The sequence below is a fragment of the Xenopus laevis genome, chromosome 7S (genome assembly GCF_017654675.1).
Source record: "Xenopus laevis strain J_2021 chromosome 7S, Xenopus_laevis_v10.1, whole genome shotgun sequence".
Lineage (NCBI taxonomy): Eukaryota > Metazoa > Chordata > Amphibia > Anura > Pipidae > Xenopus > Xenopus laevis.
In genome coordinates, this window is record NC_054384.1 from 10,998,830 (window position 1) to 11,143,008 (window position 144,179).

At 41.3% G+C, this 144,179-nt stretch overlaps 2 protein-coding genes across 2 annotated transcripts; one reads left to right on the forward strand and one right to left on the reverse strand.

Moving 5' to 3' along the window:
* Window positions 1–10,563: 10,563 nt before the first annotated feature.
* cpxm2.S (carboxypeptidase X (M14 family), member 2 S homeolog) lies at window positions 10,564–73,281 on the forward strand. Its single transcript, XM_018227347.2, has 15 exons — window positions 10,564–10,822; window positions 11,079–11,457; window positions 16,192–16,293; window positions 18,109–18,218; window positions 24,619–24,758; window positions 32,240–32,324; window positions 35,222–35,372; window positions 36,241–36,329; window positions 37,330–37,453; window positions 39,558–39,754; window positions 41,164–41,343; window positions 42,959–43,256; window positions 43,535–43,674; window positions 56,425–56,524; window positions 71,842–73,281. The coding sequence occupies exons 2-15, from the start codon at window positions 11,145–11,147 to the stop codon at window positions 72,090–72,092; spliced, it is 2,280 nt and encodes a 759-aa protein (XP_018082836.1). The 5' UTR covers window positions 10,564–10,822; window positions 11,079–11,144; the 3' UTR covers window positions 72,093–73,281.
* Window positions 73,282–80,205: 6,924 nt separating this feature from the next.
* Window positions 80,206–89,109, reverse strand: gpr26.S (G protein-coupled receptor 26 S homeolog). The gene is made up of 3 exons (XM_018228395.2): window positions 87,947–89,109; window positions 82,763–82,876; window positions 80,206–80,528 (listed from the first exon to the last, which is right to left on the reverse strand). The coding sequence occupies exons 1-3, from the start codon at window positions 88,612–88,614 to the stop codon at window positions 80,294–80,296; spliced, it is 1,017 nt and encodes a 338-aa protein (XP_018083884.1). The 5' UTR covers window positions 88,615–89,109; the 3' UTR covers window positions 80,206–80,293.
* Window positions 89,110–144,179: the final 55,070 nt, after the last annotated feature.

Sequence of the window (144,179 nt, forward strand, 5' to 3'; positions counted from 1 at the left end):
GGAGCTGTTATCTGGTTACCTTCCCATAGTTCTGCTGTTAGGCTGCTGGGGGGGAATGGAGGGGTGATATCACTCCAACTTGCAGTACAGCAGTAAAGAGTGACTGAAATTTATCAGAGCACAAATCACATAACTGGGGGCAGCTGGGAAACTGACAATATATCCAGCCCCATGTCAGATTTCAAAATTAAATATAAAAAAAATCTGTTTGCTCTATTGAGAAATGGGTTTCAGTGCCGAATTCTGCTGGAGCAGCACTATTAACTGATGTGTTTTGCCATGACAGTATCCCTTTAAAGGTCCAGTAATGTCAATTTAAAAAAAAAAAAAAAAATTTCGTTTGTATAGAACGAAAAAAAACCCACCAAGACATATGTAACTTTAAAATCGCAAAGTCTTTTTTTAAAAAAAGAACTTACTGAAACTCCTCTTCAGAAAAGGCGACAGGGCGTCCATCGTGCGGCTCTCGATTTCTCTTGCCTGCCTTCTTTAGTATGATAATAAAGACTTTGCGGCTTTGCGATTTTAATGTTACATATGTCTTGGTTTTTTTTTTCATTCTATACAAACAAATTTTTTTTTTAAAACGTTTTTGACGTCACTGGTCCTTTAAAGAATCAGATGAAAGTGAGTGTAGGATTGGCCAGGCCAGGGTTGAATTTGATGTAGTTGTCCGGCTGGAATATATTGCAATATATTTACAAACAATCCCTGCCTGTTTCTTTAGAGGGGCGGACTTAATACACAGTACAGCTTCATGTCCTGTATATATATTCATAGTGGATGGTTGCAGAGGACCTCTTGTTTTGGTCCATACTGTGAGTAATGAGGTCCAGTTTCCTGCTGCTCTCCTACCTTTGCTCAGTGCTTACAAACAGATCCCCTTGCGAGGCTGTAGCTCAGATACTATGCACCACACACAGCTCAGTGTTGCTCTAACTACTATTTATCAACAAGTCAGTAATGTTTTTGTGGCTCAGGTCAGATCATTTACTCTCACTTGTTTGCTAGATATAAGGTTTTGGCAGGTCTTTAAAAAGATATTTTCCATCTGCACTTCATTAAGAAATGGATGTCCCTCCTGGCACTGCGGCTAATTCACTGAAAGCATCAGATGCTCTGGGAGAGATGAAAGGACCCGGAGATGCCAGATGAGATTGAGGTGGCCCTTTCTCTTTCTCTCTCTGCAACCTTGATGTTTCTTCTTTCAATGAGAAGATGCTGTGAGCTCCATCTGCTCCGTCAGCCCCAGCAGTTTGTAGCTTTTGCCAATGTAGCTTGAAAGCAGCCCATTAAAATGTCAACTCTCCCAATGGACGAGGGAGTGGGTGGCATGGATTCCTATGAATGGTCACCGGAGGCCATGGTAGAGCTTGACACAAGAATGTTTGGCATGGATTACAGTAGATATAATCATTGACTCCAATGCCCTATTGGTGATTAGTTCTGTAGGTTCTAGAATGTTTTCCTATCTAGTACCGTTAGTCCCAAGAGATCATGCTACTAGATGGTCCAGGTTTCCATGTTCTGCACCGGATACTATCAGTAAAGATGGCGGACAGAAGCTGCTGACTTGTCAGTACTCTACCACACTCTACCAGACACCTTTGGGGCATGTTGTCATACTTTGGGCCAGCCGAGCACTGTCAGACCTTTCCATTCAACTAGCAGATCCTTCAAAGAAAATCAGTGGAGACGTCCCCTGCAGTTGGTCATGCTGGGCTCTTTCACAGGATCACAAGCATTCCTCTGCTTAGGCCTCCCTGGAACCACTCTGCAATGGGCATCTTTAGCAGTCTGCCCACTGTCTGGGCTCCTCCAGACAAACTCCAGTCTGAAGCTTGTATAGTTAATAGACAACTAAGACAAGTGCCAAAAATCAACATGGTGCATGGGAATAGCAGGCTGGGTCCTACCACCATATGCTAGAGAACTGCCATGGGGGCAGTGGGGGTTCCATAGTATCAGTGCTAATGTTTTGTATGAATTATTTTTTAAAAATTTCAGAAATCTAATTAAATCTAATTGGTCTGTTCTTCTATATATTAAAAGAAAACTAAACCCCTCCCAATAAGAAAAGCCCCATCTACTACCCTAGTAGTGTATTATTCCAGAAAGGGTCTCTGGACTGCACGCTCGCTTATTTAGGCAGAGTAGCGTAACTCATGGGCGCCATCTTTAGGGTCTTTGGTCTTCCTTCCCTTTGGCAATTAACGGAACTATTCGGCACATGCGCAGTCAGTACAAATAACAGACTGCTCCAACTGCGCATGCAGAAGAAGACTGAAGACCTGGAAGATGGCTCCCATGAGCTCTGTTTCGCTACTCTGCATAAATAAGTGAACATGCTGTCCAGGGACCCTTTCTGGAATAATAATATGCAGGTAGGAAGCCAGGTAGTAGATGGGCTTTTCTTATTGGGGGGGTTAGTTCTCCTTTAAATCATTTAATCAGTGTATTTACTCCATCCGAACAAAAAAAGGAAAGTGCAAGAAATAAAGAGTAAGATCCAGTGTTCCCATAAGGATGTGGTTTATGGCAAACACTCCCTGCTCCCTGTGTCTTCTGGCTTGGAACCCAGACTTCCAGCTGATAAGCACTGCTGGACACAAAGACCAGTCCTGATCAGGCACAAATCAGCTATAAATCCTTCAACAGCCGCTGATTCTCCCCATCCAAATCAGAAGCAAGTAGCGCATGCGGAAGGAACCTCTAGAGCCGCTGGCAAGCAGAACTGCCAATGAAATCCTCTTTTACTTTTAACAGAAAAGGATGAAGTCTGCGCTGTTATATATGAAGTTTCTACGGGGAAAGCAGCACCAGAGGTAGTGGATCCACACTTCCACTGTAGATACTAGTATTAAGCAGAGAGGTGCGCTAATATTCCTTTTTCAATATATGCACAAACACCTAAAAAGAAAGAACTGTATATAGAGTAGTACGTTCAGCACTTCTTGAATATTTTACGATGTTAGAACTACTCACAATGCAGATCATCAAACAAAGGCGCGTAGATTGGTTCCCTGTAGCAGAATGTATGCACACGATGTAAGGCTATGCGGTAGTTCTGGAAAGGCAAATGCTACAGATAGTGAAGAATCGTCGGGAATCAAGTGTAGGCCCTGCGGGTCCTATAAACTTTACTTTTGTGGTTATTCCCTGATTCCCTGTTATTAAACTGATGATGTTTTTGTGAATCAGTTTTAAAAGCTGATTAAGACTCATCAATACGGAGTAATTAAAGGGAAAAATATACCTTTAATATAATGCAGACCAGATATGGCCACATTTACCAGCTTTTTGGAAATTGCTGTACTACTACATCCAGCCTTTTGCCATCAGCAGGTTAATTGGTGACAGAATTTTTTTTTTAAAATTTTAAAAGGAGTAAAATATAGACAATATAACATAAGATAAGAAATATAGATGTCCCAGTGCTGCCCTGGGCTGTGCACATGCTCAGTAGAGAACAACCTAATCTGTTATATCTACATTTGGAATTTAGTCTTCTGCACATGTGCACAGCCCGGAGCATCACTGGGACAAAAGACAAGATGGCAGAGCTGCGCTTGCTGAAATACTACCCCAGGCTGGTGTGTTTTTCAGCAGCAAGAGTTCCAGCCTGGGGTTTGAAATAGTGACATTATAATCCTTGAGTGCCGCTTAAAAAAGATTGGCCCCCTCAGTTATTAAATCTTTTCTTCTTCTTTACTGTAAAATTGCAGTCCTCTTCTGAGCACTTTTGTTTTACATACATGTGTAAATATTTTTTTTTTTTTGATGTTATTAGGCAATTTTTATAGTGCTAATTTGAAAATGTAACCTGGACACTCCCTGCTGTTGGGCCTGGGCAAGGGCTGAGAAAAAATCGCCAAAGCTTGTCTTACTAAAGCAGGAAGCCTCTTCAGATGTTTTGCTGCTCAGTTCTGTGTGACATGACAGGAGCACCACAACTGAGCAGGGAAGTGTCAGTGCTCCAATAAATTAGATTGTTGCTGCTGTGCCTGGTCCTTGTCTAAACTGAACAACAGGGGACATCCAGGTTATGTGCTCATTATATTACAAGTGTAAAAACTGCTAGTATCATGAAATCTAACAATCACCCTGATGCTTCCATTAAAGGCAGACACACATGCTCAGATTCAGGGAGATTAGTCGCCCCGAAGAAGAGGAGATTCATCGCCTGGCAACTAATCTCCCTGAACTGCCTCCCGCTGGCTAGAATGTAAATCGCCAGCGGTTTGACAATCAGTGCACTTCGTTTCCTGAAGTCGCCTCACGAGGAAAAAAATCGCTCCGAGTGCCATCCCGTCAGTGATTGACATTCTAGCTGGTGGGAGGCAGTTCGGGAGATTAGTCACCCTGAAGAAGAGGAGATTTGTCGCCGGGGCGAATAATCTCCCCGAATCTGAGCGTGTGTCTCTGCCCTTAAAGTCCCCTGGTCTCCTTTTCAGTCTCATTGGCAGTTTGGGTGCACACAAGCAATGTGAGGAGTGCAGAATATGTATCAGGAGCTGTGGAGGCTTTGGTAGTTTATCTCTGTGCACCCAGGAATGAGCCCCAGGTTTACAGCAGGTGACTGGTGCAGGGACGGGGCAGTACAATATGTTCTCTATCTCTGGAGAGAGCGATGGGGCAACAAAGAAAATCGAAACTGAGCTCTGAATCATTTCCAAAAGGGGCTTAATCCTGGCTAAACCTGTTATTAAAACAACATGTGCGGCTCCAGCCTTTTTCCATTATAAAGAGCAATGCACATCCGTCGTGCCGGATTCCTATAGAAGAAATATCACTACTGTTCCCAAATAATGCAAGCAGCTCTAATTTACTTGTGATAATTGGACATTTGGCACCTAAGGACAAGTTTCCTATGTTGCTTGTCAGCTTTTTTATTCTGGAAGTGTGAAACTAATTAACAGTATCCTACTCTATATATATATGGGGGGCAGGGTACTCGGCCCATTGGCATTCCCTGTGCTTAATGACTGGAGAAACCAGTAACTCCATCATGGCTCCCAGCAGCCCCACTGCTAGTCTGCAAATGAGGGAAGTATTTAGAGATCCTTATGTACAGTGAATAGAGGTGACTAGCACAGCTCCCCAATTATAAGGGGGTGGAGTATGAGCAGAACAATCATTAACAAACCACTGAGAATCCTGACACAGGACATTGTGCAGAAACACTTCCCATATGGCTGCCAGGAGCTGAATTCAACTTCACAGCACAATATAATAAATGATGATGATGATGGTGATGATGAAATATGCTAAACATGGGGCTTTACAGAATTTAGCAATATCTTGCAGTTGCAAAATGCATTTCTCTTCAGAGCCAGGCCAGGCCGGCCAGGCACCCTAGGCAACCTGGCCGGTCATGGCACCGGCTGAGCGGTTTTCGAGAACATGCGCCAATTGGCATTCTCGCGTGAATGCATGAAACGCTGCATGCATAGAAGTGCATTTACATGATGGAATAGCAGCGGCGGCCTGGGAGAGAGGGGACCGAACATGGGATAGGCAACAGAGAAGATAGGTGCCTGGCACTCCCCCATATTTGCGCCCTAGACACGTGCCTACTCTGCCTAACCCTAGTTCCGGCCCTGTTTCTCTTAAAAGGGTGGGTGGGTTCTCCTTTAAGTTAACTTTTAGTATGTTATAGAATGGCTAATTCTAAGCAATGTTTTTTGAATGGTTTGCCTTCTTCTTCTTCTGACTCTGCCCAGCTTTCAAATGGGGGTCACTGACTCCATCTAAAACACAAATGCTCTCTAAGGCTACACATGTATTGTTATTGCTAATTTGTATTACTTGTCTTTCTTTTCAGGCTTCTCCTATTCATAGTGCAGTCTCTTATTCAAATCAATGCATGGTTGCTAAGGGAATTTGGACTCTAACAACCAGACTGTGGAAATTGCAAACTGCAGAACTGCTGAATAAAAAGCTACATAACTCAGAACACACACAGAAAAAAAATGAAAACCAATTGCAAATTGCCTCACAGTAGTACTCTGTACTTCAGACTAAAAGTTAATTTAAAGGAGAACTAAAGTTTAACTGAAGAAGTAGCTAAAAATGTTGAACATGATGTTTTGTGCTTCTGTACCAGCCCAAGGCAACCACAGCCCTTTAGCAGTAAAGATCTGTGTCTCCAAAGATGCCCCAGTAGCTCCCCATCTTCTTTTCTGCTGATTCACTGCACATGCTCTGTGCTGCTGTCACTTACTGAGCTTAGGGACCCACTCACAATATACAGTACACATAGAATAGAAATGTCACAATATAAGGCTGATTAGTTATTAGTAAAGATAATTACTACATGGCAGCACAGAAACCAGTGCAATTAGCATCAGAATTTAATAATCAGCAAACCTGTAGCATCAGCTTATATTACAGGGAAGCTCATTTTCTGCTGGATAATTAGTGACGAGCCCTAAGCTTAGCTTCTCAACAGCCAATCAGAGCCCACTGAGCATGTGAGTGTCACAGACACTTTCCAAGATGGTGACCCCCTGTGACAAGTTTGAAGTCCTGGATCATTGCTGCTATTGACAAGCTCAAACTTTAGGCTGCTGCAATAAGTTCAGTATATAAAATATGGCATTTTTGGCCATATTTGTTTTTAGGGTTTAGTTCTCCTTTAAGTAAGAAGACACACCTGCTAACATAAGTACCTTGGGTGTAACTAGGCACAGCAATGTGCATCCGGCACAGGGTTATGTGAATGTAGAGAGATATGTGATGTTCCCATCATCAGTGGAAATAACATCAACATGCTTTGCTGCTAAACGGACTCATATTTGGCTTCATGGACAGCAGGTAGGGTTGCCACCTGGCTGATATTTTACAAAAAAAAATAAAAAAAAATAAATATATATATATATACATATATATATATATATATATATATATATACATATATATATATATATATATATATATATATATATATATATATATATATATATATATATATATAAACAACGATACCCAACGTGTTTTCAACTATAGGTCGAAACTGGTTGGGATACTGTTTTATGTTATTTTTCAATAAAAAGGGTTATTTTTGGAACTTTGTGGTTCCCTTTGTCTATTTTTATGCTGTGCTATAGGTGCTGCCAGGAAGCGTCTCCCCACACAGTGAGCACCCACTTTGGAAGTATATTTTATATTCCTATAAGACACAGTGTACTGCGGATCTCTTTCATTTGGTCAATTGAGGATTTGGAAACCACTGAAGAACATCCAGAAAATCCATCTGGCAACATCACTGGCGCATTCATTTACTGCTGCCGCTGCCTTGTTACTCCTCTCCGATCTCCAGCAGGAAACTTGTCTGGAAAATCAGTTTTTTTTCTTTTTGTTGTTATTGGGGGAATCTAGGGAATTTTGTTGTGACTGTGTTTATAATGCCATCTAAAGCAGATTCCTTATCAGAGCCGGAGTCTTCAGGGCCATAATAAGTTTATTTTGGCTGGAGTTCCATTATGAGTGTTGGAGCAACTCCCAGCAGCCTGATACACAGCTGGAATGAATGGCCGTGCAAAGCTTCTCAGCATGCGATGACTCCCCTGTATCAGTTCTTTGTGTCTGCACTGCTGGTTCTGACTAGTGATGAGCAAATTTATTTTCAGTCAAACTTCTGTATTTTACCATCTACACTGCAAAAAATTTGCCACAGCAAAAAAGTCGCTAAGACTTGTTTCAATAAGAAAAAAACGCCCATTGACTTTAAGAGCACAGACACGGGGTCAGATTCGGGGAGATTAGTCGCCCCGCGACAAATTTCCTCTTATTTTGTGCGACTTATCTCCCGAACTGCCCTCCCCTGCCTTCCCGCTGGCTAGAATGAAAATCACAGACAGAATGGCAATCGGAGCGCTTTGTTTTCCGAAGTTGACTCACAAGGAAACTTCAGGCGAATTTGGAAAACGAAGAGCTCCGATTGCCATCCCGCTGGTGATTTCTCGCCGCGGGAAGGAAGTTTGTGGAGATTAGTCGCCCCGAAGAAGAGGAAATTTACCTGACCATGTGTCTCTGCTCTAATGCAGTTGGACAAAAAAAGTCGCAGAGACAAAAAAATTGGCATAAGAAAAACACTCATTAACTTTAATGCAATTGGAGTGAGAAAAAATTGTCATGCAAGTAAAAATATGTCATGGGCGAAAAAATTTTTGCTGCTTTTTGCGTATTTTTCGTAGTTTAAAAACTTTTTCGAGATCGATTCGCTCATCACTAGTTCTGACTCAACAATGTAGCAAAACCCAGCTCTCCTTCAACCGATTGCCATCCCGCTGGTGATTTTCATTCTCACTGCGGGAAGGCAGTACGCGGAGATTTGTCGCCGCGAAGAAGAGGAAATTTACTGAATTTTTGAGGTACTGAATAGAAAGATAAAGAATAAAAAGTAACAATGATAATAAAATTGTAAGCTCACAGGGCAATAGTTTGACTGCTGGAGTCAGTGACCCCCATATGAAAACTGCAAAGACTTAGAAGAAAAAGGCAAATAATTCATAAACTATAAAAAATAAAGACCAATTGAAAAGTTGCTAGGAATAGGACATTCTATAACATACTAAGTTATTTTAAAGCTGAACCACTCCTTTAATAGAATCTGTCATCACAACATGAAGCTGCAGGGCATTCATCAACCTCACTGCCCTCACCCTGAAGAACCCCCTACGCTGCTTCAAATGAAACTTCAGTTCCTCCGGCCTAAAGAAGAGGCCTCTAGTTCTTTGATCTTTTTCTCTGTTGAAAAAAAAGCAACCTCCAAGCTGCTAAGAATTAAGCAACATTTTATGTATGTGTCTGCATCCCCTTTAAAGTATAATAAGTGCCGCTGCATTTGCAGCGAGGGAAGTATTTTTACCTTGCACGCCTCACTTCCGAAAGTCGGGCAGATGTCGATCGGACGGGACTAAAAATCCCGTCGGATCGCGGCTGCGTCTGTTCGTTGATCCGACCGCCCGTTACCCATCGTTAGGATCTGATCGTTGGGCCCTAGGGCCCACGATCGGATCAGCCCGATATTGCTCACCTCAAGGTGGGCATATCGGGGAAAGATCCGCTTGTTTGGCGACATTGCAAAATGAGCGGATCTCTCCATATATGGCCACCTTAAGTTTTCCCAAGGGACTTGTTATCTTATATCGTTACAATTACTTATTTGCTTATCTCGAAATTTTACAAATGTATCTTATCTGCTACTGTGGCTGATCTGGACTCTCTGGCAAAAGCCAATTAAGGTAGAAACTTTGTTTCTTTTTCTGGCTGTTCAGTGCAGAGAAAAAACTTTCCAGTACAAACGAGGGAATGCAGGTTGAGCTGTCAAAATAGGGACTGGCCCTCTAAAAACAGGACAGTTGGGAGGTATACCTGCAACCCGTCCCCCACGATCCTCCAGCCCCAGATGCAACCTCCTTCCTATTATACAGCCACAGTTGGGGCGGGGGGAGGTCAGGGAGCAGGCCTGGTCTGGAGGGAACCACAAGGGTGCTGGGGCCCAATGGGTTTTCCCAGCTTCCCGCTGGTGGCACTTGTGCTGGAGTGGCAAAGAGGTGCCAAAGGTATCTTTAACATACCTCCCAACATTTTCAAAATAAAAAGAATGACAAAAAAGAGTTGACCACGCCCATTTGTGGTCACACCCCCTAATTACCATGTTCATCTTCCCAAATTTGGCAGGTTATGAAAGTTTCAGGAGTATTGATTGACTGCTCAACATCAGGATCAGTAAGGGCTAGCAGGTTAATGGAGCCGGTGTATGACTAATGGATAAGCATATAGAATGGGAAAACGGCAATAATTGTCCCCCTAAAACAAGATAATAAGGGCACACTCCATAAACAATTTATTAATTGTAGATTACCTGTCTACCTGGGACACTTAGTCATAGGCTCATAGGCCTATGGTAGACACGAAACGCAACAGGCCTTGGTTCTTAATTATGGAGAATAAAATGTTAGCATTTTAATCTTTTACAACCTGACTCCGGCTTTACTACTGTTGTGGGTCCAGGCCTGTGCCAGCCTCCTTTGATGTTTTCTGGTGTTAGCCCTCCAGGCCAATGAAATACTAAATTTGGCCACTAAGTTGATGGCCAATTAGGACAGAGATGCACTAGTTTTGCATGTGACTAGTATTTCAGTATTTATGGGCAGTAGTGGGATAGTTGGAGACAGCAGGAAAAGTAGCACAAGATAGAGACAGTAGGACTAGAAGGTAACAGAAGGTCCTTGTACTATACCTCTCAACACCAACAGCCTGGACAAATTAGAACAGACCCCTGATCTGTCTGTGGCCCCATAAATCAGGTTCTGATTAGCCCTGTCCCCTTTGGGTACCAGACCTGCACTTTGGGAATATTCTTTCTAAAGTAGGACCATTGGGAAGCAGGTTGATGGGGTACAAATAATTATATACCATTATCACCAAGTAAAAAGAAAGAAAAAGTTCACAAACTCTCTGGGCAGAGACAGAGAACCCAGTTGAGAACTCCTCTCTCACCCACAGGTGGAGCTTTATCTCTGTTCAACTTACAGCCCCTCCATCCACTTCTACCTCCCAGCACTTTCCCATAGACAGCAGAGTAAACAGCAGCCCAAGAGCCCCGATCCTATCCGGACAGCAGAACCTCCCCAACTGGATTTCGTTGGATTTACCGGCTAGTGAGGAGCCCTAAGGGGTGGGAGTCCCTCCAGCAGTGACAACAGGAGAAGATGCGCAAACTGTGTTCCTAGGGGGAGTCTCGGGAAGGCGTAGAACTCTCTGCTGCCCCATGAAGTGGATACAAAGAGTTAGAAAGCCCCGCGCTGAATGAGTAAGTAGGTACCGCGGGTAACGCTCCGCTGGGCGCACAACTTGCAGATCCTGCAGCTCCGCGCAGCGCGCAGTTCTAGTTTTATTATTAAGGCATTTCTGGGAGTCCATGGGCCACTTGTAGCTTGTCTTGTCGTGATATCTGTAATGAGAATGGAACTTCCAAAGTACTGGAAACGTCCTCCTTCCTTTTTACATATATTGTTTAACTACAACTCCCAGCATGCCCAATCACTTTGCAATATTATTTGTTGTAGGTGTTTTCTCCTCTTGCAATCAATAACCTTCTATTTTGACACTTGGGGTGATCCAAGGAATGAAAGATGACTGGCAATGGACTGATTTTGCTCATGGGGACAATTCTTCTCCATGGCTGTCTAGCAAGGCCACCTGATGACCATGATTACTATCACCAAGAAATCCTGACAAGGGACCATTACTATGCCTACCCAGACCCTGAGGAGTCACAGACACCCCCGGAGCCAGCTCCAGAGCCTGAAGAACCCCAGAAACCAGGGATGGAAGTCATATATGAGACCCAGGACACCAGAGATGAAGTTTACCAAGTGTCCAAAAAGGATTTCCAACCCAAGAAAATGAATAAGAAAGAGGATAAGACTCATGTACAGATACCAGGTAATTCTATGGAGTGTAACGTGTGGCTATGGTGGAGCTAAGGGTAATTCAAATTCATGCTGGGCATATTTTAAAGCTGAATTCACATTATAATATAGAAAGAAAAGGAATTGGGGCTTTTTAAGAAATGCAGGACCCTAATGACATGGGTTAGGTGGCAGCTCTATATGTAACATTTATTGAATATATATTGCCTCTTACCCGACTACTGAGCCGCTTCATCAGTTTTCCTCTAATGGGTTAACTATTACCAACCAAAATATCTCAGGCTGATCTGTTCATTTCAACTTAATTGACTCCAAGCAGGCTGCTTAACTGCACGGATTAAACTCCAAGCATCTGGAAGCTGTATTGGGTGTAATTGTAGATTTGTTGTTGCCAGTAAACAGCTTTACAGGAGCTACAGGAGTCCTCTAATGTGCTGGAGTCTTACTTTTCATTTTCATTGGGTCGACAGACTGACAAGGGGACTGTGAGCCACGGAGATCAGAGCACCTATTTAGATGGGCATTAATGTGAGCTAAGAGGGTTCTAAGCTTTCTGATAATGGATAATGTATTAACAGCTGTATATATATATATATATATATATATATATATATATATATATATATATATATATATATATATATATATATATATATATATATGAAGTGGTAGGTATTAAAAGAAGGACAAACCTCAAGAAAGAATTTTGGTAAATGTGGCTGTTTAAAGGAGAACTAAAGCTTAACTAAAGAAGCAGCTAGAAATGTTGTACATTTTGTTTTGTGCTTCTGTACCAGCCCAAGGCAACCACAGCCCTTTAGCAGTAAAGATCAGTGTCTCCAAAGATGCCCCAGTAGCTCCCCATATTCTTTTCTGCTGATTCACTGCACATGCTCTGTGCTGCTGTCACTTACTGAGCTTAGGGACCCACTCACAATATACAGTACACATAGAATAGAAATGTCACAATATAAGGCTGATTAGTAATTAATACACATAATTACTACATGGCAGCACAGAAACCAGTGCAATTAGCATCAGAATTTAATAATCAGCAAACCTGTAGCATCAGCTTATATTACAGGGGAAGCTCATTTTCTGCTGGATAATTAGTGACGAGCCCTAAGCTTAGCTTCTCAACAGCCAATCAGAGCCCACTGAGCATGTGAGTGTCACAGACACTTTCCAAGATGGTGACCCCCTGTGACAAGTTTGAAGTCCTGGATCATTGCTGCTATTGACAAGCTGAAACTTAAGGTGGTGCAATAAGTTCAACTGCCTTTTGCACAAATTCTGCATGTAGAGAGATGATATCTGGTGATTTTAATAGAGTGAGCTATAATGACTTTCTATTTTCTATGTGTCACAGTTTTTCTAATATTAAAGTGTAAAGTGTCATTTTTCACCATCTAAAGCAGCTCTGGGAAGGGGGTCGCCGACCCTGTAAACTGTTCTGAATGAATACATTTAGTTGATACATTTCTTATCTTTGTCCCTGCTGAGCAGAATATTTGGTTTTAATTACAGACAGCTGTTAGAATTGATACAACAGTTGCTAATACTCCGGAGATGCTGCTGAGAAATGGATCAAGTACATAAATGTTGCAAATTTGTACCTGAATTACTGAGCTGCCAGAGACAGGAACATTCAACTTTAAACTTAGATTTTGGAAAAACAGTAAAAAATGAATAATGGAAAGTAATTGAAAAAAGTCTTTATTTCTGGGGAACAATCTGAAAACAACTGAACTGAAAAAAGTGTTTGGAAGGTGAACAACCCCTTCAAGAGCCAAATTTCCGTTATTTTTAAAAACTTGAATTTGTCTCTTCTATTGCAGAGAATGCAATAGCCTTTCATGCCCACTCCAGCACTAAAGTTGTAAATGTAGAACAAGTGAGGGGGTGAGTGCAACCACAAAAACAGCCTTGGACACATCACAACCTTTTAGTCGTGTGCTTTTAGTTGTTGCAGTGGATTTATACACCTGGTAAGTTGTCCCGTTGTGTCAGAGAAGTTAGGTTTGCTTATCATTTATCATTATCAATAAAGCTGGATTTAATTATTATATAGTGAGTAATGTAAAATATAAGGATATTATAATTTGTTGATGAGTTCTAAGCGGGTGGTACATTACTTGTATATTATATAATGCACAGGTTTCAGTTAGCTATGTCATAGGCAGTGATGGGCGAATTTATTCAGCAGGCGCGAATTCACGGCAAATTTGCGCGTTTCACGCCGGCGAATAAATTCGCAAAATTGCAGGGAAATTTCACCGGTGAGTTTTCGTCGGCGTCAAAATATTCTAGGTGCCTATTGAGTTTAATGTCAGAATTGTTGCCAGTGTCTGAATTGTCACCGGCGTCAGAATAATTTGATGCCGGCATCAAAATTCGCGTTTCGCGAACTTTTCTGCCGTTTTGCGAATCTCGCAGGAAATTCACGAATTTTTCGGAGGAGAGAAGCGGGAGAAATTCGCCCATCACTAGTCACATGAATTGCATCACTAAGGACTGATTATAACTGATGACATCACTGAGCACCATTTATAAGGATAACATTTATTCATGGCTTTTGTGTATTATATAGTGAATAAAGTACCCCCTCTTGTAAAATATAAGGATATTATAAGTTACCGAGGAGTTTCATGACCATATAAAAGTACGAGGCCGAAGGAACTCCGAGGTAACTTATAATATCCTTATATTTTACAACTGGGGGTACTTTATTAATTATAATACACAAATTTCAATGAGTCATGTGACAGAAATGACATCAGAACTCACCGTTTATAACTGATGACATCAGAACTCACCGTTTATAAGGATATAATTTACAGGATATTCATGGCTTTTGTGTATTATAAAAGTATACTGCCCCATATGCAGTGACTAGAAACAGATCACAGATTGCTATAAAAAGGATCACCTGGAGAGCTACAGGTTTAAGATCCCTGATTTGCTTTGTAGGCAAAAAGACATGGTACAAAGTCTTCATACTGTGCGAGAGGCCAGACTTCAGCTAATGCAGCTTTGTGATGTCTGGAACTCAGCCCCATTACTTTCCGTCAGATATCTTGTTGAGTATGTTTTGCTGTGTTGTAAGTTTTCCTATTACTTTTGGAGACAATATTCTCCATCCTTTTCACATGCTTTAGGCTGAATCCAAAGCCAATGAATCGGTTGTAGCCAAATCACAAGGACCTTTTGCTTCACTCCCTCTCTGCACATCCACCTGACATTTTTATTAGTGTGAGCACGAGCAAATTCCATAAGCTTACCCAACTCCAGATGCAGGAATAGTATGGGGAAATATTGCAATATCATGGTAAAAAGTAAGCAGAGACTAGAAGTCGGTCTGGAGTCTTCTTACCCAGACCTCAGTGGAAGTTCTTCAATGGTCTTCTCGTTTTACTGGGGATTCTACTGGTGGTTCTCCAAGACTTTTGACCAGGTTGACCTAGACTTTTGGGCACAGAAGGGTGAAAAAGGGAGGTTGTTTAGGGCTGGTGAGAGTAGGTTTTTACTAAGGTAAAGCTAGCCACACCACGTCTGAGTTTGGTTTATTTGACCCTTTCCATTTACAGCACTATCTTAGGGCAGAGACAACCGGTCAGATAAGGGTGAGATTAGTCGCTCGGTGTAATATCTCCTCTTCTTCTGGGTGACTTATCTCCCCGAACTGCCTTTCCCTGCCTTCCCAGCGGCTAGAATGAATATCACCGGCGGAATGGCACTTGGAGCCCTTCATTTTCCAAAGTTGCCCAAAGTTGACGAGGAAACTACGGGCGACTTCGGAAAATGAAGCGCTCTTTCCGAAGCCGGCGGGAAGGCAGGTCAGGGAGATTAGTCGCTCCAAAAAAGAGGAGATTTGTCGAGGTGTGACTAATCTTCCCGAATCTGACTGGGTATCTCTGCCCTTAAGCATTCTAAATTGTAGCTTTCAGAAGATAATCATTTTGCAGTCTCTTTGGGGAGGCGATCTTGGGTTCAATTGCATGGGTTTCTCTTGGGGATGCAGTTCCCACCAGAGTCCAAAAACAAAGTGAAAAGTTAATTGTCTCATGATGAAAGCAAACCCTGTGTGACTAGTTAAATATTTGAAGGAAGATTAAATTGCAAGCTCCACATCTGGGATTGGTGTGAATGATTGTGCATTCTCTGTAAAGAACTGTTTAAAATCAAATAATATCATAATAAAAATGACTTACCCATTCTCTTTCCATTACTCATATGCAAAGTAGTAACGTTTAAATATATTGTTTGTACATACTTGCTAGTGAGTTTCTACCCTTTAAATCTTCTTTAAATGATTGTGGGGCCTGATGCACTGAGGATATAACTAACTCAAGTCCACAAGGATTTGGCATGGTAAAACCATTGTAACATATTCTATATTTTTCTGCATCAATTGTATTCAAATGTTTTGATTTAAGCCCCTCTGTGCGGTCCAGAATTTGGTCAGAGTTCCCCCCTTTGATTATAAAAAGGTTAAAACAGAATCAAAATATTGTAGAGTCGGTCATTCAACTGTAATTCCAAGAATATGTAGAAAACATGTGCTCACTCCTAAATGATCTCTACGCCCCCGGCTTTTGTTCTAGAAGGTTTTCTTGATTTCATTTGATGCTGGATTTGGGGCCATTTCTCTGTGACTCTCATCATCATTGTCAGTCACTTATATTCCACCAACCACAAGTGTAACAACACAGCTCTTTCCCCTCCCTCTTTTTTTCTTTATTCTCAGCCAAAACCGGTAGCAAGAAGTCCGAGAAGAACAAGAAGAGCCCTGAGAAGCTTGTCTTTGGAGGAGCTACGGAAGAAAAGGCTTTCCATGTAGTTAGAGAAAGTGAGTGAAAATAATAACTGCTGTGTGAAAGGGAAGGGGGGAGGCATCAAAGTTACTTTTCTTTCTTTCATTGGATTCTTTCATTGTAACGGTTATCAAGGTATAATTATTGTTGATTGAACTCTAGCTTCTTGATCATAGTGAGCTGTCAACTATGGCTGTCAACTATGGCACCTGTATTAGTGCTCTGGACCTTTTTTTTTTTTTTTTAAATTTTACTTTTATTTATTTTTTTAAAAACAAAAAGAGGATTAACAGCTTGATATATCATATCCAGAATATACATGCCTATTTCCAGACAATGCTTAGTACTAAAATTATTCTTGAGCTTAACCTTTTGGTTCTTTTAATACAAACAAAAACAGACATCAGAGAAAAAAAACAAAAAAAAAAAAACCCAAAACATTTATTCCCCCTAGTTGGCAGCTGGGCTTCCCTCTTCCCTTCTCGATCTCAAACCCTCTCCTTTATCTCCTTTTACCTCCTTTCCCTTTAAACATGTAATGCTAATGTCAATAGGGCTCTGGACCTTTTTAGCTGCAGTTAAATCTTTCACTGAAAGAAGATATAAAGTAGACATACATGGTCCAATAAAAGCCAAAGACTTTGTGGCTTTCAGGTTCAGTAGCTCAAGGCTTGTCTGGCGACCCCACCGAACCAACAGATCTGCCTATGTCTGCCTAACTTATTTCTTCATGCAGTTCTAATGCACAATCCTGATGCACCAGGGCCCACAAGACTGATTGATGCTCTACTGATCATACTAAACTTTATCTAAACTTTATTTTAACTCACCACTACAAGTATGGGACCTATTAACCCGAATGCTCAAGACTGGGCGTTCCTGGATTCTGTAATTTGGATCTCCATGCTTTAAGTCTACTAAAAAATTATTTAAACATTAAATAAACCCAACAGGTTGAGACGCCACATCTTCCACATGTTCCTTACAAATAGTAACTCTTTGAGGCCCATTTACTAAGGGTCGAATATCGAGGGTTAATTAACCCTCGATATTCGACCATCGAAGTAAAATCCTTTGACTTCGAATATCGAACTCGAAGGATTTACCACAAATACTTTGATCGAACGATCGTAGGAAAAATTGTTCGATCAAACGATTAAATCCGATTCGAAGGATTTTAATCCATCAATCGAACGATTTTCCTTCGATCAGAAATTGCTTAGAAAGCTTATGGGGAAGGTCCCCATAGGCTAACATTGGTGCTCGGTAGGTTTTAAGTGGCGAAGTAGGTAGTCAAAGTTTTTTTTAAAGAGACGGTACTTCAACTATCGAATGGTCGAATAGTCAAACGATTTTTAGTTTGAAACGTTCGATTCGAAGTCGAAGTCGTAGTCGAAGGACCAAGTAACCTATTCGATGGTCGAAGTACCCAAAAAAAAACTTTGAAATTCTAAGTTTTTTTACTTCGAATCCTTCACTCGAGCTTCGTAAATGTGCCCCTTTGTGTTTGAGCTACTCTTCAGATCTGCTAATACTAAGTGATGTAATCTGATCTTTTCTAAATCTTACTCTGGCAGAAGAATAGTTGATGCCTTGAGGCTCACAGGCCCCAAAAGGCTGTCAGTAATCATCATGGTTTTGTTGAATTTATATGAAATGAAAATATATTGTTTCTCTAGGCTGGATTAAATAAAGATTTTCATCAGGTTCCTGACAACAGAACCCAATCATCCCCAGCCATTTGCTTAGGTCTAAAATAAATATTGTGCTTATTTTGTGCTGTATTATTGGGATCCTCCAGGAATGTATTGTAAGAGTAATGGCAAGATGATTTTATCTCTGTTTTCCAGACTGTCCACCTCTTGGACTAGAAACATTAAAGGTGACCGACTTTCAGCTTCACGCATCTACTGTTAAACGCTACGGACTAGGAGCCCACAGAGGCCGCCTCAACATTCAGGTGAACTCTATTACGTTGTTAATAAATCTTATTCATTTTATTTTTTCATATATATATATATATATTTGCTGCTATAACAGCTGTTACTCTTTCCCCTAGATATTAGAACATTATTGGTGGGATTTTGCATTCGCGCATCGGAAGTTGGGACTTTACATTGTGTATGGGGGTCTCGCTATGGGGCAAAATTCTTTCCCAAACCATTGGTGCAAAAAAAAAAAGCTCAAAATTATCAAGAATTCCATTATATGTAGTCTTAAGGTTTGCTTTCAACAGAACCAGAGCCTAGCCCAAAAACAGAAAAACATCCCCTGACAATAATTCTTTCTTCCTCAAACCTTACCATAAATATTACCTAGCAGCATAATGATGCTATGCTGTGCCCCCCGAGCCAATAAATATTTAGAGGGGCTCAGCGCACTCTGTAGTGATGGGCGAATTTGCGTCATTTCTAGCGAAACTGTGAAAAATTTGCGAACCAGCAGCTGTTTTTTCTACGCCGGCGTCCATTTTCGATGCCAGCGTCCATTTTTTCCGAAAAATGTTTTGACGCCGTGCAATTCGTGCGAATTCGCACCGGCCGAATAAATTCGTCCATCACTATTCTGCATAATACCTGTATGCAGTAAATGGCCACATTTTCCTACATCAAGGTGGCTATAGAGGGAGCTGACTTCACGGCCTGGGGGAGTTACACCACTGAGAGCTCCCATTGTTTTACCTAACACAGGTATGGGACCTGTTATCCAGAATGCTCGGGACCTGGGGCTTTCCGGGTAATGGATCTTTTTGTAATTTGGATCTTTATACCTTAAGTCTACTAGAAAATCATGTAAACATTAAATAACCCCAATAGGCTGGTTTTGCTTCCAATAAGGATTAATTATATCTTAGTTTGTATCAAGTACAATGTACTGTTTTATTATTACAGAGAAAAAGGAAATAATGTTTAAACATTTGTATTATAATGGAGTCTATGGGAGACGGCCTTTCCCTAATTTGGCGCTTTCTGGATAATGGGTTTACGGTTAACGGATCCCATTCCCATACTGGCAATAACAGCTATGGCTTAATATACTAATTCCAATCATTAGAAGGGGTGGATTTGGATTGGTTTGGATACTTTTGGCCATATAGTGTATACATTGCTTTGATTTTAGTGTTTGTCCCTGTTACTGCAGAGCTACCCGTGTCCAACCATGAAGGGGGCATGTGCCATTTGTAAATTCCACAGCTTATTGTACTCTTTCCTCTCTATCATTTTCTATCATTTTTATGCTGGTGGGATAAAAACATTCCTTTACCCTCAAATACACCTTTTGTCTCCTACCGTTTTTCCCAATTACATGATCAAATATTTTCTTCTATTCTAACCTTCTTTCCTACTCTCTTCTTTCATCACGATGTCCTCTCTTTCCTTTTCCGTTCTTCTTTTCCATTTATATTCTTTATCTCCCTTTTGACCTTTTCCAAGTCTCTCTGTGAGTTTGGTATTCTCTAGCGACCACGTGTTTTTGTTTATTACATCATGGTGCCAATGCAAAGGGTCAGTGTTGTCTCTGTGATAAATCATTTGTGACATTGCAGGTGGTGGAAGTTATATTCTGGGGCATAACCCACATACTGTAAGGTCTTATGTCTTGTCTGGTTGCCGCTTTTGGGGTTCTTCTACATGTGGCACTTTTGACAAGTGACACTTTTTTGATGGTGGTGTTTAAGTGATTAGCACATAACACGTCATTACATTTGGCAGATACATTATTCAAGAGGATAACTGAACCTAAGAAACTGAGGGGCAAATTTACTAAAGGGCGAAGTGGCTAACGCTAGCGAAAATTCGCCAGGATGACGTCATTTTGACACTTTGCCGATTTACTAACGGTCCCTGGCGTAAATTCACTAACGAAGTAGACAGACTCTAGCGGTACTTCACACCCTTGCACCAGGCGAAGTTGTGCTCTGGCGAAGGGACGTAACTACGCTAATTCACAAAGATGCGGATTATACTAAACGTTACCTCTTGCGCCAGAATTTACTTCGCCAGTTCAGACCAGGCGAAGTGCAATAGAGTAGATAGAAGTTTGTAAAAAAAAAGTTGGCGTTTACTGGGTGATAGGCTGAAAAAGATTGAAATTTTTTTTTGGGGTACCCTCCTTCCCCCTTAGAGTTGGCACCTAAACTATACAGTGGACACATTTGTAGGGCAATATAAGACCTCTATTTAATTTTATATTTATTTAAGACCTCTATTTAATTTTATATATTATATTTATTTAATTTTCCCTGGCCTTGTGTAGTGTAATGTAGTTGCTGCAGCATATATGTCCATTGTGCTTTAACTGCACGCCATATGCAAATTAGGCATTGCCAGCGTAATTTCAGACTGCTTATCGTATTATCACTAGCGCAACTTCACAACCATTTGGTAAACTGTGTGCAACTTCGGAACTTTGTGAATTTGCGCAGCCCTGGCGAAGTGTAGCGAAGTTCGAGTGTAGTGAAGTGAATTTGCCCCTAAGAGTGTTATTTTTTCATTCCCTCTCCATCTATTAAACTTTCTCTCTCTCTAAAGTTTGTATTTTCAGGCAAAGTTACTCCATTACAAAAGAGCTTGCAATCTAAATTATGGTGGTTGGCAAAAGACTATCAAGGAGCTAATAGCAATGAAACAAGGATTTCCTGTTCCTTTAAAACAAAGTCGCTTTTATTCCATTATATCCTGTCCTGCTGATTTACTAAATGCAATTTCCTGATTGATGTATTGCCCTGATATATCACATTTATTTCAAGAATGTGTCAATTTCTTTACCTCTCTTTAAAAATAATCCTTTTTGACAGTCTTTTTTGAGAAACTGTTACATCAGACTGACAGTCGGGCGACTGTGAATTGTATAAATAGTACTTAAGTCGTCTCTCTCGGGAGGCATTATAAAGACTTAAGGGGTATAAATGTTCTTAATTATGTGCTGATTATCAGCTTCTGTAATAAAATATCTGTAGCACTCCAGTCTGAAAGGAAGAACTGTGTTATACACACCTCTGTATAAGGAGACATTGTGTGGGGTTTCTCTTAGATGGAATCTTTTCCCTATATATATATATTTATATATATATATATATATATATATGTGTGTAAGAAGGTGATTGGATTGTGTGCATGAGAAAATGTATTGCATGAGTTAAGTGAAATGTGAGTGCTGTAAAAATGTTAAAGTAATGTTTAAGTGATTGAAAGTGTTAAATGTGTTGGAAGACTGTAATGTGTAAAATGTACCACAAGATGGCAGTGTTGTCATGTAAATGGATGATAAAGGTTCCATGCTGGGTAACAGAGGGAAAGCACATGTACAGTAGTGAGAATAGCACATGCACAGTAAGTGTTAGGGTAGTGTTTAATTGAAGAAGGTATTTAAAGGGGAGACACACCCAAAGGTTTGTTCACATGCATTTGGATTTAGATAGAGAGAGGGCACAAGTGTGAAATACTAGGTATTTCAGATAGTCAGGACTATTTAGCATGGGTAGTTAAGACCCCAACGAGGAGGTAGTGGCATATGTGCCAAGGCTAAGCCAGTGAGGGTGCAAGTGGAAGTTATAGGAAAAAAAGGACATCTTGAAGGAGGGGGAAAAGAAAAGTCCTATCCGGAGTAGGCCAGAGGGGCATAGGTCGTATGCCGGACTGGTAGGACCGGAAGGTGTCACAAGGAAATTCCTACCCTGAAAGGTCAGTGGTGCACTGGCGTGGTGTCAGCCCGGCTGAAGCAGGGAGGTGGTGAGTAACCCTGGAAAGGGATGTCCTTCGGAAGGTTTCGGGGAAAAACCTTTGTGTGTTTGGAGTGTCGGCTTAGCCAGAAAAGGAGAAGTGTATCATTGCCGTGGATTGTATATCTGTATGCCCTGATGTGTGGAAGAGTCATCTGAAAGAAAGTGTGTCCAAATAAACAGTTCAAGTTTGTTTTATCATCAAGAGTGTGGACTTTAATCTTTGGATCAAGTTGGGTTTCCATGGTGACAGTGTTAACCCCGTCCTACCCTTGCATAATTCGGTGTTAACCCTTAACTCCCCTTACATATATATATATATATTAATTTTTTCAGTCCGTCTTTGTAAGATTATCACATCCAAACAGTGGTTGTTTGGGTAGGTTACCCTAGCAACCAGAAAGCTGTTTAAAATGCAAACTTGAGCAATGCAAAAAAAAGTAAAACAATTAAAAAAATGTCTTTTTCATAATGCATCATTTTTATATTTAATTTGGAAATCTGACATGGGGCTAGACATTGAGATGAATAGAAATTCATTAGTGATGGGCAGTTTTTTAAGGCACAGTCTCTTCTCAGAATATTTTCACCATTGTTACAGGTTCTGCTGAGCCACTGGTTCAGTCTAGATGTCAATTTTGCTTTCCAAAAGTCTTCCTATTTACTGGTGCTTCTTGGATACTCCCTCTTCCGTCCTAAATATATATATATATATATATATATATATATATGTATATATATGTATATATATATATATATATATATATATATATATATATACATACACATATATAGACATAGGCGGATTTTCAATAAGGCTTGGGGAGGCTAAGCCTCCCCAAACCTGTCTGGCACCCTAATAAAATTTTAAAAAAAACTTGCTCCCTTACTGACCTGCGCTGCGCTGCTATTTTAAAAGGAGTGGAAAGCTTACTGCAGTCCTTCCCGGTTCTGCTGCAACCAGCTGTGCTCTGATTGGATCATTCTCCTCATGACTCCTCCAATCAGAGCACAGCTCTCTTGACAGACAGTAAAATGTACCAATTAAGGCTACAGATGTAGGTGGGGCTGGAGAGATCTTATCTTATTGATGGGACTGTAGAAACGATGTGTATGCTGTAACCTTTGCCAAAGCACCCCACTAGCTCATGTGCTGCAGATTTCATCCCACTCTCACAGTTCTAAGGTACTATACTGTTTACCTTCTGAAAGCTGCCTCACTTGCTGGATTTAACATTTTGTCACCTAGCATCAGTAATATTCCTATCACCCTTGCAGTAGTCCTAAATGAACTCTTTTCCCCTGAAAAATTTTTTTTTGCGTTTTTTTTGTCATTGTTTTGTTAATTTTTGGTTAGTTAAGGCAGAGTTCTCATGAAACTGCATGGATGGGCTATAACCCTATGTTTCAGTGTAGCGTGACAATGTGTGTGCGTGTGTGTGGGGGGATCTGAATGTCGGGCATCAGTACCCACTGTATATAATATGTCTGGGTGCCTACCTACTGCTTTTCACTGTATGCATCTCACTGCATATATATGTATGGGGTGTCACTGTCCATTGCATCTCACTGCATATAATGTTCCTGGGGTATCTTCCTGTCAGTAAAAAAAAAATTCATTTAAGCTAACTTACCTAGGACACAATGCTAGGTGGTTCGCATTTCAATTAACTTTTAGTATGTTATAGAATGGCTCATTCTAAGCAACTTTTCAACTGGACTTCAAAATTTATTTTAAATAATTTTTTAATTATTTGCGTTCTTCTTCTGACTCTTTCCAGCTTTCCAACAGGGGTCACTGACCCCATCTAACAACAAATGCTCTAAGGCTACAAATGTACCGTTATTGCTACTTTTTATACCTCATCTTTCTATTCAGGCCTCTCCTATTCATATTCCAGTCTCTTATTCAAATCAATGCATGGTTGCTAGGGGAATTTGGACACTAGCAACCAGATGGCTGAAATAGCAAACTGGAGAGCTGCTGAATAAAAAGCTAAATAACTCAAAAAAAATGAAAACCATTGCAAATTATCTCAGAATATCCCTCTTTACATCATGTTAACAGTTAACTCAAAGGTGAACAACCCCTTTAATTTGCCAACAGTTTATACTTTTTTTTAGCCCTTAGGGTTAAAAAATATAGTAATTGTTGCAGTGTTTGATTTAGGCTGAGAACCCATACAAACAAACCAGATTTCAGTCTACAGCACATTTTCAATTTAAAAACGATTTAAATTTAATACTCCACAAAACGATGTCCCCTTTATTAGAATTAAGGGGACTAACTGTGAACAAAGACAGATGGATAACCCCTTTTATGTAACCTCAGTTGGAATCTCATGGAAGTGCACGTGTTAGTACTTTTACATCCTGAGCATTTTAGAAAAGCACTACCACTACCAAAAGCACTATCACCTGCACTTCTGCACAGTTTTCCTGAAAGTTAGTAGACACTGCTTGAAGTGATTTGGGGAGGAACAATAATTTTTACGCCAACAGATCAATGTCTGAGATTAGCTTTAGGTCCCTCTTTAGCCTCCCCAAACAAAAAATTCACCCTCCGCCTATGTATATAGATATAGAAACAGTTCAGGTGTTGCTCCATTTGACCTGAGATGTGACTGTTTCCCTGCAGGCCGGGGTGAATGAAAATGACCTGTATGATGGAGCGTGGTGCGCGGGGAGGAATGATTTGTACCAGTGGATAGAGATCGACGCTCGCAGGCTCACCAAATTCACAGGAGTCATCACACAAGGCAGAAACTCGCTCTGGCTGTGAGTACAGACGACTTATACTTCCTATGTCTTGTATTATATCTAACAATACTTCTATACAATGTATTATTATATGTACCAGTAATATTTGCTGAAAATTCAACTGAATCCATTGCAATGTAGAGGCTACGTTATGTGACTTCAGTCAGTTTTTTTAATTGTGCACTTAGCAGCTATTTTGCTCCATCCGTTACTAAGAGATAAAGAGCTTTTGCTCTTTAATGTGTTCTGAATATTATATCTAGCTATGGTAAAATGTACCATTGAAATAAATATGCTCAGGGCCGCCATCAGAAATCACGGGGCCCCGTACAATAACATTTTCTTGGTCCTTCTCCAGTGGCTCCGTCGTTCTTCTCCCATAGCTTCTTTGTCCTTCTTCTGCAGTTTTTTGTCCATATCTGTCAGCAGCGGATTATTTTTCAACCAAATAGAATAGGTACTGGCCACAAATAAATTGCATGAATGAAAGTGCAGCACAGCCAGGCCCCCTTGTAAGTAGAAAGTAGAAGCCCAGGATAACTGTCCCCCCTGTTTGTGCCCGAGTGTGCTAGTATGTTCAGGGTTCTTCCATCTGTCCAGTAAGCAGTTTACACATACATAAGGAAGGTATAGTGATGATGAACAACATTTTTCGGCAGACATGGGTTGGCTTTTAAATTCTGTTTTTCCAGGGTGTAGAATTTGTTCAATAACTTTGCCACATGGTGAAAAATGGTCATTGACTCCAATGCATTTGCACACAAAAAAAGCCAATTGCCTTTGATGTATTTTCACAACAGATTTGCTCATCACTAGTTATAAATATTCTTTGAAAGGGATCAGACCTGCACTTGAAGGTTCCAACAAGAAAAGGTTGTAGAGGCTCATTTTAACTGTGCCGCATTCAGTGCAGGGCCAAGTCGGCCTGGCGCCCTAGGCAACCCGGCCAACTATGTCACCCTTACCGGTCGCGTATGCGATGAAGTGCACAAGCGGCAAGAGCGGGAGTGTGTATGCGTGGAAGAGCGGTGAGGCCGCGCCAGTGTGCATGCGTGAAACAGCGCAAGTGATGAGTAAGTTAGAGTGCGTGTGTGCCGAATAGGCACTCGCATGAACTGCTGCTACCACTTCTGGACAAAACAGTGTAAACTAGGGGAAGGTGTCAGAAGAGGTACGTGCCTGGCGCCCCTCTGCCTTTGCGCCCTAGGCATGTGCCTTTTCTGCCTACCCTTAGTTCTGGCCCTGGGTGGTAAGGACACAAAACTGGGCCTACAGTGGCAGAATTTCAGGGGTGGCTTGTTTTTCAGCCACAAACAAATGATTTGAAGTGCTGGAGGCATGAGGGTGATTTGCAAATCTCTAGTACACCAGTCTCCAGTGCTGTGCCGGAGCCGATGGTTAAGATGTGTGCATGCATGCTCAGGAAGGGGATGGGGACAGGGAGGGGGAAGAGGACGGGGAGGGCAATGAGTAGAGCCAGCCTTTGGGTGCCTAGTAGTGATGAGTGAATTTGTTCCCAGGCATGGATTCACTGCCAATTTTTGCATTTCGCCAACTGCAAATGTTTTCAAGAAACTGCTGCAACAATCTGCACATAAAAATTAGTTGCATGTAAAAAATTTAAGCAAAATTGACATCAATGTGATTCGCAAATTTTTCGCAGTTTTGCAAATTTTTCAACGAAGCAAAACGGGACAGATTCGCTCATCACTAGCACCTAGTCTGTAAATCCGGGCCTGTCTGTTGACATGTCTGCCTTTATCCCATGCTGTCCAGGAAAGCAGTTGTTTTGTGTTTACCCTTTATTTATTATATGTTATATATTTTTCCCAATATGGCACTGAAATGAGCAGTAAGGAAACATGATCTTGCTAGCTAATAGCTTAGAAGCCTGTAGTTTAAATGAGGTACAGTTTCTGCTTTATCCATCACATTATAACATCTCAGAGAGTTCTCTGCACTGGCGCCAAAGGAGTTTAATGCACTACAGCAAAAGAATGTCGGAGAAAATAATGTGGGGGTGGTGACCAGGCCCGGACTGGCAATCTGTGGGTTCTGGCAAATGCCAGAGGGGCTGCTATAAAGTTCCATAGAAAGTCAGTATTTAGTGGGCTGGTGGGGGCTGTTTGGGCCTCTGTGAGGGCTGATTGGGCCTCTTTGTACCTGAAATGCCAGGGCCTATTTTGACTCTCAGTCCAGCCCTGGTGGTGACATTCTTAGACCTCCCTGATCTAAATTCCAGAATATTAAAGCCTTCATGAGCCTGACCTGTCCAAAAATCACATGCGTCTCTAGACATAAAGAACTGTTATGACACAGGCTATGGACGAGTGTTTTAGTTACAATGGCTCCTTCATGGAATCATTGTTATTAAACAGCCAACCAGATAAAAGTGATTTGAATCTGTCAAAGCTATTTCTCATCCATTTTTTACTGTGATCTTTTTTAAAATCAATTTTAATATTCTAATGCAACGAGCTCCCCAAAAATATTGAAGCTATGGCTCATTGGTTCCAGTTCCTCCAATTAGCCGAGGGCTCCTCCCGATGTGACAAGGCAGAAGCAAGAGCCGAGACCAGGGAGCCTAGCATTGGTTCTGGATTTAGGGTGCGGAACGTGACAGCCTTAATGAGATGCTGTTATCACATTATTAGACCCTTTTATTATGATACCATTTATTATTTCACACAAGCTTCCATCCCCATTTTAAGCCACTTATACAGTGTTTTTCTGTTTGGCCCAGTTGGATACAGTTAGAGTAAATGCACTTTCAGGCGATATAAGGGCTATGTTATTGTGCCATTTTCTCCTTAAAGGCAAACTGTTGTCACGTAATTACATTTTTCTGTAATAATGTGTTTTCACACAGGTTTTAAAAATTTTGTTATTTTTTGTTTAGTTAGGCTGGCCATGATTGTGGCCATTTTGCCAATTTCAGCCATACTTCCCAACTGCCTGGGAATGTATTGCAAGCCGGGGTGGCTTCTTACAGACCATCCTGGGATATTGTTAGATGGCAGATGCTGGTATGTGTTGTGTGATGCACCATTTTAGCAGAAGTGTTTACAGATAAGAAAGTGAAGTGGAGCCAATAAAAGATGTTTTTTATGGCCACGTATATGGTTTCTGTTGCATGCCAGATACCATGGAGATCAGCCAGGTATGACCACCTTATAAACACAGATATTATGTTTTATTTATATATTTTATAAGTACAATGCATCTGTTTACATTGGCCAACTGGCCGATAAAGATAGATCCACACTTTTGGCAAAGTTAACAGATTTTTGTCTAATTTGCCAACATAGGGTTGGTTTGATATTTTGGCCCCAGGCCAATGAGTGAATAAAGTACCTCCTCTTGTAAAATATAAGGATATTATAAGTTACCGAGGAGTTTCATGACCATATAAAATTACGAGGCCGAAGGCCGAGTGTTTTTATACAGGTCATGGAAGTCCGAGGTAACTTCTAATATCCTTATATTTTACAACTGGGGGTAGGTACTTTTTTTATTATAATACACAAGTTTCAGTGAGTCATGTGACAGAAATGACATCAGAACTCACCGTTTATAACTGATGACATCAGAACTCACCGTTTATAACTGATGACATCAGAACTCACCGTTTATAAGGATATAATTTACAGGATATTCATGGCTTTTGTGTATTATAAGATAATACTGCAATCTCTGCTGTAGACCTGTTCTACAACATATCTGTCGGGGAAGCTCCATACATAGGCCAGTACGCTGCTTCCTCACGAGTACTCTTCGGCGACTTTGAAAAACTGAAGCGATCCGAGTGCCATACTGCCGGCGATTCGCATTCTAGCCATCAAATAAGGCATTGCGGGGTGATTTGATGCCCGAAGAAGAGGCGATTTGTTGCTGGGCGACTAATCTCCCCCAGTAGCCACTTCTGCCACCACCCTTATAGATGGGACCCAGTAGGCAGATAATATCGACATGTTATTACCTTATCTCTTTCATTCTCATTGTGAGTGAGTTACAGTTATTTCAAGCGATTCAGATAAAGCGTATTTGATCCTTCTTTGTCTTGTGAACCCTGGTTCTGATCTTACGTTTATATGTAGGACCATATTGGGAAGCGATGGGGAAATTTGTCCCGTTTCACCGAAAAATTTACGAAACACGAATTTTGTCGTTCTCGTCAATTTTGATGCTCGCGTCAATTTTGTCAATGGGGTTCCGTTAATGTTAACCCACGACAGTTTTGAAGCAAGCAACTATTCCAACGTGCGTCCAAATTTTTTTGACGCTGGGGAAATTTGGTGGCGAAACACGGAGATTCACTGCGAATTTGCGCCTGCGAATTTATTCGCTCATCACTAATATTGGGTTAAAGTATGCCTATTATGTATGGGAATTAAACATGCTCATTTGAAACCCACCGTTGCAATCACCTAACATCTTGTTGTACAGTGTGTGGCTGGTACTAGTGTTCCGGCAGTTAAAAATAAAATATACAAAAATAACTGGTTAATAAAGGACCAGCGGTGTGAAAAGAGAAACCTTTACTCTTCCAAAAACATTTTTATAATGAGGCTAACGCAGCCTGCAGTATGTATGCGGAACGCACTGCGTGGGCTGTAGCAGGTGTCCTGGGGGATTTATCTGTCTCTCGTTCTATTTACAAGGCACCGGCTGTTTCTGTACAACAGACTGGAGATGTGACACACAAATGGGAAAACAGACGCCTGCCGCTGGTGCTGTTCCTGGGACTCTTGCAGCAGATTGTTGCTAAAGACTGGAGGGCAGATGCTCTGGTGCAGTCACAGGGGGTTCACACCCTGCTGTTCCAGCTTACACAGTTTATGTTGGTTATGAATTTAAAGAGCAGATAAAGCTTCAGAACCCTTTAGGTTTACCGTGAAGATCTGCTCTTACACTATATGGCCAAACGTATGTGAACACCCTGTCACGACCGGCACCCAATACCAGAACAAGTGCCAAGTACCCTGGTCTCGGCTCGGCTTCACCAGTAGTGTGACCACCGTTGGGCTTCGGGAAGAGCCCTCAGCTTACTTGGGTTCCACCTGGACTTAACGAGGGGTGCAAGGCGAGATGTTCTGGCTGGCAAAGGGGCACGGCTGTTTAGCAAAATCTTTTTGGCCGAAGGTCACGGTACAAAGGATTAGGTAGAAGGATGGTCAGACAGGCTGGGTCGAGGCAGGCGGATATCAGAATTGTCAAACAGGCAAAGGTCAAAACCGGGTAGTCAATCAAGGGGTTAAGCAGGAGAGTTGTCGTAGGCAGGCAAGGGTCAGGATACAGAATGCAGAATAGTCAGGAACAGGCAGGGTCAAACACGGATAATCAGATCAGAATTTCAAAGACAGACGCACAAGGCTCAGGAAAACCACTAGAACAAGTTCTATCACGGGCAAGGGGCTGTACACTGACTGGCCCTTAAATAGCTTTCAAAATTCGTGCCAAACCGTGCGCAAAAACGTGCTGGCACAAACACGCCAGTGTGCCTGCGCCTTTAAGAGGCGTGCTGCGCGCGCCCCTGAATCAACATGGCGCCAGCGCCGGAGCTAAGACCATGCAGCGGGAATCCCGCCGATGGCGCAGCAGGCGACCCCACCGCACAGGTAATTTTCTTACACACCCCTTATGATTTTTGGAATTGGCTAATTAAATGACCCCCATCATTGTCTATGACTACAACTGTTGAAAATTCCCTGCTTCTTATTTTGTTGAAAACTGTTTTGGAAAGGCCCTTTCCTGTTTCAGCACAATAATGTCCAACGCACAAAAAAAGAGGTCTGTCCAGTTGTAGCAATGGGAGCAGAAGAGCACGGAACCCTGATCTCAACCCAGGCCTGAACACCCAATATTAGTGCTCATCCTCTTACGTATGATTGGAAGCAAATTCCACCAATAATGTTCTAGTGCAAAGCCTTCCTAGAAGTGTAAAGTGTTCTTAGGAGATGAGCAACTTCTCTTTAATACCCTTAATTTTGGAATGAGATGTTGAACAGGCATGTGACCTGATACTTGTGGCCATATATAGTGTTCTTCTTCCCTGGTTATGCAGCTGTGAGTTATTTAAGTTATATTTCCCATATGTTTCACTTGTGATATGCTAATCTAAGTCATCTCACCAAGATAAGATAGGCGGTTTGTTGATGTAAGACTCCATAACTTCATATAGCCACTTCATTCCTTTGGTGGTTCAGGTTAGAAAAAAGCCAACGCTGGCAAGATATCAAACAAACCTCTTATTAGGGTGCAGGCATTTCTGAGACTGTATTTCATGCTACAGTTGAGGGTAAAGAGGAATATAGTTTTCATTAACCTAGGGCTGCATTATTATCACCCTAATGACATAAGGATGATAATGATCATAAGCGACTTCTAATGCACATACCGTTAGGGGGGTATATTCTCCCATATATTTGTATATTCATGCAGAGCCACCTGTGAATATTTTTAAAGTGATGTAGAAGATATAACTAGGACTGATGAGATCAGACAAATGAAAACAGATGTGGACGAGAACCTGCAAACCTAGAGCAGATTTTCTTTATGAAATGTGTATTATTCTATTTTATATGCTGTATAATATCATTTATATAGTTCTTGAGAACTTTTTATTAAATATTGTTTTAAATCTTTAGGGTTCAGTCTGCCCCAAAAAGTGGCAAGTTACCTGCTCTGCCTGTGGTTGTTCTTCTCCTGAGTTCTGTTATAGTAAAGGATTGCTACAAATGTCTTGTTATATATATATTATATATATATTGATTTTGTATGAGACAGATCTGGGGTGGACCATGAACACACTGTTAGTTATGGATTTGTTAAAGCAGTGTTGTTTTTCAGTGCTGGACTGTAGTGATGGGCGAATAAATTCGCCAGGCATGAAAAATCCGCAGTCAAAAAAATTTGGACGCGCATCTGAATAATCGCTCGCGTCAAAACCGTCATGCGTCAACATAATTTGGACGCCCCTTGACTTTAACGCCGGCGTCAAAATTGATGCAGGCATCAAAATTTATGTGAATTGACGCAGGCATCAAAATTTGCATTTCGTGAATTTTGCGGTAAATTCGCTAATTTTCCCGTGAAGCCAAATGAGACAAATTCGCCCATCACTGCTGGATTGACTCATCATGGCGAAATTTTCGGAATTCGTGAAAAATCTTGAAATTGGAGCGTTGACGAAAAAATCTTGAAATTCTAATATTTTCACGAAAAAATTCTGAAAAGCTGACATTTTCACAAAAAATCTTGAAAATCGGAAACTGACGCCGAATTTATTCACTGGCGGCGAAAGGTGGAAATTCGCCTCAAATTCGTGCCATGCAAATTCATTTGCCCATCACTAATCATAGGGCACTGCCACCTTATGACAATATATTCAGCACAGAGCAGGTCACAAGCTTATTATTGGTAGTGAACTGGGGCAGTAAGGCTATTGACCCTAAATTAACTGTTTCAGTTCTGATGTATGTATGTTTGTTTTTTTATAGGAGTGACTGGGTGACATCCTACCGAGTAATGGTCAGCAACGACAGCCACAGTTGGGTTGTTTCTAGAAATGAATCAGGAGAAACGGTGAGTACAAATACTTACTGTAATAACAGGGGTGTCTTGCCAGCGCTTCCAGAAATGCCCCTGCCTAATGCACTGATGTTAGACAAAGCCATCACTGGTGCCTAAAGGGTGTCTCTATAGAGCATGGCTCATTGTTCTGATTTTTATCATCATTTCTCCATTTAGGAGAAAAATTATATGCGGTCCTAATTTGATCTAATTTGTGCAAAAGCTCATTAAAATAAGCCGACTAGCTTTTCATTTTTTCCCAAATGTTCTTAAACGGGGTTCACCCTCGAATTTTCCAAGACATCCTGGCTTTTAGTTTTACCCGTGGAAGGTAAGTGCTTAAAGGGATACTGTCATGGGAAAAAAATTTTTTCACTGAAATCCATTTCTCAAAATAGCAAACAGATTTTTTTATATTCAATTTTGAAATCTGACATGGGGCTAGACATATTGTCAATTTCCCAGCTGCCCCAAGTCATGTGACTTGTGCTCTGATAAACTTCAATCACTCTTTACTGCTGTACTGCAAGTTGGAGTGACATCACCCCCTCCCTTTTTCCCCCCAGCAGCCAAACAAAAGAACAATGGGAAGGTAACCAGATAACAGCTCCCTAACACAAGATAACAGCTGCCTGGTAGATCTAAGAACAGCACTCAATAGTAAAAACCCATGTCCCACTGAGACACATTCAGAGAAGGAAAAACAGCAGCCTGCCAGAAAGCATTTCTCTCCTAAAGTTCAGGCACAAGTCACATGACTGGGGGCAGCTGGGAAATTGACAAAATGTCTAGCCCCATGGCTGCTGGGGGGGGGAAGGGAGGGGGTGATATCACTCCAACTTGCAGTACAGCAGTAAAGAGTGATTGAAGTTTATCAGAGCACAAGTCACATGACTTGGGGCAGCTGGGAAACTGATAATATGTCTAGCCCCATGTCAGATTTCAAAATTGAATATAAAAAAATCTGTTTGCTCTTTTGAGAATTGGATTTCAGTGCAGAATTCTGCTGGAGCAGCACTATTAACTGATTCATTTTGAAAAAAAAAATGTTTTTCCCATGACAGGATCCCTTTAACCCTTTCTGCCCTTTTCTCAGATGTGCCATCATTCTGAATACTATGAGCCTGTCTTTGCAAATTGCCACACAAAAGTTGAAGCCGAGCAAGGGGAAGATCTCCAGGAGTAATCCGTTCATGTTCTTTTATCTCTACATGTATATTTTATTACAGACAACCTATTTCTCCCTACTGCAGTATCATAATGTCTGTCTAAATTAAGGATACGTGTTGATCTTTACTTTGCACATCGATTCATTCCTGGAATTCCTGGATTAATTTATCTTAGGCAGCAGAACTAATGGAAAGAGAGACCAACAATGAAAAATGTTTCATACATCAGCTCCCAGCAGCCTGCATACGTTTTCATTTCTATTCATAAATTCATCAGTGGAGTGGAGTCAATTTGCCTTTTCTCCATTGGTGCAACATAAGCCTACAGGGGAAATAGATAAGGGAACTGCTGGTATTAAACAATTGTTCTGCACAAGGGAGATTGCTACCAGTGCTGACTTATGGTGACACAAAGCACAGGCATTTTGTAGCTCCTTCGGCAGGTGCAATAAAGCTTGAACCCAAGTCCCATTTACTTTGAACAGTTGAGTTGAACATCACTCAAAAACAGACCAGTAAGCTTTTCAGCTTGATAGTCTTCATTCAAGGTCAATGATTACAAAGCACCAAAATAGCCTGTGTGTGCCATTGCCCTTTTACCATTGGTTGTCACACATTTTTCCAGTTCCCCCTGGAGACTCAAGTTTTGGTCAGATCCCCCTTAGCCCATAACAAGAATACAGATACTCTAGGAAGATATCATTGTATCAGCCATCCAGCCATACTTCCAAGAATATCACAGCAAATATGTTTTTACTCAAACTCATTGACAAGTTGGGCTTTCAGGTGCTTCTAGAAGAGCAAATACTGCTCACATAATGGGCCATCCCCGTAGTTTGGGAACCACTGCCTTATACTCACTGCCTAGATTTGGAAATGTTCAGGCTACTTGAGGTGTCATGCACTAAAATAATTTAATTTACCTGCAGATCAACTGCATATAGGGTTGCCACCCGGTCTGTATTTTACTGGCCTAGCTGGTAAAACACCTGCCAAGGCCGGGGACGGTATAACAAATTTACTGGTAATGTAGCTGCCGGTAGATCTGTAATCCTCTTAAAGGAGAAGAAAAATCATCCTGCACTTGGGGGTGCCAAATGTTAGGCACCCCAAGTGATTGTATTGACATGAAATCCCGACTCTCCTTCTTTAAGATTAGCCCTTGGCCTGCCCCCGATCTGCCTGCATTTTACCTTATTTGAATGTGGACCCGCTCCTAAATCCTGCCTCCTGCCATCGCAGCATCATAGCCCCACCCATTTGCATAATAATCCCACCACTTTTGTGTCAGCGCCCATCCCCTTTTGTACCTCCCCTCGCTTGACGGTAAAACATTTTCATAGGTGACACCTCTAGCTGCGGATGAAGCCCTTCCATGGCCTTTACTTTGTATGCCTTAAAATAAGCAAGGATCATTTGCAGGACTGTGAGTAATTGTTGGGTGGCACCTTTCTAAGCAGCCAGATATGTAAGTCCCTTGTGCAGTCAACATCTTGAAGGCCACATGAGAGACTTAACTAAAGCCAACATGAAGGACGGGCAAAGGGAGGTTTATCCCTCCAAAATATTGAGCATCATCACAAGCCAGTCTGTGGCTTAATAAAACTGGATAAATGTCTTTGATGAATGTGAGTGCCATTCCTGTTGTTATTCAAGATAATGCCCAGGGTGGCCCTAGTTGTGACTTTAGAACAAATACAGTCTATAACAGTAACTTCATTACGGGCTGTACCTTAACAGATTTTTCAGGCAAACAGTGAGAAAGAGATTCCGGTTCTGAACGAGCTTCCAGAGCCCTTGATAGGACGTTATATTAGAATCAACCCTCGTTCCTGGTATGAAGATGGCAACATCTGTATGAGGATTGAAATCCATGCTTGTCCTTTACCAGGTTAGTAGATGTTTTGTTGAAGATGCCCTTTGATAATTTAATGGGATAATATGAGAAATGTTTAAAAGTTTAAACCTGGTCGTGTAACCCATAACAACCAGTGTGCACATGCTGGCCTCTTGTCTGAAAGGAATTATTTGATTGCTTGGTACGGGCTACCAGACCTGTTTTAAAGTAGGTCCTGGGTCTCTTGCATTACAGGGACCTCTTGGGGGGCAATAATGAAAAATTTACAAAATGATAGTTCAACAACATCTAGAGCAGGGATCCCCAACCTTTTTTACTCGTGAACCACATTCAAAAATAAAAAGAGTTGGGGAGCAACACAGGCAATAACTTCCTGGGGTGCCAAATAAGGGCTTTGGCTATTTGGTAGACCCGATGTGGACTGTCAACCTACAGGAGACTCTGTTTGGCAGTACACTTGGTTTTATGGAACCAAAACTTGCCTCCAAGTCTGGAATTAAAAAAAAACAACACCTGCTTTGAGGCCACTGAGAGCAACATCCAAGGGTTTGGTGAGCAACATGTTGCCCTTGAGCTACTGGTTGGGGGATCACTGATCTAGAGTATCTCAGGATATTGTTCCCTTTCAGATAACCTTTATCAGATAACCTTTAAATCCTGACAGTACCCTAAGTGGTACAATTTGTCTATTACAAAGTAATGTGCCACAAGGCGAAAATGTTTCAGTCTTGCTTTACTGCACTGTAAAGTATCATATATCTCCAACCTTGAGTAGAAAGTTAAATTTAACAAAAGCTACTTTTCCCCATCCTCTCATTAGAATGCATTTTGAATGAATATAATGTTTTCTGTGTATAATGGCTCACTAAGGACACAAGCATTTACCTTGTCCTGCACACAGACCCAAATAATTACTATCACAGACGCAATGAGATGACGACTTCAGACAACCTGGATTTTCGACATCACAATTATAAGGAGATGAGGCAGGTATGTGCTCCTCCCCATTGTACTGCGCTATCCTATGAATTTCTGTAGCAGTAAACAAAACGGGGGGAATTTACTAAAGGGCAAATTTTCGTCTCTGAAGTCTCCGCCACACTTTGCACAACTTCTAATTTCACCCGTGGAAATTCGTCAGCGTGGACATTTCTAAGCGACCCTTTGCTAGCGTTACTTTCTGCCCAGCGAAACCCTGAAACAAATGGGACATGTGACATGGCTAAAAAAAAATTAAAAAAATATTATATATTTAACAGTTACAATTTTTTAACATAATCCCACTTTAAATTATGAAAAAACGCCAGCGTTTTGTCTTTTTTTTTATGACTTTTTCGGCATACAGGATATGATGTCACTGACATAAGATGTAGCTTCATCTTATCAATTCAGCAGATTCTGGCAAAAAGGGTAACGCAGTGGAAAATTCGCACTTTGATGAATTTGCAGAATAACGGATCAGTCGTCTGGCGAAAGGGTGCAAAACTTTGTTAGCACTGAGCTCTTTCGCTAGCGAATTGTCCTCTACGCCTTTTAGTAAATTGGCAATGTCCCTGCGAAGCATCGTTTTGGCGTTTTTCCCTTTAGTAAATTTGCCCCAATGTATTTTTCTTTCTCATTGTTATTAATGATGGGCGAATCTGACCTGTTACGTTTTGCCCAAAATTTACGAAACTGTGAAAAATCGGCAAAAAGTCTATGGGCTACAAATTTCTTTTTTTGAAAGGTGACAAATTCTTTTTGCAAAAAAAAAAAAATGGCCCCGACAATTTTTTTCATCCATTGGAGTTTACTCTGTGAAAAATCTCACTCATCCCTAATTCTTAGCTAATTAATATATTGTATTGTAAATTTCTCTCTCCCGCTGTTCTGTTGTCTATACACACTCAGCTGCCTTTTACACTGTTCTGTACTGCAGGGTACCTCTTTCTCACTGTTAAGTGTTTTTACCTCCCTGATTGTCTCTTGCAATTTGTCTCCTTTGCATCAGCTGATGAAGGTGGTGAACGAGATGTGCCCTGACATCACACGCGTCTATAACATTGGGCGAAGCCACCAAGGCCTGAAGTTATACGCAATGGAAATTTCTGATAACCCCGGGGAGCACGAAGTTGGTTAGGAGAATAAACCCGCTCTGTGTATGTCCTGCCTGTCTCTTCTATGTCTTTTCTACCCTCTGTGTATTGCCCTGAACATCTCCCGTATGTCGGTTTCCCATCTTATCTGCCCCTTTTACCACACTTTGCATTTGCCCTGTCTGTGTGATGCAATGCTTGTACATGGTATGCGCTGAAACCCCCTTGCTATTTAAATTGCATATACAGGTATGGGATCCATTATCCGGAAACCCATTATCCAGAAAGCTCTGAATCAGCCAGAAGCCGACACAGTAAGACTGATTAATAATCAGAATATACAGACTGCACTGGGTCCTGTGTTGTCATGTAATCTAATGTGGATTTTATAGTTTTTGTTTTGTTTTGTTTAATACAAACTTTCTCCAACTCTGCAGAACCAGTGGCTGCAGCAAAATAATCCTCCAAATAGAATCCCAGTTTATCTGTTTAAATCTGGCTCCATGATCTTTGTCCCTGCAGCTGGAGTTGGAAACAGTAAAGGGGATGTAAAGGTAAAAATAAAATCCAATACAAATCTCTATACAGTCTCCAACTGCTCTACAGGGAAACAAACAAAGCTGCTTGAGTTCTGCATGGCTGGGAAGTAAGGCGGGGGCTCCCCCTGCTGTTCATAAGTATGATTGTTTCCCTGCAGAGCAGTTAGGGACCGTCTGACAATTCCTATCCACAGCAGTAAATGAAGGGAGAATTTCACTGCATACAGTCAGGTTTCTTATAAAAACAGTACACATTTTTTAATTAAAGTATATTGGATATAGGTTTCTTTGTCATTGAAGAAAGTAAAAATGGGATTTTATTTTTTTGCCTTAACATGCCCTTTTAAAATGATTTCCTTTTTCTCTGTAATAATAAAACAGTACCTTGTACTTGATCCCAACTAAGATATAATTAAGCAAACCAGCTATGAAGATCCAAATTACAGAAAGATCCATTATCTGGAAAGCCTCAGGCCCCGAGCATTCTGGATAACAGGTCCCACACCTGTACTACTTTCTGACACCCTCCTTGACGTCTTGTGCTCGTGAGCAAATGTTGCTTTTGCAGTTTCAAAAGCTGAAGCATGCAATATGTCATTTCTAGTGTAGAGAAGGAACAGCGATGGATAACCTGAGTTACTACATGTTACTGTGTGTCCCAGCATTCTCCTAAATATAATCTATATTAAAAGCATGCTGGGAGTTATAGCCAAACAACATCTGGTGACCATAGTCAGTGGTATAACTAGATGTTACTGGGCTCCACAGCAAATTCAATATGGTTGGTATTAATATTGGTACGTTGACCTATTCTACCAAGATATATTGATTATTAATTACTATATAACCATTTTCCCCCCCTCTGCTTCCTCTGTATTTATGCCACTGCCATTTTTGAACACTTTATAATAAGCTGCAAATGCCTAGCATCTTTCCTTTTTTGCCACATATAGCTGTGCTCTATCACAGGGGTCCCCAACCGCAGGGCCCAGTTCGCGGCCTGGTTCTGGGCTGCGAACAATTAACACGGCACCTCGAATTGGACATTGACCCCTCCCCGACTAGGGTTGCCACCTTTTCTGGAAAAAAATACCGGCCTTCCTATATTTATCTTTTTTTCCCTATTAATAACATTGCCAGACTGATAAAATACTGGCCAGGTGGCAACCCCAGGGGCGGAACTACAAGGGGAGCAGGGGGTGCGAGCGGGCCGGGGCTCCCACCCCCCAGGGCCCCCCGGCAGTCCTTGCGCCGCATATTCCCGGCCAGTTCCGGGTGTACGGAGGGGGGCAGGGGGCCCGGCTGCGCGTCCTGCGCCAGGGCCCGCCCCCTCTAGTTCTGTTTCTGGGCAACCCTATCCCCGACCCCTCACCGATCCTCGGACCCCCTACCGACCCCCCTTCCCGACCCCTCCGCCCCCCCCTTCTCTTTTTTGGTCCCGGCCCACAAAAGGTTGGGGACCCCTGCTCTATCACATACAGTACATGCCAGTTTTTAACCAGTGGGTAAATACAATATGCCTTTATTTGGGAAGGCTGCTGATTGGCTTTGAGTGTCTCAGAATGGAAGACTTCTCCTCAGGTGTTGCTGTTCTACCTCTGCAGGGGAGCCAGAGTTCCGTTACATGGCTGGAGCTCACGGCAATGAGGTTTTAGGTCGAGAGCTTCTTCTGCTCTTGATTCAGTTCCTGTGCCAGGAATACCAAGCTGGCAACAAGCGTATTCGCCATCTAATCACCAATACGCGCTTACACTTCTTACCAGCGGTCAACCCCGATGGCTTTGAGAAGGCGGCCGACCTGGTGAGGAACCTTTCGGTTTTGTTAACATTTTCCAGAACAAAACTGTTTATTTAAAAAACTTCCCCCCCACACTTGATGTTCCCTGCAAGGCAATACTGGCTGCTCGGGTAGAAAAGGAATGTCTGTCCAACGCAAACATTTTTGTGCTTCATTAGAATGTGAGGGAAACTGTAGATTCCAAGTGTGACATCTTCCATTTATTTAAAATGAACTAGACATAATAGTCTATGGCATACAGAACATTCTTTCTCTGAATTAAGGTATTTTGATAAACATATATGAGACTGACTCCCTCCATGAATTCCATCAGAACAGTGCCATATACTTTTGACTGCCTTTTTGTATAATTCTAGGGAAAGTTCCTTTGCTAAAGTGGCTCCCACTTGCTGGGTAGCAGGCTGAGAATACTACAGGATGGGGCAGATTTATTAGGGGTCGAATTGAAAAATCGAATTTTCGAATTCGAATTTTCCAGGTTTTTTTTGTGAAATTCAACTAGGGAATAGTTAAAATTCGAATTGTGGTTTTTTTTAAAAAAAAAAATCGAAATCGATTTTCGAAATTTATCATGTACTGGCCCTTTAAGAATTCAAATTCGACTATTCGCCACCTTAAACCTGCCCAATTGTTGTTTTAGCCTATGGGGGACATCCTGGGATCAATTTGAAGTTGTTTGCAGCCTTCCTGAAAATCCAGTTTTTTTTTGGTGAAAAAACTCGAATCAAATTAGATTTGAATCGAATTCGATTCGAGTTTGTCAGTTGATCTCATTCACCCAAATTTGTAAATTCTTAATTTTTTTAAAAATTTCAAATTTTGTTTTTTATTCTAATTTTTACGTTTTTTATTTGAATTTTGAGTTTATGGTAGCTTGCATCTTAGAGCAAATCGGATGCATTTGGACTGGGGTGATGAAGAATGTCTGCAGGTCAACTGCATTGCCACCAGTTTCAAGGTGATGATAGCTTCAGAGTTCCCCTGCATCAATATATACGATTTGAAAAGGAGGCAACTTATAAGGGAGGATGAAGAGTGTTTTTGGGCAAACATGTTTGGAGTCAGCCCTTATGTTGTTTAGATATCAATGATATTATTGGCTAGGAACTGGTAATACTACATTTGGACTCAAGAACCCTTTAAGTTTCAGCACTCACTTACCAACCCACTTAAGTTTATCAAAATATACAGTATTAAAATCAGTTTTATCAAAAATGCAGCCATGATCCCTATGTGGCCTTCAGACAAGCCCCCACCCCAGATATAATCTGGGTCCCTCTAGAATTTGATCTTCACAGTTTGGTAACAGCTACTCTACATGGAACCGGTGGTTTAGTCAAGCTGTTACTGCAGATATAACAAGTCCTAAATAAAACTCCTTCACATACATTGCTTTGCTCTTGTATTCACAGGGCTCAGAGTTAGGTGGGTGGTCACTTGGCCGTTGGACTTCTGATGGCATTGACATAAATAACAATTTTCCAGACTTAAACTCACTGCTGTGGGAGGCTGAGGACCGACCAAGGAATATCCGCAGAGTCCCCAACCATTACATCCCCATTCCGGAATGGTACCAGCATGAGAATGCCACGGTGAGACTTTATATCCATTCTTTTAAGCACATGTTCCACTTAAGCCGTGCAAGTAGAAATTCTGCATCTAAAGAGCTCAGGGTGAAATGTTATTAAAGCTTGAGTTCCTAATACTTTATCCTTTTCTTTTCTGTTAAGTGTGTTAGAAGCATTTAAAGGATTGTATGGAACTGTTGCAGGTGTTTTGGCCCAGTTCCCGTAGAAGTGAATTTTAAGTGGGTGGATGAGAACAGGGGGTTTAGGATTTCAGTAAATTGTATTATTTTGCATTCGGAGAAAGACGTGTTACTCTGAACTTTTGTTCCCTGACCCCCTGTCTATCTAAAATCTCTAAGGCCCATGGTACATGTGATGTATTCTCCACCAGCAATAGAAACATTCAAATGTCTGTTTTATGGATAAAATCTGCCTGTCATTGCTAGTGTGGATCCAAGTAAATGACAGGCTGCACAGTCACGTAGACATCTCCCCTAGTATCATGGGCTTAAAGGAGAAGGAAAGGTTAAAACTAAGTAAGCTTTATCAGAAAGGTCTATATAAATACACAGGTAAACATGTAATGCTGCTCTGAATCCTCTATCAAAAGAAACACCACATTTATTTCCTTCTATTGTGTACTCATGGGCTTCTGTATCAGACTTCCTGTTTCCAGCTTAAACCTCCTGGGCTTGGGCTTGAGCATGCTCAGTTTGCTCCTCTCCCCCTTCCTCCTTACCTCTGCTTCCTCCCTCCTCCCCTCCCTGTTGTAATCTGAGCCTAGAGCAGGGGTCCCCAACCTTTTTCCACCTGTGAGCAACATTTAGATGTAAAATGAGTTGGGGAGCAACACAAGCATGAAAAATGTTCCTGGGTGGTGCTAAATAAGGGTTGTGATTGACTATTATTAACCCCTACATGGACTGGCAGCCTACAGGAGCCTCTGTTTGGTAGAACACCTGGTTTTTATACAACTAAAACTTGCCTCCAAGCCTGGAATTCAAAAATAAGCACCTGCTTTGAGGCCACTGAGAGCAACATCCAAGGGGTTGGGGAGCAACATGTTCCTCACGAGCTACTGGTTGGGGACCACTGGCCTAGAGCTATGAGAGACTCAAGGAGGAAGTGATGTCACAACAAGCTAATATGGCAGCTGCTATCCTAAACTAACAGAGAGGGCTTCTATAGCTGTTTATAAGCATTCTACAGAATAAATAAAGCATTCTTGCTTGCACTATTATGGTTAATCTAGTGGCAATAAACTGCCTTGGTAGCTTTCCTTCTCCTTTAAAGAATTATTGTATTCTTCCAGCTGATGTAATGCTCATTATATTTTAATAATATGTAGAAAAATAAAGTCATTTTTCTAAACTACATATTTTACCTGCCCTATACCATAGCATTTAAGCAATGGCATTACTTTCTCAGAACTCAGGGTAGGAGCATTATTGTTCATTCTTTTTTATTAAAGGAGAATATAGTACAAGTGAATGTATTGAGGCATGTAATTCAACAGTCTAACCATGGTGGGATCTACGGACCTTCACAGGTTTGAGTGATGTTAAAGAACACGGAGACAGGGAATAAAAAGAGTCTGGTGTGTTTCTAAGATCATTCTGTAAATTGTTGTGTTTCCCAGGTTGCCATCGAGACACGTGCTCTTATCACTTGGATGGAGAAGATCCCCTTTGTGTTGGGGGGAAATCTTCAGGGTGGGGAGCTGGTTGTGTCATACCCTTATGACATGGTACGTTCTCCATGGAAGACCCAGGAATATACTGAAACCCCAGATGACCACGTCTTTCGATGGCTGGCCTATTCCTATGCGTCTACCCATTGGCATATGACGGACTCCAGCCGCAGACCTTGCCACTCCGAGGACTTCAACAAAGAAGAAGGCACGGTCAATGGGGCATCCTGGCACACAGTGGCTGGAAGTAGGTGAAAGTACAGTAGAACTTGATTTAAATCTATAATTAAAATTCAATTTCTTGACAGCATTCACTCCCTCTTGTATTGCCCTGTGACAAACCGCAGTGCCTCTAATTCTGGCCATTAGCCGTACATTAACTTCCATGATTCCATCTGAATGATGAGCCCTCAGATCAAACGAATACATATAATTCCAGAATTGTTTTCTGAATGTATAATTAATTAGAATCATTGTCTGTTGTAACATCTAAAGTCAGGCCCACCCTCTCATCGTTATTAACAGGCATTAATGACTTCAGCTACCTGCACACCAATTGCTTCGAGATTTCAATATATCTGGACTGCGATAAATTCCCTCATGAGAGTGAGTTACCTGAGCAATGGGAAAACAACAGGGAATCCCTCATTGTTTTTATGGAGCAGGTAAGCACTTGGACTTGCTTATTACACAGTGTAGTATGATAACTCCAACCCCACTGCCAAAGTTTGGTAAGTGGGGTCCAAGCAGGGGTGTAGGTTCTGTGCCCCTACTGTAGCAGCAGATGTGGAAGAGTCAGAAATATAGAAACTTCATTCCTGTCTGTATATTCTGTCATTTGTGCAGCACTATAAATATACTTGGAACGTTATAAATAACTCATAATAACAGTAATTATCCTTCACTGATCTGAAGGCGTCTTTGATAGGAGCAAAATCGTTTGCGTTTTATTTTAGCTTCATTCGGCAACACTGCACAAAGTATATTTTCCCATGGAATTTATGAACAATGTGGATTAGTAATGAGCAATAGGGATGTAGCGAACGTCGGAAAAAAAGTTCGCGAACATATTCGCGAACTTGCGCAAAAACGCGAGCGGTTCGCGAACGGTTCGCGAACCCCATAGACTTCAATGGGAAGGCGAACTTTAACATCTAGAAAAGACATTTCTGGCCAGAAAAATGATTTTAAAGTTGTTTAAAGGGTGCAACGACCTGGACAGTGGCATGCCAGAGGGGGATCAAGGGCAAAAATGTATCTGAAAAATCTGCCTGTGTGTGCTTGGAAGAGATAGTGTAGGGGAGAGCTGTTAGTGATTTCAGGGACAGATGATAGTAAGTTTGCTGGCTAGTAATCTACTTGATACTGCTCTGTATTGGAGGGACAGAAGTCTGCAGGGATTTGAGGGACATTTTAGCTTAGGTAGCTTTGCTGGCTAGTAATCTGCTGTTCTCTTTAAACAACTGCCATACGTTGACCTTGTAGGCATTGTTTGCCCAGTTTTTTTGGACGCAGCCACTGAAGCACAGTTGCCAGAAAAAATATGCCATATAAATGCTGAAAATAGTCATTTTTCGCCATACGTTGACCTTGTAGACATTGTTTGCCCAGTTTTTTTGGACGCAGCCACTGAAGCACAGTTGCCAGAAAAATTATGCCATATAAATGCTGAAAATATAAATTTTTTGGTTGCAGCCACTGAAGCACAGAGGCCAGAAAAATTATGCCATATAAATGCAGAAAATATGCATTTTTTTGGTCGCAGCCACTGAAGCACAGTTGACAGAAAAATTATGCCATATAAATGCTGAAAATATAAACTTTTTTGGTTGCAGCCACTGAAGCACAGAGGCCAGAAAAATTATGCCATATAAATGCAGAAAACATGCATTTTTTTGGTCGCAGCCACTGAAGCACAGTTGACAGAAAAATTATGCCATATAAATGCTGAAAATATAAATTTTTTTGGTTGCAGCCACTGAAGCACAGAGGCCAGAAAAATTATGCCATATAAATGCAGAAAATATGCATTTTTTTGGTCGCAGCCACTGAAGCACAGTTGCCAGAAAAAATATGCCATATAAATGCTGAAAATAGTCATTTTTTGCCATATACGTTGAGTCAACGTATGGCAAAAAATGACTATTTTCAGCATTTATATGGCATATTTTTTCTGGCCTCTGTGCTTCAGTGGCTGCGGCCAAAAAAACTGGGCAAACAATGCCTACAAGGTCAACGTCGTTGACCTTGTAGGCATTGTTTGCCCAGTTTTTTTTGGCCGCAGCCACTGAAGCACAGAGGCCAGAAAAAATATGCCATATAAATGCTGAAAATAGTCATTTTTTTGGTCGCAGCCACTGAAGCACAGTTGCCAGAAAAATTATGCCATATAAATGCTGAAAATATAAATTTTTTTGGTTGCAGCCACTGAAGCACAGAGGCCAGAAAAATTATGCCATATAAATGCAGAAAATATGCATTTTTTTGGTTGCAGCCACTGAAGCACAGAGGCCAGAAAAATTATGCCATATAAATGCAGAAAATATGCATTTTTTTGGATGCAGCCACTGAAGCACAGTTGCCAGAAAAAATATGCCATATAAATGCTGAAAATAGTCATTTTTTGCCATACGTTGACCTTGTAGACATTGTTTGCCCAGTTTTTTTGGTTGCAGCCACTGAAGCACAGAGGCCAGAAAAAATTAAACCAGTAGGGTTTGCACCCTAGTTTGTAACGGTGGCGGAGGGAGGAGGAGGACGCTAAAGGACAGCTGTGTGTGGAGTCATGAGGCTTGAAGAGAAGGACAGCTGCATAGAAGTCAGAACAAGTCTTCCGGCGTGCAGTAACCCTCCGAGATCCACCTCTCATTCATTTTAATAAAGGTCAGGTAATCGACACTTTTGTGACCTAGGCGAGTTCTCTTCTCAGTTACAATCCCTCCTGCTGCACTGAAGGTCCTTTCTGAGAGCACACTTGAGGCTGGGCAAGACAAGAGGTTCATGGCAAATTGTGACAGCTCTGGCCACAGATCAAGCCTGCGCACCCAGTAGTCCAGGGGTTCATCGCTCCTCAGAGTGTCGATATCTGCAGTTAATGCCAGGTAGTCCGCTACCTGCCGGTCGAGGCGTTCTTTGAGGGTAGATCCAGAAGGGTTGTGGCGCTGCCTTGGACAGAAAAACATTTGCATGTCTGACGTTACAGACTGGCCAAAGGGCTTTGTCCTTGCAGGTGTGCTCGTGGCAGGATTACTGGCACCTCTGCCCCTGGAATGTTGATGAGTTCCTGAAGTGACATCACCCTTAAAAGCATTGTACAACATGTTTTGCAGGCTGGTTTGTAAATGCCGCATCTTTTCGGACTTGTGGTATGTTGGTAACATTTCTGACACTTTATGCTTGTACCGAGGGTCTAGTAGCGTTGCGACCCAGTACAGGTCCTTCTCCTTAAGCCTCTTGATACGGGGGTCCTTCAACAGGCATGACAGCATGAAAGACCCCATTCTCACAAGGTTGGATGCAGAGCTATCCATCTCCGCTTCCTCATTATCAAGGACTGCATCATCCACGGTCTCCTCCCCCAGCCACGTACAAGACCAGGGGTCCCCAAAAGGTCACCACTAGCCCCCTGGGAAGCCTGCTCCTGTTGGTCCTCCTCCTCCTCCTCCACAAAGCCACCTTCCTCCTCTGACTCCACTTCTGGCACCTCTCCCTGCGTTGCAGCAGGTGCCTGGGTTCGTTCTGGTGATTCCGACCAGAAATCGTGCGCTTCCAGCTCCTCGTCACGCTGGTCTACAGCCTCATCTGTCACTCGTCGCACGGCACGCTCCAGGAAGAAAGCAAAGGGTATTAGGTCGCTGATGGTGCCTTCGGTGCGACTGACCATATTTGTCACCTCTTCAAAAGGTCGCATGAGCCTGCAGGCATCGCGCATAAGCACCCAGTAACGGGGGAAAAAAATCCCCAGCTGTGCAGATCCAGTCCTACCACCCAGTTCAAAAAGGTACTCGTTGACGGCCCTTTGTTGTTGCAGCAGACGTTCCAACATAAGGAGCGTTGAATTCCAGCGAGTCTGGCTGTCAGAAATCAAACGCCTGACTGGCATGTTGTAGCGCTGCTGAATGTCAGCAAGGCGTGCCATGGCTGTGTAGGAACGTCTGAAATGGGCCGACACCTTTCTGGACTGGGTGAGAACGTCCTGGAATCCTGGGTACTTGGAGACAAAACGTTGGACTATTAAATTTAACACATGTGCCATGCAGGGCACATGTGTTAAATTGCCTAGTCTCAACGCTGCCAACAGATTGCTTCCATTGTCACACACCACTTTTCCGATCTGCAGTTGGTGTGGGGTCAGCCACCGATCGGCCTGTGACTGCAGAGATGACAGGAGTACAGATCCGGTATGGTTTTTGCTTTCCAGGCACGTCATCCCCAAGACAGCGTGACAACGGCGTACCTGGCACGTCGAATAGCCTAGGGGAGCTGGGGTGCACAGGTGTGGAGGAGGAGAAGGAGGACCCAGCAGCAGAGTAAGAAGAAGAAGAAGACGAGGTAGAGAGCGATGGAGGAGTAGAGGTGGTGGCAGAACCGCGTGCAATCCGTGGCGGTGACACCAACTCCACTGTTGTTGTTGAGCTACCCATTCCCTGCTTCCCAGCCATTACCAAGTTCACCCAGTGGGCAGTGTAGGTGACATACCTGCCCTGACCATGCTTGGAGGACCATGCGTCAGTAGTCATATGGACCTTTGGCCCAACACTAAGTGACAGAGATGCGGTAACTTGGCTCTGCACATGTTGGTACAGGTGTGGTATTCCCTTTTAGAAAAAAAATTGCGGCTGGGTACCTTCCACTGCGGTGTCCCAATTGCTACAAATTTGCGGAAGGCCTCAGAGTCCACCAGCTGGTATGGTAAAAGCTGGCGGGCTAAGAGTGCAGACAAGCCAGCTGTCAGACGCCGGGCAAGGGGGTGACAGTCAGACATTGGCTTCTTACGCTCAAACATGGCCTTCACAGAAACTTGGCTGGTGGCAGATGACTGGGAATGGGAACAGGTGGTCAAGGTGGAAGGCGGAGTGGAGGGTGGTTCAGACGGGTCAAGGAGAGCAGAGGTAGAGCAGTAAGATGCTGGACCAGAAGGAGTGTGGCTTTTAGTTTGCCTGTTGCCTTTGAGGTGTTGCTCCCAAAGTGCTTTGTGCTTGCCGCTCATGTGCCTTCGCATAGAAGTTGTACCTATGTGGCTGTTGGGCTTACCAAGGCTCAGTTTCTGACTGCACTCATTGCAAATTACAATGCTTTTGTCAGAGGCACACACATTAAAAAAATCCCACACTGCTGACTTTTTGGAAGTGTGCGATCTGGCGGTAACAGTAGAAGTTGGCGGAGTTGGCGGTATTGGCGGCAATGGCGGGTGCGTTGGCCGGCTGAACACAGGTGCCGATACATGTTGTTGCCCTGCTGATCCCTGCGGGCTGTCCTCCCTGCTTCTTCTAAGTCTTATTCTCCTACTGCCTCTCTGACTCTCCGTCTCTCCATCTGAACTACCCTCCTCTTGCTCTCTTCTACTAGGCACCCACAAAACATCAATCTCCTCATCATCATTCTCCTCAGATGCATCAATTTCTTCTGACACATCACAGAAGGAAGCAGCAGCGGGGACCTCCTCCTCATCACTCATTATGTCCATCTCTATCGTGTTCTCTGCCAGAATTAAATCTGGTGTAAGGTCCTCATCTCCTTCATCTTCTTCTGGCAATAATGGTTGCGCATTACTCAGTTCAAGAAACTCATTGGAAAATAACTCCTCTGACCCCAGTGAAGAAGGGGCACCGGTGGTGGAGGAAGTGTTACGTGGGGTGGCCATAGCAGTGGAGGATGAGGAGGATGTTGTGGTAAAGTTAGAAACGGTAGAGGATGGGGTGTGCTGTGTAAGCCAGTCAACTACCTCTTCAGCATTTTGGGAGTTCAGGGTCATTGGCTTTTTAAAACTGGGCAATTTGCTAGGGCCACAGGATTGCATAGCAGCACGGCCCCTAGCACGGCCTCTGCGTGGCGGCCTGCCTTTGCCTGGCATTATTTTTAAAAAAACAACAACAACAACAAAAACTCAGTTGGTTTTTCTGGAAACGATAATACACACAGCTAGATGGCGGGTTGAAGAAAACACTGTGCAAATAATGCCTACAAAGTCAACGTATACACTACTACAGCGGTGGATACGGATTACGTAAAATATATGAATGCTGCTTGAAAAAAAGTAACTCAAGTGGTTTTTCTAGAGACGATAATATTATCAATATTTAGACAAAATGTGAACAAGGTCACACAGCTCGATGGCGGGTTGAAGAAAACAGTGTGCAAATAATGCCTACAAGGTCAACGTATACACTACTACAGCGGTGGATACGGATTACGTAAAATATATGAATGCTGCTTGAAAAAAAGTAACTCAAGTGGTTTTTCTAGAGACGATAATATTATCAATATTTAGACAAAATGTGAACAAGGTCACACAGCTCGATGGCGGGTTGAAGAAAACAGTGTGCAAATAATGCCTACAAGGTCAACGTATACACTACTACAGCGGTGGATACGGATTACGTAAAATATATGAATGCTGCTTGAAAAAAGTGACTCCGGTGTTTTTTCTGGAGACGGTAATATTATGGATATTTAGACAGAATGGGAACAAGGTCACACAGCTCGATGGCGGGTTGAAGAAAACAGTGTGCAAATAATGCCTACAAGGCCAACGTATACACTACTACAGCGGTGGATACGGATTACGTAAAATATATGAATGCTGCTTGAAAAAAGTGACTCCGGTGTTTTTTCTGGAGACGGTAATATTATGGATATTTAGACAGAATGGGAACAAGGTCACACAGCTCGATGGCGGGTTGAAGAAAACAGTGTGCAAATAATGCCTACAAGGCCAACGTATACACTACTACAGCGGTGGATACGGATTACGTAAAATATATGAATGCTGCTTGAAAAAAAGTGACTCCGGTGTTTTTTCTGGAGACGTAATATTATGAATATTTAGACAAATGGAACAAGGTCACACAGCTCGATGCGGTTGAAGAAAACAGTGTGCAAATAATGCCTACAAGGTCAACGTATACACTACTACAGCGGTGGATACGGATTACGTAAAATATATGAATGCTGCTTGAAAAAAGTAACTCAAGTGGTTTTTCTAGAGACGATAATATTATCAATATTTAGACAAAATGTGAACAAGGTCACACAGCTCGATGGCGGGTTGAAGAAAACAGTGTGCAAATAATGCCTACAAGGTCAACGTATACACTACTACAGCGGTGGATACGGATTACGTAAAATATATGAATGCTGCTTGAAAAAAGTGACTCCGGTGTTTTTTCTGGAGACGGTAATATTATGGATATTTAGACAGAATGGGAACAAGGTCACACAGCTCGATGGCGGGTTGAAGAAAACAGTGTGCAAATAATGCCTACAAGGTCAACGTATACACTACTACAGCGGTGGATACGGATTACGTAAAATATATGAATGCTGCTTGAAAAAAAGTGACTCCAGGTGTTTTTCTGAGACTAATATTATCAGATATTTAGACAGAATGGAACAAGTCACACAGCTCGATGGCGGGTTGAAGAAAACAGTGTGCAAATAATGCCTACAAGGCCAACGTATACACTACTACAGCGGTGGATACGGATTACGTAAAATATATGAATGCTGCTTGAAAAAAGTGACTCCGGTGTTTTTTCTGGAGACGGTAATATTATGGATATTTAGACAGAATGGGAACAAGGTCACACAGCTCGATGGCGGGTTGAAGAAAACAGTGTGCAAATAATGCCTACAAGGTCAACGTATACACTACTACAGCGGTGGATACGGATTACGTAAAATATATGAATGCTGCTTGAAAAAAAGTAACTCAAGTGGTTTTTCTAGAGACGATAATATTATCAATATTTAGACAAAATGTGAACAAGCTCACACAGCTCGATGGCGGGTTGAAGAAAACAGTGTGCAAATAATGCCTACAAGGCCAACGTATACACTACTACAGCGGTGGATACGGATTACGTAAAATATATGAATGCTGCTTGAAAAAAGTGACTCCGGTGTTTTTTCTGGAGACGGTAATATTATGGATATTTAGACAGAATGGGAACAAGGTCACACAGCTCGATGGCGGGTTGAAGAAAACAGTGTGCAAATAATGCCTACAAGGTCAACGTATACACTACTACAGCGGTGGATACGGATTACGTAAAATATATGAATGCTGCTTGAAAAAAAGTAACTCAAGTGGTTTTTCTAGAGACGATAATATTATCAATATTTAGACAAAATGTGAACAAGCTCACACAGCTCGATGGCGGGTTGAAGAAAACACTGTGCAAATAATGCCTACAAGGTCAACGTATACACTACTACAGCGGTGGATACGGATTACGTAAAATATATGAATGCTGCTTGAAAAAAGTGACTCCGGTGTTTTTTCTGGAGACGGTAATATTATGGATATTTAGACAGAATGGGAACAAGGTCACACAGCTCGATGGCGGGTTGAAGAAAACAGTGTGCAAATAATGCCTACAAGGTCAACGTATACACTACTACAGCGGTGGATACGGATTACGTAAAATATATGAATGCTGCTTGAAAAAAAGTAACTCAAGTGGTTTTTCTAGAGACGATAATATTATCAATATTTAGACAAAATGTGAACAAGCTCACACAGCTCGATGGCGGGTTGAAGAAAACAGTGTGCAAATAATGCCTACAAGGCCAACGTATACACTACTACAGCGGTGGATACGGATTACGTAAAATATATGAATGCTGCTTGAAAAAAGTGACTCCGGTGTTTTTTCTGGAGACGGTAATATTATGGATATTTAGACAGAATGGGAACAAGTCACACAGCTCGATGGCGGGTTGAAGAAAACAGTGTGCAAATAATGCCTACAAGGTCAACGTATACACTACTACAGCGGTGGATACGGATTACGTAAAATATATGAATGCTGCTTGAAAAAAAGTAACTCAAGTGGTTTTTCTAGAGACGATAATATTATCAATATTTAGACAAAATGTGAACAAGGTCACACAGCTCGATGGCGGGTTGAAGAAAACAGTGTGCAAATAATGCCTACAAGGTCAACGTATACACTACTACAGCGGTGGATACGGATTACGTAAAATATATGAATGCTGCTTGAAAAAAGTAACTCAAGTGGTTTTTCTAGAGACGATAATATTATCAATATTTAGACAAAATGTGAACAAGGTCACACAGCTCGATGGCGGGTTGAAGAAAACAGTGTGCAAATAATGCCTACAAGGTCAACGTATACACTACTACAGCGGTGGATACGGATTACGTAAAATATATGAATGCTGCTTGAAAAAAAGTAACTCAAGTGGTTTTTCTAGAGACGATAATATTATCAATATTTAGACAAAATGTGAACAAGCTCACACAGCTCGATGGCGGGTTGAAGAAAACAGTGTGCAAATAATGCCTACAAGGTCAACGTATACACTACTACAGCGGTGGATACGGATTACGTAAAATATATGAATGCTGCTTGAAAAAAGTGACTCCGGTGTTTTTTCTGGAGACGGTAATATTATGGATATTTAGACAGAATGGGAACAAGGTCACACAGCTCGATGGCGGGTTGAAGAAAACAGTGTGCAAATAATGCCTACAAGGCCAACGTATACACTACTACAGCGGTGGATACGGATTACGTAAAATATATGAATGCTGCTTGAAAAAAGTGACTCCGGTGTTTTTTCTGGAGACGGTAATATTATGGATATTTAGACAGAATGTGAACAAGGTCACACAGCTAGGTGGCGGGTTGAAGAAAACACTGTGCAAATAATGCCTACAAGGTCAACGTATACACTACTACAGCGGTGGATACGGATTACGTAAAATATATTATGGCTGCTTGAAAAAAGTCACTCCGGTGTTTTTTCTGGAGACGGTAATATTATGGATATTTAGACAGAATGTGAACAAGGTCACACAGCTAGATGGCGGGTTGAAGAAAACACTGTGCAAATAATGCCTACAGGGCAAATAATGCCTAAAAGGTCAACTTATACACTACTACAGCGGTAGTAAAATAAAAAAAAGTAAAATAAAAAAAAATGAATATTAAAAAAAAAAATTAAAGTTGGTGCTGCTGAACTACTAGGAGCAGCAGATTAGCACACCAGTCCCACTCCCCAACACTGCTAGACTAATAGCACTGGGCTCTTATAGTAGTAGTAGTAGTAGTAAAACAACAAAAAAATAAATAAAAGCAGTCCTTACAAGGACTACTGTTATTGCAGCAGTCAGCAGATGAGATCAGAAGCAGGACAGCTGCCCACTGCAGCTACATACAGAGCACTGCAGTAGAAGGTAGATTACTAGCCAGCAAAGCTACCTAAGCTTAAATGTCCCTCAAACCCCTGCAGACTTCTGTCCCTCCAATAACAGAGCAGTATCAAAACGATTACTAGCCAGCAAACTTTCAACTGTCCCTGAAATCACTAACAGCAGCAGCTCTCTCCCTACACTATCTCTTCAGCACACACAGGCAGAGTGAAAAAACGCTGCAGGGCTTCGGTTTTTATAGGGAAGGGGAGTGGTCCAGGGGAGAGCTTCCTGATTGGCTGCCATGTACCTGCTGGTCTGGGGTGAGAGGGCAAAAAAAAGCGCCAACAATGGCGAACCCAAAATGGCGAACGTCGCGCGACGTTCGCGAACTTCCGGCGAGCGCGAACACCCGATGTTCGCGCGAACAAGTTCGCCGGCGAACAGTTCGCGACATCTCTAATGAGCAAAAATATTCAGCAGGTATGGATTTGCTGTGAATTTCCATATTTTGGTATCAACAAATTCATCCATAGAGCCCAATGGATTTTGCACCAAAAAAATAGATGTAGCAAAAAACCACCCATAGACTCCAATGTATTCTGCACAGAAAAAATTGCCACGAAAAACGCTCATAGACTCCAGTCTATTCTGCACAGAAAAAGCTGCCATGAAAATATTGCCTATGGGCTCCATAGGCTCCGAATTACGAAAAGACTGTCTCACGTATACTCCATTTTATTCAAATAATCCAAACTTTTATGTAGTAATAATGTAATAATAAAACAGTAGCCTGATCCCAGTAGCTTGATTCTCTAGTAGACTTAAGTTATGATCCAAATTATGGAAAGACCAATTATCGCCCATTATCTCCTCATACAATAATACTTTTGGAGCCCTTGCACAATAGGAAACAAGGACATGCCACATACTATGGCTAGTTACCGTATATACTCGCGTATAAGCCGAGTTTTTCAGCACCCAAAATGTGCTGAAAAAATTGACCTCGGCTTATACGCGGGTAAGAACCTCTTGTAGATGAAATACGGTTGGAAGGCTGCCTCACCGGTAAATTTCAGGAGGCGCCACCCCCCGAGTCCTCAGCCCGAGTCCCTGGAAGTCCACGTGTCGCGCCCGGAAGCCCCACAGCTCGAGCAGCAGCCGGACGCCCCCTCGCGTTTCCCCGCAATTTACACCCGATCCCCGGCCGCCTCTGCCTTGTGCTCCCGGCCGCCTCCCCTCTCTCTGCTCCGAGCCGTATCTGCGCAGCTCTCTCCGCTTCCCCCGGGAGCGTCTGTGTCTCTCCGCGGCTCTTCCCTCGTCTCCAGCTGCTGCTGCCGGGTCTCACCTTCCGGCCAATGGGGGAGGAAGAGCCGGAGAGTCGGGGAGAGCGACCTCAGCAGCCCCAGCGCGGAACTGGCAGTCTGTGTCCGACACAAACAACTACCGGTATTAGAAACTTTCTCAGCTCTGCATTAACATACCGGTATGTTATCAGCCTTGTCATTATTGTGTGGGGAGTGTGTGTACGGTATATAGTGTATGATGGTGTGGGTAGAGAGTTTGTGTGTGTATATAGTATATGTGTGGGGAGTTTGTGTGTATAGTATGTGTGTGTGATTATTTTGTGGGAAGAGTGTGTGTGTAAAGTATATGTGTGTCTATGTGTGTATAATTGCTAGTGGAAAGTATATTTTGTCTCAGCTGAAAAATATCTGTAATATAAATCCACTGAGGGGGGGAAAATTTTCAGTGATTTCGTTTGCGCTGTAGTGATTGTAGCATGAAGGGTCTTAGTTGTGTCTAGGCTTATACGCGAGTCAATACGTTTTCCCAGTTTTTGTAGATAAAATGAGGTACCTCGGCTTATACACGGGTCGGCTTATACACGAGTATATACGGTATACTAGGGAGAGATGGTGCCTATAGTAACAGTGGATAATAGTCTCTGGGAAGGGAGTGTGACTGTGGGATAGCAGGTATAGTAGGGAGAGATGGTGCCTATAGTAACAGTGGATAATAGTCTCTGGGAAGGGTGTGTGACTGTGGGATAGCAGGTATAGTAGGGAGAGATGGTGTCTATAGTCACAGTGGGATAATAGTCTCTGGGAAGGGAGTGTGACTGTGGGATAGCAAGTATAGTAGGGAGAGATGGTGTCTATAGTAACAGTGGATAATAGTCTCTGGGAAGGGAGTGTGACTGTGGGATAGCAGGTATAGTAGGGAGAGATGGTGCCTATAGTAACAGTGGATAATAGTCTCTGGGAAGGGAGTGTGACTGTGGGATAGCAGGTATAGTAGGGAGAGATGGTGCCTATAGTAACAGTGGATAATAGTCTCTGGGAAGGGAGTGTGACTGTGGGATAGCAGGTATAGTAGTGAGAGATGGTGTCTATAGTAACAGTGGGATAATAGTCTCTGGGAAGGGAGTGTGACTGTGGGATAGCAGGTATAGTAGGTAGAGATGGTTCCTATAGTAACAGTGGATAATAGTCTCTGGGAAGGGAGTGTGACTGTGGTATAGCAGGTATAGTAGGGAGAGATGGTGCCTATAGTAGCAGTGGGATAATAGTCTCTGGGAAGGGAGTGTGACTGTGGGATAGCAGGTATAGTAGGGAGAGATGGTGCCTATAGTAACAGTGGGGCTGATTTATCAACACAGGGCAAATTTGCCCATGGGCAGTTACCTATAGCAACCAATCAGTGATTAGCTTTTTAAAGCCAGCTGCAAGTAGAACAATGACAATTTGATTGGTTGCCATGGTTTACTGACCATGGGCAAATTTGCCCAGTGTTGATAAATGACCCCCAGTGGGGTATAATAGCCTTCATTCTGCTGAGAGCCCTGTGTCTGGGTTAGCTTTGGCTAAACTGAGCCAGTGCCTTTATTGCAAGGCTGGGATTCTTCGATTTAATGGGAGCGTTTGTTTCCCTGCGATGGAGACTTATTATCCAGTTCATGATTTCCCCATCTGCAATGAATTTTTGTGGGTTAATGTACAGTACCAACATGTTATTCCTTTTGCTCATTACCCAGGTTCACCGTGGGGTAAAGGGAGTTGTGAGAGATGTCTATGGACGAGGGATTGCCAGTGCCATTATATCAGTGGAGGGGATTAACCATGACATTCGCACAGGTAATATATTCCCTTTTATTTGTTCTTCAGATAAAAGAATGCTGGAATCCTTAGGGAGTGTAATCTTCCTGAGCCGCAATTAAGTCTATCAGCACTGTATTATATTGATAACCTTGATATGTCCCAATGTTATATTTTATTTAAACCTCTCAGCTTTTTCAATGTTGGATTAATATCTTAACTGGATTAAGTGACCAGAAAACCATAACGCAGCTGAGTACTGTAAGAAAAGTCACAAAGTTGGCACTTGGGCTTGTAACCCATAGCAACCAGTGAGATATTTGAGTTAGACATTATTATTATTAACATTTATTTATCTAGCGCCAGGATATTTCACATCGCTGTAAAGTAAATGTGTTTATGCAACTAAATCCCATTAATTACATACATAGAACATATGGAGTTACATACATCACAACCAATTCCAGTACAAAAGGTGAGGAAGGCCCTGTGCAAAAGAGCTTACAATCTAAAGGGAAAGGGAATAAGACACAAGATGTGGGAGTGGACAAGATCAGAATTAAGTGAGTGAGAGATGTAGACATGATGGGCAGTAGATGCTGTTTTTGATTGGTAGCTATGGGTTAAAAACTAAGTAGATTTAAAGAGTTTAAGGTTAGAAAAACAAGTAATAAAAAGTAGCAATAACAATAAATTGGTATCCTTACAAAGCATTTGATTTTTATGGGGTCAGTGACCCCCTTTGGAAAGATGGAAATAGTAAGTAGAAGAAGGCAAATAGTTCAGACACAATAAAAAATAAATAATGAAGACAAATGGAAAAGTTGCTTAGAACTGGCCTTTTTGCAACATACTAAAAGTTAAATTAAATGTAAGGAGTCATTGACCAAGTTTAGGGCAGGGTTCAAAGTGTGGTAAATGCTCATAAACTTTATTTGCACATGTACCTGCCATGCACTTTTTTGAATTGCCGCAGGTCTATGGGCAGAGATTTATATGTGCCCCATGGATTCAGCACTGTCGGTGTTTGGCGGGTCTCCCTGATTTCAGGTCACTGGGCCCCCTGTAACCCCAGCTTCACTGCTTACTTGGTAGTTTCCACTGGTTACTGGGCTGAAGGCCCGGGTGATCTCAGGTCTCTAGGAGAGTCTCCCTGATCTGATTCCTTCTTTTTCTAAGGGCAAAATGCCATATGCAAAAAAGGTCATCTTGAACTCCAGACTTCAGTGTTTTGTAGTATGGCTGCCAGGCACTGGCTCCCTGAGGCTCTTGGGAATTGTAGTTCAATAGCAATTATATAGCTTCATTATACCTGGTTTGTAACAATTGTTTTTGCTGGACCTTGTGCCTGTAGAGCTATTACGGTGCCTGTCTGTAGTGTCCTGTGCACTGTTACATTTTTGGATTTAGTAAAGGAATAAATGGCCTCTTGCCACTGGCAGTGTCTGTACAGCAGATCAGTCAGAAGCCATTTGTTCGCAGTTCTTCTGAGAAATACAAATTATTGTTGGCCCAGGGACCAGATCTCTCCTGGAGATTCTCCTAGGCGAGACTGAGCATTAGCTACATGAGTAATGTTCCTCATAGACTTCAGCTTCAACTATCACCTTTCTCCAGAAATTCCTTCCAGTTTCTTAGCATAAATTGTCTTTCCCTCAATCTACTAAACTTCTGCACTGCATGATCACCTGCATGCTCATTGTAGCTCATGCTTGTACTTTGCAAGCCTCTAAATGTCCATTGTGCCTTAACCTTGTACTGGACAAGCTTCTGTGTGCTCCTTGTGCCTCACCAACGCTACAGTACAACATCTTATATTTGCTCACTGTTCCTCACTCTTGCACTGCCCTCTATTCTTTACATCTGCAGCTTCTATATTCTCCTGGTGCCTTGTTCCTTCAGTGCATGGTCTCCTGTGTGGTTGTAGTGTAGTTTTCCTGCCAGTGGCGTAACTAGATGTTACTGGGCCCCACAGCAAATTAATTTTAGGGCCCCGAACATATCTAGAGGTTGTCCTGTTTTACCAAAATGTATTGAAATTGTAGGAATTTGAGCCTCATGGGGCCCCCTATACCTCCTGGGCCCCCTCCAGCCGCAGGGTCTGCTTCCTCTGTAGTTATGCCCGTTTCCTGCATTGCTTGCTCTCCTACATACCTATTGTACATCAATCCTTTAGTGACCATTCACCTTTCTCCTACAATCCAACGGTCTCTTCCATTCTTTGCTGTAACTCAGCCTTGATGCTCCATAGTCTTCTCCATCACCTTTGATTGCACTGGTTCCAGGATTTGGTTTGGGATTCAGGCTGTACCATCCTCCTGAATTATAAGATCTAAACCAACTAATGCATAGAAGCTTTGGAGAACATTACATACTTAATTTGTAACCCTGTCTCCTTCCTTTTTATCACAAAATAGGACATTCTGGCATGCTTTATGGCTGAATCTTTACTTGTATTTCTCATTTACTGTCACAAGTGCAAAGTGCTATTGAGCATGCATTAATACAGATACTGTAGGTACTTTTGCACCTCTTTAGCCGGCTCTGATGAATTATGTACAAGGGTGCACGTTGATGCATGGGAGTCTTGGTATTACTGTTACTTTGGGTCTGTGGATAACTCCAGGGTCCCTTAGCGAGTTCAGCCAATACTTTCATGGGCAAAGCGATTCAGAGAGTAATAGCAATATTAACACCAACTGCTGGAAATGACTTCATTTAACACAAATCCTGTTCAAATTATGTCCATTGCAAATAGAAAATATTTTGCCAAAACATACCCTAATCTGCATCCCTTGTATGCAAATTTAAATGGGTGCAACTTCATGTGCTCCTGCAATTACACTGGAATTCTGGAGGACAAGCATTTTTGATTAAGAATCATGATAAATTCTACTGCTTATATCAATACACACTTTCTTCGGCACACCACTTACTTTTTCTTTGGGTGCATTCAACTCTTCAGGCTACTTCCAGGCCAATCTTCATACTCAATTTCCCGTAGGGAGGCAGCTCACCAAAAACTTCAGCATTGCCTTCATATAATTTATTTCAGCAGAAAATATCACAAGCTTTCGGGGTCAACCCCTTCCTCAGGTGCAATCCTTTGCACCCGAGGAAGGGGTTGACTCCGAAAGAAAACTTGTGCTTTTTCTTCTGAAATAAATGATTTAAAGGAAATGCCGAAAGTTTTGGTGAGCTGCCTCTTTATGGAAAAATTGAGTATAAATTCTACTGCTTGTCATCTTCTAAAGAAGGTTGCCCCCCTGGGTGACTATAATGAAACATAAACTAAAGGATTTAAAATGTGATTTCTGTCTTCTAAATCAGTTGACCCCCTCTCACTAACATGTGAATAGTTGGCAATCTCCTGCACTCTTATTAATGCGAGCGAATGCACAAAGTGTCCCTGCAGTGCCTGAGCTGCCCACGCAATGGATTTTTCTGAGGCCTCTGAGCTGCTTTTCCCACTGGGGACCTAAGGTAACAGGTTATGTGGAAAGATCCACTAATGACTTCTCCTGATGGAAAGCTGAATTGTCTCCTTCTAACCCACACCCCTCTTCTGGCACATCCAGTTTCCTCTACCCCTCCCCAAAGCCCCTTGCTGTAACCCCTTTATTGCCAGTTGGGCAGAGCCTCTGCCAGTCATGGAGTGAAGCAAACTCTATAATTGTGAGAGTCGGTCATTAGGCTGGAACAGTTGTGATTACAAGGCTTGAAAGCAGTGGAGGGAAAGGAGATTTACAGAAGTCGTGTGCAGTTCCAGCTGAAAGTTCTATGTAGGGCAGTCCAGATATGAACGTTGCTGATGCCTCTCTTAACTATACACTATGGCACATTTTTAGCCATTTCTCCATACCAAATTTGCCTTACTATACACACTATAACACAGTTACAGCTTTCCTCCTAACCTTCCTACTAACCACATTTTACCTTAGTAAAAACACTTTCTCACCACTGCATCCCCCTGCCTTGATACCATCTTACCCCATTATATATATATATATATGTGTGTGTGTATATATATATATATATATATATATATATATATATATATATATATATATATATATATATATATATATATATATATATATATATATGTATGTGTATATATATATATATATATATATAAAAAATTGGGCGTTTGTTTTGGGAATATCTCTCCTTTAAAAGCCTGATTGCTGGCTGGGGAGGATTTAGCCCTCAGTGAAAAAACAGCGTTCAACGGACATTGATTACAGGTAATGCTAAAATGCACATAAAATATAAAACAAGTTAGGGACCGCCATTCGGGGTTTACCTTGACGTGGTATGGTGGCTTATCAATTTTATGATCATAACTTTGTAACAAAATAACCCCTGTTTTGGGTACATATGCAATAGCATTTATTATACTTATATATACTTTAAAGCCTTTAGAGTGCTCCCACAACCCCCCTGTTTTGATATTATATATATATATATATATATATATATATATAATACACAAAAGCCATGAATATCCTGTGAATTATATGGTGAATAAAGTACCCCCTCTTGTAAAATATAAGGATATTATAAGCTACCGAGGAGTTTCATGACCATATAAAAGCATGAGCCTGAAGGCCGAGTGTTATTATACAGGTCATGGAACTCCAAGGTAACTTCTAATATCCTTATATTTTGCAACTGGGGGTACTTTATTATAATACACACATTTCAGTGAGTCATGTGACAGAAATGACATCAGAACTCACCGTTTATAAGGATATCATTTAAAAGATATTCATGGCTTTTGTGTATTATATCCTTATAAACGGTGAGGTGACTAGTGATGTCAACAGTTATAAACGATGAGTAGTGATGTCATTTTTGTCACATGACTCACTAAAGCTTGTGTATTATAATAAATAAAGTACCCCTTGTTGGAAAATATGAGGATATTAGAAGTAACCTCGGAGTTCCATACCTGTATAAAAACACTCGATGGTCATGGAACTTCTCGTGACTTATAATATCCTTATATTTTACAATAGGGGGTACTTTATTCACTATATATATATATATATATATATATATATATATATACATATATATATATATATATATATATATATATATATATATATATATATATATATATATATACTGTCCTGCAGGTACAGCCCTCCTTTCCTGATATAATCTTGCCTCACTGATACATATCATGCTGTAGTTACACATCACACAATGTAAACCAGAACTGGGTGTCACTATTTTCAGTATTATATGTAGTTTATACTATGCCACACTGGGGCTCATTTATCAACACTGGGCAAATTTGCCCCTGGGCTGTTACCTATAGCAACCAATCAGATTGCTGCATTCATTGTTCTTCTTGCAGCTGGCTTTATAAAGCTGATCACTGATTGGTTGCTATCGGCAACAGCCCATGGGCAAATTTGCCCAGTGTTGATAAATGAGCCCCAGTGACTGAGAGTAGGCACCGGCAACCGTTGATGCTCCTGCTGTTGTAAAGCTACAAATACTGGCACCAACCTACAATCAAAGCAAATAAAAATGCTGGGAATGGTAGTTCTGCATCAGGTAGAGCGGAACGTTTTTCATTTGCATTTAGTAATTTAACCTCCCTGCATTGTTTCAGCCTCATGGGTATTTCAGAGCCTTTTTTCAATCCTCATTTAGGTCATCCTCCCTTATACAAGCAGGTGCGGATCTGCTTCCCTGCAATTGTGCCTTGGAGCTATGTATCATCCATTCTAATTGACAGGTGGTTGGAGAAGCTCTTCAACCTGTGGGACCCACAGAACGGCTTAAATGTACCTGAAATATATTTGCATTTCATCTATATTTGTTGGGTTGGAAGGTTTTGAAATAATGTCAGGTTAAAAGTTAGGACAATGTCTATATATATATATATCTCTGCTGCCTTTTTATGAGTTTAGGTGAGGGGAGATGAGAAAATGTTGGACTGCTAATTGGGCTGGGAAGCCAAAATGTCTGAAACTGATGTAATGTGACATTTAGTTTTGGAGTTTAACAGCTTACATTTGCACTGATATAATTACATAGGGAGAGGTTTTCTATAGGACTCATTTACAATTACCACATGCAGAGTGCAAATAGCCACAGGCCTCTATGCTTTGTTTTGGAACTCAGAGACCTGTAGACTGTGCTTTCAATTGCTTGTTGCCTCCTTTCAAATGAAGCAGATGGGGGCACTTGTGATCCTCGTTCCCAGGCTGGGCTGGAACTAGGGGTAGGCAGAGTAGGCACGTGCCTAGGATGCAAAGCTGGGGGGCTCCAGGCACACACCTTCTCTGGCTCCTTCCCTAGTCCGGTCCCCTCTCATTGCTCTGCCATTTTTGACCTGCATGTGCGTGCATCTTTATCTCACGTCCTTTTTGCTGTGCGTGCCTGTTGGTCACTGTGATCGGGCCAGGTTGCCTAGGGCGCCTGGCCGGCAGGGGCGTAACTATAGAGGAAGCAGACCCTGCGGTTGCAGGGGGGCCCAGGAGTGTAGGGGGCCCAGTGAGACCCTAATTAATTAGCAATTTTAATATATCTTGGTAAAATAGGCCAACTTATAAATATTTTGGGGCCCTAAATTGAATTTGCTATGGGGCCCAGTAACAACTAGTTACGCCACTGCTGGCCGGCCTGGCCCAGCGCTACTCACAAGGTTGTTTTATATGATTAATGTTTAACTTTCACCAGCTCTTTCTTCAGCTTTTCCAAATCACCATCAGTTTGAATTTATATCACGAAATTCTACATTTCTTGCAAATAGATACTTGAAGCGACACCCTTCTTCCCTGTCTCCTTCAAGCATCAGTTTATTAAAAAAAATTGAATTGCAGCATCAAACGTTCCTTTTATCTTGCTGTCATAACAGACTACCCGCATTTCCCAGCTGTTGCTCCAGCATATAGATTTATGATTTCCATAGGCTTCATGCTGCTTGTCATATTCCAACTATTACTGGTTTTTCTCCAAAGTGTCCTTCAGTTGACTTTCAACATATGTAAATCACTTGTGGATTCTACCTTCTGTTCTGTATTACTTCTTCATTCAAGCGGGTGTTGCAAACTTATAGTGACGTCCTTCTTCTGTATCAGTCTCCCCCAGGCATCAATTTATGAGTAAATCTCTCACTCATTGTACTTCCCATCTGTTGCTCCAGCCCATCCATTGGTGACCACTTGTAATATTGGGCTAGTCATTTCATTCTGTTAGACAAATAACAACCACTGCTGGTTTTTCTCCAATGTGTTTTCACGTTTGTTTAAATATCTTGTGAATTCTCATTTATTTGTATCCTCAGATTTCTGCTGTAAATGATTATGGAGTTATAGAGAATACTGCTGGTTCTTGGGGCATTTTAGCAATTTGTTGCACCCAATGCTGACTTTCATTTCTGATGAATATACTTAGTTCTTCCTTTAGACTGCCAGTCAACCTTTTTCTTATCTGTAGCCTTGTCACCTTGTGACTTGTGTGATTTATATCATGTGTGGGGTGAAATCACTGTCTCATCTTGCAAGACTGGGACAAGCAGTGTTGGACCGGGACAGCAGGGGCCCAGCAATATAACCTTAGACAAGGGGCCCACCAAAAGTTTTTAGACCAGGGGCCAACCCTCAGTACTATTTTCTTCCTCTTCTCACTCAACTTTTATTCTCCTAGTCTCTTTTCTTTACATAATATAATCTATTATTACATATATTTAGCCTTTTTGTTCTCATAGAAATAGGGAATTGCCATGAAATAGACCAAATGTTTAGTAGCATGAGGGCCCACTCACACCAGGGCCCACCGGGAGTTTTCCTGGTATCCCTGTGGTCCAGTCCAACACTGGTGACAAGCACTCCAGAGGGAGACAGCTGGGGCTGGGTAGTATGCCACTGTGAGGGGCCCAAAGGGTTCAGTAGGTCTAAGGCTTAGTAGCCCAATTTGGTTAGAAAACTGCCAACCTTACCCAGCAACTCTGGTCCTGAGACCCGGAACTTTCTTATCTAATATCCTGGGCTGAACCATTCCTGCAATAAATACAGGGGGATCCACTCTAAGGGCTCTTACACACGGGCGTTTTTTGCTGCGCTCCCCTGAGTTTAGTTTTCTTCCGTTCTGCCGCAGGGGAGTGTAGGCGTAAACGCACTCAATTATTGTCAAGGGGGCTGTACTCACACAGACGCATGTAAGTGCTGAGTGCAGGTGAAATGCAACATGCTGCGTCCTACCTGTGTTTGGCGCTTACATGCGTCTGTGAGAGTGAAACAGCAGAGAAGTCTGTGAGCTGTGCGAGGGGACAAATCTATCAGGATTTTCCATTGCTGAAAACTGAATCTTGTTTGTTCATCTTATTGGCTGATTCCAGTGGGGGGGCTGCCAAAGGCCAGTCATAATAACACAGAAATATGAGGTGGGGGGTGCGGATCTCATAAGCGCCTTTTCTCTAAATAACAACGTGTAGAGCAGTGTTTTTATCTCGGGGAACAAGATGATCTGAGTACATTGCAAAATTAATGAAAGCAAGATCTTTCTCATGTTTAAATCATTACCCAACGAACTGTAAATTAAGGTGTGTGCGCACCAGTAATTCCATTAGAGCGAATGTAATTAAGTGCAGAACCGTTCTGAATTCTAAATGGCCTTCAGTGAAGAGGAGGAGGAAAAGCTTAGGAAAGATTGGTAATAGCTGATGGCAAAACTTGTCTTGAGCAACCATGCTTAACCTGTTAAAGGATAAGTAAACCTTTAAAATAAGTGAATGTAAAATTGATGAGGGGGCTATTCTAAGAAATTTTGTAATGTACATTCATTATTTATTTTGTTTTTATTCCAAGATATTAAGGGATACATTTACTGTTAATATTAATTAATTCTGTTACAACAGTGCCACCTGCTGGTCAGTTACTTTTTCAAGTAGTCAAGGAATTTGTCAGGAGAATGAAAAAGGCTACTCGGATGTTCTTCCGCTTAGGAAAGATTTGAGAAAGGTTTTTATTTTTTTTCCTAAGCAGAAGAACATCAGAGCAGCCTCTTTCTTTCTCCTGACAAATTCCTTGACTACTTAGTGGTCAGATTGGTTGGAAACAAAATTTATTCATATTAACAGTACAAGTATCCCTAAAAGGGATCCTGTCATCGCAAAACATGTTTTTTTCAAAACACATCAGTTAATAGTGCTACTCCAGCAGAATTCTGCACTGAAATCCATTTCTCAAAAGAGCAAACAGATTTTTTTATATTCAAATTTGAAATCTGACATGGGGCTAGACATTTTGTCAATTTCCCAGCTGCCCCCAATCATGTGACTTATGCCTGCACTTTAGGAGAGAAATGCTTTCTGGCAGGCTGCTGTTTTTCCTTCTCAATGTAACTGAATGTGTCTCAGTGGGACATGGATTTTTACTATTGAGTGCTGTTCTTAGATCTACCAGGCAGCTGTTATCTTGTGTTAGGGAGCTGCTATCTGGTTACTTTCCCATTGTTCTTTTGTTTGGCTGCTTGGGGGAAAAAGGGAGGGGGTGATATCACTCTAACTTGCAGTACAGCAGTAAAGAGTGATTGAAGTTTATCAGAGCACAAGTCACATGACTTGGGGCAGCTGGGAAATTGACAATATGTCTAGCCCCATGTCAGATTTCAAAATTGAATATAAAAAAATCTGTTTGCTCTTTTGAGAAATGGATTTCAGTTCAGAATTCTGCTGGATCAGCACTATTAACTGATTCATTTTGGGGAAAAATTTTTTTTCCCATGATAGTATCCCTTTAATATCTTTGAATTAAAACTACATAAATAACGAATGTACATTGCAAAATTTCTTAGTATAGCACCCTCATCAATTTTACATTCATTTATTTTAAAGGTTTACTTTTGCAGTTTCAACAATCCAGGAAAATGAAGGGAGGGTTTTGCCTCCGAAACTTTGACTTTTTGGTGGCATAATAAAAAGGGGTCACTCCCCGACTGCATAATTTTGTGTGTGTGTGGATCTGTTTCCAAACGATTGTTGTTGCTAGGGGACCCGGCCGGGCCAGTGGAGGACCACCACCACCATTGCAGTATATGTGAATTACAGGTGTGCACGGAATAATTACATTGCATTGCAGCTTAAAGGGCAACTCACCTTCATTAGCAAAACTGTAATAACCCATAAAACCTGATCCTAAAACCCTCAGAAATGTGTTCAAAGTGTCCATAATCTGCAAAATTTTGTAAAATGGGCATGGTAATTAGCGGTAATTAATTATGGATGTGGCCATAAATGGGAGTGGTCAAACATTTTGGGGCAAAACTTTTTTTTCTTCTGTTTTTAAAATGTTGGCAGGTATGTGAATACTCCATCTTGTACTTTTATAAGTTTATTAGACCATGTTTGGAAATGACTGACCCAACAGCCTAAGGCAATCTCCTACCAGGGTGGCTCATGTTCTAATTGGCGCGTAGAGGGGCAGTTGCCTAGGGAGCACTGCTTGGAGGCAGGTGTTAATTCCAGAGCTCCCTTGGCTCCATCCATACTCCTGTATTGTGCACTTCATGCAAATGCTGCTGTTGTTTTAATGCAAAGCACAAGTATAAAGGAGCAAGCAGCGTTGTGAAAAGCATTTGGATGGACAGAATTTTGGTTTATTTCTCCCCGTAACAACGCACCTTGTTGCAATAAATGTATGATCCACAACATCTGTTTCTTTTTTACTTGCTCTAGGTCATTATTAACAGCACCATGAAAATACTGCCTATTTTATCATTCCAGACATACCAGCACTCCTTATTTCCAAACTCATGTGCCCCTATTCTTAAATTAGCTGCGTGCTTAAAAAACATAACATTTCCGTCCCCATCCCACAATTATGGGAAGTCCATCTCCCATAGAGCCAATATTTGAATTTTTTTTTAAAAAATCTCCTTTTTCTCTGTAAAGACAAAACAGTACATTGTCCAAATGACCCTAGCAACCATGTATTGATTTGAATAAGAAACTGGAAAATATACAGGAGAGGCCTGAATAGAAAGATGAGTAATAAAAAGTAGCAATAACAATACATTTGTAGCCTTACAGAGTGTTAGCTGGGGCCAGTGACCCCTATTTGAAAGCTGGAAAGAGTCAGAGGAAGGGAAATTATTCAAAAATAAAAAAAAATAAAAGAAATTGCTTCGAATTGGCCGTTCTATAATATACTAAGGGGCCCATTTACTTTGGATCGAGTGAAGGAATAGCCCTATTCGAATGGTCGAATATGGCTACTTCGACCATCGAATGGGCTACTTCGACCTTCGACTACGACCTTCAACTTCGAATCGAATGATTCGAACTAAAAATCGTTCGACTATCCGACCATTCGATAGTCGAAGTACTGTCTCTTTAAAAAATTCTTCGACCCCCTAGTTCGCCACCTAAAACCTACCAAGGCCAATGTTAGCTTATGGGGAAGGTCCCCATAGGCTTCCTAACAATTTCCTGAACAAAGGAATATCCTTCGATAGATGGATTAAAATTCTTCGAATCGTTCGATTCAAAGGATTTAATCGTTCGATCGTAGGAATAGCGGTAAATCCTTATTTTACTTCGATGGTCGTATATCGATGGTTAATTAACCCTCGATATTCGACCCTAGGTAAATGTGCCCCTAAATGTTAACTTAAAGGTGAACCGCTCTTTTAAAAATGACTGGCTGCATAGCTGGCAGGTTAACTCTTGCCTTAAAATAACTGTCGAGATCAGCTGTCAGATTCATAGAGATAGGCAGGGAGTAAAGGGATGATGTTTATGAAGTATCTGACTTTCTATTGATTTTGTAAAATAAAACCTGCATTTATGTTTTTCTCTTTGTTTTGAGCAGAATCTTTGTGATAGTTTCCCTTTAATTACAATTATTACCTAATCAATATTTGCATTCCTTCTTTTTTAACTCCTTCTCTTCTGCAGGCGCCATAAAATAATGAAGGTGCTTCCCATACACGGGTATTTATTTCAGTGCTGTCCTATTAAGCACACACTCCCCTCTTTCACAAACCCCAAATAATCTTGTGTTCTGCCTAAGGATTAAGTGTATATTTCCCAAGTAATTAACAGTTGGTAATTAGAAGCTAGAAGCAATACTGGGAGCCGTTCCAATGAGCACATGCTGAGTGTAGATGCTGCCAAGATTAGTTCAGCCTCCCACGCGCTGCCTTGTTGTAACATTTAATCAGTATGATATCTCGCTTGCATTTCTGAACTCGGTGTGCATCATCTACTACAGGTGTGATATCCGTTATCCGGTAACCCATTATCCAGAAAGCTCTGAATTATGGAAAGGCCGCCTCTCCCATAGACTCCATTATAATTAAATAATCCAAATTTTTAAAAATGATGTCCTTTTTCTCTGTAATAATAAAACAGTAGCTTGTACTTGATCCCAACTAAGATATAATAAATCCTTATTGGAGGCAAAACCAGCCTATTGGGTTTATTTAATGTTTCCGTGATTTTGTAGGTATGAAGATCCAAATTACAGAAAGATCCGTTATCTGGAAAACCCCAGGTCCCATTCTGGATAACAGGTCCCATATCTATACTTAGTTAAAGGGTTACTACACACAGGGTTTTTTTTTTTGTGTGTGTGTGTGTGTGCGTTTGACATGGATTTGAGATGTGTGTTTGACACATGAACATAATTATTAACTAGTACGTTATTCTCAGATACAATAAATAAATTATCATGATGATATGCAATGCTTCATTTATTTAATTAATGTAGCTGATTATTCACTGGTAGAGCTCTGTTTGGACAGAGGCTTGGGGGGCTTTCTTGACACCCTTATAGGATGTTGGACTACAAATTAGCATGTAAAGAAATATAATAGCCTATAGCCGCCTCATCTAACCCTAAACACACTTTAACATTAAGAACAGAGAATGTGTGCAAAATGATTATTTTCAGCATACAGTAAGCTCTGAGTTCAGTGTGGATGCTACTAATGCACATGAAGATGTTGGACATATACTAAATAAACTGTAATTACCACAAGGTATAGTAATATAAACCATCTTCACCTGCCCTGTGCCTTCAATCCTTTCTGGTTCTACTTAGATCGGAACTGTTTAGTGGAGTAATACGGAAAGCAATTTGGCAGCCGCACCATCAGGGGTGATTCTGGCCATTCTGCCGCCCTGAGGTAGCTTGCTGTTGCCTCCTCTGTGCACTCAACTTTTTGGTACCAGAGTGGGTCCATGATATTAGCATAGAGATGCTCAATTGCACAGTGTGCACTAGAAGAGCAGAGTTTCAGGTTTTCAAACTGGAAATTTGGCTGTTGAAGTAGAACCAAACCCTTGCAAATAAAAACCCCTACCCCAATACCCTACATAGACTCCCCTCCCTTCTCTCCCCCAGCCTAGGAGGTACCTTTGGTAAATGCCCCTAACTCTTTACTTACCCCTCAGTTCAGATTCAGGGCATCAGAGTTCCCGGGCGCCATCTTCTTCTCTTCGGTAATCTTTGGGTCTTCTTCCGGCACTTCAGCAATGTCCATGACTTTCAGCACATGCGCAATTGTCGCAGAACAGAAGATTGCTCCAACTGCGCATTCGCCATTACGCTGATCTATTCCTGAAGAATACCAAAGAGAAGAAGATGGCGCCCGTGAACTCCGATGCCCTGAATCTGCACAGAGAGGTAAGTAAAGAGTTAGGGGCATTTACCAAAGGTACCACCTAGGCTGGGGGAAAGCGGGGAGGGGGGTCTATATAGAGTAGTGGGTAATAATGGGGGTTTAATTCTTCTTTAAAGTTGGCAGGAGCAGCATTTTTGCCACCGTTGGGGTGCTGCTGCCTGAGGCCAGTTTCTCAACTCGTTTAATTAGAGCAGCGCCCCTGAGCGCCATCACTTATTAGAAGAGTAACTGTAAGCAGGGCCGCCATCAGGGGGGACAGGGGGGAGAGTTGTAGGGGGCCCGAGGGTAAGGGGGGCCCGGCCACACCACATTTACTTGATTAGCCGGGCCCCCGTCTTTCTGAGAGCTGCTGACTTCGGGAAGGCATGGACGTTTAAGGGGCCCTGGCCTCCAATTTTCTTATAATGTGGGGGGGGCCCTGGCCACCAATTTTGGCCACCAATTTTTTTTCTCATGTGGGGTCCTAGCCACCAGTATTTTTTAATGACGGGGCCCTGGCCACAAATGTTTTTTTATGGGGCGCCCTGACCACCAATATCTATTTATTTTTTATTAACATGTGGGAACCCTAACCACCAATATTTTTTTTGTTTTTTTACTGTGTGGTGGGGGCGGACCTGTGGGGTTGGGTGGGCGGACCTGTAGGTGGGGTTTGCGTGGGCGCAGCCCAGGGGGCTCAGGAAATTTTGTCGTATGGGGCCCTGTGATTTCTGATGGCGGTCCGGACTGTAAGTGCCCATCATATTAAATACTTTAATCTCTTGTGGGGTGTTTAGGAAAATATTGGTCTTTATACACTGTGGTGTATTTATGGCAGATTTACTTTACAAATTGTATATACTTTTCCTTTCCTCTGCTGTTTTTAACTGTAAGTCTAAATAGACGACAAAGAGCGCAATGTAGTATTTGTAAGTGAGCAATACTACTTGGCTTGGTAACCCCCATCTTCCCCACTGGGTGCTCCTCTCTTCCACTCTCTACTCTCCATTTCCCAATGGAAATCGCTCCCCCTACCATGGAACTCCCCAATTGCTCCAAAAGAACATGCCTCTTCTGCCTCCCCTTAGATCCTGCACTGACAAGAGCAATGACAATTTGTCAGGTGTTACACCATATTGTAGCTTTTTTTTTCTTTAGTCACTATGTGTAACCAACCAGTGTAGATGGGATTTGAAGCACCTACGGGTAAATGTAGCACTAGAGCTTTGATGCAGAAGTTAATAGATCCAACTGCTAATGCTGTAGGGAGGGACATCACCTACAACAAATGCGTGAATTGTGTTTCTTAGTTATGTTAATCATAATTTCCAAACATGAGTGCCTGGGTCGCTAAGTCTGACGGCCATTGCTGATTTGGGGAAAATTCTTATTTGCTCTTCTACGGACCCTTGGAAGCTTAGTTTAAGGGTAAAAAAAATGGATTGAGTGTATGCATTTTTTGGAGCTATTGCTGATACAGCAGTGTTTTATATATCTGTAAACTTTTCATGGGCTAATGGGGGCACTTACTGAAAGTTCAGTGCCAAAAAAGTCAGCCACTGCCCTAATTTAATTCAGTGTTATTAGTTGTCTCTTCATTTTGTGACCAGACCAGCCTAGTTTCTCAGCACCTTCTGGTGATATTAAGCCTCTTAGAGAATTGGTACATTTAGGGGACAAAGTGTTTGTTCATATTTAATGTTTGTCAATTTACTTATTGTCCCCAGCAAATGATGGAGATTACTGGAGACTGCTTAACCCAGGAGAGTATGCAGTGACGGCTCGAGCTGAAGGATTCACACCCTCTACCAAGAACTGTGCGGTGGGATATGAGATGGGAGCTACACGCTGTGACTTTATCCTTCCCAAATCAAACCTGGCACGCATCAAAGAGATCATGCAGAAGTTCGGAAAACAGCCGGTCAGCATGTCTCTTCGCCGGAGAAGAATTAGATTCAGAACGGGGCATCATGGCTAAAATACACCTTATACCTTCATGAACAGACTTTGATAGACCTAGAACATTCAATTCCTCTGGACACATTAGACTGAAGGAATAAAACGGCTAGCAACTTGCTTACTAAGTACAACCTATTGTTATGGCGTCAGTCTTTCCTTGGCTCCTTGGACATACATTTTATGAGAGCCTGATAAGGATATTTAGTGTACTCTATGCTTCGATCATCATTAAACGGACATTTTCCAAAGGAGTTGCTGAAAAACTTGAGCAATTTGAAACTAGTTATATAACCAACTCCTGGCTAAGTATCTGGTAAAAACAACATGTATATCATTATATAGTAACATGAAGCTCGTCTTCAGGCTTTGCCGTCTTTGGAACTACCTGTTATATATTTCACATTGTTTGTTCAAGGCACAAATGATGCAGCAGTGAGATGTCAGACTAACCTAATGACTACAGTCTACTCAACGGGTAAAATGGAAAATTCTCTTGCTTCTATGAAAGGAAATCTGCCTCTTCAATGGGAAATGACTGCACTCAATAGCCTTTAAAGAGAAGTGATTAAAGCACATTGTGCTTAAATTAGAGGCGGGGGTGATATTTTAGCTCCTATATTCAGACTCAAGTGCGGTTCTTCATTTTTAATATGGTTTCCTTTAATTGTCTTCTGCTCCTACTGAAAGTGTTCCTGCCGAGAGATTCTGTTTTTTAATTGACATGACGTTTAATCAGTTTTCTGTTAGTGAGACAAAATGATGCATTAGTCCTTGAAGCTGGATTGATCTCTTTAGTGTACTGCCTTGTTACCCTAGAATGATTAGATGCCTTGTATCAGGAATAGCCTAAAGGTGTTTTAGATCTTAGAAATAAATACGTTACAAAGAGCAAAATGGAGGTTTTTCAGCCAACAATGACAATAACAATGTGGTTTTGTAGTCTCCCACTCCCCAATCCCATGGGGTCTCAGATCAGTGTGTAGGAGCTGGGAAGCAACTTGAGGCCAATTAAGGAAAGATTCTTGGTGAATACTGACTTACTGTTCTAGATATTAATGTAAGCTCATCCTAAAGACCAGCCTGCAGGAGACCTATTGCAACAACAATTTCCTATGTATGTAACCTTGTTATTGTATTGGACTTCAAAGAGGTAACTGAACCCAGAAGGTGGCTCCTAACTTCATGAGATGTATTTGCTCCACTTCTACTTCAACTACACTGACCCATGACCATCCATATGACTTTAAGCCAAAGTTGGAATAATGTGCAACTGTTATTTTTTGGTCTACAGTCACAGTGTTTCCAAAAACTGTGGGACTGACCCCCCTGGGGGCTTGGAGTGTTGGCAGAGTAGCCTAGCCTGAAGTCCAGTTGGGGGTGAGAATTGGGGAGAAAGCCCGTTTTCTCTCCTAGATAGGAGAGAAGGTCAGTTAGAGTGAGATCTGGTATGGTATGTATTCTTGGAACTGTGGGGGCATATTTACTAAAGGGCGAAGTGTCGCTATCAAAAATTCAGCAGAAATCCCATTCGCAGGAACATCGCTAATTTACTAACAGGTGTAGAGGACAATTCGCTAACAAAAGGGACCATCACTAGCGTAGTTTTGCACCCTATCGCCAGGCGAATTTTCGCTCAGGGGAACAATCAATACTCCACAAATGCACTAAACTGCGAATTTTACAGAACGTTACCTCTTTCGCCAGCGTTTCCTTCGCCACCTTAGACCTGGCGAATTGATGAGATGAAGCTACATCCTCCTCAATCCTATGTCACTGACATCATATCCTGTTATGCTGAAAAATCATAAAAGTTTTTCATATTTTAAAGCAGGGGTCTGTACCTTGACTCTTAAGGGGGTTCTTGGCTAGAGGTCCAGCAAACACTGCTCTAGCAGTATGGCTCCAAACTGGCAAAATTAGCGCCTATATTGGACACCTTCAGCCAATTAATGGAAGCTGCTGAGAATCAAGGAATTCATAGTCCAACATGGGCCGCAATCCTTTATCACTACTACATCCATCATGATATATAAATTGTACTTGCTACAATCTTCACTATTAAACCCCAAGGACCCAACTTTAATGTGATTCACAGATACTTCTGACAGTTGGGGGCCGATTCACTAACTTCGAGTGAAGGATTCGAAGTAAAAAAACGTCGAATTTTGAAGTGTTTTTGGGCTACTTCGACCATCGAATGGGCTACTTCGACCTTCGACTATGACTTCAAATCGAAGGATTCGAAGTACAAATCGTTCGACTATTCGACAGTTGAAGTACTGTCTCTTTAAAAAATACTTTGACCCCCTAGTTCGCCATCTAAAAGCTACCGAAGTCATTGTTAGCCTTTGGGGACCTTGGCTAACTTTTTTTGATCGAAGGATATTCCTTCGATCGTTGGATTTAAATCCTTTAAATTTAAGGATTTAATCGTTCGATCGAAGGAATAATCCTTCGATCGTTCGATCGAACTATCTGCGCTAAATCCTAGTCGAATATCGAGGGTTAATTAACCCTCGATATTCGACCCTTAGTGAATCGGCCCCCAAGTCTTACTAGTTATAAGACAGCATCTGCTCAGATTTTAACCTGAATTCGCCCCCCCTACTGCAAAATAACTTACATCAGATGTGTTGGCTTAAACTTACTCTGAGTGTGGAGTGGATACATTAGAGAAAGGCGCATGTTAGTAAATTACATTAAACACTTTTGGGTTTAAAATATCTCTATAGCACTTTGCTATATATAGTACTTGTGCTTTGAACTGTGTGCTTTGAAATGCATATTTGCGATAGGAAACAGCTGTTACCTTTATAACTATTTTTGTATAAATTTATCTTGGATGACCAATATATGGTTGGGCAGTTCTTTTCTAAGCATTCATATCAGGGTTGTCCAACATGTGGCTCCCTGCTGATGTGTAGCTACAACTCCATACTACATGTAACTACAATTAAATAACTAATGTTATTTGGTAGAACCTGTCAGAAGGCCCTCAGTGCTGCACCATGAGGGGTAGTAGGGCCCTGTTCAAAGGTGGTGCAGATTTTACACCGAGCCCATAAACCTCTAATTAGCTACTGGCTGCGACTTCATCAGCTGAAGATACAACACTCTGTATTGCAGTGTTGATAATGTTGTATCCCTCAGCTGTTTAGGGGTTTGAACCTCTGGTGTCTAGAAATTCTATTGTGGGTGACCAGTTGCTTATTTCCTATGGTTGATATTAATGAATGAAACCAGGTGATGCCCTGGACCCTCTAAATTACAAGTGAGCTGGGTATAGGCTGAATCAGCTGCTTTATCTGCTCTATGAAGACCTTGCTACTTTCTTATCTACCATTGCCATCCTCCCCAGTACTAGCAGCTCCCCCTTCTTTCATGATGACAATGTGCTTCACCTATAGTGACATACATATTGCACATACCAGGGGGGTAACTACAGAGGCAGCAGAGCCTGCGGCTGCAGGGGGGCCCAGGAAGTATAGGGGGCCCCATGAGGCCCTAATTCATATAGAAGTTATATAGTGATAAAACAGGTCAACCTCTAGACATTTTGGGGGCCTGAAAAATAATTTGCTGTGGGGACCACTGGCACGTACTGTACATGGCTTGGCATAACTTGCCTAAAAAGCATATGGCGGCACATACAGTAAACGAATGCATCTAGCTTTGCACCAACCTAATTATAACTAAAAATAAGTCAAAATAGAAATATATATTCACATTCTGGTGTTAACGGCCCTTTAAATAAAGACTTACCATCACACTCAGACTCCGTTCAGCTTTGGAGTAGGATCCGAATAACGCTTTTAAACATCTAGGGGCTTGGGTTTTCATTAAAGATGCATGCGATCAATAACACTGCTCTAAACTGGTTTAATCTTTCATTTAATGGTTTGAGATTTGGACAGATTGTCATAATTCCCACACGTCCCTTTGGCTCATGAGACCCAATCATTCTGGTACATCAGATAAGCTGTGAGTCACCTGACACCCCAAAGTCTTGTAGTTATCACTGGTGTCAACTGTTTTTTTTTAACCCCCCTCTTGTTCCTATGGTAACCTAAAAATATATTCTCCCTATTCTTCCTAAATCAGGTCCGTTTCCATCGTCCTCCGTGAATATAATTTTCACACTTGCGTTTCGAGTGTCGTTGATGCAGTTATTTCAGATCTCAATGTTCCATTTCTCCTTTTTTTTTCTCTATTACAATTGTACTGACATTAGCAGAAATAATCCCATTTGGAGACTGAGACTTAGCTGCTTATTTTTATATTGGCGTTTGAGGCTGCCAGATGGAATGAATAGAACAAAGGAAAGGACACATTCTTCTTATGGCCATGACTCTATGGCAAATGAAATATTCCACAGGACTGGTACCATCAGGGTTTCATGTTGGTAGACACAGCGTCATAGGCTGAGAATAATGAAGGTTTAGGGAGGTTTACCCTCCCCCCAAAAAAAGACAACCAGCCATATTGAAGCATAGAGTTATAAAGTCTCCAATTCGAAGCCTCCGCCTTTGGACATCACCATCACCGGGCTTAATGCTGTTGGCTGCAGTTATAACTCCAAATGAGGTCCAGAGCTACACAGTTACTCACTGGGAAAGCCAAGCGGCTAGTAAGTAAATACTGTGTTAGGGCAATTTGTGGGTCTTCAGTTCTTTGTTGAACTACAGTAGAACCCCCATATTATGTTTTTCAGGGGACCAGAAAAAAATGGTGTAAAAAATGTAAAATCAGGGAAATGTATTATGCATAATATATAGGTGGGACCACAACAATGTAAAATAAGGGAAAACTTACAATCAGGGGATGTAAAATTGAGGTTTCACTGTATTTGTAATCCTTGACTGTTGTTGGATGCTGGGAGTCCAGCAACTCTTAGGGGCAAATTCACTAAGATTCGCCAGGCGTAGTTTCGCCAGCGCTCCGCAAATTCACTAAAATCCGAAGTTGCGCACAGGGGTAGCGTAAGGTTGCGAAGTTGCGCTAGCGTTGATTCGCTAAGCGAAGCGAAGTTACGCTAGCGATGGTTAATTTGCATACGGCGCCAATGGAGGAATACGTAGAATCACTACAAATGCCCGGGAAACCTTCAAAACATCAAACAAATTTTTTTTTTGCCCTACACATGTGCCCACTGTATAGTTAAGTTGCCATGAGTTAGGAAATGTAGGGGGGAAGGAGGGGAGCCCCAAAAAATTTTTCGATCTTTTTCAGCCTATCACCCATGATATAGAAAAAACGCCAGCCAGCGAAGGAAGTCTAGCGTATAAGGTAGCGTTCAGTACACTACGCGCGTTAGTGAATTTGCGTAGTTACATCCATAGCGAAAATTTGCCTGGCGTAAGGGTGCGAAGTAACACTAGCGAAGTTACGCCAGCATCCGTTAGTGAATTTGCGAAGTAACAAAAATGCCCAACGCTAGCGAATTGATGCTAGCATTCGGCGCTTCGGCGCTTAGTGAATTTGCCCCTTAGAGGGCCATAGATTGGACATCACTGGCATAAATACTAAGGGACCTATTGGGCAATGCCTGAAAGCAGCGTTTGTTCCCTTTCTCCATATTTCTGCCAATCAGTGAATTTTCAAACATTTCATAATTTGTGCCCAAAAATAAAACTGGAAAAGATTTTCTCTCAGTCTATTCAGCAACAAATAGTTGTCTTGAGTAAAACTGGACACTCTTCTCCGGAGGAAAGTGGATATAGCGGGTGTCAGCAGGCTTAACTAGGTGCTCTCTGCTGGGGCATGGGGCAAATATCCTCTCTGTCTCGAGTAATATTGACCATTTGGAGATGGAGAGATTGGATGGAGATTGGAGATCAGCAGCTGAATAGTTTAGATATGGAGATCTGAAAATTCGAAAATGCTTTTTAGATACAGTAGTTGGTGTAACGTACTGCCTTGAAGGGGCCCCAGGTTTTCTGCTGCGGAACCCACAAGCAATTGGTGCGTTTGATAGTAATAAGTCCGTAAAGAGGTACCAACAAGGATTAGGCAAGGCGTAGGCACAAAACAGGCAGAAGTCAAAAAATTCCAACAGTAAATAAGTTTCAGCAGGGTCTGTAAACAGAAGACAGCTTGGGCACTGTTAAAATGGAGGAATGGAGAATTGGCACCAACATCACTTGCGCACACCCAGAACACGTGACGTTGCCGGAAGCGTGTACCTGCGCCCCAGAAGCCGGGGAGAGGTGTGCCGGGAGGTAAGAGAATGCAGAAATCTACCGGCACATGTTAGGGTCTGGCCACATGGGCAGATTCGGGAAAATCAGTTGATAATCTACAAATTGCTGATAGATGTAAGGTACCTTTGGTCGCAGCTCAGTCTTCTCGTGGGCGCAGGCGCAGGGGTGTGCAGGGTTCTGCGCATCCTTGGCGTCTGTTTCCGGCGCCCGCGTCTTTGCGCGGGCGCGCGTCCGTTCATTCGGGCGCGCGCGCGTCGCGACGGTCGCGGGCGCGCTAAAGTTGACGCACGGCGTCCTGACGCTGCGTCCTTACGTTTGGCGCCAATCTGTCCCTATTTATCCTTGTCGAAAAAAGCAAACAGTGCTTGGTGATTATTTTCCTTGCTCCTGAACCTTTGCTGTTGTACCTCTCTTTGAACTTGATTCCTGGATTTTGACCTCGGCCCGTTTCTGACCACCGCTTGACTTCTGCCTGCCTATCGACCCTGCTTGTTTTGACTACCGCTTGTACTCCGCCTGCCTTCTGACCTCGGCCTGTTTCTGGTTTGCTTGAACTCCGCCTGCCCTTCGATCTCTGCCTGTCTACGGATTCTTCTCTACTCTAACACGGCCTGCTACCTCCACCTGTGAGCTCCTGCTGTACACTAAAGCAGTTTTAACTGCTAAGCTCTTCTCCAGTGGCTCCTACCCTCCTGGCACTCCTGACAATAGAAAAGTGCAAACATTTGTGTACAGATTTATAAAAGGTCGAGTTGAATTTTCGAATGAAAAAAAATTATTTTTTGTGTACTTCGACTAGGGAATAGTCCAAATTCGATTCGAATTTAAAAAAAATTAAAAAATTAGAATATCGAAATTTATCATGTACTGTCTCTTTAAAAATGTGACTTCAACCATTCGCCATCTAAAACCTGCTGGACCTCCTAGAACCTATTTGGAGTTAATTGGTGGACTTTGAAAAATCGAAGCTTTTTTGGGGAAAAACTTTGAATCAAATTCGATCGAATGTGCTATTCTTTTGATTCATAAGATTCGAATACGGACCTATTCGATCGAAAACTGACCTATTCGACCAAAAAAAACAACTTCAACTTAATTTTGGTTGGTCTTTTTGAATTGGAATTTCGACGTTTTTTCAATTAGAAATTCGACCCTTTAATAATATGCCCCTTAATGTACAATTTGATTTTTTGTTTTTAAGCTCTACTTTTTCAAGATTCTATTGCTATCCATTCAACTTTCCACATATATACTCTGTTATGTTGTTTTCATTCAAAGCAGAGAGATAAGTTATTAACTAATGCACCAATTAATTAACTAAATATGGTTACTATGTTTTTTGTTTTGCTATCAAGCATTGGTTTGAATTTCTGTATTGATTCTCTTGTCAATAATATTGATTTTTTGTGATATATCTGAATTTCTATGTTAACACTTCAATAAAAATAATTTAAAAACAAAAAAAAAACACAGCTGAACAGACAGACAAATTCATATCCCATGGCACATGCCCCAGCAAGAAATGGGGTGCAATCCTTTGCAGGACATGTGGGTTGAGTATTCTCTTTGCGCCCCAACAGGTTCTGTGGGCACTTTATTTACAGCACTGGATAGAAATGAAGACATCTTTCTTTGTAGACATACTGTATCTAACTTGTATATACGACAGTTGTTTTATATGACAGTTGGTCTATTTAATCCTTATGGAGATCATTACCTGTGTTCTGTTTCATACAGCAGTCCCATGGACTAAAACTATTCTAGTGCCCTCTAATAAAAAAAATACTCCTTTTCCATAGAAATCTAAATGTTGATTCAAGTACCAAGCAGCTTTACTCTAAATTCCCTGCAGCCCCCCACAAATTGATCCAATACTGTACGTGGCTTTTCCAGCAATTTCCAGGAATTACATTTTTGGAGAACAGGAAACCATCACAATACAAAAACATCTCTTTTTATAAATAAAAATTTTGGAGTGAAGATTTTTTTGGTTGCTTGTTCCTTGGTTGTGTTGCCAAACTTATTGCTCGGTGGTTAACACCAAACTACCCACGTATGAGTTCATCCTTTGGGCGGAAGAATTGGCGGAGCTGCGCTTTAACAGTTTGTTCACCAGATCCCGGCAGCAGCTCTTGTACTGATTCCGTAACAGGCAATAGACGAAGGGGTCGGACAAAGCTTTGCTGTAGGCCAGACACCGACTCACAATTCCCCAGTGTGAGCTAATGGGAGTCGATGATGAAATCTCCACTAACCTGAAGGGGCAGAGAAAACAATTGGAAGTGACATTAAAGAAGAAGGAAAGCTACATTAGCCACAATGGTGCAAGCTAAAACACTATATTTATTCTGCAGAATGCTTTACCATACCTGAGTAAACAGCTCTAGAAGCTCTCACTGTTTGTTTAGGATAGCAGCTGCCATATTAGCTTGGTGTGACATCACTTCCTGCCTGAGTCTCCCTGATCACTCATAGCTCTGGGCTCAGATAACAGCAGGGAGGGGGGAAATGGAGGGGGAGAGGAAGAGAGGAGCAAACTGAGCATGCTCAAGACCTAGCCCTGGAGGTTTAAGTTGAAAACAAGAAGTCTGATACAAAAGTCCATGAGTACACAATAGAAGGAAACAAATGTTGTGTTTCTTTTGACAGAGTTTACTGGTGTATTTATATAGACCTTTCTGATAAAGCTTACTTAATTGTAACCTTTCCTTCTCCTTTAAGGCACAACAGTGGCCTTATTTAGATATGTCTGATATTGAGACAAGTAACAGATGTAACCAAGGTTATAACCATGGATATCTTGGGTTATTCCAGACAATTATTTGTATCCTTTATTTAAAGGGCATGTAAAGGCAAAAAATATAAAATCCCATTTTTACTTTCTTTAATGAGAAAGAAACCTATCTCCAATATACTTTAATTAAAAAATGTGCATTGTTTTTATAAGAAATCTGACTGTATGCAGTGAAATTCTCCCTTCATTTACTGCTGTGGATAGGAATTGTCAGACGGTCCCTAACTGCTGAGCAGGGAAACAATCATACTTATGAACAGCAGGGGGAGCCCCCGCCTTACTTCCCAGCCATGCAAACTCAAGCAGCTTTGTTTATGATTATCCCTAAGCAGCCCAGACCACACTGAGCATGTGCACAGTCTTAGTCTTGCAAAGATGTATAACAAAGTTACAAGATGGTGACCCCTGTAGCCAACTTTGAAAGCATAAATCATTTGTTTGATTAGGCTTGTGGTGCAGTAAGTTCATGTTTATATTTAGTATACAAAATACAGCATTTCTAGCCTTATTCTATTTTAGACTTTACATGCCCTTTAATGAGATTATAGAACAATTACAGCAGCCCCTGCTACTGTAGAGCTTACAATCTAAAGTTTCAAACACATACACAATAGCACATATACACTGCAACCATTTGGAAGCTGCATTCTTAAGCGGTCTTACACCTGAAAATGGAGGGGCCATATTGATCCCATATGGGGGGGCCATATTTATCATATCCAGTCATTTGGGTCAACGTTTGGATCATAATGGAGGTCAATGCAGCCCATTGGGAGAGGACTGCATCAACAAGGTACTCTCTCCCAATTTTTATCGGGCAGGTATGAGTTTCATGTCAGATCAAGGACCATAGTGGCTTGTTGATGTGGTCCTCATCCCAACAGCCCCTATTCCTGCCATTGCTTGCCTGAGACCTGAGCTGGTGCAGGGTGTTACTCTAAGAGCACCACACCGCTATCGTCTGACCAGTTTGGGTGCACATGTGCAGTAGAATAAAAAAAATGCCAAGTTAGAAGCAAAACCTGTACTGCTTATATGCATCCATCCAAGAGAGCAGAAGATTTTAATGTTGTGCTTCTACAGTAGAACCCAAGAACAGTATGATTTTAATCTACTTTGAACACTGGCCTGAGGTCTCTATTTTTAATAAGGGGTTTGTTTCTCTTTTAGGGTCAGGGCACACAGGCAGATTCAGAGAGATTAGTCGTCCGGCAACAAATCTCCTTTTCTTCGGGGCGACTAATCTCACCAAACTGCCTCCCCTGCCTTCCCGCCAGCTAAAATGTAAATCGCCCATGGGATGGGACTTGGAGCGATTTATTTTCCGAAGTCGTCTCACGACTTCGGAAAACTAGCAGGAAATTCCCTCCACCCTGTTGATTCCACTAAAGGCTTTCACAGCATTTGGGTGCATTTCACTTTAGCAATCATGTAACTACTAGGGTAATGTTGGGTTCAGAATATTAATATTATCTTTTATTCCAGTGTCATTTACTGAGGGGGAACCAAAGTGTAGAAGCAAGTGCCTTTATCGAAAGAATTTGTGTATGTGTCCATTTGTGCATCAGCTCCATACAATATAAATACAGGACCTCTGTATTCTACATTCACATCCTCCAATGATTTTCCTAAACCTGTCAGTCCAGCTGCAGAGAAATTACCTTTCTGCTTAAATATGAATAGGTGATCACTTACCTGGTTATGACATATGGAGAAAAACAAAGCAGGAATGTCCCAATGAATGTGCTGATCTTTTTGGTTGCCCGTTGCCTCCTTCTCTTCTGCTCTTCCAGACATCTCTGCCTGACACTGAGAAAACAAAATTAAATTAGTCTGAAGGTGACATCAAGGGGGTTATTTAATATAGGCCGAATGCCAAAAACTCGAAAAATTCAAGGTTTTTTTTTACTATAAAATCCGAATTTTTAGTGGAAATAAAAACGTGGATTTTTTTAAATTTATTAAAACCCGAGGATAGAAAAAACTCAGAATCCGAAAATCCGGCATCTCAGCGTTACCAAGGTCTTTTCGGGAAAAACTTGCTTGATTTGTTCTGGTTGTCCCCCGATTAAATCGTGATTTTATTAATAACAAATAAGGTCCAATCGTGGATTCTAGTTTGGTCTGACTTTTTTGATAAATAAGGCCCATGGTCTTATTTAATGTAACAATAGCACTGCTTTGCTAAATACAGTTGCCAATGTTTATTAATCTACTGCCTATTAAATTCCCTGTGCTCCTTGCAAACAGCTGGGGAAACACAATTGCATGTCACTTACGTACCCAGCACAGACAGGAGGAGCAAGCAAATATCTTCATGGGTGGGTTGGAAATTTCAAATGCAGTTTTAGATATAGAATATATAGGTTAAAGCCTAAGATATACGGCTAGAGCATTGTGCTCCATACAAAGGAATATCTACATTGACACAGTTTTATGTGGGAGGGGATGAACAAAGACATACAATCTCATTTAGCAGTAGAGGTATGAGAACTGTTATCATGAATGCTCGGGATTTGGGGCTTTCCTGATAATGGATCTTTCCTTAATTTGGATCTTCATACCTTAAGTCTACTAGAAAATCATGTAAACATTAAATAAACCCAATAGGTTGGTTTTGCTTCCAATAAGGGTTAATTATATCTTAGTTGGGATCAAGTACAAGCTACTGTTTTATTATTATAGAGAAAAGGGAAATCATTTTCAAAAAGTTAGATTATCTGGATAAAATGGAGTACAGTGTATGGGAGACAGCCTTTCCGTTATTCGGAGCTTTCTAGATAATACTTACATATGCTGCAAAAGCTATTAAAAATTTTCCTATACAGTCAACTTCGGGCAACTTCAAAAAAACGAATCACACTGATTGCCATCCCGCCGGCAATTTACATTCTAGCCGGCAGTGAGGCAGATCTGGGAGATTAGTTGCCCCGAAGAAGAGGAGAATGGAGAATTCCATTTACAACCCTGTCCCCTCATTAGCCAGCCATTCTTTACCTCTAGACTGCCCCCATATGCCCCTTTTTGGATTTTTGCTATACGATCCTAACACAATGGGAGGCCTATGGTGGTGAGAAGGAAAAGTTTTTTGGCCGGAGAGACAATGGTATCTAAAACTGTAAACTAAGCCAGTTAAGTTATTTATTTTTTTATTTTTTTATTTCAAAAGGATTGCCCTGTAAACTAAGCCAGTAATACCTTTCTGGTGAGCAGGAGGGTAAAAGAAAAATACTATTACACACAACTTAGGGCAGAGACGCACATTCATGTTCGGAGAGATTAGCCACCCAACGAAAATTCTGCTCTTCTTCGGGGCGGGAAGGCAGTTCAGGGAGATTTAGTCCCCCGAAGAAGAGACGATTAATCGCCAGGCGACTAAATCTCCCCGAATTTGAACGTGTGTCTCTGCCCTTAATGTCTCCATTTGACAAATCCATAGGGAAGATATAAAAGGTATTATAACCTGAATAGTTATAAGACTTTGAATCAGATTTATTAAGTGGCAGTATAATGTTCATCTATCTCTTCCAGCAAAATTCACTCTTCCCTCTGCTTTTGCATTGTTTGGTCACAATCGAGCCGCCTTAAATGTAATATCCCGGGTACCTTTCCTTTGTTGATGCTGGTGCTCAATGTTTTTGTACTATTTGTACATTATTTTGCTCTTATGTTTATAAGTGATATAAATATACTAGTGGAGTGGACACAAATGGAAAAGCTGGGAAAAGCTGATGAGCAGGGGAGAGAGAAAATAGTAGGAAGAATAAGCAGCAGGGAAAGGGTAGGGAGGAGAGCGTACAGGGAAGATACTGTTCTGCTCACTTGAGCAGAAATGCTGTAGGGGAAATATCAATACACTGGATTAGGTTTTTCTCAGTCATAGCCTTCAATCCTGAATATACTTCAAAATGTCCAAACTCTTCAACATCAGGGCTAAGCCTATAGAGGGGCTGCAACCAGTCATTAAACAGATGTGCAGTACACGTGAAATTAATGCAATCCAGAGGTACCTAAGGCATGAACATAAAGGTTTTGGTACACTAGTCTACATGGCCTGCTTGGTTCAAGGATGGGGTAGGCTGAGATCTTCCAAGACCAATACATAAATAAATAGCAACTATGGACAATGTAAATGAATGTGTCCAGAGGCAATGCAAAGGTTAAGGAGCCAAAGGCCGTGGCCTGATCAATCAATCAAATCTAAATCAAACTGCAGTTTAGTACTGACCCACCTATCTTTGTATTTGCTGTGACTTATTAGGACAGTAATCCTGCAGATAACAATCATGCAGTAACCCTATGCATACTGAGTATAGAGGAACCCAGCTACTAGTATCCATGCAGTAATCTCAGTCAGTATCTGTACAGTAATTGAATTCACAGTGACCATACAATAACCCTGCACTAGACCATACTGCAATCTTGCTCTATTCATAGTGACCATACAGTCACCCTATGGAGCATGGCCATAGAGAAATCCCAATGGATAGTGACCATACAGTACCCTGCTGAAAGTGGCCATTGAGTAACTCAATGCATAGTGACCATAGAGTAACCATAGAATAACCAAATGGATAGTGACCATACAGTTACCCTATAGATAGTGGCCATTCTGACACCCCATTGATAGTGGCCATAGAGTAACCCAATGGATAGTGATCATACAGTACCCTACTGAAAGTGACCATAGAGTAACTGAATGCATAGTGACCATAGAGTAGCCATAGAGTAACCCAATGGATAGTGATCATACAGTAACCCTATTGATAGTGGCCATAGAGTAACCCATGGATAATGACCATACAGTAGCCCTATTGAAAGTAGCCATAGAGTATCCCAATGGATAGTAACCATACAGTCACCCTATTGATAGTGGCCATAGAGTAACCCAATGGATAGTGACAATACCCTATTGATAGTGGCCATAGAGTAACCCATTGGATAATGACCATACAGTAACCCTATTGATAGTGGCCATAGAGTAACCCATTGGATAATGACCATACAGTACCCTATTGAAAGTAGCCATAGAGTAACCCAATGGATAATGACATACAGTAACCCTATTGATAGTGACCCAATGGATAATGACCATACAGCAACCCTATTGATAGTGGCCATAGAGTAACCAATGGATAGAAACCCTACAGTAACCCTATTGATAGTGGCCATAGAGTAACCCAATGGATAGTGACATGCCCTCAAAAGCCCTACATAATAAACTACATGTTTATTCAAACAAAAATAACACCTTTTCTAGAAAAGTGCATACTAAAAGACTTGGATGCTAGAGCACTACAGGGTACACAATTGCAAAGTGCTCATTTGGCACAAGGTGCAATGTGGTACACGGCATGGCAGCTCTGTCATTACAACCTACCATATGGCGACTGTACTGGGCTCCTTTGTATCCAGTGCCTGCAAGTGCCCTCTTACTTGTGTATCTGAAGACAGGTCATTGGGCTCCTCCCCGCATCCACAGGGGCTGGGCGTAAAGTGCAAAATACAGGCTGGCCTGTGTATGTTTTTTTTGCAGTTTGTCCCTTTTACCCACAGTCTATAAATGAACCCTTAAATGTTTTAGGGAGCATTTTTTTTTTAGTTGTACTAAAAGTTCTTAGTTGTACTTTAACAATATTCCTAGTGACTTTTCACTAAACCTATTGAGGTCAGGTTGAAAGTGAAAAAGCCAGAACCTGCCCGTCCCGGCCAAAGAAGCAGATCAGCACCACAGTGTTGGACAGCAACGCTGCAGGGATCAGAACTGCCAGCCAGAAACAGTCAATCACCCCACATGGAACCATTGCTGGAACATTCCTGGGCTAAGCCTAAGTGCCCAAGCTCAGTGTCATTCTTCATTGACTGGCACAACTTACTGCCCAGGGGAGCTGGATTTTTTCTTCTTTCAGTCTTTAAAAAATCTGTAAGATTTTGCTGATTAGTAGCTTAAGTTTTTTTCCGTTTATCCCTTTTACCCCACAGTCTGTAAATTAGTCTTAAATGTTTTAGGGCATTTTTACGTCCTCTTCTTAGTTGTACTTTAACCATATTCCTAGTGATTATACACTAAACCTAGAGAGATTCTACTTGCTACATTCCATAGGCCACTTTTTTGAAAGCTGTACATTAGGGATATATTTTGATACATGTGCTGTTAATCTTTAAGTGAAAGTGTCTGCTTTAAGTGTTTAAGTGTTGCATTTGTTTATTCGTAGTTGCCCATCGGGGTCAAAAGAACAAGGGAAAATTAATATTCACTTCACTGTTAAATGTAATTCCCCTTAATTGTCTGTTTGTTGCATAACAAATGTTTCTAATGAATGTAATTAAAAACAGAGGAAGAGCACATGACTTGATGGAAATTAACCACTATGTCTAATAGTAGTTTTCTGCCAATTTGGTTAACTTGTAAATACTACGGTACCTCCCCCTAGAAATACTAACCATAAATTAACTTAAAGGTTGAGGGAGAGGCAGTATGTGCAAGAGATCTGTTTTGCTTTCATGGTTAACTTTTGCTCTGCTCCCATTTGGATCTCCCAGGTTGCTAAGCTGACACTATCAACCAGGCATTTGTTATAATGTCAGATCGAAGAATAAACAGCAAAAAAAACTTTAAAGACTGGAAAAGCAGGGTGACAAAGAGTTCCAACAATAGAAATAAGACCAACTGCACAGCTGCTACTATAGTTTCCATCTTCAACACACTTAAATTGTATGTATAACTAGCATGCCAGGGCAAAGTAAAATGCCATTGGATGGGTTTATTAATATTATAGCTCTGGTGCTAATGATTTCTTCTAGGGAAGTGCCATGTGATGCCCTCAGGTTCTGGGAGCAATTAAGTTAGTACCTGAACTTATTCAGGCTATGACCTACCTGGGATGCAGATCCACCAGTAGCACCAGAGTTTGCATGGTGATCACATCAATCCTCCTGCAGTGGGAGCGGGCCACCTTGAGCACCTGCAGGTAGGTGACACACAGGACTAGAAAGGAGAGGAGGAAGCTCAGCAGGTGGAATAGGACTATAAAAGCCAGGAAGGAGGCTTCTTCTTCTGGTCTTTTGTTGTACAGGGTGCAGGAGCCATAGATCTGATGGAAGCCAATCCAGGACAGACAAAGAGCCACAGTAGGGAAAGCCAGAGAGTGAATCCATGAGTAAAGGAGAATGAGAGCTGCGTCCTGGTACCGCATCTTAGAGTGATAGCTGAGTGGGAAAACCACAGCCACCCAGCGATCAATGCTTAGGGCAGCCATGCTCAGCATGGAGTTACTGGTCAAAAAAGTTTCCAAGAACCCTGCCACCCTGCATAGTCCTTCCCCACCGGGCTGGTGGCCGTGGATCACCCCCACCAGGGTCAAAGGCATGTTAATGACGGTCAGCAGCAGGTTGCACAAGGTCAGGTTGAGAGTGAACAAACCGGGAACCTGCTCGCGTATATCGGGGCAGCCAAGGAAGCAGATCAGCACTACAATGTTGGACAGCAATGCTGCAAGGATCAGCACCACCAGCCAGAGGCAGCCAATCACCCCCCACAGCTCCATTGCTGGAGCATTCTCAGGCTAAGCATGCTGAGTGTCCAGGCTCGGTACCATTTTGCTCTGACTGGTACAATTTCCAGCCCAGGGATGCTGGATCCTCAGAGTGCCCCAATTTCTTCTCCTAGTCATTTAAAAATCCACAAGCTTTCTCTTGAAATTCGCTGATTAGTAAAGCATGGGTGGAGCTGCAGGGATCAGAGGTGTCTGCCCTGGGCACAGGTGAGCAGGTCTGTGGAGATAGTGAATTTTCTGCACATTTCCTATTTCATCCATCCTCTGCGAGCCCACTGTGCTACAAGGGAAAATCAGCAGAAAGCTGTACAGAGAAATTCATGGTTAGGGGAGGGTTTAACCAGACACAGAGCTGCTGCCTCTCTGAGAATCACAGGAAACCTTCTGATGCCCACCTTCCAGCAGGAACATCTGGGGCACCAAGGAGCGCCACACATTATACACAAGGGCTAGAAAGATGCTGATGGAGCTCCCTCTTTAAGGGGGCTCATTCAGATGTGGGGAGCCTTGAGAGTCATTATAAATAACTGATTTCATTTGATTCAATAAAAAAGTGCAATCTCTGAGGTATCTCATCTGGCCCATTTTGTTGTGACCAGGGTAGAATTCTCAGCTTCAAACCTACTGAAAAAGAACAGAAATTAAAAAACAGGATGAAAAAGTTGCAATGATCTTTTCCAGAGGCGAATGTGTCATTTGTGGAATTGTAGGAAAGAGGAATTTTTTGAAATGATTCTATGTCTTTGTGGTGTTTAAAGTAGGACAGAGGGCCCTGGACCCATATTACATTGGGAACCAGCAAGAAAGCTTGTTAGGACTGTGGGTACCAATAGGAGCAGGTATAGTAGGTAGAGACGGTGCCTATAGTAACAGTGGGATAATAGTCTCTGGGAAGGGAGTGTGACTGTGGGATAGCAGGTATAGTAGGGAGAGATGGTGCCTATAGTAACAGTGGATAATAGTCTCTGGGAAGGGAATGGAACCGTGGAATAGTAGGTATAGTAGGGAGAGATGGAGCCTATAGTAACAGTGGGATAATAGTCTCTGGGAAGGGAGTGTGACTGTGGGATAGCAGGTATAGTAGGGAGAGATGGTGTCTATAGTAACAGTGGATAATAGTCTCTGGGAAGGGAGTGTGACTGTGGGATAGCAGGTATAGTAGGGAGAGATGGTGCCTATAGTAACAGTGGGATAATAGTCTCTGGGAAGGGAGTGTGACTGTGGGATAGCAGGTATAGTAGGGAGAGATGGTGCCTATAGTAACAGTGCATAATAGTCTCTGGGAAGGGAGTGTGACTGTGAGATAGCAGGTATAGTAGGGAGAGATGGTGTCTATAGTAACAGTGGATAATAGTCTCTGGGAAGGGAGTGTGACTGTGGGATAGCAGGTATAGTAGGGAGAGATGGTGTCTATAGTAACAGTGGATAATAGTCTCTGGGAAGGGAGTGTGACTGTGGGATAGCAGGTATAGTAGGGAGAGATGGTGCCTATAGTAACAGTGGGATAATAGTCTCTGGGAAGGGAGTGTGACTGTGGGATAGCAGGTATAGTAGGGAGAGATGGTGCCTATAGTAACAGTGGGATAATAGTCTCTGGGAAGGGAGTGTGACTGTGGGATAGCAGGTATAGTAGGGAGAGATGGTGCCTATAGTAACAGTGCATAATAGTCTCTGGGAAGGGAGTGTGACTGTGAGATAGCAGGTATAGTAGGGAGAGATGGTGTCTATAGTAACAGTGGATAATAGTCTCTGGGAAGGGAGTGTGACTGTGGGATAGCAGGTATAGTAGGGAGAGATGGTGCCTATAGTACCAGTGGGATAATAGTTTTTGGGAAGGGAGTGTGACTGTGGGATAGCAGGTATAGTAGGGAGAGATGGTGCCTATAGTAACAGTGCATAATAGTCTCTGGGAAGCAGGGGCGTAACTATAGAGGAAGCAGACCCTGCGGCTGCAGGGGGGCCCACGAGGTATAGGGGCCCCATGAGGCCCTAATTCATATACAATTTGAATAAATATTGGAGAAACAAGTCAACCTCTAAACATTTTGGGGGCCTGAAAAATAATTTGCTGTGGGGCCCAGTAATATCTAGTTACGCCACTGCTGGGAAGGGTGGCTGTGAGATAGCAGGTATAGTAGGGGGGTTGGTACCTATAATTGCAATGGTGGTCTGGCTTTAGGGATAGCAGTTTTCATAGAATGGTGACAGAAAGCAATTATCAGTGATGGACATTCTACACCCTTTCAGTGAAGTACAATGCCCAGCAGAAGTGGTGCTGGATGTGAGGAATTCTTCTTTAGGTAAATAATGGACACCTGCAAAATCGATTTTGGTCTATGTCCAGTCAACATTAAAAAAAGAGCAGCTGGAATGGGAATGCCTTACAGCCCAGATCAGTTATTAAATTCTTCTTTCATCTCCTCTAATTATAACACCTCTAACGCAATTGAATTTGCAGACACTGTAGGGTTAATATGATAGCTGCATATAGTACACGAGATAAGAAGAAACACGTACTATATAAAACATGAGGATATAGTGATGATAATTTGCCTGAGGCATTGCACAGATTATTATCTTTCCCAGATCCACCAACTTTGCCAGGCACAGCTCAGTGATGTTTCATGTAAAGGAGGAGTAGAAACAAGTGCCTTGACAGAGAAACATTACAATCAATCAAGCTCTGAAAGTGATAATATTTTATAAAAGCAATAAATCAAATTGGATTAACACTTCCTAGGCAAAACTGAAATACAAAAAATGTAGTGCATGATCTATGGAATAAAGGAAGGAGAAAGAGCAAAATACTAATAAAGAGAGAAGGAGGAGGAAAGATTTATATAGAATATGAGTAAGTAAAAAGCAAGTAGGTAAAATCCAACATCGAAGTCAAAAGGAAGGTAGATACACTAACTGATGTAGGGAAGTGGAACAAAAGCGTTAAGTCAAATACATGAACGGGACCTGTTATCCAGAATGCTTGGAACCTGGGGTTTTCTGGATAATGGATTTTTTCTTTCTGTAAATTGGATCTTCATACCTTAAAGGGGAAGAAAAGTCTAGAATAGTATAAGGCTAGAAATGCTGTATTTTGTATACTAAACATAAACATGAACTTACTGCACCACAAGCCTAATCAAACAAATGATTTATGCTTTCAAAGTTGGCTACAGGGGGTCACCATCTTGTAACTTTGTTATACATCTTTGCAAGACCAAGACTGTGCACATGCTCAGTGTGGTCTGGGCTGCTTAGGGATCGTCATAAATTATCAAAACCGCACAAGTCAAATAATATCTGCCAGAAGCCGATACAGCAAGACTGATTAATAATCAGAATATACAGACTGCACTGGGTCCTGTGTTGTCATGTAATCTAATGTGGATTTTATAGTTTTTGTATTGTTTAATACAAACTTTCTCCAACTCTGCAGAACCAGTGGCTGCAGCAAAATAATCCTCCAAATTGAATCCCAGTTTATCTGTTTAAATCTGGCTCTATGATCTTTGTCCCTGCAGCTGGACTTGGAAACACTAAAGGGGATGTAACGGCAGAAAAAAGACCAATACAAATCTCTACACAGTCACTGACTGCTCTATAGGGAAACAAACAAAGCTGCTTGAGTTCTGCATGGCTGGGAAGTAAGACGGGGGCTCCCCCTGCTGTTCATAAGTATGATTGTTTCCCTGCTCAGCAGTTAGGGACTGTCAGACAATTCCTATCCACAGCAGTAAATGAAGGCAGAATTTCATTGCATACAGTCAGGTTTCTTATAAAAATGGTAGACATTTTTTAATTAAAGTATATTGGAGATAAGTTTCTTTTTTCATTGAAGAAAGTAAAAATGGGATTTTATTTTTTTGTCTTTACATACCCTTTAAGTCTGCTAAAAATCATGTAAACATTAAACAAATCCAATAAGGTTTTGCTTCCAATAAGGATTAATTATATCTTAGTTTGGATCAAGTACAAGGTACTGTTTTATTTTTACAGAGAAAAACGAAATAATTGTTTAAAATTTTGATTATTTGTATAAAATGGAGTCTATGGGAGACGGCATTTCCGTTATTTGAAGCTTTATTAATAACGGGTTTCCAGATAACAGATCCCAAACCTGTACTTGATAAACTAACTGATAAGTTATAAAGGGCCAGTGGGTAAATCCATGGCCAGAAAGTAGAAGGCAAATACATTTGTAAAAAGAGCAAAACGGTAATACTGAATATGAAAACAGAGAGGAAGGTGAATAAACTGATGGGGGAGGGGTAAAAAAAACCTCAGACTTTCAGTTGTCAACAGGACAATATATTCAGAACTTTATATACTTATAACTTACTTTTTCTATTGTGGAGGGTGGGTTGCCATCACCTGAAGAGGCAGGTTGGCAGTAGGCAGAACCCAACCTTGCAGTTAAGTGCCCAGAACTGGAGGACATTGGGTTGGCTGCTCTACCATCTGCCCTAACAGACTTGTTGCATATTCAGAGAGCGAGTGGGAATATGCAGTTGCAAGGGGGAATGTTATGGCACACACAAACTCAGAAAAGGGCATTTAATATTTTTCATTAATAACCAGACCTGATGAAGATGAAAACATCTGATGAGCCACAATCCTGCATATCTGCATACTGTATATGTTCAATATAGATGAATGCTGGACTATTTAATAATCCCCATAATTCATCTACTTTATTTATTTTGACTTGTAACAACTCATCCCCCGAGAGATATCAAGTCATCTCCCCGGTGAGATCAGCTCTGTGCAATTGCTAATACAAACCTATACATACCCTAGATATATAGACAGACAGACAGATAGATAGATAGATAGACAGACAGACAGACAGACAGACAGACAGACAGATAGACAGATAGACAGATAATAGATAGATAGATAGATAGATAGATAGATAGATAGATAGATAGATAGATAGATAGATAGATAGATTAGATAGATAGATAGATAGATTAGATAGATAGATAGATAGATAGATAGATAGATAGATAGATAGATAGATAGATAGATAGATAGATAATAGATAGATGATAGATAGATGATAAATGAAAGATAGATAGATAAACCCGCATCTAACCCTAACCTGCCCACAAACAAGGGAAAGTTGTCACCAAAAGGTCTGAACCTTTTATTGGCAACCACTTGGATCACCTGACTATCGCTGAGCTGAGTTTAGAATTGCCCATACCACTGAAGTAACTGGGTGACAAATAAACATCCCTTGGACTATCCCCTGGAGTCATTAATAATGTACAAACCTGGGAGTACCTGCACTGCAAGGTTCTAGGGAGCCCTGCTTATGGTAAGCCTTAATTACAGGGACCCCTTGCAACTGTCGGCTGAGCTCTGAACTTGCACTCCATTTTTATTTTGCCAGAAGGTGCATAACTCTGGCACTGGGCTTGTCACAGGGATAATGAAGTTTTTCCTGTAAAGCATTTTACACATTATTTTGCCTCACAAACTAACAGAACACATAGTAGTGCAAAGCACAGGACACATTCTCAACGGTCAAGTCGACGAGGCTCAGGTTACTCAGGGGTGAGACTTTCTATGCAACACTGAATTATTTATTCAGAATGTGAGATATAAATGGCTCACCTCTCACAAATAGCCTCCCACTGCTATTTGTTTTACTTCCGCCATGATAGAGAAATGTATCACCCGACAGCCCACACACACACACAAACTTCTCCAGGCAATGACAGCACCTCATTATATGGCACAGATAAAAGGGCTTCACTCCCTGTATGAAATGCACAGAATGGCAATGGCAGATCCTTGACAGCTAGTATAAATCACAGTGCCTGCTCTATAAACACCCACTTTTCCTTTTACCCTGTCTTTTGGCACAGAAATCCGATGATATCAAAGACTTGCAAGTGAATCAACAATTGTGATGTGTTTAGCATATTTGAACTGATGACATCACTATTTATACTGATGTAGGAGGGTAAAGGTTTAGCCAACCTTTATTTCATGAAATCATTTAATAGGGCTTTAGCCAGATAAGAGCTGGACCTAATTTACAGTTTAGTTGGGATGGGGGGGTTTGTTTCCCATTCCTGGGCTAAAGTATTTCCCTGGCAGTTTAGTAACTAACCAGGGGGTGTCAGGGTTCAATAGTCATTAAATGGGGAAGCCACTACATGTTCTGTCTCTTTGGTCCCCACTTGCTGAAGGAGGTGGTGTGCTGGAGAGCCAGGGGAGAAGGTTGGCCTCAGTAGGTAGGAAATAAGTGCAAGAAGTGAGAGGCAGGATCAGGGCAGTAAGTAGAGCAGCCAGAGGCTCCAACAAGGAGGTCAGGAAAGGTAAGTGCCCTGCAGTGTTCCCGACCAGTATTGGGTCTCAAGGGGTTAGGCTCAGGGATAAGAGATTCCTGAAACAAGGATCCACTGTGAGCTTTGCCTAGCAAAAAAGATCAAGTTCTATGTGTTGTTCCATCTGGTTTACCCTTCCTCTAACAGTACAGAGAGGGCCCACCTGAGAGGAAAGAGTTGTATCTACCAGGTGTTGCAACTGACAGAAGCAAGTGTGGGGTAAAGGTGGCCATACACGGGCAAATGAATGCTGCCGATATCGGTTCAGACTGATGTAGCAGCTTATCTGCCAGGGTATGAGGCTTCTGGCGGGTCTCCCAATCGATATCAGCCCAAAAAATCAGTCCAGATATCGATCAGGGAGGTTTGATTTTTCTGTCGATCAAGGGCTGCATTGGCTAGTTGACAGGGCCGGATTTACATAGTGGGTGCCTGTAGCCTGCCATTTGTTGCCCTGTCTCCTTCCCCATTTATTCATGCGCATATGCAAATTTTCATCATCAGGTCTGGAGCACTGGGGATTGGCACACAGGAAATTAAAAAAAAACATTGTATTTCCCACATATCCCCAGTGGCTTGGATGATTTTTTGGACAGACATAATATCAAAGGCTATTGTGATACTAAGCTCTATAGTTAGTATGGGTATATAGAATTTAATTAAAAGTAGGGAGGGGTGTATATACAGTATGGATGCTGGGTTTTCATTTGGAGGGGTTGAACTTGATGGACTGTCTTTTTTAAACCAAATTTAACTATGTTTCTGAACCAATATGGATGTGGTTGGGCAGCATGCTGCCCCTATAAAATCTTGCCGCCCTAGGCCTGGGCCTTGGTGGCCTATCCACAAATCCAGGCCTGCTAGTTGATGTGATCCGTCAGTGCCCATTCTCTTTGTTGTAATCCGATCGTTCGGCCCTAGGGCCGAACGTTCGGATTTACCCGATATTTTCCTGCTGTGGGTGGGCATATCGGGGAAAGGTCCGCTCAATTGGCGAGGTTGCCAAACGAGCGGATCCTATTGTGTATGGCCACCTTAAGACCAAGTGAAGTAAAAGGTACCAGTAAGCGGGCCGTTTTCATTAAGGTGCAACACTGATGTATTTGTACTTTTAATGCATTTTTCCTTGTCAAGGCTGAATGAAAAGTCATGAAACTACAAGGTTATTCCTACATCCTTATGTAGAGACACATTATTTCTCCTACTACGCAACTTACAATGAGTCATGAAACATGCCCGACATCACGAAGCTCACGTTATAAATGTTTCCATCATTGAGTACCATTTATAAATATATAGGATTTCTAAGACTTCGCTTCTTCTTTCATTGTACTTGTAACACCTTTGCATGAAAAAAAAAATCACATCAGGTGTGTTTTATTTTATTAGACTATGTACACGGGCGGCAAGTTCAGTTTTATGTAGCCCTATAAGAAAGCTGCAGGGTTGACTTTGATCCGTGAACCTGGAATGTTTGATCATCCTCAAGGGCACGGAGCTCTAAAAACATAGAGAAAAGGAAGTGTTATTTTTAACTTTTTTTCTTTTTTATGTGTGTGCAGCTGAATTCTCACAACAAATGAATCAGAAAATAGAGCTGTTAAAGGGGAACTATTGCAAAAATGAAAATGAAATATAAGCTTCAGCATACGGTACTCAAAAAATACACTTTCTAAATATAATCGATCAAAAATTCTGTACTGATTCGGAAATAATCAAGTTTATCTTCATTCTGTCTTCATACAGGAGTTGGGCGTCAGATATTCATTGACCGTTAGATACAAATATGGATCTTTCTGTAATTTGGATCTTCATACATTAAGAAAATCATGTAAACATTAAATAAACCCAATGGGTTGGTTCTGCCTCCAATAAGGACTAATTATATCTTAGTTGGGATCAAGTACATGGTACTATTTTATTATTACAGAGAAAAAAAGGAAGTCATTTTTAAAAAATTTGGATTATTTGGATAAAATGTAGTCTATGGGAGACAGCATTTCTATAATTCTGGATTTTCTGGATAACGGGTTTCTGGATAACAGATCCCATACCTGTACAGGTCTAACTTGTGTTCACTCATTTTGCCATTTACTGAGCATAAAGTGCCGACAACGAGGGGCTGAGAGATGGCTGCCCATAAACATTGCTCAGAGAAGGAATTTTGCTACACAGATTATTTGTATATAATGCCCTTAGATCAATATATTGGTCTTTTTGTGCTAGTTATTCTTTATAATGAGATATTCCAGCTTTAACGCCATCACAATTATTAGCATTAATGGACTGTTAAGACTCAAGACTGTAAATCCAGGGTTTGAATCCAGTTTCAGACAATCATGACCCTCTTTACCTGCGACTCAAGAACCATATTTTTCATTATAGCATTACAGGCAAGACACTCACATTGCCTGATAAATCCCATGTACACTAATTGTCATTTGCTTTGTGATAACATGGGATCAGTGTAGACATAAGACTGCACCTACAGGACATTCCCATTTTTCAGGAACCACTTGAGATACTGATCATCAGCAGTGTGGGTGTTAAAGCTTTGATCTACAATTGGATGGAGCCATTCCATGGTGGGCAAGGGGCAACATAGGCTTCTGGCTTCCACATAAACTTGATGTTTGAGGGGTCAGTGCTCAGATATTTACATTGTGCCATGATAAGAGAAGACCTATACAGGGATGTCCAACTTGCTGCCTCCAGTTTTTGCTGAAATGCAACACTTAGCAGCCCAGTAGGGGATGGACACCTTGTGACATACTATCCCATCAGTCCACAATACGTCCCATTATAATACGCCTCAGCATATAATAAATGTTGACCTAGCACCTTACACCAATACACCTTTCCTCATGCCACCAATTGCCTACTAGACTCTATTTCAGCTCCTCAGCTCCATCTCCCCCAAATGTACAGTACAGTGAGGCTAATGCAATCTCTTTCTTACCACGGCTGTTGTGGCTTCTGCCTTCAAGCAAGTCCTTGCAATACCAATCATTAAAAATCCCACCCATCAACCTTTATCAATCAATTTTTCTTCTCCATCTAACCTCAAAAAACTAAGACTTGTGCACAAGTACTGTACATAGCAAAATTTGTCACACTACATAGTGTCCTTGCTCAGGCAAATTCCCCAAGTCTAAGGGACATTTCTCCATTCTTATTTTTTTTGCACTTCTTGCACTTTCCACTACTTTGGATACATTTGATCATCTTATACTTTTCCTACAAACACTGCTCACATTTGGCTTTACTTGACAAAGTTCTTTCTTCTCTTCTGCTTCTCCATTTCAACAAACCCTCCCTAACTCCCTGTTAGCTCCAGAATTACATGTATACATACATTTCAAGCACTGCACAACATGTGTACTGCACAATTTCTGCTCTACTTCCATGACTAACTTAACAACCCATCGCCTTCGTTACAGCTATGATCTTCTAATTCCTCTAACATTACTTCCTACAATGATACCTCCAGGATTTCTCCAGAACATTACCTGGAACTCCCTTCCCTGGACACTGATCCTACTTACCTGCCTTTAAATGTTCCCTTAAAATCCACCTTTTCATAGAAATAATCTTGAGTCTTCTAAACAACTCTCCTTCTCTCTCTACCATATACAGGTATGGGATCCATTATCCGGAAACCCATTATCTAGAAGGCTCCGAATTACAGAAAGACTGTCTCCCATAGACTCCATTATAATCAAATAATCCAATTTTTAAAAATGATTCCCTGTTTCTCTGTGTTGATAAAACAGTAGCTTGTACTTAATCTAAACAAAGATATAAATAATCCTTATTGGAAGCAAAACCAGCCTATTAGGTTTAATATTTAATGATTTTCTAGTAGACTTAAGGTATTAAGTTCCCAATTATGGAAATATCTGTTATACCCCAGGTCCCGAGCATTCTAGATAACAGATTCCATACCTATAGTATATATTGTATACAACTGCATATGAAATATTCCTCATAATTGTTTAGAAATCATGGCTCAGTTCGCACTTGCTCCATTGTTTGTAAACGTTGTTTTTTTGTCCTTGTCATACTATTTTAGTCTCCCCTTGGAATATGTTAGCACTTTATAAATAAATTTAATGAATGATGGTCCTTAGGCACATTTATAGATGCACCAGTGACATCTGTAGACTTTTGAAGATGGATTGCTATAATGGCTATTTAAGTGACAACGATGTTCATGTATATTGAGGGTTTTGTAAGACAATGTAGAGAAAGTGGGGGCAAGTGTCACTTTGGCTCAGGCACTATGTTTCCTGATGGAGCCATGGTGTGGGGGTGAGTGGGGATGTGTGAGTAGGTGGGTTCCGCTCTCCAGCTAATTACAGCAGTTTCTGCTCTGCTTGTATTGTGCATCCACAGACCTGTCAGAGCTCTACTCTTACCAAGTCCTGAAATCTCCCAATTGCCCAGTGAAGAAAGGATAATGATCGCCGGAAGCAGAGCGGAAACCAGAATTCACAGTTCGTGGAGAGGGAGAGCATCAATGTGATTCTTTGTTCTGGAGCCAAAAATTCCACAAGGGGTGAATGATACAAGCCAGACACTAATGGGAGTTCCCAATTCCCCATCAATGGTTTCCCTGTGCTGTGCTATATGGATGCTGCTGGCTGGTCCCAGTGGACCAATTATTTTATGTTGCAAAGTATTTTCCCCCTTGTAATACTGTCATTTAATTGCTTAAAACTGGAAGTGCAGACATGCAATAAACAACATTAATTGGAAACGTTTTTGCAGCTTTCCCTGTGCCCAGATAAAAAGCCATTAGTGCAACAAGCAGAGATCTTTTTATTTTATTTGTGGTACTGAGAGCCTGTGTATGTGCTGTCATGTCAGCCTGCTCCCTAAACCACTAGACTTCCATGGCTGCTAATAATGGGGACAGCGTGAACCTCTTACAGCTATGGGGGCAGCCAAGTCTCTCCTCCTTCTCTGCCAGCAAACCTTAGAGAGACAGTAATATGAAGGACAATATAGACATAGGACATAACTAGCATTAGAGCAGAAGCGTTTTGAGGTTGCTCAGTATTGTGGTTCTACCTGAGCCAATAGAGCCCAACCATAGAAGAGAAAGTGCTGGAAATCCTATTTGCACTTGGAGTATTCGAGGGGGGATGCTTGGCATCTTCAGGGTCAGAAAAAGTAAGGATGAGATAACATTACACATTGGCCCCCTGCCCACAATCTGGCCAATATTTCTTGAATGTTTTACCTGGTATGATGGGCAGCAGAAAGTCTGTAGTAGCAGGTAGTGGTGCAAAATGCAAAGTGTACATTACCTGCTTGGCTGAGGGTTCTATTTGCAGTTGGCTGTTATATTTTTGTTAAATCCAGAATTTGTTTGGGGCTCTTAAAGGCAAAAGGGGTGAATATGTGCAGCACACATGTACCCGATACCTTCTTTGTAAATAAAGCCATTTGAAGAGCAGCATTTGAGGGCACAATTGGGCAGTTAAGGGGGTGCACAGTGGAGTTCAAATCTTGTTCTCATATGTCATAGAACAAGGCAGGCAGAACTAAATCTTGTTAAATATTACCTGCTGACTCGAGAGAATTCCTTTGGGCACAGAACACATCTCGGTAAGGATAAATTCCAGGTAGAGAACTATATGAGTGTAGGAAAGATACGATCCTAAGGACAGTTAGTGTACAAGTATAAGATAAATGGAGTCAGGTAGCCCCTGAGAGTACAGTAGAGCACCATTAATTGTTATGTTGTACTGGTGAGGCTTAGGGCTTGGCATGAGCAGAAAGGGAATGAATTGTATTCCATTCTGTTAGTGATAGGGTTACAGTTATATTTATATAATACACAAAAGCTATGAATATCTTGTAAATTACTGTATATCCTTATAAACGGTGAGTTCTGATGTCATCAGTTATAAACGGTGAGTTCTAATGTCATTTCTGTCACATGACTCACTCAAACTTGTGTATTATAATAAATAAAGTACCCCCTGTTGTAAAATATGAGGCTATTAGAAGTTACCTCGGAGTTCCTTCGGCCTCGTGTTTTTATATGGTCACGAAACGCCTCGGTAACTTATAATATCCTTATAATTTACAAGAGGGGGTACTTTATTCACTATATAACGTTTACACATAATGTGAAACGTTGAACAGTCATTGCATAATAGAGGCAGAGCAACCCTGTACTGTTCAGAAGCAACGTCAGGCACAAATTGTATACATCCACACATCCATATGGTGACAGCACAAACAGATTTTCATTAAATGCCAAACATATTGTACTATAGAAACAAGCAGCTCATCCAGATCTCCTCTGCATGGCAACACAGTACTGCTCGTGTAAGATGGAGAAGAGAACAGGCCAGAAAAAGGAGCAGACAATGGCAGTGGGTAAGATTTGGGCACAAAATGAAGTCCTGGCACACACTGAGTCCACCATGAGGAGGACCTAAAGACAACAGGTCTATGTTTTATCCCAAGCAGACATGCAGTTTACACTTAAAGGGTAAGTACACACAATTGCCAGTAATGATTAGTGGATATATATATATATATATATATATATATATATATATATATATATATATATATATATATATATATATATATATATATATATATATATATATATATATATATATATATATATATATATAAAACCTGATTTTATATAAAATTGCCAATAATGATTGGTGGATATGTATGTGTCCTGATTTTTTAGGAACTGGAGCATTAACTGTTAAAATAAATTTAGGCTGCTGACACCAATGGGTACAAATATGTAGATATCAAGTGCTTCCATCTTACATCAATGGAGGAGCATATCATGCAAATATTTGGAGCCTCAGACAGCATTGGGTTGCTTAAGGCTCATTTATGAAGGCAGGGCAAGGTGCAAAGTAGAAAGAAGTATGGCACTTGGCACATTACCCATCTTCTGCATTCTGCGGCACAGGGAGTGAGGGCAACATGCTGCCATTACCTAGAATGCCCCCCAGTTTGTGTATCATTCAGGCAAACAAGTTAGGGAGCACTGGGGGATGCAAGACAATGGGGAGCCTTGTACTTATCACTGCTACAGGCACAAATGCTCCAGTGGGCTCTTGCAATTCAGTAGAAAGAGAAAGGAGATATCACTCCTGCAGTACAGCAGTAAAGCATGACTGAAGTTCATCAGAACACAAGTCACATGACTAGGGGCACCTGGGAAACTGACAACATGTCAGATTTCAAAATTAAATATAAAAAAATCAGTTTGCTCTTTTGAAAAACGGATTTCAGTGCAGAAGTCTGCTGGAGCAGCACTACTAACTGATGCATTTTGAAAAAAAAACACGTTTTCCCATGACAGTATACCTTTAAGCAGATTGGAAGTGGATCTTGGTGGAGAGGGATGTTTTGATCCAGCACTTTATAATTTATCAGTCTGGCACATATTATCCAACTCCTCTATTAGGATGAGATTCCCTTTTATCCTGGAAGCAGGTGTCTGTGGATCTTAGTATGTTGTTAGAGCTGGCAGCATGTAATTTATTGCTATTTTTGTATTTTTATGAGATTAGATGACATTTTATCATCCCCTCGGGACTATTTATTGCAGATTGTCAGTAGGAAGCGCCTTAAATATCAGTTATGTTTTCTCTTATTGTAGCATGTGCTGTGCTGCCTCCTGTCTGTGCTTCTAATGTCTTTATTTCTCCTCTCATAAGAATCTAAGGCCGGCGGGTTTCAGATACGGTGCGGTCAGCTGTTATTAGTATTGCTGCAATTCACTTACAGAAGGAAGAGGATAGTGATATTCTACAACATTATATAGCTGTATGTTTGCTTTATTTCAAATGCTTGCAGAAATACATTTTCATTTTGTAGTTCTCCCAGTTGGTATTGGAACGCTGGTCCTGTTGCTAGGCTCATTGACCCTAGCAACTAGAGATCTGTATGGATTGCTGAAGAGCAGCCAATATGTGATATTACCCTTTCAGGATAACTTATTTCCTTTTATCTTCCCCAGCTTGGCACCTTCATTCCTTATTTTCTGGCCCAGGCTAGTATCACGGGGCGCCGGCGTGCGTTTTTTTGGACGCTGGCGAATCGCAGGAGTTCACGGCAAATTCGCACCTGGCGAATAAATTCGCCCATCACTATTCTTGACTCCAAAATGGTAATCGGACTAGTCCCTGGATTAACTTGTACTATGAGCTATCTTCCATAACCCTGTATTCCATCTCGTTGGCTAACACAAACGTACTAACCTTGGCATGCCCACTTTGGAGAGCTAGGGGGCACAAGAGAGCCAGTCTACATCATTTAAAAGTTAATTTTAAGGTAAACTTCCCCTTTAAATTGTAAAGGAGAAATGCAAGCGCAGCTATGAAGTGATGGTTAATAAAGCGTATGTTGTTTCTCAGAGAGAGAAAGGTAAAACAAATACACACTGAAGCCTGATTATCTTCGCAAATCCCGAATTCTGTTTGTACGCGGCTTCGGCAGCTCGGATTTTATTTTAGAAGCCTCATGCATAGGCATGAGCCTCATTTACATATTGTTAGCCTAGTTCTACATCAGATGCAGGCGATTTACATAAGCACGCGGGCAGAACACACACAATCAAACACAAATCCGTTCCAAGGGTGGGCAGATAATTGGCATCTGTGGGCTGCTGGCACCCTGTGTGGCTTTATTCATTCCCACAAGACACCCCACTGGGATCTGGCCATTATGCAAGTCCATACGTAAATCTAAAAATAAGATATCGCTACTGAATGCACTTCTTGTTCTGACTCTTGAAACAATGTAGCAGAGCAGCTCTCCCCAGGCAAGACTGTAATTCGCACAGTGTCTTCAATGCTTCTCCACAGGTTAATCAGCTGGCTTCTAATATGTTGTTTCACATCACAACCAGCAGTGCAGGGACAGACAGATACAGCTTTCAATAACAAATACATTTTTAAAGGTGAACTCAGACTTCCAAACCAAAATTTGATAAAGAGGCCCACATTGCGCAGAAACCCCTAATATTACCATCACAGTTACCTGTTTCTTCAAAAAGTATGAATAAATGCCATTTTCTATGCTGAAATCCAGCTGTTTAAACAGTTCTTCTCTTTCTGCATCATTTGAAATCCTGGCAGGGAAGGAGGGACTAAACACCAGGGCCGCCATTACAAATCACGGGGCTCCGTACAACAAAATTTTTGGGGCCCCCTGGGCCCCGCCCGCACTCACGCCCAAGTCCCACCCCATATCCCGCCCATTCCACATCACAGTTAGAAGACCACACAGACATCAGCGCTAAAAAAGTAACCCCCCCACACACACAAGTTATAAAAAGCTATTGATGGTCAGAGCCCCCTTATAAGTTAAAAAAAATTGGGGCCCCAAAAAAAATTTAAAAAAATATTTTTCAATTTTCTTTAAAAAACATAAGGTGGCCCCTTAAAAGTTAAAAAAAATTGGGGCCCCAAAATTTTTATTTAAAAAAAAATGGTGCCAGGGCCCCCCTTACAAGTTACAAAAAAAATTGGAGCCCCAAAATTTTTTTTAAAAAAAAAACATTGGTGGCAGGGGCCTATAGAATATTAAAATAATACATTGGTGGCCAGGGGATTAAAAAAAACCCACAAACTGGTGTTCAGTAGAATTGAACTCAAGGCTTCCACTTCGCCTCCTTTCGTGACTTTGGGTCTTTTTGCCGCTTCAGGACTTCAATTTCGGCTGTTTTCGTGACTTTGGGTCTTTTCGCGAAAAAATGGCTTCTGCCTGCTTGTTGTAATTATGAATTCCCAGACTGATGGAAACAAGATTCAAATAATTTATACAGTGTAATTAAAGTTCATTTTGCTTGACTTACATAATAAAATAGGATTTGGAATAATTTTTTTGGGTGACGGGTCCCCTTTAAAAAATGCAGCACTGCCAGGCCCCCCTTCAGGCCCGGGCCACTTGTCCCCCTTGTCTGGCCCTGCTAAACACTGATGTTACAAATTGTAACAACTACTCTACAGCTTACAGACATCATGCAGGAACTACATAACCCACAATGCATTGCACTGAGATGTTCCTTTCCATATTGAAATCACATGTGCAGGGAATTGTGGGGTTTGGAGGATGCAGGCTGAGGACATACAGCTGTTGATACAAAGTAACAGTAGTCAGCCAGCTCAGCAAAGTAGTCAGACAGATCAGCAGGAGAGCAGGGGGCTAGGCTTAGAGAACTCTCAGAAACCATTAAAAATCATGAAAAGTCTGCATATTTTTATAATTGATGTATATTGCAAAGTTGCTTGAAATTATGTTTACTTTTAAAAATGCTTAAGTTATGTTTCTGTGGCGTTCCCCTTTAAATACACTGAAAATGTGTAATGGATGTATATTGGAGAGTGACTTAAAATTACATTGTCTTTTATTAGACTAAATATTATTTTAGGGTTAAGATCCATCCCATTTAAACATACTGAGGCTTTTCTGTCTTGTTTGTAACCCCCATAAGAATAATGGCCAAACTGATTCAAATCATGCCATACAGCGCCACCTACTGGCAGATTCTTGAACAAAAGGAGATTCAGTAGATTCTGATAAAGTCCTGTTGGTACCCATTTTTACTTTAGGCAATCTCAAACCTACATTTAAGCACTGCTATAAATGCACCGGCCCCTGACTTCCCAGGACTGAATCAAACTTTGGATTCTCTGGTATTTAAGAAGGACCAAGTGCACAGAAGAAATATGGTTTTCTGTCTAAGAATTTATCACCAGTTTTCATTTTCCAGCTGATCGAAAGAACAAAAAAGGTCAGATATTCTAGTTCTGTTTCAATTCGTTTGGGAAACAGTGTGTTGGCAAATCTGAATTATATTGAATCTGTATTTTACGTGACTAATTTACATTCTGTAGGCTGCAATGATATCTGTGCTGCCATGCAGAGGCCAGCATTAAAGGGTTAAAGTTGCCAGCCTATCTCTATGTGGCTAGATGATACCTGGCTTAGGGGGCACTTGCTTTTACCTCTATCTTGAATAGTAATCAGAGTTAAGGCTGGGGACAGGTGGGTACTTCTTATGAAGTTAAAGGAAAACTAAAGCTTAACTATAGAAGTATGGCAGAAATGTTGTACATTATCTTTGGGGCTTCTTTACCAGCCCAAGGCACTTGGGAAGGGTACAGTGCTCCATATTGCAGCATCAGTGGTAGAACAAGAAGGGCCCAAGTGCTGCTGCGCTCTTCATAGGATATCAGAAATAGCTCTTTCAGATTTAAGGGGAAGGGGATCAAGCGAGAAAATAAAAATTTAATTTAAGCTCCATCACACTGAAATAAGAAACTTTCTAAATATAATCAATTATACATTCTATACTGGGGCTACCAATAAAAATTGAGAGGGCAAAATCACATGCATTTTTCACTGCTACATTGTTAGAGGACCTCCTATCCACTAGGCTCCCATGTTGCCAATTTCTGAAAAACATATCGTAAAATTTTTTTTCTGGTAGACTAGTAATGGTATCTACTACTACACTATTTTGCTGTTTAAGCAAAAAGTACCATCTATAGATTATATATTACTACTCACTTACTAACACGGGCACAGCTAACAATAAATCTGAGCCCCAACAGATAATATCTGGGTGCTTTGTATCCCACATTAAAATAAATAAACCATATAGTTATGTGTATGTCCTTATATACAGTCAGATGCCTTTGGTATAGTTATGTGTATGTCCTTATATGCAAGCTTGATAAAAGGCCATGTGGCCTGAAACGTTGCCGTGATGCCCCTGTGAAGCACAAATAAAGGCGTTTTAATATATATAAAAAATTCGTTGGTGCTGTCCTGAAGTCTTTTGTCGTATGTCCTTATATGCAGTCAGATTCCTTTGGTTGAAGTGGAAGGAGAGGGAAAGGATAAAATGGCTAATAAAACGTGTTTGTCGTTAGTCTTTTTGTTTTGTCATGCGTCAATTTTTTTGCACAAAATGAGCTGGACCTCAACATGAAGACAGCATTGAGAGAGACAGGTTGCGGAGAGTGAGATTCTGAAGAACAATTGGATTATTTCATAAACAATACAGATTTTTTAATTGATTATATTTAGAAAGTGTGTTATTTTTGGTGAGATGAAGCTTATATTAAGCCCAAAAATGCTTCTGTACAGCCTCCACGTTTTCCAGTTCAACTCACAGACTGTGCCTGGCATTAAATGGGTTTTTCACCTTTGAGTTAACTTTTAGTATGATGTAGTGACATTCTGAGACAATTTGCAATTGTTTTTCTTTCTTTTTTTCTTATTATTTTTGGTTTTTGTATTATTTAGCTTTTAATTCACCAATTTGCAATTTCAGCAATCTGGTTGCCTGGCTGCAAATTACCCTAGCAACCATGCATTGATTTAAATAAAAGACTGGAATATGAAAATAGCAATAAATCTGTACCCTTACAGATAATTTGTTTTTCAGATGGAGGTCAGTGACCCGCATTTGAAAGCTGGAAGGAGTCAGAAGAAAAAGGCAAGTAATGAAAATAAACTATAAAAAATAAATAATGGAGACCAATTAAAAACTTGCTTAGAACTGGCCATTCTATAACATACTAAAAGTTAACTTAAATGTGAATCACCCCTTCAAGCACAAGGTTCCCCTCACCATGGTCTAGCTGCGTAATACTGCTGAAATTGTGTGAAATTATCCTGCTGTGGTTATTTAATTTTCATTATTGTTATTTTTCTATAAAAACATAGTGCAGGTTTTCTATTAATATGGTAAAATAAAACTATATCCTGTAGAGGGCAGCATGTCACCAGCATGACTATAGCTTTAAAGGTGATATAGAGGTGACTTAATCCATTGCCGGTTATTGTGTCAGTGGCTCTGTTGCTCAGCTATTTTGTTGGATGAAAAGGAGCCAATTCAGCACAATGAAGTTAAAGGCGTTGTTCATCTTTTACATTAACTTTTATTATGCTGTAAATAGTGATATTCTGAGAAAATTTGCAAATGGATTTCATTCTTTATTGTTTGTGGTTTTTGAGTTATTTAGCTTTTTATTCAGCAGTTCTCCAGTTTGCAGTTTCAGCAATGTGGTTGTTAGGGTCAAAATTACCCTAGCAACCATGCATTGATTTGAATAAGAGACTGGAATATGAATAGGAGAGGGTCTGAAGTGTGTGACGAGTGATAAAAAGTAACCATTAGTATACATGTGTAGCTTTACAGAGCAGTGTTTTTTTTTTATATGTGATCAGTGATATTTGAAAGCTGGAAAGAGTCAGAAAAAAAGGCAAATAATTAAAAAAAACTATAAAAAAATAAATAGCAAAGGCCAGTTTAAATTGTGTTTAGAATGAGCCATTCTATAACTTACTAAAAGTTAAATTAAAGGTGAACCACCCTGTAAGCAAAAGAAATGATACATTATTTGACCCACATTGGCATTTTGTTGTACCTTAGGGCTCACATATACTTACAATTTACAAAGTGTAAACAGTAGATCCCTCAAGTTCAGCCTTTTACCAGTATAAGGGCAGGGCTGTATTTAGGTACAATGCCGCCTTAGGCATTGGACCTAAACACGCCCCAATGTCGTTTGCACTGACGTCATACGCAGCGGACGTGACATCAGCGCGCCATGTGCGTGGCGTCACTTCCGCATTCTTCCTCGACCCCCGTACCCCTCACCCCCGTCACTGGACTTCCCATGGAAATCAATGGTGGAGGATGCAGAGGGTTTAAAAAAATAAATAAATAAATAAAATAGGCACCTGAGGGCCGCCCCCAAAACCATGCCACCCTATATATATATATATAAATAAGGCCCTGGATAAGGGTACATTGCTTGACAGAAACACAGTGATTTGACCTTTTAAGGGAAATATCAGTTTAATATTTGTTTTTAAAAATAATTCTGTGCCCACTGCCAACTGAATGTAGGGCCTGGCACTTCCTGTTCCATTACTGTCTCCAAGGTGATGGCTGTCACACTTCCTGTTTCCTGCCTTTTAGCCTAATCCACCTTTCACCAGCTTCTAATATTTCTCTAACAAAATAACTCCATTCAAACCCAGATTATCCCATTCCGCCAATACGGCCCTATTTGGATTCTAGCCTCTTTGGATAAATATATCCCATAATGACTTAGCTTGTGAATTAACAGTTTCCCAAGTGATGCAAATCCTACATAAACTGAGAAACTATCCCACCGGGACACCTCTCAGACCACTCCTAGGGTGTCCACTATTGGTGTGCAGCAAGGTATTGCGAGTAAATAGATTTTGTATCCAAATTTATCTCATGAGGATCTTATTGCAATATTCAACAAAAGCATTAATTGAATCTCCCATACCTTCACAAATTAAAATAAGATCATCAATACAACAAGAATATTTAATAACATGTGCTTTGAATGGATTTAATGTAGTATAAATAAAAAGACGTTCCCATAACCCCACAAAAAGGTTGGCAGATGAAGACGCAAAATGCCCTCCCATCGCCACCCTCTTTCCAGGGGGAAAGGCCACCAAGGCCGGGGCCTAGGGCGGCAGAATGTTAGGGGGCGGCATGCTGCCCAACCACACCCACACTGGGAACACCCAGGAGATAGAAGTTTCACGTGCACCAATCCACATTGCTCTGGTCCTGATGATGAAAATTTGTATGAATAAAGGGGCGGGGATGGGGGCAACAAATGGCAGTGGGCCTAGAAATGGCACCATGTAAATCCGGCCCTGCCCCTTTTTTCTGTAAATAAAAGCAACACTTAAATGTAAAGCAACACTGAGGTGAACTGTAACATTTTCCCTTGTTTCTATTTTTCTAGTTGGACTTTTGTATATTTGGTATGGTGCATTTGCTTTTATTTAGGTCATATATATCATATTATTTATATAGGTCATTGGGGGCACAGTGGTTCTGAGTTCAATTCCAGCTGTCTGTGGTAATTGAAGATTCGGTATGTGCGAAAAATGTAGGTTTGCTGTAAGTAATTGTAGGGCCCCCTACACCTACCTGACTACACCCCAATCCATCTACACTCAACCCTTAAAAACCGCATCCCTTACGTAGTCTAGCCTTCCCATGTGGACCGGGTGTCTGATGGCAATAGTTACTGAAGGGTTGAAATTTGAAAATAGAGTTTACCCTTCTATTTATAGCCTCCAAAAATTCATTTACAAGTTACTATAGAGCTGTATAGCTTTCCTTGAATATAATGGACTTGATAGGCTGGGGCCATTAAAGCCAAGTGGAGGTCCTGCTTATTATTTGCATAAAATAATATATTCATGGCCCCTAACGGACCTATTGCATCTTTGCACACGAGTATGAATATTAAAGCCAAGAAACACTTATATATATATATATATATATATATATATATATATATATAAATGTGTATGCTTGCCAATGAAGATTGTATAATTGTTTAGAGAATTGTTTATATCCAGGCCTATACCCAGTTAATGAGCAAACCAGGTGGCTCAAGCTCATAAGCCTTGCCAGTCTGCTCTTATATACAGAGGGTCCATTTGAACCTCAGTGAAACACAACTATGTGAGCTGCTCTTTGTCATCGGTGCTTGTTCTCTTGGGCCGGCCAGCGTCTTGATGGCTGGACCTGATATCAGTATTTCCAATCTGAGCTTGAATGAAAATAAATTGTGAATGGCAGCTATAGTAGGGACTTAAGACACGAGAGTGAGTCCCTTTGAGGGGTTTAAGCCTGGATGCTGCCGTTGGTTACGCCCAATTAGGTTTCCCCGTTTAATCTGCGTGACTGTTTACTCTCCAATCGCTCCGCTCAAGCCATTAAATGGAAGAGGATTAGCCTCTGGTTTCTGACAAAACTATCCTCTGATTTCATTAGACACTGCTTTTCCTTTTGCAGAGATTAGGGAGGCTAATTCTCTGCCCTTGAAGTCCATTTTAGCCTTGGAGAAATTTAACCTCTCTTCTACTGGCGGAGCCTGTACAGGGTTAATCTGATAATTGTCTCCCCATCTTGATATGTAGATATGAGGTATCCCTAAGCAAAATGGTCATTACTATGGCATTCTGCTCCCTGCTCAAGTATCTGATCTGATAAGGCACGAAACCTTCAGAGGCAATATAATTTGACAAGGCAGGAGAGGATTAACAAATGCTGATTTATTCTACTAACTCTGATTTTCCAACCAGGACTCACACTAGTGGGGTGGGTAATGTGTTGCACAGGAGATGATTGGATGAGTACCTAAGGCAGCATTGGGTAAGTCAAAAGGAGATATTGGTCAGGTTGCCAATCAGACATTGGAAAATTTAACATCTCTCAGTATATGGGGCAGCAGCAGATGAGGTCATGAAGACAATAGAAAGGTGTCCTCATCCTTACTATGAAGTATGGTGGAGAGAGAATCGTGGATTGGGGAAGCCTTGCTGCCACTCGGCCGCAACAACTTGCTATGAATTCAAAACTGTTATAATGATATTTTACAGAAGAATGCCTAGGTAGATGTCCATCACCTGAAGGTTTATATACAAGAGGTGACGGGACAAGGCAGTGACCCAAAACACAGTCCGAGTCGCAGCTAAGTACAGACTTCAGCCCAATTCCCATGCATTGGTAGACCTGACCGGTTTGTGATGAGGAGCAGCTACAGGAGATATTGGGTGAAGGTTATTGCTGCTCAAGGTGGATCCACCAGTTACTGAACACAAGGGTTTACATAGTTTCCCATCTTGGACTGTAATAACCTTGTTTAAACAATGAAGTCATTACTGAAGAAAGGGAACTTGGTGTGTGTGGTTAGTTTAAGCAGATTGTTCTTGTTTATTATTGTGAATTATTTGAAGGTTAGACCACATTTTTATAAGTTATTAATTTCAAAATCCAGGCAATGCCAAAGGGTTTACATACACTTGCATGTAACTGCTGTGCAGAACACTAGTTTATTTGCAAGAGGATGTGCAGGTAGTACCTGGAAATACAGCTGTACGTGTCTCTTTCTAATGAAAGGAATTGTGGACCCAAATATCTTACTGATAACCCTGCATGCACTTGAGAAAATCAGCCTTCTTGTCCATCTATCTACCTGTAGGAGAAAACAATGTCCTTTTGGAGTGCAGTTTTTAGTTGTTTTTAGCTGTTACTGCTCTTTTTTCATCAATGGAACCCCTTCTATCCTGAGGAAACTGGGGATTTCAATGAGACCTGTAGGTGGTGGGAAGGTTTTATGTTTTGTACTGTCACCAATGCAAGATAAAACGCTTTTATCGTTGTCTTTCAGGCTAACTAGGCTCTGTAGTGACCACAGGAACAGGTTAAAACAGGCCATACACAAAAAGATCTGCCCAATTTGTTTGTTGCTCAATATGGCCAAGCAGTGCTTTAACGAATACTTTGTCCAAAAGTTTCATTAATTTCTTCCTTATGGAAAAATTTTTAGGGAGCCCAAAGATGTAGCACTAGGGCACATAAAACTGTCCTATTTGACTACTATGGGCATTGCCAGCTAGAGAACTGCACTGGGTCAATTGAAAAAATGCAGTATGGGTGCAGGTCATGGGCTATTGGCTCTGAGGCTCACAGATTGTATCTCACATCTTAATATAATTTTATAATTTTTTTTCGTTTTTCTTCACTATTTTCTGATGTCTCCTCTGGTTTCATGGCACCCATTAACCATTTGGATGGGCTGTAGATAATATAGGGTAAGTCACAGGGACAAGTCTCAGAAACTGGACCCAAGCAGGACTCAATCTTTATCTATCTGTTATTAGCCTCAAAGCGTATGCAGGCGACTCCAATGGAAGTCATTCAGGGTAGAATTTGGGCATTGTTTCACTGCCAAGGTATTAAAAAATGTTAGTACCGAAACTATATGTATACGACACAGTATGTAGGCTAGGAAAGCCCAACCCAGACATGGAAGTTATAATCTATACACAAGATTGATCAGCTGATTGATTAGCTGATGAATACCTGTAACACTGCTACACAAAAAAAGCCTTTTATACCCTGATCCCCGCTATTGTAGTTCTCCTTTTAATGAGAACCCAAGTTGCAGTAAATATTTGTATGAGGATATAAAATGACTCAATCAAATCGGGTACATTTATAATAATAACATCCCTGCCTGACACCAAATAAACAATTCAAAGCATCAGAATTTGCTCAGTGCTGCCAATGCCTGAATGCTCCCATTTAGCCCAGAGTTTATATGAAAACTTAAGAACAAACCTAACAATAAAAGTGCTGTTTGCAGATCATGTACAGAGCCTCTTGTTCCATCAGCTTGTACAGGCGGGTGCAGGGTCAACAGGGAAGACATTCACACACACATTTCTTGCCAATTACCCAGGCGATGGAATAATATTTATACAAAAATCTATTGCAAGATCCCATGACTTGGGACAGTTACAACCAAGGCTGGAGGGGATAGAGAAGCTGCGGTGCAGGAAGGCATGGAACTCAACTTTAGATCAAGAACAACACAAATTGTGAATGTTAAACCCTGTTTATATGAGTTATGGAGCTGTGATTTACAATGCACACTAGGGGATACATTATAATATTACTAAAAGCAAATAGAACATAGAAATGCTTCCACTCCTAATTTAAATTCTTTCCCCCCACCTACAAATAAAACAACCCCAATCCTATTTCTGTACACATAGACGCCATAAATGTTCCAGAGTAGCATTAGCTTCAGACTTCCCTGGCTGAAAATTCAGTATAACAGGTGGCAGGCGAAGTACAAAGTCAGTGGTTCAATTCACTGGGGGGGGGGGGCAGGGGGGTCAGGGGGGCGCGTGCCCAGTACAAAACATTGACCCGACATGGACTGATACCCACATATGTATCCCTCTCCACAGCACATTCCTTAAATAATCTTACTTTATGGGATAAATGCCAGAACCAGAAGATGCAAAGGAGACAGGGAACTACACGGGTATCTTTAGGGTGCCTTGGGCCGGTATAGAAGCCAAAAACAAAAGGTCTGAAAACCTCGGTTTCTGTCAACAAAATTAGGACTGGCGAAACAAAAAAACCTAATTATTGTTCTGTGCCTTTTGTGAACCTGTTCCATTCCAACATATTTGTCCTCTTTGTAATTTTGGTGACTTGGTTTTGTTCACTGCCCCCTCCCCATCCCTCCATGGGCTCACCTTGCGTCCCTCACTTTCTTTCTACTCTTTATTCTTGTGTTTTCATCACATTACATTATATGCTGCCCAGACAAAGGCCTTTTTATTAGTTCCTTACATTTTTGCCCTGATAAAAGACTTGTGAGAAGAATCGAGCCAGACAAGGTGATTTGTAAGCTAGAAAAGAGAATATTAAAAGTGAAATAGGGTTTGGCACTGAGGCATATCGACCACCAAAGTGACGGAGAAATGAAAAAGTAGAAAAGAGGCAGCCGATGGGGAGCTGGAAAGCAAACTGACTGCCACCAGGAATACACATTCAGGGCAATGGCACAGGGAGCAGTGTGGAGTCTTTTGTTTCTTGTGTATTTTGTAACTTAGTGAGCTTGGAGTGACAAAATGCTCCAAATTCACTTTTAATGGCAATTGAATGAAAGTGTCTTTTAATTTTGTCATAAAGGTTCCCCAATAATGTTCCCTGCTGAAGAACCCAACTACCAATTGGAGGTTAGGTGGGGAGTAGGGTTCTGGTAGGGTCAGACTAGGCGGTTGGAGGTTTCTTAATGCCTCGACCTCCCTTTGTCGGGCGGTCGCGGCAAATACAATGTGCTTGTGCGTGCGTATGTGGCACAGTATGCATGTTCGCACACGCAACGCGCCACTGCAGCAGGGGGGCGAGAGGGGAGCCCTGTGGCAGTAGATTTAGTGCTCACAGAGGTTCCTCTACTGCAGTTCCTACGACACAAGGGAAAGGCCTCATGGGTGCAGCTCTAATAGCAGTTCCAGACTGGGAGGAAAAAGCAGCCCTGGCAAAAGTATCAAAGCAGCCCATGTATTCATGTACATGATAAATATTTTCAACCCCAAGGTTAACTAGAACTACTGTTTATTAATAAATGGACCCAAGCAGGGTTCCAAATGTTAGGCACCCCCAAGTGAATGTATTTACTTACATGAAACCCTGGTCCGGTGCTCCTATCAGCAGAAAACTGCACCGGCCCGGAGTTATTGCAGTGAGCACCACGGAGCAATCCTTTTCCGGCTTCTTCTTTCTTTGCGCGGCTGCACATTCGCATTAGAGTGAAAACCCGAACTTTAACTAAAAAGTCAATATTTCATTCTACTGCGCATGCGTCTGCCCACGATATTTGAAGAAAGAAGATACCGGAAGAGGATCGCTCCGTGGAGCTCACTGGTATAACCCTGGGCTGGTGCAGTTTTCTGCTGATAGGAGCACCGGCCCGGGGTTTCAGGTAAGTAAATATATTCACTGGGGTGCCTAACATTTGGCACCCCCAAGTGTGAAATTACTTTCCTTCTCCTTTAAAGACAGCCCTCATTTGCGTTTTTAAAGCAAATACCCCACCGGGCATTTGCCCGAACCCACAGATATCCAGTCTGGGTTCATTGACTGTGATGGGCTGTTGTGTGGCACTGGGCCAGCTACTGAATGCCCATTAATGGGTGGACTGTTCTTGGGATATGCAGTATGGTTAAAATATTTGAAAGGTATTTGCTAAATCCTGCCTCCAGGTGAGGTGCAATAAGGCCTTCTTCTTCAACACCACAATGCCTTGCATGCTTTTTCATAGGTCTTTTAATCATAGAACATGCAAGGTATTATGGGAACTTCAGTTTCTTTAGTCAGGAGAAACAGTGCAGGGACTAGAAAGGGATAGATAGTTACTTGTTTTAAAAGTGCTGGGCCAATAGGTAAGGGCCAAAAAGGGAAGACTAGCAATTTTCAGTTTTGCCAGGAGATGTCGCCAACATCCCTTTCCATGGAAAAAACATTGGTTCCTACACTTTATCACTGCTAGTCTGAGAACAGAAGTCTTTAGGTGTATTTGGATCCTGTTTTATAAAATGTGCTCATAATTTGTTAGTCAAAATATAGGACTAGTCTCCGCCCTGTTCTCTACCCCTTGTGCGGCTATTAGAGAATAATATAAAGCGTGCATGCAGGGAACAGATTCTTTAGAACGATACCTAAATCAGGAGAATTTATTCTATTATCAGAACTTTACAGTAAACTTGCATTTATGCCTGAACCAGAGCTGCCATATTACTTGCCCTGTAAAAGGCAGTTATTTGCCCTTCTCAGTCTGTTATGTACAAGTGCCCCAAGGTCTGTCTTTACCAAAGATCCCAAGGTCACTGGGAGTTATCACAGGGATTTGAACTGGCTTAGGATCTGGTGTCAGGGGCAGATCATTTAACCTATAGACCAACACCACTTTTCTCTCCCCTGCACTTAAAGGGCATGTAAAGTCTAAAATAGAATAAGGCTAGAAATGCTGTATTTTGTATACTAAATATAAACATGAACTTACTGCATCACAAGCCTAATCAAACAAATAATTTATGCTTTCAAAGTTGGCTACAGGGGGTCACCATCTTGTAACTTTGTTATACATCTTTGCAAGACTAAGACTGTGCACATGCTCAGTGTCTGGGCTGCTTAGGGATCATCATAAACAAAGCTGCTTGAGTTCTGCATGACTGGGAAGTAAGGCGGGGGCTCCCCCTGCTGTTCATAAGTATGATTGTTTCCCTGCTCAGCAGTTAGGGACCGTCTGGCAATTCCTATCCACAGCAGTAAATGAAGGGAGAATTTCACTGCATACAGTCAGGTTGCTTATAAAAACGGTACACATTTTTTAATTAAAGTATATTGGAGATAGGTTTCTTTTTTATTAACAAAAGTAAAAATGGTATTTTATTTTTTTGCCTTTACATGCCCTTTAATCTTAAATGTAGCTTTACTATCTGCTTTTTGTATGTTTGCATATTTTTCTTTATATGGTGCTACTTGTTAAATTAATGATTTTCTTTGCAGTATAATGTACATGTTTTTGCTCTTTTCCCCGGCAAGCAGCATCTATCATTCTACCTTTTAAAATAATGAAGGAAAGTTTCTGATTTTTTAATATGGGTTACTAAACCTATTTGCACCTGTTACTACAACTGGAACTAGAGGGTGGGCAAAAGAGGCATCAGGGACAAATTGGGGCACAAATAGGAGATATTTGCTATTGGGGTCCCATGTAGTTGTGGGGTGTGTACACAGGGCACCGGACCAAGTAGTGTTGTCTTGGGGACTGATGCTACTTGTCCCGGTGCTGCTTGTTATTCAACTATTTTTTACATATGGGAAGAAAGTGAGTGGCAGGGTCCTTGTGCTCCTTGTGTGTAACACCTGTCCTTCTGGCCCTGCAGTTATAGATGCCTGAGGTCCTGGACTCTCTTGGGTCCATTTCACCCCGTATTGGCACTGGCTAGGGGAGTGTGGGGGGGAAATGCGGTCACTATTCTCACTGTATCTTTATAATAAATGGGTGTATAAAGCGTAAAATTGAGCGTGTTCTACTTTCCAAAGGTCCTTGGGATGCAAAGTCAGTGCTCATTGCCAAACTATTTGGGCTGTAATATGGATACAGCATTTGCTGGATATCATTGTTGGGAATGATGGAAGGTCTGTAACAACTTGTGTCCTCCTGTTCCCTTCTCCAATCTTCACTAACAGAAAAGCATGGATAGGTCAACTCTTGTTTTTTACAATTAATATTCATTTGCAGAGATGACTAGCCATTCCTTCATAGCCCATTTTTTTAAAGCGAATTGTTTTTGCAGGGTGGGATTGAACCCAAAATCTGAACTGTCTTCGACCCCTTCGCAACTTCTCCAACAATTAATCCTTCTTGAAAGACTTGATGAGCCAAACATCTGCAGGAATTGGCTTCAGCCAAAGTTCCAGATGTCACCTCGTCCCTGAATGCATTGACCATTTACACTTGTGATTAATTTAATAATGTTCCAGGAGGCCTGGGTCAGGTTCGAGTTTAGAGACGCTCTGGACTTTTCTTATGGATTTTTATCTTCCAACCTTGGACAATGCAGGAAGCACAGCCAGATCCCAGGAGTATCGTTTTACTATAAGATGCTGCTCCGAGCTAAAAAAGATTAAGCAAGGGATTATCCAACATTCTCCCACACAAAGGGCTGCCTGAGACTTTAATCCATCCTCTTATTACAGAATCCAAGGAAGTGTACAGCCGGGTAGCCAATGAAATCCCACAGAGCAGTGTCATTGTAGGTATGTTTTATAGAACGATGGACATTTAAGTGACTATTTTGACTTGGTGATTGACTGAAAGTAACAAGGAGTGGAAACTAGCCCCCAAGAGTCTTCAACAAGTGACAGAATGTCATGAGGTCTTTTGAGTAAGACTTACAGAAATCCACTGCGGAATCCCATGTATCAACATTGGATTAATGCTCAAAGAGACAGCAGCAGGGGCAAGGGTGCTATGTCCTTATCTAAAGGGGAAGGAAATTGTGAGTGTAATTTGTGGCATACAAGGAAATGTCAGTCTTTCAAATGTAACATTTGATAAGGACGTTTAAGAGGGATAGGTAACTTATTGCACCTAAACCAACTTTACAGAGAAAGATGCCAAAGAGAAAGCAAGATGTAGAGTATGAAGAAGTGGGAGACATCAACAAGGAGGGACAAGTAGCAAGGTAAAGTTGGAAAGGAAAATCAAAGTTAAAAACGAAGAGAGAATAATGGAAGGAGAAGTAAACTATGAGTAGGAGAATGACAAGAGACAGGGATAGAGAGAACAGGAACCTAGATGGACACATGCACATGCAATTCATCCAAAGTCCACCCAATAAAAGCCAACAAATTAAAAAAACTTCTTAAAAACATGAATTGCCTAACCGCTTACCCATAGGAGTGTTGCAGCAACAACTAGGTCTCCATGGGTCACTAGTATCACACGCCTGTAGTGTTATTCATAGACCCTAGGCAAAATCATATCAACTTCTAAATAATGAGCGTTACCTGCTTTACTAAAGGATGGGCAATAGGTATAGGCATAATGATAGGTATAGGTATTGTCTTGATAATACTTGTTGGTAAATGTCAAATATAAAATACAGGGGCTTCACAGTAACACGGACTTAACCTACTCTTGTCCAGTAACCCAGCTTTGTTTGGACTTGAAACTACTCAAATAACAATAATAAGTTTGTGTGTCCCTTCAGTGATATTTCTGTCCATTGGAAAACGATGGGTCTCATTTATTAAGAGCAGTTAAGGAGAAAAGAGAGAAATCTTCCCACGATGCAGCATTTGCATCAATCGTTATGGGTGTGATTTGAGCATGCGCATGGTAGTTCACTTATATGACCTGCACATAAAAGTGCACAAAAGAGAGACCTTTATTTAACATCAAGTTAATAAAATACAGGGCCTATAGTAATGTGCACTGCATCTGTACATGCAGTATGTAGGCAGGTCAACTAAAGAATATCTCTTACCTGCTATAATAAGGTCCATCCAGCTCAGGAGCTTATTCCTCCATGGATAGGTTACTATACAGGGCATTTCTACAAGTATAGCAAGTACAAACTAGGTAGGATGTATTTCACTGATAACTGATATTTTGTGAGCATATTTATCTTGACTTACCTCATAGATACTCTTGTGGACTCAAAGTTCCATAAATAAGCTGAAAAGGCCATGTGTAGAATCTGGTGTGATTAATATCCATGCTGATCTAATGTCATCCAGGACAGACAATAAGTCTTAGGGAATGAGCAGACAAACAGTAAATGCAGCCCAGGTCCTTGATTTCCTCTGCCCAGCGTCAGTAATAACATATAGCAAATCAATAAAGTCATTCTGACATTTCAAGTTGGGAAACTATGGGCCGATTTACCAATTATAATCTTCAGCCATCAGTACAGTGAGATACAGGCAAATTACATGGATGACCCCAGTGTGAATGCAAATAAGCGCCACTAATGTGGCTGGTAATCTCTGTAAATTACACTATATAAGTGTGTCAGTGCTAATTAAAATAATAATAATAATTCGAGGTATGTTGAAAAAACAAGTTTTGGGAAATTATTGATGACCTTGGCTCAGTGACTTGAGGTTTTGTTAGAGTAGACTTTCTGAACTGGATGAGACCCATATTAATGTTGGGGTGTGTCTGACCACCCAAGAATTACAATGATTTATATATTATATATATTAATATATTATGACTTATATTTTTAAATCTGCTATTATCAATGAGAGAAGGAAAGGAGGATCGTGGGGATCCATTATAGGTTTAGCAGCCCAAAATAGAGGTTATGAAAGGCTTAATGGGTAGGCAGAAAAAAGGGTGAATGGGTGGGTAGAGCACTGTGAGAATGGGTGGGTAGAGAATTGGGAGAATGGGCGGGCAGAGAAATGGGTGGGAGGAGCATTGAGTGAATGGGTATGTAGAGCACTGTGTGAATGGGTAGGTAGAACATTTGGTGAATGGGTGGGTAGTGCTCTGGGTGAATGGTTGGGCAGAGCAATGGGTGAGTAGAGCATTGGGTGAATGGGTGAGTAGAACAATGGGTGGGTAAAGCATTTGGTGAATAAGCGGGTAGAGCACTGATTGAATGGGTGGGGTAGAGCATTGGGTTAATGGTTGGATAGTAATGATGAGTGAATCTGGTGCGTTTTGCTTTGCCCAAAAATTCATGACACTGCAGGAAAAATTGCAAAACGGTTTGGTTGCGTGAAAAAAAAATTTGTCCCATGACAAATGTTTTTTGTTGCGTGTCATTTTCCTGATATTAGAATCTATGGGTGTTTTATCTGCGTTTGTCACGTGTCTTTTTGTTTTGGCGTACGTCAATTTTTTTTCGTTGTGCAAAGCGAAACGAGCCACTTGACAAATTTTTTATGCAGTTTCGAGAATATATTTGCCAGTGGCGAAACTCGGAACCCCGCATGGCATATATATATTTTCACATTAAGTAAATGGGTGGGTAGAGCACTGGGTGAATGGTTGGGCAGAGAAATGGATGGGTAGAGCACTGGGTGATAGATTGGGGAGGGTATTGGGTATCTGGGCTGGAATAGCACTATGTATTAGGGTGGGCAAGTTTGGACTGTTCTGGCAAGGTGCTGGGAATTTTCAGGTGGGTGTAGGTTTATTTTTGTGAAGTCTCTTTCCACCATAGAGCCATGTCACACCAATACTATATATTGTAATATGGTTTATGTTTAATGGTTATTAGAGTGGGTCCTGGACATAACTTTTTAATGGTGGGCTGGAAGAGGTTTGGTCTGACACTGTAGACAACTGAATGGGAAGAACACTCAGGAGTGACAGGAGTGGAAAAGCATTGGGTGAATGTATGTGGTGGCTCACTGGTCAGAACTTCTGCCTTGCAGCGCTGGGGTCTTGCACAAGTCTCTAACTATAGAGGAAACAGACTCTGCTGGGGGGCCTGTGGAACTGATAAACATTTCAATATATGTGTGTGAAAAATGTCTTCTTCCTAAAGTTTAGGGGGACCCGTAAGTCATTTTGTTTGAATGTCCAGTACCTTTTGGTTATGCCATTTGTCTTGATTCCACTGAAGCCTGGACTGATGAATAATCTCTGCAAATCACTGCCTAAAATGTGTCTGCCTACATAAATGTCAGATAATAATATCTGGGTGTGTGCTGCCAGGATGTTACCTGTACTTTGGGAGCCATATAATTAAAACAAATATAATACAATATAAAATATATACAATATAAAGTACAATATAAAGTAATATATTGAAATCTTTTCAGCCTGTGGACCCTTGGGCACTCTGTTGAGCCTGGTGGAGACCACTGCTCAATGACTTCAGTTCTGTTTCTTTTCAAAAACACAGACAAATTGTCACTTTACTGCAATTTTTCTTTATTTAATAGTATGTTCCTTCCATAGATGGCAGCATTGAACTATTTTGTGCCATCCATTTCTAAATGCTGTTTTTTTTGTTTGTGGTGTAGTTGATTTGTGGTTCAGTGTTCCTTAGATATTGTTTGTTTAATTGGCCATGCTCCTTTTTTTCTGCATTCAGCATTTATTTGAACTGTCGTCGGTACCAACACATAGGGCAGGGTTGGACCCATGAAATGCATGAAAATTTACAATGTTTCCAATGCAATAAAAAAAAAAAAAAAAATATATATATATATATATATATATATATATATATATATATATGTTGATTTACATGTGCAAAAATAAGCACTCATCGCAATGAATCAGACACTCATTTTGGTTGGTGAGCTACAAGTTAGAAAGAGAAAGCCAAGCTCTGATTGGTTGCTGTGTGTAACTGCACTGGTGCAATGTAGCACTTGGGTTAACACATCAGCCCCAAAGGGTAATTAAAGGTTCCATCCTTCTCCCATAATAGTAACAGCAAAGGCGCCACTCTCCAAAATATTTCTACATATATCTCCTTTTCCATTAGGCAAATGCTATTGTCTAAACACAGCCCCGTCTCTCCCAGGCGCTCCTTCATTTAATCATCATCCACAACCATCATTGCCCATTAGTTCTGCTTAGTGGAGTATTCAAATTGACAATAATAATAATTATGATATACCAAGGATATGCAAATCAGCAGATGATTAGATCATCACAAAAGGCGCAGCTGATACACCATGGCAATTGATTAAGGATATGCCAGGCCCTTTGGGTGCCACAGAATGTGATGAGAGATAACTGTGCCAGTGCTCTGTGCCCCATAACCCTTGATATTAAAGATATAATGTAATTTCTCAGCTGCTTCTGTTCAGTCTATGAATGAGGGTCAATATAAATGCCAGGGTTACAAATGGGTTTATTGATTTTGTTGCTCTCCCTCGCCTCATGTCGTCTCTGCGCGTCACTGTGACCGCGAAGATCTCAGGAAGGTACGGTGGTGACCTTCAAAGGGACAGGTAGTAACAAAGAGGCTGAGGCACATACAAGGCCCATCAGATCAGGCCACCTCAAATAGCGTTAGTACCAATATAGAGTTTTGTGCTTCTGTACTTAAGAGAACAAGGAAAACAAGAGTCTTTCATTCATGGGGCTCCCGTAGTGCTCGGCTGAGTGAGCCCGGACAGAAGCCCCTTTCATGGGCACAGCCTGCAGCTGAGGGACTGACTACCGGTGCTGCTGCTTTGAACTTTTCATCAGCCCCATGTGTGAGCTGCCAGTGCAATACTTAACCGCTCTCTATTCCCTGTGGTTTCCAAGGGACCTTGGAGAACAAAGGCAGGGCAACCAGATCCCTGGACAGACTGGGAGCTCAGTGGGTAGAAGGAGCTCCCGCCTATGGCCGTGTCATGGAAAAGTGCTCAGCAATTTGTTTTCTGTTAAACAGGACCTGTCTCTAGATGAAGCATTTGGCTTCTCCTCCCTCTCAGTAGCCGCATGCCAACTTTTCATGGAGCAATGTTCTTCTGTCTCCAGCTGCAGCTGAACTACAACACCGAGGACACAGGGACTTGTAGAGCAACAGCAGCTGAAGAGCCTGAGCTTCTACTTCTGCTAGAGCGGGTAGATGAAAAGAACTGCTGGGTAGTGAGGAGGGAATCTGTCCCGTTTCGCCAAAAAAATTGCGAAACTCAGAAAAATTTACAAAAACTCGGAAAAATTCACGAAACGCATTGAAGTCAATGGGCATAAAACATTTTTTTTAAGTGTCAGTTATTTTGCCCGCTACATTTTTTTCTGACTTCAAATGCATTAGTCAATGGGCGTCAAAAAATGTTCTCAGCGACAATTTTGTCTTTCACTTTTTTGTCTCCCCAACTATTTTGTCCAAATTAATTAAAATAAATGGGCGTCAAAAAAAGTTTTACAATACAATTCTTACACGCAAGACATTTTCATTGCGACAAATTTTTCTGTGGCAAAATTTTGCCGCAGTTTCGCAAAAAAATTTGCAGGTGGCAAAGTTGCCGGGTGAGCAGGGTGACATTTTCATACAGGGAGCTTTAGAGAAAAGGAGCTGTTGGAAAACCAAATGCTTCTATACAAGACTTCTTGTAACAGTCTTATATCTGTAAAAGGGGTCAGTGGGTCATGTGACACAAACAACATCATAAGGCTCTAGTTATATCCAATGACATCACCTTTATATAGTCAATAAAGTACCCCCTATTGTAAAATATAAGGAGATTTGAAGTCACCATGGAGTTCTATGGCCATCTATAAAGGCATGGAACTCTACGGCATTTCTACAGGTCATGGAACTCTGAGGCGACTTCTAATATCTTTATATTTTATAACAGGGGTACAATATTTATTATAATACACAAGTTTCAATAAGACATGCAATGACATCACTACATAGAGATTATAACTGATGACATCACTAAGCACTGTTTAGCAGTATATAATTTACAGCATAGTCGTGGCTCTTGTGTATTATATTATCCTGTTAATTATATTCTTGTAATACACAAAAGCCATGAATATCCTGTAAATTATATCCTTATAAACGGTGAGTTCTGATGTCATCAGTTATAAATGGTGAGTTCTGATGTCATTTCTGTCACAAGACTCACTGAAACTTGTGTATTATAATAAATAAAGTACCCCCAGTTGCAAAATATGAGGATATTAGAAGTTACCTCGGAGTTCCATGACATGACATGTCATGAAACTCCTCGGTAACTTATAATATCCTTATATTTTACAATAGGGGGTACTTTATTCACTATATAAAGGTTGGTTAGTGATGTCACCAGTTAGAATAAGTATGTAGTGATGACATTTCTGTCACATGACTCAATGAAACTTATGTATTACAGGTTTGGGACCCTTTATCTGGAAACCCGCTGTCCAGAAAGCTCTGAAATTATGGAAAGGTTGTCTCCCCTAGACTCTATTTTATCGAAATAATCCAAATTTTAAAATTTCTCTGTAATGATAAAACAGTAGCTTGTACTTGATCCAAACTAAGATATAAATAATTGTTATTGGAGGCAAAACCAGCCTATTGGGTTTATTTAATGTTTACATGATTTTCTTGTAGACTTAAATTGTGGAGATCCAAATTACAGAAAGATCCTTTATCTAGAAAATCCCAGGCCCCAAGTATTCTGGATAACAGATCCCATACCTGTACAATAAATAATGTACTATTATTACAAGTCGCCACGACCTGTATAAAAGCATTCAACTTTGGTGACTCATAATATCCTTATATTTTACAATAGGGGGTACTTCATTCACTATATATTGTATGGATTATCCACTGCTTTTTTCAGGACTAAGCCTCACTGCTACTTTCTATGTATGTGCTTGCTGAGTAGAGTAGCGACAATCAAAACGTCATTTAGTGCCATGGACGGCTCTGGTGATCATATATATAGAGTTAAGGAACTCCCTGGTGACTCCATAACATCATCACTTACAACAGGGGTGGCTATATTATGGCAAAATTATGGATTATAATGAAATCAATTATTTTTTATGTAGTGGCATGCTGAATGTCGTTGTTCTCTCTAGGAATGCTGTTCGATGCTATACCGTGACATATTATTTTCCCTGGAGTAATGTGGGTCTCAGGGAAACTTCCCCTTTAATGCCTGGCCTTTTCCCATTACCAGCAGAGGAATACCAGCTCTGAATTCTTTGGAGACCAGCAGATTTAGTGATCCCTCCCCCTCACCTGGCACAGGTATCAGTGAGAATACAAAGCATCCTCAGGGGAGCTGCTGAGAGAGAGAGACAGACACTGTGTTCTCAGAGCTCGTACAAAGAGCATACACTTGACTCTGATATTGAGATGTGTGTATCTGCACCTGTGCCTGATCCTTCTCTTACCCCCCATTTCCCTTCCTCCTCCCCCTCCACGTAGGTCAAAAAGGGTTCACCACTTGTCTAATTCGAACCCCTCTGCCCCTTTGGCCGCGAGAGCGACTCTGTTTTCAGTTCACAGTGAGATAAAATCTACAGTGTTTGACCAAACTCATTTATTTGTGTGTGATGATGCGGGTGGGTGCCTGGGTGACATACGCAGGGATTTCAGGCTACACCCAAACAGGCATTCCAGTAGCGCTGACAAATCGAGGCCACTCATGTACATACTGGCTGCTCTACCTGCATAAATGCCTATGATTAGTTTCTCAAAGCCAGGTCACAAAAGTGTCATGCATAGAGCCCCTACATTGAAATGGGGCCCCTAAAACAGGGGCGCTCCACCAATGAGGCATATTGAGACACTCGCATCAGGCGGCAGCGCCCCCCCCTGGTCGCCAGGGATGCCCATCCCCATATTTTGCAACTGGGGGTACTTTATTTATTATAATACACAAGTTTCAGTGAGTCATGTGACAGAAATAGCATCAGAATTCACGTTTATAACTGATGACATCAGAACTCACCGTTTATAAGGATATAATTTACAAGATATTCATGGCTTTTGGGTATTATATCCGTATAAACAGTGTTTAATGATGTAATACAGTTATAAAATGGAAATTTGTCATAAGAAGTCAGCCTGGAGTTCCATGACCTGTATAAATCAGCCTGCTGCCTTATGTCTTTATATGGTCTTCAGTGACTTCTAATATCCTTATCATTTACAGTAGGGGGTACATTATCCCTTATAATACATGAGTGATACTCAGAGTTCCCTGTATAACTCAGCCTGTCGCCTTGTGCCTTTATATGGTCACAGAACAACCCCTCAGTGACTTCTAATATCCTTATCATTTACAGTAGGGGGTACATTATCCCTTATAATACATGAGTGATACTCTCAGTTCCCTGTATAACTCGGCCTGTCGCCTTGTGCCTTTATTTGGTCACAGAACCCCTCAGTGACTTCTAATATCCTTATCATTTACAGTAGGGGGTACATTATCCCTTATAATACATGAGTGATACTCTCAGTTCCCTGTATAACTCAGCCTGTCGCCTTGTGCCTTTATATGGTCACAGAACAACCCCTCAGTAATTTTTAAGATCCTCATATTTTACAGCATGGGTTATATTACTCCATGCATTTAACTTACACCTCGTTAGAACCCTCGTTAGAACCCTGCAAGTCTGGATTTTATTCCCTCTGCTCTGTCATCATACAAAAACCTTGTTGTAGGGCCCCAGGTTAACACAATACAGCAGAGCTTTGTATCAGTAAAACATAACAAGCGTGTTTGTTGTATGTAATAATATTTCAGTTTCATCCTTCTTGTGTCTTAAGAAATCAGAACATAATCCTTATGTCCACTGTTGGGGGTTTTATTGACTAAGAATTAATAGTTCTTCATTCCTGATTCACAAACATACTTTCTCTAATCCCACATTTTGTCAACAAGTTGTGTTTGCACACTACTTGTAATAGTTGTACAGGGCACGGTCGCTTTTTAAAGGCACAGTAGCAGCTGTGTCTCTGAACCTGGGCCAGTTATATATTTATAAAAGTGCATATGCCAAAATGTTGTGTAAAACAATACCATTATTTGACACCATTTTGTCACTTGGCAAAGTCCATTGGAGGTTCTTTATGTTGCAAAGTGCAGCACAAAAATAATTTTTTTACTCCAAATCTCTCCCCTAAATGGCCTTCAGGAAGGACTTGCAGCAACATTTTATGCAACATATAAAGGTGGCCATACACGGGAAGATAATAATCTGCCAATTCAGGCCCTTTAAGGTGGCCAAACACAGAGCTGAGGTGGGCGATATCCGACAGATCCGATCGTTGGGCCCTAGTTTATCTGCCCCTGTAAGAGAACCCACCTGACCAATTTCTGGCCAAAAAAGATGTCAATTTGACAGGTTTGGTTTTCCCATCGGATCGGTAACTGCCTGGTCTAGTTGATGTGCTCCTTGCTTCTACAGTTTACATACCCGCCATTTGTAATCCTATCAACTGGCCCCAGGGCCAACGATCAGATGAAAGATCGAGATCGCCCACTTTAGCTGGGCATATTGGGGGAAGATCCTCACATTTGGGGGCAAATTCATCAAGGGTCGAATTTCGAGGGGTTAAATCCCTCGAAATTCGACTGGGGAATAGAATCGAATAGGCAATTCGGGCGAATTTACGAGCTGGCGAATAGTCGAATTGGCGAATATTCGCCAGGCGAATAGGCGCTCGATCGAATATTCGCTCGAAGGATTTTCATTCGATCGAATGCCTTTTTATTCGATCAAAAACTTGGAAAACAAGCCTATGGGACTTTCTCATAGGCTTTTAAAGCAATTCGGTAGGTTTTAGGTGGCGAAGTAGGCAGTCGAAGTATTTTTAAAAGAGACAGTACTTCGACTATTGAATGGGCGAATAGTCGCAGCGTTTTTGCGCTCGATCTATTCGAATCATTCTACTAAGGCAAATTTATGTCATTTCGATAGTCGAGGAGCACAAAAAACGACTCGAAATTCGAAGTTTTTTTACTTCGAATCCTTCACTCGAAGTTAGTGAATCGGCCCCTTGATGTCCTTGCCAAATAAGCCAATCTTGTAGTGAATGGCCACCTTCAAAGGTGTTCAATCAATGTTTCTAAAGGAACAGGAACATTGCTGATCCAAGCCATTTACCCCCAGCTTTGTGTTATATGTACCGTACCTATGAGTTACTATTGAGTCACTATTCTTACTATTGTCTGTGCTTTTAACCATGGAAGTAAAAACATGTTTTGATTCGAGAAGAAGCTTTTGTCTCATTGCACTTGGTCACTTAGGGGCACATTTATTTATGGTTGAATATCGAGGGTTAATTAACCCTCGATATTCGACTGTCGAAGTTAAATCCTTCGACTTCCAATATCAAGTTGAAGGATTTACCGCAATTCGTTCGATCGAACGAAAAATCGTTCAATCGAACGATTAAATCCTTCGAATCGAACGAAGGATTTTAATGCATCGATCAAAGGATTTTCCTTTGATCAGAAATTGCAAGGAAAGCCTATGGAGACCTTCCCCATAGGCTAACATTGATGTTCGGTAGGTTTTAGGTGGCGAAGTAGGGGGTCGAAATTTTTTTTAAAGAGACAGTACTTCGACTATCGAATAGTCGAACGATTTTTAGTTAGATTCGAGGTCGAAGTAGCCAATTCGATGGTCGAAGTAGCCAAAAAAAACTTTCGAAATTCGAAGTATTTTTTCTTCTATTCATTCACTCGAGCTAAGTAAATGTGCCCCCGAGTCTTGTGTCAGCTGACGAATGGCTTTATCCTATAAAAGGTCTCTAAACAGAATTATTGCTGACAATATCCTGTGTTACAGAATGGGGAGAGTTAGCGCTGGCCCCGTCTGTCTTATACTGGAATTATCCCAGGCAATTGGAGTTACTGTGCAATAACAAGCAGGCATGGAAGGAAACATACAGTACATACAGATACATGCTATACCAACGTACTTAAAGTTGAACTGCCCCTTTAACATTTGGAATTTAAGGGTAGAAGAGGTGCAGGAAAGATATATGGAGTTATATTCATAGACAATTCGCAATTGGTTTTCATTTTTTATTATTTGTGCGTTATTTAGCTTTTCATTCAGCAGCTCTCCACTTTGCAATTTCAGCAAGCTGGTTGCTAGAGTCCAAATTCCCCTAGCAACCATGCATTGATTTGAATGAGAGACTGGAATATGAATAGGAGAGGCCTGAATAGTAAGCTGAATAATGAAAAATAGCAATAACAATAAATGTGTAGCCTTATAGAGCATTTGTTTTTTTAGATGGGGTCAGTGACCCCCATATAAAAAAGCTGGAAAAAGTCAGAAGATCAACAGACATATAACTATAAAAAAAAAATTATGAAGATCAATTAAAAAGTTGCTTAGAACTGGCCATTCTATAAAATACTAAAAGTTAACTTAAAGGCTATAGTGACTCCTGGCAATCGTAAAAACATATTGATTGTGGGACTTTAGCTGTTCTTTATCTTTCTGTTCAGACCCTCTCCTATTAATCTTATGGTCTGACTTTTATACAGTAAACTGGTTGCTACAGTAATCAGGACCCTAGCAACCAGACAACATTTTCTGTTTCAAACTGGTGAACATCAGAGAAATGAAATCATTCAATACATATATATGAACTCAAAAACATATGTTGGAATCAGTATTGTAATTGCCAGGGCTGGAGGAGTAGGTAATTAATGAGTACTCCTGTTTCCGACCACATTACAAAAACATAAAGGCAAGTTAATTGGCTCCTGATTAAAAAGACCATAACGTGCATGAATGTGGGGCCTTAGATTGAAAGCTCCACTGGGACAGGTAATGTACAATCTCTGTAAAGCACTGGGGAATTTGTCAGCACCCTAAGCATAAAGAATAAGAGGCATAACTATAAAGGAAGAAGACCATGCGGCTGCAGGGAACCCAAGAAATATAGGGGCCCCATGAGGCCCTAATTCATATACAGCTTCAATAAATATTGGTAAAACAAGTCAACCTCTAAACATTTTGGGGGCCTGAAAAATAATTTGCTGTGGGGCCCAGTATTATCTAGGTATGCCACTGTAAAGAATGATAATAATTGCTTTATTAACAGGCCTTAGCATATCACAAACACACAAATAGGAAAACAACTAAATTCTCCTGTTTGTTAGTGGCTCTTGATGTCTATGGTATAATTTCCTTCATCTTTACATGCCCATAAAGGGATACTGTCATGGGAAAAAACATTTTTTTCAAAATGAATCGGTTAATAGTGCTGCTCCAGCAGAATACTGCGCTGAAATCCATTTCTCAAAAGAGCCAACAGATTTTTTTATATTCAATTTTGAAATCTGATATGGGGCTAGACATATTGTTAATTTCCCAGATGCCCCAAGTCATGTGACTTGTGCTCTGATAAACTTCAATCACGCTTTACTGCTGTACTGCAAGTTGGAGTGATATCACCCCCCTCCCTTTTACCCCCCAGCAGCCAAACAAAATAACAATGGGAAGGTAACCAGATAGCAGGTCTCTAACACAAGATAACAGCTGCCTGGTAGATCTAAGAACAACACTCAATAGTAAAAACCCATGTCCCACTGAGACACATTCAGTTACATCAGGAAAAATAGCAGCCTGCCAGAAAGCATTTCTCTCCTAAAGTGCAGGCACAAGTCACATGACATGGGGCAGCTGGGAAATTGACAAAATGTCTAGCCCCATTTCAGATTTCAAAATTGAATATAAAAAAAATCTGTTTGCTCTTTTGAGAAATGGATTTCAGTGCAGAATTCGCTGGAGTAGCACTATTAACTGATGCGTTTTGGAAAAAACATGTTTTCCGATGACAGTATCCCTTTAAGTAAACAGAAAACCCAAATAAAATGAATGAAATAAATGAATGTAATAATGTTCTGGTAGGAAGCTCCCTACAGGGATGTGCAGTCGCAGGCATATTCCCTACTCTTTCAATTTCATGTTTGGCTCCATAAAACTTTATTCTTTCTGGTTTACATTACAATATAAAGTTCCCTCTTGGCCGGGAATGAGCCGAGCGGCGGGGCTGTATCTGTACAGCATGGGGGGGGGATAATTAGAATGTTGAGGGAAATAAAGATTGAATATCGGGGAGGTGGGTCTGGAAGGGAAATAGAGTGGGGGAGGGCTGGTGGGTTTATGTGACAATTCATTGATACTGTGAACTAGGTCATAAATCTGTAATAACACATTGTGCTGCCTGTCAACCTCCGAATCCCAGCTGGGGAGCAGAGAGGGGTGAAATGCCTCATTAGCTCCTAATAACCTGCCCTTTAATCACAACCCCAGCCGTGGGAGCGCTTCCCCTGACACCGGCACACAAGTCCCATTTCTAGACAATATATGGGCTTGCACCGGGCACTTACTGTAAACACAAACACATAATAACAGAGGGAGCAGCTCTGCCGTATAATACACTCTGCCCATACAACTCCTTGCCATGGAGAAATTACATTGTGAGGCCACAGACATTAATCACTTGTCACAAAAAGACACAAAGGCGACCGATTACCCATAGACAGGCCTCGCTGACAGGTACATTTTTTTTTAAAATATTTACCCATGGAATTCATTAAATACTCAAACAGAGCCCAGGACTGGAGCTGAATAAGGGCCCCTGGTATTGGAGCAGGTTGAAATTACATAAAAGGAGAAAGTCTAACCTGTGGCCCTCCAGTTGCTGTAGTTTGGGCATCTCTGTAATTTCTTTCCCTGCCCCAGGTGGAGTTTCTAGATGTAATTCTTTTCTAGCCCCCCCCCCCGATCCCCTGCCCTTAAATTATCGACATCATTCCTGATTGATGTATAAGAAATAATGTCCGCAAGGTCACATGACATTAAGGGTTCGGATTCAGTTGGGTTAATATGGCTAAATCTGAAATTCCGGGAATTGTTCAAGGAAATGACCAAATTAAATGTTGGTGTATCCCTAATTATACAGCAGGATCTCATGGGGCAAATTTATTAATCTCGGAAAATTCGCCAGCAACGGCTTCGCTCACATCGCAACGGCTTCGCTCACATCGCAACACTTCGCCAGGTGTAGAATCGCCAGGACAACGCCAATTCACTAAAATTCAAAATTGCATCCAGTGCGCCGAACGCTGGAGAAGTAGCGATATCGTTACTGCGGCAAGCAAAGCGAAGTTGCCCTAGCGTTGCCTAATTTGCATAAGACAGGGAGTTAAAGTTGAATGGACGTATATGGTGCAGCCAATACATTACATTATACAAGCCCGGGAAACCATAATAGAATAAAACTGTTATAATGCCCTACACATGAGCCCTGTGTATAGTTTATGTACCATATATTAGGAAATGTAGGGGGGAAGTGGGTTACTCCAAAAAAATGTAACGCTATTTTTCAGCCTATCACCCTGAAAAAGGAAAAGACGCAAGCGTTTTTTGGGAACATTTTTCAACTATTTTTTGAGGAAGTCCTATCTACTCTATTGCACTGAGGTGGCAAAGGCAAGTCTGGAGCAAGAGGCAACGTTCATTAAAATCCACATCTTAGTGAATTTGCGTATTTACGTCCATTCGCCAGGCGTTAGGGAGCGAAGTACCGCTAGAGTCTATCTCTTTCACTAGCAAAGTTACACCAGTGATCATTAGTAAATCGAAGTGATGTCACGCTGGTGAATTTTTGCTAGCGTTAGTCACTTCGCACTTTAGTAAATCTGCCCCATAGTATTAGAGATAAGGATTCTATGAAGCTGATATTATTTGGTTCTTTATACAAAGTGGCATTTTTATCTGGAGATTAGTGATGGGCGAATTTATTCACCAGGCGCAAAATCTCTGGCAACTAAATTAGCAAAATCACTGCAAAAATTCGCCCTCGTCAAAGTTTTTTTTGACGGCAGTGACAATTCCTACACCAGCGACAATTCTGACGCCCAGTAAGTAAACGGACGTCCATTGACTTCAAATGTCGCCAGCATTTGAATTGTCGCCGGCGTCAATTATGACACCCACGAAATGACGCCGGCATCAAAATTTGTGTTTTGCTAATTTTTCGCCCGTTTTGCCCATCACCACTGGAGATACCATTGGACCATGTGGATATGACTATGTGTTTAGACATTTCCAGAGCATCGCGATGAATTAATTAATTAAACTCTCCTGGTAATGAGTTAAGTGATCACTACATCAATACCAGCTAAGCTGCCTCCATTATTGACATCCACTTTTTCCTGTACATGTCACTATTGTGTCCTCCATGATGAATTTCTCTATCTAAGTGGATTCAATGATAGTCTCTGATGGGGACCCCGGAGTACCCAATTCTTAAACTGGACTCATTTGCTTGTTGTGTAGGACTATACTCGAGTTGTTTGACTTTAGCATTGTTTAACTCTTATTCCAATTTATCCTGGAGACATAATTAATCCTTATTGAAAGCAAAACCAGCTTATTGGGTTTATTTCATGTTTACATGATTTTCTAATAGACTTAAAGTATAAAAATCCAAATATTGGAGTTTGAGCAACAATCTACAGCTACACATTTGATCCACCTGCCCTGGATAGACAAGATCCACTGGAGGATTCTCCATATTTCCCATCCTCTACTAAAAAGCACTCGCCTCGGATCTGGCGCGAGGCAAAGCCCAATTTTCGACATTCCCATCACCGCTGATACCAATAACAAACAATCCTGCATTTCCCGCAGCGCTCAAGCCCCATACCTTCCACGACTGATTGGTAGACGGCCACCTACAAATGCTCCATATATTGGAACAAGGGCAGCTGGCTGACCTTCATCTTCTCCAGCAGGCTAGGCCTAATGCAAATTTACAAGATTACCAATATTGCCAGTTTAAGCATTTCTTTGGGTATCTAAGGGGCTCTAATAAACTGGGACGTTCCTTGACGCCCTTTGAAAAGTTGTGTGCTGGTGGTGCAAATTCACCTAAACATGTAAACTCCTTACCATACGATATGCTGTGTAATAAGTGTGAGGCCTGGGAGAGGGATTTTAGATGCCTCAGAAGACCTCTTACCAAAATGGATCCCCGGATTACTGTTTAGTTCTCGATGCTGTAAGATCCAGGAACTTAATTATAAAATTTTAAGCAGATGGTAATATACTCCAGGTTACATAAGATCTACCCTGTCACGAGTAATATTTGCTGGAGATGCAACACTGATGTGGGCATATATTTTGGGACTGCACGGCCCTATTGGTCGGTGATTTTGAAGGCTTGCTCCCAGGTTCTAGGAAGAGATCTATCAGTCTCACCAGCCGGCATTCTAATATTTTGGGATGCGGAAAACACAGAGGGGGTCCCTGACTACACACTGAGCGACATCTCCTTAATGCAGCTAAATTGTTAATTCCTAGGCTCTGGAAATCCTCAGCCCCTCCGACCCCTAAGGCATGGATAGAAAAAGTTAACGAGTTAGCTACATTTGAGGAATTGTCCACATTCACGGGGAAACAGCATTCCAGTTTTAGGGATACCTGGCTTAGGTGGTTTTTATATAGGAACTCCGCGGAGTACAGTCAATTCCTGAGCTCCTGGATATATAGGCAGTTATAAGCAAATGTAACTTTGAAATTGAGATACTACATTGCTACATATGTATACTGCATGTGATGTAGATATGGATATCATTGGTGTATACCTTTCCCCTCCCCCCTTTCTTTTCTGTATTCTTTAACCCTTTTTGTTTCCAGAAAGCAATAAAAATTATTGTACGAAAATCCAAATTTTGGAAACATACGTTATCTGGAAAACCCCAGGTCTAGAGCAGTCTAGATAACAGGTTCCATATCTGTATATGATTTAATCATATACTTTTCAGTTAATTCCTGTATACTCAGTAGGGTTACTTCCATTGCAGTTTTAATCAGAATAGCGATGGCTTCCCTCACTCTTTATGGTAGGATGCTTTTCCATGCCCCCCCTTTGAAACTTTTTTCCTACCCTAGACAATAACAATTAAAATGAGTTGCGTAATTAATCATAAACCAATTTTCTCGGTGTCCAGTTGGATGAACAATCTATAGTTTAACCCTTGCAGTGTCCCTCTCCTCCTGATCTCACCAGGTGCCACTAAACCACAATGCTGCCACAATGTTAATTTTAAGCACTGTATATTCTACTTTTTCTTGGTAAAGGGTTAAATCAGGCTGACGGGGTGATTGGATCAGAACAGAGACCCTCGTATCCATTGGATCGGCTGTCAGGAAATGAGTGTATGACTCAATATGATGGCAACAAAGCTGACGGTTAGCTGCTTATAAATAGATCAGAACTCATTATAACAGATTTTACTTTTTATGTGTTTTTTTAGACAACATTCCAGATTAGAAAGCTTTTTTTTTTCCGTGCCGGGCTCTGTGTCTTTGGCCTGGGTATAACAGATATCACAGTGCCATAAATTGTTGTTGTTTGTGAGTATAAGCTGATTTTATGTTCTCTCCTATTAAACGTTAAAGCTGCAATGGGATTCTTCCACTGGGCTCTGCTGCCATTCTGCTGCTCCTAGTGATTAATGGTAAATCTCAGGGATGAGGACACCGACTCCTTATTCTTCCTCAGCGAGTTCATTATTAGCTCATCAGGAGGATTAAATGATTGCTAGCTTTACTATATCTTCTGTAATAGACCCCTGGGAGGCAGCAGGGTCATTACTGTGAGAAGCATTCGGAGAGCCGTCCTTTTCCTACTAGTAGCCTTCCCTACTTTCCTGCTTTCTATATGGACCTTTTTCTGCTTTTAATTCATGGTATTTCTGATTTTAGAGAGTCAAATGCTGAATAAGAGTGTGGTGATGTCAGTCATTAGGCAATTATTATGTTGAAAAGTTTAACTGTCCTTAAGACTTTTTAAGAGGATGCTGACATGCTTATTGAATCCCTAGTCTTTGACAGAAGGACCTGATATATACTGAGCCGACACTTTGTGGCCTGACTCACTAGGGAGCATTTTATGAAGACAGGTTGCTTCCATAGGAGAAAGGGGCAGCGATGTGACTTTTTGCATTTCTTAGTGATTTAAAGGAGAAGGAAATATACCAGTAAACCCTCAAAGTAATGCTGCTCTGAGTCCTCTATTAAAAGAAACACAGCATTTCTTTCCTTCTATTGTGTACTCATGGGCTTCTGTATCAGACTTCCTGTTTTCAGCTTAAACCTCCAGGGCACAGGCTTGAGCATGCTCAGTTTGCATCTCTTCCCCCCCCCTTCTCTGCTGTTATCTGAGCCCAGCAGTGGGATGCCAGGGGCCCAACAGAAAAATTTAGACCGTGGGCCCACCAGAAAACGTTAGACAGTGGACCCACTTTCCAAACTATTATTCCTCCTCTCTCTTATTCTTCTAGTCTTTTATATTTACTTACTATATTTTTCCATTATCATGCATTTTTCCCCATAAACGAATAGGTATGGATCGTGAAATAGGATAAATGGTTAAAAGCAAGAGGGCCCACTGACACCTGGGCCCACCAGGAATTTTCTTGGTATCCTGTTGTGCCAGTCCAACACTGGAGCCCAGAGCTATGAGTGAGCAGGGAGAGACTCAGGCAGAAAGTGATGTCACAACAAGCTAATATGGCAACTGCTATCCTAAACCAACAGCGAGAGCTTCTAGAGTTTTTTACTCAGGTATGGTAAAACCTTCTACAGAATAAATATAGCATTCTAGCTTGCACTATTGCAGCTAATCTATTGGCAATAAAATGCCTCCGTAGCTTTCCTTCTCCTTTAAGGGCTTATACACATGTGCACTTTCCAGAGAATGGCGCGCAAAATATCTATATTCATAACGGGCATCCTAGGGGGCACAAAGACAGATCAGTCTCTCATATCCGATTCCTACCTACCTGTTAAATTGCATGTGCAGTTTAAGGGAGTGTCCACAATCACAAGGTGTAGCAGAGCCGTGCATTTATTACCTGCCTATGGTCAACCTTAAGTATCGGGGTGCCTTGTGCTCATGTGGGCGCCTAGACTTGTCGCCAGTGTCAGAATTTTCGCCAGCGTCAATGGCGAATTTTCGCGGCAATTTCGCAAATTTGTTCGACAGCGGCGAAACGCGGAAATTTGCCACGAATTAGCACCTAACGAATAAATTCACCAATCACTACTCATGTGCTCTGCACCTTTGTGTGTCCTAGTGCTCTTGTACTTTATCCACTGTAACTCTGCAAAACACTTTTGCAAAGAGCTTGCCCTTACTTTGAAATGTATATTTAAAGGTAAGCCAAAACAGGCATTGCTACCAAGCAGTAACAATCAGCTGGCCAACATTAAAGGAGTACTAAACCCTAAAAATGAATATGACTAAAATTGCCATATTTTATATACTGAGCTTATTGCACCAGCCTAAAGTTTCAGCTTGTCAATAGCAGCAATGATCCAGGACTTCAAACTTGTCACAGGGGGTCACCATCTTGGAAAGTGTCTGTGACACTCACATGCTCAGTGGGCTCTGAGCAGCTGTTGAGAAGCTAAATTTAGGGGTTGTCGCAAATTATCCAGCAGAAAATGAGGTTGGTCTGTATTATAAGATGATGCTACAGGATTATTAAATTCTGATGCTAATTGCACTGGTTTCTGTGCTGCCATGTAGTAATTATGTGTATTAATTACTAATCAGCCTTATATTGTGACATTTCTATTCTATGTGTACTGTATATTGTGAGTGGGTCCCTAAGCTCAGTAAGTGACAGCAGCACAGAGCATGTGCAGTGAATCAGCAGAAAAGAAGATGGGGAGCTACTGGGGCATCTTTGGAGACATGTATCTTCACTGCTAAAGGGATGTGGTTGCCTTGGGCTGGTACAGAAGCACAAAACATCATGTACAACATTTCTAGTGGCAACTCACCCAATATTGGACCTTTAGGTAAGTCATAAATAGCAACTACAACGTGGTATGAGTAGATCAGATACTCTGTCCTGTAAACTTTGTTCAAAAATACATCTGCTCCACTCATTTGAAATCCATTGAGGCCTTCTCATGAATCTCAGATGCACACCAAGCACTTTTGAGAGGCCTTCCAGATTTGTACTGCTAATAAACAGAATCACCCTTGCCTGCCAGCAGGTGGTGCATACTTATTATCTGCATCTAGTGACCATTCTAAGTAGGCCTCTGCTGGAGACCCAAGCCAACCCTGTTCCTTGGCCTTTACCCACTGGTGCATCCATTGTTGCTGTATACAATAACTGCTGCCACTGACATCTTTATAAGGCTGGGGAGGCTTGGGTAGAGATCTCTAGTAATCTTGCCTGTGGATCTTGCTCTTTATATTTCCTGCGCTTTTTAATGATAATAATGAACTGAGTGGAAATAATTCTTTGTTTCCCAGCTCCAGCCAATAGAGATCCAACAGTGCTCTTATCTTAAGCAACATCCCCTTCCCTATGCAAAGTGAAGAACCACGGGACCTGGGTTCATTTGCCTGTTGATTTCCCTGTGTGATTTTACTTTTAAATTTGGAACAGTGCAGCTTTGTGTAACATTGTGTGTCCAACAGATATCGGCTATAAAGCCGCTCTTCTCCCTGGAAATGTAAGTGAGTCGCTTAGCAGGGGCTTATCCTGAGTACCAATATTATTGGCCAGCCACCGTCCTGGCACAATGGAAATACAGTTATGCACAGTTATACAAGCGCATAAAATACTTCGTTTTAATTTGAATGTGCAGATTGGTGTATAAAAGGGGAAGCCAACCTTTAATAAAAGACTTATTATATAGTGCCAACATTTGTCTATATTAGGGGCATAAGTAAGGGTGCCTAACCAAACTGTTGGGGGTTTAACTACCCACTATCCAGATAAAGACTCACACACTCCAAAAAGAAGCAGGCAAAAACTACAGAATTCCACTGGGAATTACAACGTTAGCAGAAGCTGTATAACGTTGCTGTTTACCCAAGAATTTAATTAATATCTTCATTTTAATTGTAATGTGTTTTAATTTCCCAGCCTTTTTAAAGAGCTTGGAGTGCTGGTGGGAGACCGAGCTCCATGTGAGCAAACTGCTGTTATTATTAGAGTATTTAATATGGAAAGGCAAAAAAACAACAAAACCAAGATCCTAATTTTCTTTTATATGCACTCTAATGATGTGTCGCTAGCAGAATATATATTCGTGGGCACTATAACTTCTGTCCCTCTGTGTTTGATCCTACAACTGCCTCCTACACAAATCTCTGTTCCTAGGATCACAGTGACCATTGGCAATTGGATGATCCTGGCCTAATTCAGTGAGCTGACACATAGCAGCAAATCTTGGCTTATAAAATATAAACAACAGCAATTCAGCAACTCCACAATTTCGAGTCCTGCCTGGACTTAATTTCTGAAACCCAGACTCGTGACCCACACCTGGACCCGTAGCCTACATTTTCTCCACTTAGACCTGTTTCAACCTGCAACTGTTTTATCCCCAAATTGATCATCAGATACTTACTGGCCACCTCAAGACCAGAAGTGAAGTCACCGCAAACCAGAAGCAATATTATTAGAAGACAGGGGAGGTGAAAAAAGATCAAGACCAGGGGCCTACAGATTCACACTTATACCCACCAGACCTAGACTGGCAATCCAGAGGGGCTACTGTAAGATGCCGTATATAGTCACTATTTACTGGCCTGGTTGGGGCTGTTTGGGCCTCTGTGTACTTGAAATGCCAGGACCATTCCAAGCCTAATACTCACAGCATGTAAAATACAGTATTTGCAGGTACCCGACTCCATGCAGGACTCTACTCCATCACAATAAACTTCCAGATCTAAGGCTATAGTCTATGAGCACAAGCATCTATTTCGCACCCTAAAACTTGGTTGCCCTTATATATTCCTTTGCTTCCAGACATGTTGTAGCACAACTCCCTGCAGCCTAGGCTGCACACTCCAAATATATGAATAAAAATTGCAGCTCCTTCTCTTCTCCTTCTGCCATAAAGGTCTCCTTCTCATATCATAGGACAGTCATGCCCGCTGCCAGCAAGGGAGGATAGTGCAGTCCATACATCACTCAGAACTCATTACCGACTACTGTGCACTCTGAACAAGCCAGGCACAATGGTGGGTGTGCGCCACGTTATTGTGTCTGTTTAATAGTGTAATTAAATGTCTGTGCTGCTTCTGTCGTGCCAAAGATTTATTTAATTTCCCTCGATAAAGAGGCCTCCCTCTCTCTTTTCATGCCAGAGATCATTTTCTTTTCATGAACGTTTTGGGCTGGGGAAGAGAGAACCATTCACAAGAAACAGGAATCCCAAACAACTTTGTCTAAGAGGATTGCTCTATTGTTTGGCTTAATACACAGCCAGGGTCTGAGTCCTGCACACGACTGGGGAACTGAACAAGGCAAAGATAGGCCCATTCAGCCGCCCAAGTGTTTAATTAACCCGGCAAATTACTGTAGATTGAAAGCCTGTGCCTGGGTTAATAAAGAGTATACAAAACAACATGCTCGCATATGCACATATGAGAGCTTACAAAGACAGGCATAGAAACTATTGACAATAGTGCAATAATCAGATGCATCTCATGGCAAACACAAAGCGCCCGTTTTTGTACAGTGTCTGCAATGACCATCTTTGTCCATTAACAAAGGGAGGTATTAGCAGGACAATGGAGGCATGTCTGGAACTATTTACTTAGAAGTGCTTCTCTAGGACATGTCTTATGGGCCAGACTGCAGTAGGAAATGGTAGCAAAGTTGTGCTCTATAAAGGGGTCAATTAGGAGAATTGGGTGAACTGAGGGCCCATCCACATGGAAAACAGGACTGCCATCTGGGACAGAGCTGTCACAGGGCCACATGTAGAATCCCCCACGCTGCATGGCTGATAAGTCATTAGTCCTGGTATATGTTGCATTTGATTCACAACCACAAGTTCATGGAAAGTACTGTGTCAAGTCTACTAGACTGTTGTACTAGAGAGTGTTCACTGGGATTAGTAACTTTTCACTGCCAAAGCATGAAAGCTCTAGAAATATTTAAGCAATATTATTATGCCCTTTAGTGTTGGGACTCCAGGCTCGTTTTATCAGGGACAATAACAGCAAGAAGCCTGTATGCTCTTCCCATTCAAATGTGAGCTTCCCCTGGGCACCATGATGTCCCTCTATACTCCAAAAACCTACAGGCGCGTTAACTGGCTCATGAATTGAATGTGATAGGGACCTTAGATTGCAAGCTCCCCTGGGACAGGGACTGCTGGGAATGATGTATATAGTCTCTGTAATGCACTGCAGAGTTAATGTTCTATAAATAAAACAATGATAATAATATGTCAATTTCCATCTATATAACAGCCCTGTGATACCATAAAGATTTATACTAAAGGACACTAGAGGTCAGTATTGTATATAGTTTAAAAGCCGTGTTGAACCCTAATTTTCCCATTCACATAAGTACCCTGAATGACATATGTTATCGATGTTCTGTACTCATACTGTATATATATATATTTATTTATAAAGTTGTGTTTGTGATGGATGTGGTATGCGTATATGGTAACACTGTAATCTTTTTAAAACATCTTTTTATTTATTTTTGCCCTTACCAGAAGTAAGCCACTTCTTGTCCATGGAAAAGATTTAGCACTGAAGAAAGTGATAGTCAGAATTATGACTGCATCTTGTATATAGATATATATTTGCGCCCTGTGAATGTGTGAGGAGGCAAAGCTGATAAATGCAACATAATAACGGTATTGCTCGGTATATTTTTCAATGGCAAGGGAGCACCGTCAGTTTGTCAGTTTTATTAAATGGGGTATTAATAACCAAAAACTCTGCAATATGTATTTGTTTTAATTATTACAAAATTGAATTTATACAAAATATGAATTCTATTTTAAATGGTATTGCAAACGACAGCAGTCCCTTTCTGCAATGGTGCTTCGGACTTTTAAAACCCCAAATCTCACAATGCCTTGCATTCCTCTTGATTAGTCTGTTAACCATCTAGTTGCAAGAGTTTCAAGAGTTATTAGAACAGGGTCAGGGTGTAACTATAGAGGAATCAGAACCTGTGAATATTAGAAGGACCAGGAGGTATAGAAGAACCAGCAGGACACTGACCAGTAGCGAAGACAGATGTTCCTGGGCCCCACAGCAAATTCATTTTAGGGCCCCCCAACATATTCAGAGGTTGTTCTGTTTTACCAATATATGATGAAATTGCTTGTTAATTAGGGCCTCGTGGGGCCCTCTATAAATCCTGGGCCCCCCTGCAGCCACAGGGTCTGCTTCCTCTATAGTTACACCCTTGACACTGACACTGGAAGCAATTTAAATATATTTTTATTCTTAAAAAGGGGGCCCAAAACTGATTTTGCTGTGGGCATAGTAAGGGTGCGGCTGCTATTCGGGGAAATTAGTCGCCCAGCGACAAATCTCCTTTTCTTCAGGCGACTAATCTCCCCAAAATGCCTTCCCACCGTCTAGAATATAAATCATCAGCGGGTTGGCACTCACATTGCATCACAAGGAAACTTCGGGCGACATTGGAAAGCCGATCCCGCCGGCGATTTACATTCTAGCCCGCGGGAAGGCATTTAGCTGGGCAACTAACCTCCCCGAATAGCAGCGTGTGCCACCACCCTTACAGTTACATCTTTGATAAGGGGTCAGGTTTATAACCACAGTTGCTCTAACGAACCAACTAATCAGCTAAGGAAACCAAAATATACTGAACAGTCCCCGTGGCTTCTGATATAAAGCATTCCATTGTGACTGTAACAGGCTCACCTCGACTCATGCAAATCTCCATTCAGTGCGGCATTAACACATCAGGGGAGGTTTATTTGCATGGGAGCCTTTCCTGCACCAGTTTTACACCGTTTGCGAACGTTTTACTTGTCAATAAATGTTGCCGTCAAACAATTTTCAGTTCATTAATTGCAAATGACAATATAATCCTGTTAAAAACAAAGGAGGGGAAATGCACAATGCTAATTTGTATCCAGTTAGGAGCGGAGGCGAGCGCTTATTAGCATTTATCATTCACAGAGAGTTACTTTTATGGCTTTGCAGCCAGAGGGCAATGAGTGACAGAGGGATGGTAATGGTGGGGGGCAGAATGAGCATTGCTTTAAATGATACAACAATATCCATGATACTCAATTCTGTAAGATGGTTAAAGTCAGGATGGTGGCAACTTGGTTCCACCAAACTACTTTGTGGGTCTAGATGGCACAAGGGGTGTCATCTTCAGTAGCAAACTCCCCCTGTCACCTCAAATTCCCCTGACCCTCCCAATGCTGAGGTTTTTGATCTCCAAAATGCTGACTTGGGGACCCCAGGCCAGGACAACCTTTAGTTCTACTGTAAAACTGGTCCAAAGTGAAAGTAATCGCTTGCCCCGCCTCTATGCCTAAGGCATATTTGATTGACAGCTGAGATTCTTAAATGAGTTTACAACAGCTATGAATGATTTAATAAAAAAAAAGAATTTGAATTTCATGTTTAATTTGAAAAGGACTTTTATTATACAGATTTTTATGTCTGGGAGAGTTAAACTCCTCACTCTCAGTCACAACACAAAATAAGTCTAGAATGGATCACTGTCAACCTAAACACATGACTGCCTTTAAGGGTGCGTTTTTAGATTGTGAGCTCTTTTGAGGAAGGCCCTCTTCACCTTTTGTATCTGCTACTGGTCGTTATGTATGTAATTGTCTATGTTCTTTGAATAAACCCACTTATTCTACAGTGTTGCAGAATATTTTGGTGCACTAAAAATACATGTTGATAATAATAATAATAATAATGGGTAAAAGCAGTAGCATGAAAAGGGGGTTGGATAGTTGCAGGGTCTACTGTATGTTTCCAGCTCCCCTGCCTTTGCCATTCATTAGCAGGAGGTGTGAGATGTTCAAG

Coding starts and splice junctions, on each gene's coding strand:
- gpr26.S (XM_018228395.2), bottom strand. CDS start 88,614: ATGGAGCTGTGGGGGGTGATTGGCTGCCTCTGGCTGGTGGTGCTGATC. Junction 82,877..87,946: donor CTGGTGGATCTGCATCCCAG/GTAGGTCATAGC, acceptor TTGTTTTCTCAG/TGTCAGGCAGAGATGTCTGG. Junction 80,529..82,762: donor TCTCCATATGTCATAACCAG/GTAAGTGATCAC, acceptor CTGCCCCTTCAG/GTTAGTGGAGATTTCATCAT.
- cpxm2.S (XM_018227347.2), top strand. CDS start 11,145: ATGACTGGCAATGGACTGATTTTGCTCATGGGGACAATTCTTCTCCAT. Junction 16,294..18,108: donor TTTCCATGTAGTTAGAGAAA/GTGAGTGAAAAT, acceptor TCTGTTTTCCAG/ACTGTCCACCTCTTGGACTA. Junction 43,257..43,534: donor CTGGCACACAGTGGCTGGAA/GTAGGTGAAAGT, acceptor CGTTATTAACAG/GCATTAATGACTTCAGCTAC.